The 144,179-nt window shown below is 39.1% G+C and overlaps 3 protein-coding genes across 8 annotated transcripts; all 3 read right to left on the bottom strand.

The window, feature by feature from the left end:
- Window positions 1-29,473: 29,473 nt before the first annotated feature.
- Window positions 29,474-55,260, bottom strand: wapla (WAPL cohesin release factor a). Its single transcript, XM_041789545.1, has 20 exons — window positions 54,973-55,260; window positions 53,914-54,322; window positions 53,014-53,713; window positions 49,671-49,978; window positions 49,457-49,587; window positions 45,773-45,868; window positions 45,008-45,169; window positions 42,671-42,807; window positions 41,495-41,606; window positions 40,585-40,815; window positions 39,541-39,652; window positions 39,267-39,364; window positions 38,915-38,991; window positions 38,290-38,465; window positions 36,399-36,514; window positions 36,066-36,290; window positions 35,162-35,378; window positions 33,577-33,665; window positions 33,385-33,480; window positions 29,474-31,258 (listed from the first exon to the last, which is right to left on the bottom strand). The coding sequence occupies exons 2-20, from the start codon at window positions 54,293-54,295 to the stop codon at window positions 31,193-31,195; spliced, it is 3,531 nt and encodes a 1,176-aa protein (XP_041645479.1). The 5' UTR covers window positions 54,296-54,322; window positions 54,973-55,260; the 3' UTR covers window positions 29,474-31,192.
- Window positions 55,261-60,944: 5,684 nt separating this feature from the next.
- Window positions 60,945-108,051, bottom strand: LOC121510726 (serine protease HTRA1A-like). The gene is made up of 9 exons (XM_041788913.1): window positions 107,504-108,051; window positions 93,519-93,618; window positions 92,807-93,011; window positions 72,200-72,394; window positions 69,933-69,965; window positions 69,725-69,839; window positions 69,146-69,203; window positions 66,842-66,937; window positions 60,945-64,307 (listed from the first exon to the last, which is right to left on the bottom strand). Exons 1-9 carry the CDS (start codon window positions 107,958-107,960, stop codon window positions 64,139-64,141), a joined length of 1,428 nt encoding a protein of 475 aa, XP_041644847.1. The 5' UTR covers window positions 107,961-108,051; the 3' UTR covers window positions 60,945-64,138.
- Window positions 108,052-111,316: 3,265 nt separating this feature from the next.
- LOC121511041 (pleckstrin homology domain-containing family A member 1-like) lies at window positions 111,317-140,525 on the bottom strand. Of its 6 annotated transcripts, XR_005992016.1 has the most exons (15): window positions 140,400-140,525; window positions 129,097-129,317; window positions 128,150-128,206; window positions 126,010-126,055; window positions 121,668-121,765; window positions 121,146-121,277; window positions 120,485-120,625; window positions 119,707-119,775; window positions 119,045-119,109; window positions 118,841-118,904; window positions 118,625-118,714; window positions 117,024-117,097; window positions 116,220-116,294; window positions 114,378-114,660; window positions 114,120-114,261 (listed from the first exon to the last, which is right to left on the bottom strand). XR_005992016.1 is itself a non-coding variant. In XM_041789533.1 (14 exons), exons 2-14 carry the CDS (start codon window positions 129,235-129,237, stop codon window positions 114,030-114,032), a joined length of 1,284 nt encoding a protein of 427 aa, XP_041645467.1. In that variant the 5' UTR covers window positions 129,238-129,317; window positions 140,400-140,525; the 3' UTR covers window positions 113,885-114,029. The 6 variants fall into 6 exon arrangements, 4 of the variants coding, with proteins under 4 accessions (XP_041645469.1, XP_041645467.1, XP_041645468.1 ...); XM_041789533.1 differs by lacking the exon at window positions 114,378-114,660 and having other exon boundaries at window positions 113,885-114,261; XM_041789534.1 differs by lacking the exon at window positions 114,378-114,660 and having other exon boundaries at window positions 113,885-114,261; window positions 120,485-120,622.
- Window positions 140,526-144,179: the final 3,654 nt, after the last annotated feature.

The following is a 144,179-nucleotide window of genomic DNA, read 5'->3' as shown; positions in this document are numbered from 1 at the left end:
CTGTAGAGAGAGGAATCTCCTTGTTAAGCATCATCAATGGCATGGATGTTGGAAATAGATGTGATTATTCAGGTCAGGTACGGGAGCATGTACGGTTCAGCACTCTTGATACTGTACTGCTCTGGCCTCCTGATGGCCATAAAAAGGCATCAGCTTGGCACAGGCCAGGTATCCTCCAAGATTGCCCCTCCAGTCCAACGTGTCCTAGGCACCATGTATGCAGTGAGCTGGATTAGGCCCAGGAAAGTGTGCCAGGTGCCTGTAAAAGCCCAGCTGCCACTCCCATATCAAGTAGCTGTTCCTTTCCACACCCACTCTTCTGAGCACATCAGCATTAGACACATGGTCTTGCAAATGATACCCAAATATGCGACATAGAGAAGAGGTCACAAAGGAGTCAAATTGGCACCTCTGGCCATCAGTCAATGTCCAGGCCTTGCAAGAGTACAGTCAGGGTGAATCCCATTTCCACCCCTCAGCCCTTATCTTAGCCCTACCCCTTGGTTTTGCGCGTTCACGTCAGTTGAAGTGGTGTCCCAATTCTTTTTTGAATCAAGGGGTAGGGCTAAGGGCCAGGGGCTACATAGCCCTTGAAACGAAGATGTTCCAGGACCACACTTGAAACCAAGGGGTATGATGAATTTCCCCTCCATGCACTGCGTTCAATTGCAAAATGACACAACAGACTACTAAGGAAGGGCTAAGGGGAAGGGTTAAGGGGTAGAAATGGGATTCACCCAAGACTGGGAGGACCAAGGACCGAAAGACTGACTTTCATCCACATGCTCAGATACCAGGAGTGCAACACTGTCTTGCTCAGTGAACCCATCTCCCCATTCACAAGTCCAAGTCTGCAGTTATTCCCAGCCTTGCAGTCAGCAGATTGGTGGATTACGCTGCCAAGGAAGGTGAACTGCTCGACAACTGCCATGGTCTCACCATTCACAGACACAAATTCAGTGGCAGCATTCAAGAATGAGAGCACACATAACACCGGTTTTAAGGTCTCTGCATTAGTTACCAGTCTGTTTTAGAATAGATTTTAAGATTATTTTACTGGTTTTTAAAGCTTTTTATGGTCTTGCCCCTTATTATTTGTCTGATTTGCTCTTACCTTATGAGCCCAGTAGAGCCCCTAGGTCTTCAGGAAGTTCTCTGTTAACAGTACCCAAAATCAGAACTAAAACTTAGGGTGAGGCATCTTTTTATTACTATTGCCCCCGTCTGTGGAACAGCTTACCTGAATACCTGAGGGCTGCGCCTCATTTTAATGTTTTTAAAAGTAAACTCAAGACCTACCTTTTTATCCTGGCTTTTCAGTAAAATTTAGTTTACCATCTTAATATTTTCTGTGTTTTAGGTTTTATCTCACTATATCTTAATTCTAGGATTGTCTTTTAGTAGTTTATCCACTTATCATAACTTTACCAAGCTCTCTGTTTTTTTTACCTATTTTATACAGTTTTATTGAGCTATATTTTGTTTTTATTCTTATTTTAGTATCCTCTTATTCTGTTTTTAATTCATTTGTCATCACTTTGTTTTAAGATTCTAGCCTAACCTCCAGTGTTTCTTCATTCTGAATTTTAAGATAGCGTTTCATCAGTACGCACGTTCCTGTTTGTAAGGAATTCATTATTTATGGCATAGTTGCCAATGTTGTATATGGACTACAGATTGGGGAAGAGGGTGGGATGGGGGGTGAACTCATGTATTTGTCTTTTAATTTTCTGTTGTGTGTAAAGCACTTTGTGCTACATTTCGATGTATGAAAAGTGCTATACAAATAAAGTTTGATTGATTGATTGATTGAAGGCATTCCCAAATGCCTGGAATTTTTATTTTGGCCCAGGAGACATGCATTCCCTACACTTCAGCCTCCTTACTCAGCAAGAGCCCCCACAAGGACATCTACGGTCTCCACAAGGATCACAGCATCATCAGCAAAGTCCAGATCAGTGATCAACAGTTTTCTGCCCCTGTTATCAGCCCCATTATCGAGTCCGTACTGGAGCAAAGGGGCTAAGACGCAACCCTGCCTCACCCCAGAATCCACTGAGAAGAAGTCAGGGTGCTTTAACACTAGGCCCAGTTGTTTCGAACCGCGCTGCGACGCATTTCCTCCCCCTTCCCCCTGCTGGCTTGCTTTCACACTAGCAACATCAATCCGTGCCCAGGCCCACTTGCGAATGTGCTAAGTCTGAAACAGTAGGTGGTGGTATGCAGATAGCTAGTTTACAAACTTGCTAAGAAGGAGACAAAGGAAAAAGGAGCTACCATGGCAACCTCTCAGGTCATAATAACCTGAGCGAAGATTGATTTTGTTTTAAACCGGCTTAAAAGTACATCCTGCTTCCGTGGATATTTTAAAATCACTTTTCAAGTGGCCAGCAGCGTCACCCTTCAGCACATCCATGTGCAGCTCAGAGGAATGTGTTCATCCATAAGGTGAGTCATAACAAACTATTTATTGACTGGATTCTGATGATTTCTGCCTTTTATTGAGGAAAAATCTAAACAAACTGCCTTGCCATGGTAAGAAGTTTCGTTTGCATTCACACTGCACAAAAGGAACTAGACTTTGGGCTCAAGTGCACTGGGAACCAGGACCGGGCCCCTGGCATGAAAGCCACCTGAGACAAGTGTAATACCCCCAAATGTTACACTTTTGCACATAGCCCTTTCCCTTCCAGTTTAGGACAACAAGGCCCCTTTTCCAGTCAGTAGGGGCGATGCCTGTTCTCCATATGGAGCCGATGAGAGCATGCAACCACAGATGGATTTCACCACCTATCTTTGGCATCTTAGCCTGGACCCCAAACCTGGTGCTTTCTCAGTGATTATAACCACACTTTATTCAAAATAAAAGCTGGAAAATGAAAAGATATTTACAAAATACCTGTTAAATTTTTAAAAGCTGCTTGGAAAATGCCCCTGTTAATATTTCAGGTGGGCTGAGATGGTATTAAAGCAGGGTTGGACCGGAACATGCTGCTGCTCATTTCATCTGAGACCTATCTTGTGGCAGTGTTTTAAGGCAGTATCAATAACAATAAATAACTGTCTTTTTGTTTGAAGCCTTGTTTGTTTCAGAAGGTCAGTTAGAGGCATCACTATTAATTTTAGTCTGTTTTATAAGCAGTAAACTACTCCTCACAGGGGCTTTAACATGTACACATCAGTCTCAAAATAAAGGACAGATTGTAAAAAAAAGCCTAGCAGTCAGTTGCTCCGTTCATCACTCTTTACTTTTAAACTGCGAAGCAGCAACTACAAACAAATGTGTTTGAGCCTGCAGCATTTGTCAGCTTTTCAAACACATTTGTTTCCTCACCTGCTACTGTGCATAAGAAAAACATTGTGATATGTATTGTGAGTGAGGACACTTCATTTGTCAAATGTTTTGGGTTGACCGGGACTTTTATGATCATTAATCGCCTCATGATGGCCTGAAAGCCAGCAGGAAGAAAGGTCACTTCAAAAGCATTAGTCTAGATCAGAATAAGCCGATTCTTTTAGCCACATTAGCTGCATGCCTTGAAGGACAGCAGTGTTGGTGGGTCGGTCAGTTCAACACTTTTGTCCACGTGACAAATTTTTTGATGGATTGCTGTGAAATTTGGTGGAACCATTCATCATGGGCAGAGTATCCTAATGACTCTGGATCCAGTGATTTTTTTTCTCAATATCTCCATAATGAGGTTCACATTTGTGGATTTGAGAGAGAGAACTATGGATGGATTGCCATAAAATTTATCCCCCTCAGGAGAGTTTGTAATAACTTTTCATCGAGCTCCTTCATCAAGTTATAATTTCAATTTGTCCAATGCTTTGATTTATGACCATATACCTCCCAATCTAATGACAGTGCCATTAGCTTCAGCAGTGCTTTGTATGTATTGCTAATAGTATACCGTTCATTCAGTTCTGCTATTCTAAACAAAAATAAAAGAAACGTCCCATAATTCACCTGCTAAACATCAGTATGTTTGTGTTTATGCTGTTAGCATGTTAGCACAGAGCTGCTGACTCTTGCTGCATATTTTCAGGGCCGAGTGTGACATTACAAGTTTTAATGAGTCTTGCAGGGTTGAAATCACAATCACTTTAGGGGTCCACAAATTTCTGATTGAGACTGTAAAGATACCCACAGAAAAGGATGTTCTTAGTCCTATTAAGATTATATGGTGTAAGTTTTAAAGAGCAGAAAAAGTAGCACATTTAGACGGCACCATTGATCACTTATATTGATTAATCACACCATAATGTACTTGCGAGTCAAAAGTCTTTTTTTAGAACAGACAGTGAACTGAGAATAAGTCTCACATCATGCCACTGAAAGTCATGTGTGCATCATCCCTACCTCTAACTCAGTAAACGAATAACTTGGACATTTTTGGAGAGAACTTTATCTCAAATATCTCCCAACACCTCAAAGGGCGATAGTGAGCTGTAGGTGATTTTAAAACCCTTTTAAGCACTGACAAACCTCAAAACTTCATCTCAGGCCCCTTGAAATAATAACTTTGTTTTATGTTTTTATTCACATTTTGCACATCTTAACTTTTTTTGGATTGGGGTTTGTACTTATGCTCATATATTTGGCTATCTAGAGTATTAACTGACCCACACACTGAGAGGTAAGCCAATCTAGTCCTTGTTCTTGGTCCACCTTTGCCTGAAAACATTCAATCTGATGGTTCAGAATACTTGTGATGTCATACTGTAGTCATTATAGTAGCACCTGCCTCTCACCTGTTATCTCCACCCACATTAATGGAAGCTGCTCTACTGCAGAGACAAGAGGAGCAGGGTGTGAAGGAGCTTTTTTTTTGCATTTATAGAGGCACACACCCAAAGTGAGTGGTCTGGGAAAGGCTGTTCAGAGCTGGTTCATACAGGATGAAAAACTTCTGGTGCTAGATCCATTTATATTTTGATCAAAGCATGACACAGACATTTAATTAAGACCACAGGGGACTGTGTTCAAAGGTGAAAAGGGGTATGATATGTCACCTTTAATTTAGCAATGAGTTACAACAGAGAAAGGTCTAGAGACACAGACATGCATAGCAAAAACATGATGACATTACTGGTCTAATCAAAAGGCAAGCCTCGTTTTACTCACACACTGTATGTCTTCTCGATTGCATCATGCTGTGTAACCTATTCTTCTGGCAGAGAAAATCCCATCTCTGCTTCTGTTATGATCTATTATGTACAGTCTACAACAGATTTCTCCCTGTGTGGTTGTTAACCGTCAGTGAAAACTTTTGAGTTAAAGAAGACTCTGTTTGGGGAGCCAGTAGCCTGGCGGTTATGTCTGCTGAATATACAAATATAGGCTGCTGTTATCAAAGCAGGCTGCTGTTACTCTCTCCTCAGTCTCCAACCCTGTCCACTCTCCCATCTCTACAATAAAAGCTAAAAAAATACATTTTAAAAACAAAGACGTTTAAAATATGCTTCATGATTACATTGTTTGTGACTTAAAATGCCTCTCCACAAAATGATTATCAAAAATCAAAATTGGTAAAAGTATTTATCTTAACATCAGGATAGAGAAATGTACACTCTTTCTGCATTTTTTTCTGTCAATTTTTGTTTGGATTTTATTTATTATGTTTTGTGCCAATGCATAAAAAATAAAAAGTTGCAGTTTTCTGAAGCAAATAGCTGAGCTTTAAGTTTATTACAATTTTTTTCAGTTAAATATGGAGAGGATTGTCTGTGAACAAGTTCAGTTTTATTTTTCCAGTAATAATTCATTTACTGATTATCAGCATTCATACAGAGAGAAATACTCCTCTTCCACAGCTCTGACACAGATGGTAGATGACTGGTATAAGGACATTGAACAGAGGAAAATTGTTGGAGCTATGCTTTTAGATATTTCAGCAGCTTTTGACATTTAAGATCATGACTTACTACTGGAAAAATTAAAGCACACAAGTTTTCTCTTTCTGTGCTATTATGGGTTGAAAGTTATCAAAATGATAGGAAGCAAATGGTGTACTTTAATGGAAGTGAGTCTGCTTTGAAAGAGGTGAAACATAGAGTGCCACAAGGAAGCGGCCTTAGCCCGCTTGTATATTCAATTTTTACTAATGATTTTCCTTTGGTATTAAAAATGCTCATATTGCATTGTATGCTGATGATTCTACTATTTTTTCTAACTGAATCAACAACTGAGAATTTAAATGCACACTTAGCTCAAGAAATGAGTTTATCAGTTGTTGCTTGGATCAACAGTAATAAACTTATTTTAAATGCATCAATAACTATAAGTTACATGTCATGTATGAAAAGCGCTTTATAAATAAAGTTTGATTGATTGATTGATTGAAGTATGGTAATTGGAACACGTTATTCAGTAAGATCATCCCAAACTTGATCTCAGTATTAGAAACACAACAATCAATCAAGTGGATGAAGTCAAATTACTAGGAGTTATAATAGATAAGCCATTATCATGGAATAAGCAAATACAGAGTGTGGTAACTAAAACTGGAAATACTTTTGCCATGGTCAAAAGATGTGCAAAATGGGGGCTCACTGATGTTTGAGTGGTTTAAGGCACACACCATGTATGGGGGCGGCCCAGATTCGAATTCGGCCTGTGGCTCTTTGCTGCATTTCTCACCTCCACTCTCATTCCTGTTTCCGAGTCTATCCAATAAAGCCACAAAAAGGCCCAAAAATAAATCTTAAAAAAAAAAAAAGATGTGCAAAATGTATGACAAAAAAAAAGAAAGTAATCCAAGCTTTGTTTCTTTCACATTTAGATTTTTGTTCATAGTTTGGTCCAATGCCTCACAAGGAAATATAAGAAAACTGCAACTGGTCCAGAACAAAGCAGCATGTGTGGCTCTTTCCTGTGGGTTGAGAACAAATGTCCTTAAAATGCATGAAAGCCTTTCATGGTTGTAAGTGAGGAACAGATGCATGTACCTCTGAATGGTTTTATGAGAAATGTGATCACAACAAAGAAACCTATAATCTGTTGTGAAAAATTGTTATTTAGTGCAGAGATGCATAATTCAGTGACACGCCATGCAGTTGGAGGTATTTTTCACCTCATCTAAATTTAAAACAGCTGGACAAAAACACTGTCGTACAGAGCAATGAAAGAGATGAACTTATTTTTTCTGTTTTTGTCCGAGTCCCCAAATCCAGACCTTTTAGACCTGTTGCTCTTACCTTGGTTTAAAGATTTTAGAGAAACTGGTCAGGTCTGAGATCCTGAGGACAACAGAAGTTGCACTGGATCCAATGCAGTTTGCTTACAGGCCTAATAGAGGATTAGATGATGCTACTGTAACACTGCTAAACATGCTTTAAAACATTCAGATAATAATGGGACTCATGCCAGGCTTTTATTTGTAGACTTTTCCTCTACTTTTAATACCACCCAGCCCCACATCTTGACTGAAAGGCTGTTAGAGCAATTTCATTCTGGAGGCCTGGATTCTTAACTTTTTAACTGGATACAAAGGGTCAGGGTAAACAACATTCTGTCTGATCAAAAACGTACATCCACAGGGTCATCACAAGGGGGGGTTCATGTCTTAGGAGGTTATAAATAACCTTTGTTCCTGTTTGTTTAATGTTGCTTCTGTCCTGTGACCTGTGTGTCACAATGGATGTTGTAATCTCACTGACTGCAAAACAAATCTACCTACAGGTACAAATAAAGCTGAACCTGAACTTCACTCTCAAACTATATAATGCAACTGAAATCCTCACAAGTTTTCAAAGGAAACATGCCAAATTCAGGAGATATATGTAGATTTAATAATGGAGCCATCTCTGTGTTGATCTGCTAGTATGTATTTTCACATTGGGATTTAGATCAGAACACTGCTGCTGTGCAAAAGTTATGGGGATCTAAATAAACTAAACTGAACTATGAGAAAATGATCTATAAGGCCAGAACTTGAGTGTAATGTTATGTAAGTATACCATGGAGTACACATGGTGCACATGCTGAACTGAGGGCCTGGAATGCCTCGAGGAGTTACAACAGTCCAGGTTGGTTCCATGCTGCAGAGGTGAGCTTGGGCGACTGAATTAGGAAGAGATGGTAGAGAATAATCGTGGTCCATCACAAGTAAGCAGAACAAAAAAATGAACATGATGCAGCAACAGAAAGACAGCTTGCAGCAGTTCCCACTGTTTTATGTAGCAGTCTTTTACATAACATCCAACATCTCAATAACACTAATAGTAGTTCACAATAGTTCTCAGCCTTTCAGCCCACAACCCCAAAAATAAGGTGCCAGAGATCAGGGACCCCCACTGTACCTGAGGGTGTTTGAACATCGCCATGCAAGAATAGTCGTGTTCAGACAAGGCTTCCCATAAGGAGGGATAAATGGGAGAGCTTTCTGGTGCACAGCCAAAATGGGGGCTAACAATATTATGGTCTATTGTAATTACTCAGTGGTATTCATATTTTATATTTAACCTGAATAATAACCACTCTTGTCAAAGAAACTAATATCTTTTTATCCATCTGAGTAGTATGGAGTCTTTTTAAAAATACAAATCCCTTTTCTTAAGAACAGAATTAAATGTGTTAACTAGAAAAGCACTCGGAGAGCACAGACCTCCGCCATTAGCCCTATCTCCCAATAGTACAGAATTCTTTAAAAAATTCCTGGATCCAGACAGTGATCCGGATCACTCCCAAAATCTAATCAGTACCTTCTTATGCCATTTCTGACATTTCCTGAAAATTTCAACAAAATCTCCATGACTTTTTGAGTTATATTGCTAATAAACAAACTAACTAACAAACTAACAAACCCTTCCCATCACATTGCCTCCTTGGCGGAGGTAATTATGGCAAGAAAGGTGGATAAGGTGGTGAAATTGGATTTTAAAAGTAGGAGAAGTGGGTTAGAAGTGTAAAAAAAATTTAAAAAGTGGCTAAAATCACCAAAAAAAATGGAAAAATGTGTTTAAGTGGCAAAAACATGCAAATAAAGCAGTAAAGGGGATGTGAAATGGCTGGGTGAAATGGCTTTGAAGTGGGAAAAAATAGGTGAAATAGAATGAAAAATTGATCAAAACTGGCAAAAAAAAGGTTAACTTAGGCAGAAGTTGGCTGAAATGGCAAAAATTGGCATAACAGAAAGGGAAATGTGGCTTAAATGGGCATAAAAATTGGTAAAGAGGGATTGATAGTGGCAGTAATAGGTCAAAAGAGCCAACAACAGGTAAACCCAAGATTCGGTTTAGTAGTGGCAAAAAACAGGCAGAAAAAAAGTGGTGGAAAAGGTTTAAAATAAGTTTTGGGTGGCAAATATGTGCTAAAATTGGTGGGAAAAAAGTGATGAAAATGGGTAAAAATTTGGCACAAGTGGTGTAAAGTGACAACAGTGTAATATGAAAGGTATTTTCAAGGCATCTGGAGACCCCCTCTCAGTGTTTGGTGACCTACCCCAACGTCAAGAACCACTGCGCTAAACAAGTTGTGTCAATCACGGTGGCTTCATCATGACAGCCATCTTAACAAGACATGTCCGGTAACAATTTAGGAAAAAAATAATCTCTTGTTTTGAACTGGAAATATTACTTAAACTTATATTACTTAAAGAAATCAAACATAGGAGTGGTCATTTTTAACTAAGGTAGACATTTTAGTACAAAAATTCTACGTATTGTAGCTTCAAGGATGTACTTTCCAAGCCTTTTTCTTTTAGATCCCTGAAAAGTGAAATATTTATTAATCATATCCCTGCCTTGGGCTTAAAGCATAAACAATGTATCTATATATAAGGTTTTTAAGTTAAATACACTTATGTAAACCCACTGCATTTTGCAAAATTGGTTAACAATTGCCTAAGAAAGCATGCAACAGTTTGTCCACCAAGCAGAGGCCGTGCATGGTTTCTGTTTTATGCTGAGAGTGATTACTATGGCCCAACAAGGAAATCAAAAAGATGATGATTACAGACCAGGAAATAAGATGACCAGAAAATTAAAACTCCTATACAATTATTATGTATTGCCATTGTTGCAGCTTAAAATATGTGCTGAATTACTTAGGTTTTCTTCTTTCAAACACAAATCTAATCAAAATCATGCTGTTAGACTGAATGAATAGACCAGATTCATGTTTTTTTTTTCTCCTGAGACCTTTGAATTGCATAAGCAATTAAAAAACAGAATCTTTTAGCTTTAGCCTTGAGGAAAGTAAGTCGTGTTTACAAATTTGAACTACAGCTGCTCAATTTAATAAGATAAACAATAAATATTCTTATTTAAAATGGATCTGTGCTTTAATTTTGATGGTAGAGGAGCTCTCTGCAGGAAATGCCGAATATCAAATTTCCCTGTGAAGGGCTCCTGGCTCCAGACTGGAGAATCAGGTAACAATGCCACACAGAGGAGCGTAATATGCCTTGAGGCTGTTTGATCTCCTCTTCAGTTCTTTCAGGCACCAGTGAGCACACCAATATTTTACTTTATGCTAGTCCCTAAGATTATTCTTAAAATAATTTAAAAATAAAGCAGCATGTCTCGCAGTCAATCTCCCCAGATTCTTTTTTATACACCTGAGAGGTGCTTGGATATTGATGGTAGATAAAAAACGCTCTTTGAAATGCAGTGTAAAGATGTTAGAAACACTTACATGCTGTAGAAATGCACAAGTTCATATGCTACCATGCAATTTTAAGTTGTATTGAGTGATGGAAAGAGCAAAACTACACTTGGGATATACCGGCCTCACATTTCTGCCTCGCTCCAAACTGTTAATACCCACACAGGGAAAAATCCCAAAATAGTCCAAAACTGTAAAAGAAAAAGGTTAGAGGGTTAGTTCAGTGTTAAGAAAAGCCTAAGCAGTGCAGCAATACATTCAGAGAAAATAAAATGCAAAACTTTTTCCACCTGGTGACAGAGGAGACAAAACACTCCCAGATCGATGCTTTCTTTTGTTATCAGCATATGCACAAACATTTCCTTACCCTTGGGAGCTTAGCTGTTTTTATTTTGCTCTGGAACAATGAAAAAGTTTGTGCCTGCTTCATTTCCAATTCTTTCTTGCACCTCAGGACTCCCACTGTCCTCTGCCAACAAGAAGTTTATCTGATTTCATAAATTTTCAGTTTGTTGCTGAAATTATTCAGTGTGATTCAACATTTACACTGAGACTAATAACCAGTAACCCATATAGTTAAATATGGAAGGATGATCCTCACACTCAAATGATAATCATAGGGCACAATGCATCAGCTTGCATTTTGAATTGACTCTATTTTACCCATGCATTTACTCCTTCACTGGATGAACTGACTAGACTTTCTACCAGGAGGTTTTGAGGTGTACCAAACATGGCCTTGATTGTCATTCACTCTGACACACTACACTGGATAAGACAATCAATTTTAAGTGCAGGTAGGTCATAAAGTCCTACAGCTGGTAGAAGAGGCTATAATCATGCTTTAAACTTGTCATCTAACCTCAGCTTAACAAATGGATCCAAAAGAAGGCTATTCTTAAATCAGATCTGTTTAACATGTAAAACGGCATCAGTAGGGGAGTCCAGTCTAGAGAGAGAGAGAGAAAGAGAGTGAGGTTTATCTTCAATGGTGTGCTGACGAGTTTCAACCTTCTCCTGCTGAGTGAGAACTCAACTTTTAAAAATGTATGAGTCCTATCTGTTGGTCTTTTTTAAATCAGATATTATGTTAAATATGGAGGTTAAATCACATAAACATAAATTAATACATACACTGTTATGTCCTGACATTCATTCTACTGCATGTCCACTGACATCCCTATATACGCCATGGTCTGGGCCACCAGTGTACCTAATCGCAGATGCCTTTTATTGCTGCTCCTCAACCAAACAAGCAGACCTCTCATGTCAAAGGGCAGCCCATGTCCAAATCAGGATCAGGCGTTCATTTTAAAAAGATATTTTTACTATGATGGGAGCAATTTACCATATGAAGAAAGCTGGAGGTAAATATTTCATGAATGATGTTGCATTCAAATGTAAACAATCAAGATCACGAAGTAACCTCTTGTTGACATAAAAATAAATCATATGTAAATAGATCAAGTTGATATTAGTTTGGTTAAGCAGTTTTATAAAATCAGGGGTTTAATCAGTGAAGTTTAACCCCGGCACACATCTGTGTATGTGGCAGACTTCCCATTGGGCAAGATGGTTGAGAGTTTTTGTTACCCAGACAGCAGTTCTTATCAGCCCATTCATGGGAAGAAGCTTCTTTTTACAAGACAACAACATTTCACACTCTTTAAGACCCAGCTTTGACAGGAACATGAACAGGACTGGACTCTATTAGAGGTGAGTGGTTCTTAAGCTCAGTAAAACACTGTCAATTTTGTTGTGTATTTTACTTTTGTATAGAGGTGTGACTTTACCAGAACAATCTAGTTGGAGATCTATTCTCTTGTTGTTCTTGCCAATAAGGAAATATTTTAGAGTTAGACAAACATAAATGCAACCAGAAAATGTATTCATATTGATGAAGAAAAATTATTTAAACAAGGCTGCTTAGAGAGTTTCCATTGCAGGGCTGGAAAGTAACTAATTAAATTTACTCAAGTTACTGAGAAGCTTTTGTGTGTATTTGTACTTTTTAAAGTACTTTTTAAAACCACTACATTTATTTTTACTGAAGTATATATTTGGAGGAAGTATTGTACTTAGTTACATTTTAAAAAGCATAAAGTACTTAGTAAAATTAAATATTAAAACCCAAAATGAGGAGGTTTAAGCTTTCTGCAAACAACAGGAAAAGAGTTACAAGTTTGACAAATTTGATTACAACACATGAGGGTCAGTGTCAAATAGTGAGAGAATAATGCCACATTTCATCCTATTGTACTTCACTGTGGGTTAAATAATACTTATTAATAAACAACCATGTTGGAGATTTATCTTCTCTTGTTTATCCTGCAAATTAAAGAAAGATTATATTTCACCAAAATATATTTCAAATACCCACAAGTAGCTCCTCAGTAATTTAAGTAAACTTTAAATTACTTGCTTTTTACTTTTACTTGAGTAGATCTTTAGAGCTTTACTTTTTCTTCTACTTAAGTACTTTTTAAGGAAAGTAACTTTACTTTTACTTGAGTACAATAGTCTAGTACTTTTCCCAATTCTGGTCCACTGTGGGACTTAAATGACACAGTGCAGCCAGTCAGAATAGTATACCAGTGCGTTATCACTTACATGACACCACACTAGTAGGATTTTTGTTTTATTATTATTATTATTATTATTATTATTTTTGCTTAAAAGATTACTAAGTATATATTTTAAAAAAAACGAAACCATCGGCAAGGATGTTAATCGACGCTTGAATCGGTCCTTGTGTCCTTTTGCATCTCAGCTGAGTTAAATAATAGAGTAGCGTTTGTGCACTGTTTTTGAGCTGTTTTATATCATGCTACCATGAAAGCATTATCATTTGATTTGAATTGAAATATGCATTTTTAAAGGGTAAATCTTTATTTTTTGAACCCGCAGGCTTGCCGTAGTCCCTCTCTGTTATTTCCTCAATAATTGGAAGATTCAGCAAATTGCCACAAGAAACGTTTACCCTCTGAGGACTTTAATGCAAAGTATTCTGGGTGTTGTTTAGATATTAATCTATATGTCCTATATTTCATGGGGCATGTATACAAGCTCTGCTGCACTGTGGTGACTTAAATATGCTGCTTCTGTTTTCTTGGCTGCTGTGAAAGAGTGTAATTTGTTATTTTAAGCAAACAGTGCCTTTAATTTGGAGGATGGTGTTAAACTCTACTTTATCACACCTCTCCCAAAATGTACTCAGGACCCTGAGGGCTCTTAAACCAAACTCTGCAAAGCACCATTTAGCTACCTTCCCTGTGATACTGAATATTTTAAGTGTCTTTGCATGTTTTCTCCGGTGTGTGTCTCTATGAGCTCCTGAAGGCACTGCAGACTTGCCACAGGAACGGATTAATATTAATTCCTTCCAAATTACTCAGAGATTCAATTATGCAAGATAATGCAAATACTGAGTCTTGCAGGTCAGATTAAGTGCCTACACACAAAGGATTTTTTAAAAATTAGGGAAACTTAAGCTTCATTGTCTGACACAGCTATTCTTCCTTATTTTCTTTCAGTTCCTATCTCTGTGGGTAAAAAATCCGGGTCCAAGGGTTAAGACATCTCAGAGTGGATTCTGTCAGTGCTAATGCAGACTATAACAGAACCAAACTTTGCCATAAAAGGCATCTTCACTGTCGAAAGCACTTTCATCTGTTCGTCTCTTAGTGTTGTGTTGGAAGTCTCGCAGAATGCCGGCCTTAGGGGAAGTATCACAGGGACCATTAGATAGGAAAAAGGGAGGTCTTCAAACTCCATTTAGAGGCCTGTGCAGCTGATGTTTTTCATTTGCTTTTCCAAAGCCACAGGGGTCTCTGCTAGTTGCGCCTGCATGCCCTCAAATGCTTCACACTGGCAGTTAATCACTAAGATCTCCAACAACAAAACCAAACAGGCCGAGTGAGGAAAAAATATATTTAAGATAGGGGAGAGAGCATGACAGAAAGAAGAAGAGCGATAGACAGTCAGAGCCCAGTACAGCAGAGAAATACTGCAGAAAAAAATGAAAATAATGAAGGAATGAGAAAAGTTTAATGTGTTTACTGCACAAATATTTCCTTCTCTAATTGAAAGTTTTATCAGTTTTAACATAAAATAAGTTTCATTGATGAGGAATGTGTCAGCATCTTAGCAATCCACGAGGTGTTACCCAATTTCACTGACAATTAACACCTCATTAGCAACACTACAGGCGCTAACGACACAAGAAAACTGTTTCAAATGCTGCTGGCAGTATATTAGCGCCTTGTTAATACACAGCACTTCCTCCAACAACAGCAATCTTCCAAAAAATTGTGTTACCTGAAACAAACGACAGGCTACAACTAGGCTTTTCAATTGGTGGCCCAGGTGCCAGGTCAGGTCCCTCAGGCCATTCTTAAAGGCCCTTTGTGTAGACTTCTAATACTTTTAAATAATACACAAGTTCTTTAAAAATAAAATAATGTTTGCCTATTACATCTGCAAAATTATCTGCCACATTCATTCCACGGTTTATTTGTCCCACCTCACGCTGCCACATCATTCACATGAATACCACCATTTCCGCCGCCACTTGCACTGCTCTTCACTCCAGTGTCTCAACACACATTTTGACGAAGACACATTGGCATGCAGCTGTGGTACCTGGGGAATGAACCCTTCTTACTGTGAGACAACCAAGTGAGCCAGAGTCTCCCAGCATTAACCACAGCAAAAATATTAAAAGTAGAATAAGAGCAATAAAGCAATTATGAATGAGGCAATAAATAGAAGAAATACAATCAACACAGTAAAAGACACCAAAATATTAAAAAGTCAATAAAATAGGTCACATTAAATTGATGAATGTCAGGTACCGTCCCCATTTTAAGAGACCTGCCCCTGGATTGTGTTGTCCCTGAAATGTCCTTACACAGTAAATTCACCTAAGTAAATATGACTCAAATTGAATACAATATTACTTTTAAAAATATAACATTTGGTCCCAGTTTATTCAAAGTAAAATTTACTCTGCTTGCAGAGTATTTCTAGTATTTCAGAGTGTTTTCATTTAACTCTAAATGATGATTATGCACACCATGATGAACGAAACATAAACAACTCTACAGCAATTGTAATCAACAAAGTAGTACAGAAGATAACTAACCTATTACAGAATGGTTAAAGGAGTTTAACAATAGTGCAAACAACAGTGAATGTACTGGCTGATGGTTGGCAGAAGTACAGTTAGCAAAGACTGAGACACTGCAAAAAAAAAAAAAAAAAAAGAGGACAAAATGGAGTTACACAAGGCAAAAAAACCTCACAGAAAAATCTCTAGAGTCAAAGGTTGAAGAGAAGCCAGGTTACCTGGCTAGAAGCTGGAGTATTATTACGGTGTCTGAAAGTTCATCACCAGGTGAGGAGATCTTGATTACCAAGAATTAGCTGCAGCTGGGAGCGTTTAGGAGCTGCGGCCGTGACTGCCCATGAGTGATGGCGGCTGAATTAAAACTTGAGTGGGTGTGGTTAAAGTTTTACTGCAGCAGAATTTCATCTGTTTTTTACGTCTGTAAAAGTAGGTCAGTGTTCTTTCTTTGAGGGAAGATAACACAAAACACCAATTCAAAGAACTATCCTGTTCACCAAGTTAGCTGTGAACTCATGTGTACTCTTAGTAACTTAGCTATTTAGCATTTAAGCTAAAGTTACCCAGCTTGTTAAGTGTGAACTGATGAACTCACTTTTACCCACTTTGGCTATTGAATTCCTTTTGCCCCACTCTAGCAAATTATGCTTACCTTAGCTTGTTAGCAACTATTTGCTATTACCTTTAACAACTACAAGCTAATGTGTTTGATATCTTTTCCAGAGCAGGTGAGATAACAGGCTAACAGAAAGTTAGTGGTCAGTAGCTCTTTCCACTCTTGAGTCTGAACAGAATTTAACCTGTCTTTACTTAAACTGGAACAAAAAAGAAGGCTCTTATGGGACACATTAGCATTAGCATATTTTGAACTAGCTAGATTTTTAGCTGCCTCTTGCAGTTATTATAGCCTTTTCAGTAAATATTTTACAAAGATAAATGTTACAAAGCTCCTAGTTTTTCAGTTTCCTATTTCACAAAGCAAAATAGCAAAAAAGTAAGGTAGGTTTAGAGGTATTTGGATATTGGTGCATAGTTAAAGGGTGTAATAGCTAAACCTTGGTGGCATACGCTGGTAAGCCTTTTAAATATAGACTGTCACTTTAAAGTAGATTACTAGTAGATGTCACATGTAAGCAACCATCTCAGTTCAAAACAAACCTCAGTGACCTCTCAGCCACTCCTCACTCAGTGTTTCTGTGCTTTTTGCAGATGATGTTGCTCTGTTGGTTTCTTCCTCCAGCAGTCCCTGGAGTGTTTTGTAGCTGAGCATATAGTAGCTGGGATGGGATTCATCACCTCCAAGTCAAAGACCACAAATCTCCTCTAGAAAACAGTGGGTTGATCCCTCCGGGTGGTGAAGTGAATCTTTGCCCCAAGTGAAGTGATGGAGTTCAAGTACCTTATGGCGTTGTTCCTGAGTGAGGAATGGATCATTTGCTTGACAAGCAGATGCGTGCAGAATGAGCAGTATTGTGGGCGTTGTACCACCGTCATGTTAAAGAAGGAGCTGAGCTGGAAGGCAATGCTTTCAATTTACCAGTCGATCTTTGTTCCAACCCGCACCTGTGGTCATGAGCATTGAGTTATGCCTGAAACAAAGAAATCTCAGATACAGCAGGCAGTCGAAATGAGATTTCTCCTTTGGATGGCTGAAGACTTAGGCCTTCTCTTTGCCACTCTCCAATGAAGCTTTGACTGGTGAAGAACCTGGGCAACAGTTTTTGTACACAGAGTCTCTCCCATCTCAGCTTCTGAAGCTTCTAACTCCTTCAGAGCAGTCATAAGTGTCTTAATGGCCACTCTAATAGTCTTCTTGCACGGTCACTCAATTTGTGAGGACAACCTGATCAAGGCAGATTTACACATGTGCCATATTGCTTCCATTTCTTGAAAATATATTTAACCGAGTTGCTTGGAGTGTTCTTTTGTCTAGAAGGTGTAATGGTAGCCAGGAATACTGATTAACCAGTGACTGGACCTTCCAGATACAGGTGTCTTTTTACTACAATCACTAGTGACTGCACCCAGGTGATCCCCATTTCACTCATTGTGAGACTACTAGCACTAATTGGCTGGGCCTCTGTTGAAATAGGTCCATCACTTCAAAGGGTGAGAATATTTCTATTTCTACTGTTTCTACTTTTTGTCACAAGCCAAATTATATTGACCATGATTGATTTATAAAATCAATAAATGGAGGATACTTTTAATAGGCACTGTATATCCCATCTGCCCTGGGAACCCTCCAGGAGGAGCTGCAAAGTGTCTGGGTTGACTTACCACCAGATAAGTGGAAGAAAAGATGGATGAATCTCCATTCAGATATGCAGCCAAAAGTTGATTTAGTCTTTGATATATTTTAGTTCAGATTGTTTTCTTCAGTTATGTGTCACATTATTCTCCATGTGCTTCCATGGTTTTGAGTGGGGCTGTCTCTCTTGCCTTGCATGCTGGTAGGGCTAATGGTAGGATAAGGAGAGGTTCCCTTGAAAGGAAAAACATTTACAAAGCATGTTTGGGTGAAAGATAAACAAGCTGAAGGAAAGGCCATCCTTTCAGTGTGAAAACAAAGCTGAGAACAACAAACCCAGAGGGAGTTTGACTTCACTCATTTTTAGAAAGTCCTTAGTCAAAGTATGTTTTGTTAGGATGTACTTTAAATCTGCAAAATCAATTTTAAACGTGCTCATACTATTATGCCTTTAAATTAGGGCTGTCAAAAGATTACAGTTTTTTAGGGATGTTCCAATACCACTTTTTCCTTCCCGATATGATTCTGGTACAAAGTGTTTGGTATCGGCCTATACCAAGCACTGATCTGAACTTTCTGAACTGACTGTTCAGACTAGCAAATTATTTTAGACCTATATTTGACTCAGAACGTGGCTCAACAAATAAAATTGTAAATGTACAGCTTCTCTGTGACCCTAAAGTTGTTTTCCTGCTGATTATTCAGTTTTGCTGCTAAATATTAAAATAAGAATAATACAGGGAGCTGCATCACAGGCTCTCTCTATCTCTCTTTTTTAATACAAACTTTATTACACTTTTCCAAATACAATATAAAACTTACAACTTGCATATTAACAATTGTATACAGATATGTATTTAGTCTATACAGTTGTAGAAATCATCAAGTGCATTGAATATCCCTCCTTTCTGCTATTTTGGGCAGCATCACTTGATTACGGAACAGCCGGCTATTGGCTGACAGACACAGAGGGTAACAATATGGCGGTTAGCATTTGAGCTAGCAGTAATCAAAGTCACATGCATTCCGGGCTTGTCGAAAATGCTGCCACACGGGATTCAAAGGCATCAATAGCATCAGTGGGAAAATACGACGGCTAGCATCAAGAGGAAAAACCAGTGAGGGGCAATGATTCAAAAGTTGTTTAACTTTTGATAAACTGTGTCACTTCTTGTTGTGTAAGACAGCGCCGGTCTGAAAGTTGTTTAACAATCACATTCAGAGAAAAACAGTCACGCAGACACCATCCTTTGCTGCAGCATTGGCATACAGTGGCAGGGAGGAAGAATTGGTTTCTGGTTTATAGCGCTAACATTTAGCATGGCTAAACAAAACAAAATATAAAGCTAAACCAATCGGATCGGTGCATAAACTGGTGTACTTGCCAATATCAATACCTGCATTTTAAACAGTATTGGACATATTTACAATACTGGTATCAAAATTGGAACAACACTACAATTTTTAATTGCAGTCAATCTCAGAATTTATGCAGTTAATTGTGATTAATTTCACCCTTTATATCATATTTTAAAATTCCACTGTTTTCATTTTAAACTGTTTTCATGCCGTTTTGGATTTTTCTACTGTCTTAAACCAAGGGTAACTGACTTCCTTGGGTACAGACCTATGATTTGAGATTGAAGATTTAAACATAGACTTCTGACATGTCTGCTGAGCAGTCAGCGTATTTTTTAAAGTGAAGCGAGAGGTGGACTCAATTTACATCACTGTGGCTGCAAAGAGATGCTGTTGTGGCCTTAACCCAAGTGTGTTGAAATGTAAAAATAAAGCATGGGATTGATCACAATTAAAAATATTAGTGCAGTAATTGCAGATCTTCATTAATTGCAATTAATTTGATTAATCTTGACAGCCCTATGTACAAAATTGTTTCCTATACCTCCTAAACCCTGTGTCTACTTTAAAGCAGCCACAGAAATAATCTCAACTAAAGAACACCTGGAACAGTGCTGCACCCTATTATCTATCATCTCCTGTGAAAATAAATGTGTTTCAGTGGTTAAACTTGTCAGGATAAATTAAAAAGGCTACAGACGGGCACCATGCAGGGTGCGGGATATCTCTAAGATAGTGATGGCTAAGGTAAAGATTACAGAAACCAGCTCATTTGTATTCAAGAAGCCAGGGAGCTTTTTCTGTGTGACTGCATCCAAATAAACGCTAAAAGAGGAGTGCATTAATAACAGAGGCTTAACTGTGTGCAACCATTCAACTGGAATGCTCAAACTTTGTAATGTAGGGTACACAGCAGAAGTTTTTTATTTCTACGTCTTTCAAATTGCTATTGTTATATTCCTTCTGTTGGAAACATTTCTCTATATCTTTCCCTTGATCTTATGATCTCAGAGCTAAAGCGCACGCATGCTCTGAATGAGAAAGTGTCCCTGAGCTCCTCTCAACATTCTTACAACCCCGACCCACACGCTTACTCTCTTTTCACACCCGCCTGCCTCAAAATCAGAAAGAAAAGGAAACAGGAAAACACTCCAGAAAAGCAGAGCAAGGATATATAATTAAGCTGCTGATTTGAGAATGTGTATTCTGAGAGCATTAAGGCTGTAAATATCCTTGTGAATGTACTCACTGTTGCAGATTAGGTGCATGGCAGTGCATTGTGCTGAGCATTTTCCACTATCTCCTTGTAGATGACCCAAGAGCATCCTCTTGGGAAGCACTAAAGAAAGCTTGTGATCTCAAATGAACTGTCCTCTGTTGCTACAGTACCCACACTCATTTACACACACACTGCTCCTGGCTCTAATGAATACACACAGATGGGCAGACATAAACACACACATGCAAACAGAAGCCCTGCCGACCCCAAACAACGCTAATCCACCTCCACCCTGATGCCACAGACAGAGAGGAGGCTGCCTGCGCCTGGAGGTGGAGTAGAGAGAAAGGCAATAAGCAGTGTGGAGTAGTAGTACTACCGCTCTGCTCTGCTCATCATCTGGCTCACCCATGGACAAAGCCTATCGGTTAGAGTGCAGGTCACGCACACCCAACACACAGATGGGCCGGTGAGTATTTCTGCCACGCCACTCAATGATTCAAGGGCTGAGATTAAATAAGAGGAGCTACATCCACATGCCCAAGCACAAAATGTGTGAAAAAATGTGTACATTTTAAGCAATCCCGTGTCCGTACTTCATCCACTGCTTAGAGAGTGTTTGCAGGCCTGTGTGTATTTTTCACACGCTTGGCCGCCTGTGTGCATACCTGCAAATGTGTGAAAGCAAACAAGACACAAGGGAGAGTCCATTTAGGCTGCAGAGCACAGTGTGCTGTGGCAGCAGGATGGGGTGACGCTAACAGTTTACAGTTCAAACTGTTTGAATAAATCCTTTTAGGGAGAAGCAAAATAATCTGAAACATGTACACAAATCAGACAGCCTCTTTCGAAGCTCTGCAGTGTGGTCAAGTGCAAAGTTCCTCTTTGGGCTGAAGGAGGGATGCTCTCTGCTGGTTCAAGGTTCTCCTGCAGCGCTCAAGATAATACGCTCAGTTCAGCTTCAGCGTTTGCTCTGACTTAATCTGTCCCGACGTACAAGTTTAGCAGCAGGAGTTAGAAGGAAAAAGAGTTTTTATTGGTTTCAACAGCAGTGGTTAGAAGTTCAGCTACTGAAGCAGGGTTGGTAAGTAGAGATCAGACTATTGTCAGACAATCTCTGTCTGAAACTTCCATCATAACATCAAACTTTTATGAACTGAAAAATAAAGAGGATCCATTTAAAAACACAATAAATCAGTGTGATACAACAATAAGAATAATTCATCCATTTTTACACCACTTATCTCATTTGTGGTCACGGGGGGGCTGGAGCCCGTCCTAGCTGTCATTGGGTGGGAGGTGGGGTACACCCTGGACTGGTCGACAGTCAGTCACGGGGCTGACATAGAGAGAACAAACAGGCGCTCTCACACTCTAAATTGTTACCTACGATATCATAAAGGTCATCTATTCACCTAAAACAATGTCTGGAAGAAGCGGGAGTACCCAGAGAGAACCCACACATGCATGGGAAGAGCTTTTTTACTGTGAGACAACAGTGCTAACCCCTTGTTAGCTTGTTAGCTAGCTTGTTACATTTTATAATCTCTGCTGTAGTGAAGTGTCATTTTGCAATGAGTTACTAATGAGTTACTTTTCTATAATAACTCACTGCAAAAAAACAACTAATTCACTGTTACGGCCGCCGCCGTCTGGGAATCTTTACCTCCCCATTTGAGTGTGTGTGTGTGAGTGTGTGTGAGTGTTCTTGTTTGCCTGGCACTCTGCAGCTCTCAGGTTGCCCCTGCTGCATGGGCTTATTGCAGTGATTCCATCCACCTGTGTAGAAGAAGCCTGATTGGCCTGGAGGTCCTGCAGCCTAATCCACCAACCAGAAGAGAGTGCAGAGGATAAAAGGAGCCAGCCACCAGAAGACAGCAGCAAGCTGTAACCAGCCATGCGCACGTGCCTCTTGCTAGTTGACATTATTGTTAAACTATTGTGTCTCTGTAACTTTGTTGAGGCACTAGTCTTTTGTGGTTTTTGTATAGCCTAATTAGTTACCTTATACACACACTCTGTTTATCTGTTAGTTTGTTTGCTGTTTTGTAATTCCTTTTGTTAATTAGGGTAGTTAGGTTTTTGGTTGCTTTTGTTTGCTAAAACTCAGTTAGTTGAATAACTCTAGGTTAGAGTCTCTTTTTGTTCTCGTTTTTCCATTTTGCACAGCACCTTTTTGTCCTTAGTTGCCTCACTTTGGTTATTATCAACCCAACTTTACTTTTGTTAATAAATAACTTTATTTAAACCTTGAACATCTAGGTTTTTTTATGTTACTTCCCTTTCACATTCACAAAAAAGGAAGAAATACTGTAGCTCTGCAAAGAAGTTAACCCCTCAAAAAAACATGTGGGCCCACCAGCTGGCAAGCAGATTTTTTAACTATTCATTTATTTACAGCATGGCGGAATGAGAGCATAGTGTTCACTAAAGGGCTGGGTCTTTATTTTTCTCTTGAAAGTGGGAAGGGACTGCAGATCAAATGAAGCAGGGTAATTCATTCAACCACTGAGGGACAACAGAGGAGAAAAGTGATGTAGGGCTGACATATAGAGACAGACAACCAGGCACGCTCACATTCAAACCTACGGCCAATTTTAGAGTCACCAATTAACCTAATGTGCATGTTTTTGGTGGTGGGAGGAAGCCGGAGTACCTGGAGAGAACCCATTTGTGCACGGGGAGAACATGCAAACTCCACACAGAAAGGCCCTGACCTGGAAGCAGTCAGTCACTTTCTTGCTGTGAGGCAGCAGCGCTAACCCCTGCACCGCCGTGCAGCCCAAGCACAGAACCATAAAACAGAAAAAGGTGATTTGCTTTACTATCATCTGCTGTGCGTGGGGAGAAATGGACAGATTTATAGTTAATGTAGAGACTAATATTATAGAGTTGACCCTTAAGTTTAGGATTTTCCTTGCATTGGTCCTGATGATGATCAGTGGTCACAGCATTTAATACACAAAGATATAGAAGCTAATGACAGCATAAAGCTGTGTAAAAACCTGGGGTCATATTGGGACAAAACATACATAAAGTCTAGGGCCCAAACCAGGAGAATTTTTTGACAAGAAGTAAAAAGAATTTCGGTCACTGAAGGTAACAGACATTTAGCAGCATAAACAGTCAGACAGCCTCTGCAAGAGCAGGATTTTGGCACCAATAATCATCAAAAGTGAGTACCAGGCAAGGCTGAAGGTGGAGGATGATCTGCAGTTATGTAATCCTGCAGCAACTGCATAGACTCTCATCTCATTTCCCACTTAATTAGAGCACTGAGCAGAATGATCAGGGAGTACTGGAAAGAATTTCATCACTGAAACAAAAAAACTGACTGCCTGGGTAAGATGGATGTTTAAAAACATACAGGCCAAAATATATATAAAAAAAAAAATTAAAATAAAAATGCCATAAGATGAGACAGAAATGTTTCAAAATATATTTGCTGAAATCATATTTTTATGAGGGTGAGGGCCCAGGGAGATAATAATTTTCTCTTTGGGGAGGCTCACTTCCCCACACTTTTAAAAGCACCCCTTTACTGCAGAGGGTAAATCAGCAAGACCAAGCGACAGAGGCCACATAAGCCTGGAAAGTTAGCTCGTCTTCAATTATGACACCCAGATTTCAGTCAGATTTGCCGTTGTTGTTCCACTGTATGTGCTGTAATATTGTTTCTTCCCCCAGGCTTTTATTAGACATGCTATAGAAAAATGTCTGCCAACCTCGAACCTTTTTGCAGTCTCGTTTAAAAACACCTGAACTTTTCCTCAAAACTGATGCAAAATCCACATTTTCTGTAACCTTGCAAAGCAGATGGATTCCCCAAGGTTTCCGTGTTTCTTACTGTCAAATTCATCTTACAAAGCTCCTGTCTGAACCGTTTGAACCCGGTTGGAAAGTGACAGGACCAATCAGCATTGAGGGGCAGTACTTTCAGGCGCAGCAGAGTTGTGACGTATGCAAGCAGCGGGAAGAGGCTGGTGCAATTATGGCAGAAGACAGCGTGGATGCTGCTAAAGCGTAAGTTTTCAGAACTTGACATTTCTTTGTTAAAAGAAGAACAAAGAACAGCACAGAGTTGTTTTCTTTTCAAAAACCACAAAAGTCGTGTACTGACATGTCTACAGTCGCCATGGTTTGCGTTATGCAGCAATCTATGGAGTTTACTCCTTGGTAGTGGCATACCTCGTGTTTTGTTACTCTGATTGACCCATAAAGATGTGACAGAACGTTCACCCAGTCACCCTCCGATTTTTTTTTCAAAGACTCTGCCCTTTCCCTAATGCAGTCTATTGGAGCTTTACCAGATGGATGTGTGAAACATTTTCTTTTATTAGCTTTGAATCTGAACTAGCTATGGCTTCATGCTTTGGTCCAGCTGAGTTTTCTTGCAAATATCACCCACCTGCAGTCAACTACAGGCCCTGTTTCACATTACAAATCAGATCAGGCGGCAACCTCCGGTCCCGAAAAATGAAGCCAATATAGAAGTGCAAAAAATGCGGTGCAGTGAGTGTCTACTTGAGGCTGGCTGCAGGAACACTGGAAGTCCTGTATGATCACCTATTAAAAAGCTGGTTTTTACACTAGAAATAAACTGGTTTACAGCCTGGGTCAAAAAACCAAAAGTAACTCATTAGTTAATGTCTTCATGTGCTCTCACTGTACGGGGGATGAATTTTTTTGTACAACAATGGTTTAGATTGTATTTAGGAAAAACTTCACTGTTGACTGATGTGCATCTTGTTTGATTGACAGATAGCTTGGCAGGCAGAAGCTAAGTTTCTGTCGACCAGAATGCTAGCTAGCTGACAGCAAGTCAAGCTTGGTGGGCGGGTTGTTAGGTTGATCCGAGGTTGGTTGAGACCGCGGTTTCAATATGGAAGCCCCTACGGATTGGCTTCCAAAGCAGTTTGAGTCAGCCTATTGTAAGCAGACGGCTAACATCACACAAGGTTTGTCCAATTCTTTCTACAGTCTATGGAGTCCAATCAATGTGATAAGATGGATGTGTTGGTTAAAGCTGCCCTGTCATATAATAAACACACACCAGTTTTGAGTTTGCTGTTCTCAAGAAGCATTGCCTGATGTGAACCATGCCTTGCAGAAAAAAGCTCTCAGAAGACCTACGATCAAGAATTGCTGACTTGAATGAAGCTGGAAAGGGTTACAAAAGTATCTAAAAGTCTTGATGTTCATGTGTCCACGGTAAGACAGACTGTCTACAAATGGAGAAAGTTCAGCACTGTTGCTACTCTCCCTAGGCGTGGTCGTCCTGTAAAGATGACTGCAAGAGCACGGCGCAGAATGCTCATTGAGGTGAAGAAGAATCCTAGAGTGTCAGCTAAAGACTTACAGAAATTTCTGGCCCATGCTAACACTTGTGTTGACAAATCTACAATAAGTAAAACATTAAACAAGAATGGAGTTCATGGGAGGACACCACGGAGGAAGCCACTGCTGCCCTAAAAAAACATGGCTGCACGTTTGAAGTTTGCAAAAGATGTTCCACAGCACTACTGGCAAAATATTCCGTCGACAGATGAAACCAAGGTTGAGTTGTTTGGAAGGAACACACAACACTATGTGTGGAGAAAAAAAGGAACAGCACACCAACATCAAAACCTCATCCCAACTGTGAAATATGGTGGAGGGGCCATCATGGTTTGGGGCTGCTTTGCTGCCTCAGGGCCTGGACAGATTGCTGTCATTGACAGAAAAATGAATTCCCAAGTTTATCAAGACATTTTGCAGGAAAACTTAAGACCATCTGTCCGCCAACTGAAGCTCAACAGAGGATGGGTGCTGCAACAGGACAACGACCCAAAGCATAGAAGTAAATCAACAACAGAATGGCTTCAACAGAAGAAAATATGCCTTCTGGAGTGGCCCAGTCAGAGTCCTTACCTCAGCCTGACTGAGATGCTGTGGCATGACCTCAAGAGTGCGATTCACACCAGACATCCCAAGAATATTGCTGAACTGAGACAGTTTTGTAAAGAGGAATGGTCCAAAATTCCTCCTGACCATTGTGCAGGTCTGAGCTGCAACTACAGGAAACGTTTGGTTGAGGTTATTGCTGCCAAAGGAGGGTCAATCAGTTATTAAATCCAAAGGTTCACATACTGCTTCCACCCTGCACTGTGAATGTTTACAAGTTTTGTTCAATAAGAACATGAAAATGCATCAATTTTTGTGCGTTATTATTTTAAATAGACTGTGTTTGTCTATTGTTGTGACTTAGATGAAGACCAGAACACATTTTATGACCAATTTATGCAGAAATCCAAGAAATCCCAAAGGGTTCACATGCTTTTTCTTGCAACTATATATATATATATATACATATATATATATGTGTGTGTGTGTGTGTTTTTGGCTTGTACTCCAAATGGTTTAAATACAGCTTTCAGTTTAATTTGGGTACTCCTGGATAGGTGTTTTTGACTAATTTTACTCAGAATTCAAAGGGTTTGAATCTCTGAGACCAGCGTTGTCATATATGACGAGAGACACTTGTTACTCAAAGCTAAATAACTTTTGACCATAAATCATAGCCACTTTGTTTCCTCTGAAATCCCTCTGTTCTAATCATGCTATACATGCCTTACGAATTCTTTATGGAAGCATTTAGAGCTGGAACTTGGATGACTTTCCAGGGTCCACATCAGAAACCTAGATGACTTTCAATTCATTTTTCGATTGTTTCTCCAGCTAGCAGCTAATACAAATTTTTTGCTGTTCAGACTTGTTAGATGAATTATATTGGTGTTTTTTTATGTAGAATAAACAGGTTGCTGATGATAAATTTGATGATATTCAAGCATGTCTACATATATGTTTTAATATCTACTTTTTGGTTTCATCATTTTTAGAAAGGATATCCAAACAAAATGAGAGCATTTCTGATTCTACTGGGTATGCATCAGTCAAAATGACCTCTCACTGTGTTTTTAGTAGGTACAGAATGATGTCTCTTCTATTGTAAATGGAAACCTTTCACATTGTCAGTTATATAGTTGATTTTGGTCATTTATACAATGTGTTGGGAGAAAATTTGCACACATTATCCACCACAATAAAGTCTGAATGTAGGACTTCACAGACTATTCTCCATTTAATATGCCTTCCAGTACTGTTCAGTCTGCTTTTCTCCATCTATATTCTTGACTGACCAAAAAGCAGCACATAGTTGATGTGAATCTTTGTAGTACATCTGTAAAGCACGAACACATTTAACATGCTGTGATATGAATCAAACTCCTTAGTCACATTTTTTTAAGTCTGTCATGAGAGCACTCAGATCTGAGCAGAACTAAAAGATAAATGTTTCCGCATATTCCCCTCTGTGTGTGATGTTGCTGTACACAGGGGGTAAAATGTTTCCTTCTCCTGACAGCTTGATTTAAATTTACTGAATAAGAACGCTGATGGTCAGCAAAGCAGCATCTGAGTCTCTTCATAAATGTTTCACTACTCCTAGGAGCTGTCAAAGCACGTGTGTGTGTGTGAGTGCATGAGTGAGACGAGGGCGTTCATCTCTCAAAAGACGGCAGAGTTCTTTGAGCTTGAGGGGAAATCAGTAGGTAACACCACTGATGAGAAGATACTTGTGTGTTTCTGTGCAAGTACACGAAAAGAAGTGTGGGTGTGTGCACCTTTCTGTAGCCGTTGAGGCTGAGCGGTCAGAGGCTGAGTACTCACACCACCTAGTGGCATCCAGACCTTGTAGAAGATGATAAATACCCTGAATTTCCACCTGTAGAGAAATCAGTGTTTTGCTTGAGTGATCCAGCTACAAACAATACCAAAGAAAAAAACAAGAGGTTATTACAAGTAAATGAACATATTCACAAGGACCACTGGGGGGAATACAAATAAGTAAAGGCAGGGAAAGAACAGGGAAGTGGGGGTTGTAAAATTCAGTCATGGTTCTGGCCCCCAGGCTGTGCTGCTTCACTGAAGGGCTGTTTGACTGACAGGTGAGGAAACGTTAATCCGCCGTGCTCTGCATCCTTCTTTTTTCCCCTCACTCACTCTTCCACGTTTCTTTCTCCCTCTAAGTGGACGTCATCCCATCAATCTTGTTAACAAACAGGAAACACTGTGACTCTTCCTCTACCTTGTTTACTCTTCCTCGCCACTGATCATCACAAGGGATTGTCTCTTGTCAACACCCTACTACTGAAGAACTGTCATGTATTATGCATAGATGAGCATGAAAGGCAGAGAGGTGGCTGTCAACTACATGCATGATTTCTTGTTTTTGGAATTTAATATCTGCACCACAGTCTAAATGCATTAAAACAAAATTGCATGTTATTTGTGGAACCTGTTATCCCGTCTTATGTCTGGCATTTCAGAATCCAAGCCCGCATTTGGCCCCTGCTTTTTCTATCTTGGTTGACACAGCTGTCACCTGCGTGGAATCAGCATTAGCAGATAGCATTTTCACTACGTTCCCTTGACTCCCAAGCTATTTGTAAGTTTGACTTCTTGCTTGCGAGTGCAGCCGGAATCTTTTGTTTCCATTATGCAGCAGTCAGTCAGGCTGAGGGGGCCATGTCCACGAGCTGTCACCGCTGAGTGCCGTTAAGTATACCGACCATGCTTTGGACTCCTAACTCCATCGCAGCCAGTTTGTCAGGTAAGAAAAGAGAAACACACACACAGCTTTCTCTACATACCCACTTCCACTTTGAGCCTTGTAGGGCTGTCTCTTGTGCGCACACAAGATAAGAATGCAAAGTTTAGCTTTCAGCAGCTGCAGGAGTACAAAAGAAAACTAAACAACTCTTCTGTATGGTAAAGTGTTCACCTCCCATAGCACCAAATGCATAGAAAATTCAACTTGCAAGAAATGAAAGAAGGCATTTCAAAAAAGAAACACACATAGGGAGTGTACTAAAAGTAGCAACTTTTTTTTTCTTTTTCAGATACAACTATTTACATGTAACCAAAGACAATGTCCTTGAAACGGGTACAAACATTTTTTTTTTCACTCTTCCTGCAATTTTTCATCAAATGACAACTCAGAAATATTGTATAAAATAAAAATATCAGCTTCAGGGAGAAAAGTAGTCTAAGCATTTGTCTTAAATGTCCATTAACTGCTATGTACAGGAGTATTTACATTCTAAAATACCATTCAGAGCAGAAATTTTGCAAAGTAATTAACAGTAAACACAGTTGCAGTCATGTTTCACTGCAGCCCTACAAAAACTAGATCAGACTAATCATCTGCTTATACAGGTATGGCTGTCGTTCAAATCAGTGATCGTGAGCAGTACAAGGCGGAGGCATCAGTACAGGTAAATTGACACAAAAAAAGAATAAATTAATGGGAGCTTAATGTACGATGTCCAATACAGACACATTATGAAACCACGGAGGAAAAATGTGACGCTACATGTGGCTGGAAAAACAGACACCAAAGGAAATCTCCAATATCACCACAGATTTTTGAGTTATGATCAAAATTAGCATGGGTTGAAGTCAAAATAATTCAGTCAAATACATGTTTTGTATCCAGCCACTGAGCTGCATCACATGGGGTACAGTTTGATAAAACATGACAAGAAACTGGCTACATACTTTTCATTAACAAAAGGAGAAGAAAGCATTAAATTAAATACATATTTAAAAAAAAAAAAAAACAATTCAAAAGGAAGCACAACTATTATTCTGAAGTAATTCATCACATCTCTTATACCTGTGAGATTTACTGGAATTTTATTCACAAATTTAAATAATTAAACTAAAGTATGACCAAATTCATTACAGATAAAAAGGAAATTCACAATTTATCCTAGCATCTTTAAAATGTCATTATCAGTCAGATAATAGACACCTAGTCAATTTTGCATGTCCCAATTCATTTACAAATAATTCATGATTGATTTAAAAGAAATTTAAAGGAAAAAAAAACACTAAAGACACAAGAAGCCGCCTATGCGACTTGCAAACTCTTAATCAATGGGCACAGTAAAAATATTACAACAAAAAGCTTAAAAAATACTCTCTTTCCCTTAACATTCAAGCTGACTGCTAACATATGTAAGCATTCAAAATCATTCCACACAACATAGAGATGTCATTCTATCATCCATGAAGATGATTGTTTTTATACTAATCGATGATTTCACCCTTGGTTTTAGTGTGGATGATCAGATATTAAAATGTAATGATCCGTAAAATCTGATTCAAGAGGTTCGCTCTCTTGCCAAGTGAGTGAGGCCGGACTCTGTCTCAGTTTCTTGTTAGCATCAAACCTTCAGGAAGACCTCGAATTCATCATCATATCTGGCATTCCGCAAATTATTTTAGTTTAGCTTGATTTCCCAGTTACCTGAGGATGAATCTTGATCTGACTCTGAATGTGGCGAGAGTTGATTGGAATCTGCATATCCGTGTGTGAGCAGGGCTTTGGTTCAGGCTGTGCTCCAGAGAGTGAAAGATGCCTCTATTGGTGAGAATCCAGAGTGATCACAGCGTTGGGTGATCTGGTGAAGCTATGGGAATGCTGCTCAGCCTCTGATGACCTCCTGTCAGTCAGGGGGCTCGGACTTCAGAGTAGCCTGGGATCCCTTTAATGTGCAGAGTGTGTGTCGGCTGTCTGGCTGCCTCTTAACAGTGCTCCAGGTAGTCGATGACCCGCGAGATAGACTTCTGTCCTGTGGTGCCCATGGCACACTGTGTGACGAGACAGAAAGAGAGAAACAAGAGTGTGAGAGTGCAAACATGGACTTCTATTGTGCAGCAGAAACAGTGTTGACTTTTTAAGCTTCTGTTCACGATATTTTTGAAACAGATGGTTCCAGTCTGCAGCTCTGACAGGATGAGTCACATTTAAAGTAGCAGCAAATTGCACATCTGTGTCTCTGCACTTCAATATTAATGCTTGAATTATTTCTAAACAATCATTTATATCAGTGCCTGAATTATGCTGATTGGATACAGCTGAGTCATACTTAATTGATAACAATTTATTGATCACTGTACAGTGGTTTGTTTAAGCTGAGTGCCGCTTAAGGCTGTGCGAGCGATTAGAAACTGGCTAATAAGCTGCTGAGAGGTATTTCAAATGAGTGACAATCTCCTAGCCTCTTTATATATTAGCATTCACAGACATTAGTATTCTACACTCTTTGTGTTAATGAAGTAAACAGAAATAAAAGCCTCCATTTCTCTGAGATTATAGTATTTACTCAGTAAGAAGCTGAATGACTGTGCAGAAAAGGATGCAAGCACTGCAACAAGATGCGGCCTGGTACAGAATCCCTGTCTGCAAATTGTGTATTTGATCCAGGACTCATCAGTGCATTAAATAACGTTAATGCTCAACAGATCCAATTAAAAGATCTTTGCGTTATTTGAACGCAGTTAGCCTGGAGCTGAAGTTTGCATCATCACTTTAGACCTTTAAAAAAATAACACTTCTGATGATTAAGTCTAAGTAAAACATGCTATCTGCACATTTTTTTTACAAATGATTCCACTTTATCCATAATCTTCTTGATGCGCGAAGTATAGGTCCATCTACGGCAGTATACGCACCAGACAAACTCTGTATATTGCAGTGTTTCCCCTACTATTCATTAGGGGGCCAAACTGCCTTCCCAAAGAGACTGCCACCACTCCAAATGAAAGGCACTGAACACACAATTTCCTGAATATATGTGATTTACTCATTTTGTTTCAACAGAGAATGAGCATAGTGCTCCCCAACGAAGAAGAGACTTTGAAGTAGAAACAATGGGTGTTTCCTCTTCTGGTGAACAAAACAATGCTTATTAAGGGGCAGCTAGTTAACGCCACTGACTGAGAACTTTGTCTCATCAGCTCTAGACGGATAGTTCAGTTGTCCCCTGCCATGCCGGTCAAACCAAGTAGAACCAAGCCGCTCAGTTTAATGGAAAAGCCCAATAGGATTAAGGGTGGTGGAGCAACCGTGGCTCAGTAGGTAGAGTCGTCGCAACTAGAAGGTTTTGGGTTCAATCCTCAGCTCCTGCAGGCAAGACACTTGACCCCAATTTGCTCCTACTGCTACAGACTACAAGCTTTAGTCCATTTACTATTTAAGGTAGCTCTTTAATCAGGGATCACAAATAAATTATGCCACACTACAAGACTGTAATTGGCATAATCTGGCTCAAAGTTTAGAAATCAGCTGCGATATTGCAGTCAGGCTAAATCTGGCTGAATTGGTGTAGTCTGAGCCATATTTCAGGTAGCTTTATTACCCAAAAAATGAAAATAAACCAAGTTTTTCTTGATATCAAATGAACTTTTGTGTTCTACAGGAGCTTAAACCATCATTAGCGCATTTTAAATTCTCTGTAGTAAAGAAAAATGGCTGTCAAATTCAGTACAAGAATCTACTGTTGTGGCTGATGTGGACAGAACGGAAGAGTGAACTGGTGCCTTATCCCTTCCCCCTCTCAGCACAGTCCATGATGTTCCAAAATCATTTTTTCCCCCATCTCCACGCTAGATGCACCTCAGCTGAAACTTTTGTGTTCAGTTACTCTTCAGAGGTTCTCTTGCACAGCACTTAAGCTTCTTTCTCCACCTCTGTACTCTTAGAAATCTTCTGTAGCATCAGTTCAACAGAAACAATACTTAGCATTACTGTGTACTTGTATATAGCAGATAAAAAAAAACAAACAAACTGAAAATTAACTTGAAAAGGATTATTCATTTCTGGCACTCATCAATACATTGTTACTCTGGATTTCAATTCACATGTCAAGATTTATCTTATCATAGTGACAGCAGCATGGTGAGAAATGCAAACCGCAAAAATGTCTCATACTCACAGTGAGGTTCATGAAACTCAAGAACTTCTTCAGCATTTCTGTCATGATGGAGAAATCCCCTTTAGGTAGATGCTCTCTCACAGTAGTCACATTTATCTGAGAAGGACAGAAAGGTGTATGAGCAACGATATGATACTTTTGAGTGGGAAAAATAATCTGCAGTCCTATCGTGTGTGAATCCGATATCCTCACCTGGCTGCCCTGGCAGAGGCAGCCCAGCAGCAGCGCAGTGTAGGAGGCAACAATACTGTCCTCCATATGCTTGCCTGCATGCTGCAGAGCTATAACAAACAGGGGAGAAGGAAGAAAAAAGAATTAAGATACAATCACACACACTGCCTCTTTTAGGAGGACAGGATTGCAGACTCTAAAACTGGGAATTGCTGAATAGAATCTGATTTAAAATCTCCTGAGAAAGATTTCTTCTGGAGCTGTGATTCAACGCTCAGTTACCCACAAAGCTGCACAGTGGCTAAAACATTCACTAATAGTGCCAATAAGTCCCAACTGTCTCCTTGTGCTTAGTGGAGGCCACACTTAGAGAAGCAATAAAGCAAAGAACTGATTTTTCCATTTCTGAACAAAATTAAGAAAGTTATGCCTGCACTGCTTTATTGTGAAATCAATACTTCAAGACTGATACAGTTGAGTACAAAAAAGCATAAACTCATCATTAAGACAGGGAAAACAAGCAAAGAGTTCGATTTTCAAGAACTTCTCACTTGCTTACTGTTCCTAGGTGATGCAATTTGTCTCATGGAACAACTGTTCCCCTTGGTAGCAACCTATCACTTTGTTTAAATTGCCCTGGTTTTTTTTAATATTTGCTTTTATTTTTAAGAAATTTCACAACAAAACATAAAAAACAAAGTAAACGAGTTGTGTCCTGGCTAAGGATGCAACAATTAGTCAGAGAAGAGAACAATTTCATGATTATCACAATTATTTAGCATTTCCAAAATGTTATGTATTAAATCACATGCAAAAAATAGTCCACAATCCAGTATAAAATAGCAAAAAGTCTCTGTCTCCTTTTGAATTGGAGCCATTCCTTGTACAAAAGCTAGTTGGCTTATTGCTTCCAGTATTTTTATTACCATATTTTCCGGACTATAAGTCACACTTTTTTCCATAGTTTGGCTGGTCCTGCGACTTTTAGCCAGGTTTGACTTATATATCAAAATATAAATAATTTAACATGTTTTTTAATGTTAATTCATACTGACAGCTGCTGCTCCTCGTTAAATGTGCAACATTGATCTTGCGAGACAGTTTTCATGTTGGCAAAAATTCTTGTTTCGATCTCCCGATCTTGTGCCCGATCTCAATGGCACAAGATCTGGTCACACCCCTAGTATTTTGTCTTGCTGCCTGAAAATGTCTCTGTAATAAAACGTGACTCCTTGCTGTGACAAAAGGCCACAGACCATGAACCAGGTACACTATCACCCAAATGCCCTCCATTCATGTTGTGCAGGACTTCAGAAAAATATCGTGCAGCTGCACTTTGGCAACCCCAGCTACTTAGAGGAGGTACTATCAAAGTATACTCTGCAATAGAAAATGAAGATCACTGGTACTAAACACCAGGCCAAGTTGAACCTTAATATACATCTCCTCTGTCTCTTAAAGCAAAAGTGTTTCTTTGCCCAATTGATGGGTTCCATCAAAACAGAACTGCAACTTTACCCACATTTATCCTCACTGTTTTTAACCAAAGCTAAAAACAGTTTCTTTTTAAACCCACACAAAAACAACTTCAAACACTCATGTCTACCTTTATTGAGGTCCAACTCTTCATCCTCCTCCTCTTTCTTCTCGCTCTCTTTATTCTCAGTTTGGCCGTCTTTAGTTTCGGCTGCCACCCACTGGATCTCTCCTGACGTCTCCTGCCACTCGCCACTTTGGTCCAACGCTGGCTTAGGCGCCTCGCTGATCAGGTCGTCAGTCTTCGCTTCAGCCAGGATAGCAGCACGTTCCCTCTCTAGGAAGAGCTAGAATTTAGAGAGAGAGAAAAAAACATTAGTAAGCTACCAACACAAGATGTTAATAATTCAAAGGGAATAAAGGAGTAACAGTTGTACAGCAAGGTCGTTGAAAGTGAAAGGTGATTTAAAAGTTAATCATCAATTTGCCCTCAGAGGTTCCTTAAGCTTTCACAAAACTTTGCGCTAATGAGTCAGGTGGGCAAGGATTTCATAAAGAGTAGTATTAATAATGAAGACCAACATCAATAATGACAGATTTAGCTTCAAACTCCAATCCACAAGTGACTGTGCATTGATTTAAACTTGCCTATTACTTAAATATGCATCCTCAGACCTGTGCGATTAGTTAAAATGCACCGCAGGTTACACCTCAGGGTTGTGTGATAGGGTATGTGGCACAGAGGGAGAATTCTAAATGATGATACAGCATAACAGCATCATCCATATTAATCAGTGTACCAGAGTGATGTTTCAACTATCACCCTGAGAAAACAGGTGAAACACTGCTTCACCTGTTCATAAAACACAAAGGGCTCTTTGAACGGAAAAAACCCACATTGATTTTTTTTTTCTTCACGACTGCTCACAAAGTTACTTCAAAAGAAATCAGAGTAAAATCCCACATGACTAAAAAAAAAGGATCCCAAAATAAAAGCTTAAGTATTTTAAAATGAGTCATGACACAGTGCCTACCTTCACCAGAGCAGCCAAAGCACCGGTGGATTTAGGCTCGTCAGTCACATCTCCCTGAGTCTCTGCTGTGCTTGGAGGTGCTGCTGCTGTGTCTGCTTGTGTCGAGTCAGCCGGCTGCATAAGGCTGTCTTCCAAGCAAGCGTCGTCAACGCTGAACTCCATGTCCACCAGACAGTGGCGGTTCCTGGAGCTGTATTCCACAAGGTTAATTAGCAGCCCGAGACCCTGGAATACACAGCAGAATACACAAATAAGACACAGGTAGTTAGGGTACCACATGCCCATGTTAAATTTGAACAATTTTAACAACTGATTTGTTCCAGAGCACCCTACCAGTACTCGGACATCGAAGCGCTGCTCCTGTGGGAGGTAACGTGGGACTCGAAGGACACAGTTCAAAGCTGTTACTATTAGCTGTTCCTGCTCGCCAGTTTTTGTGCTCCCCCACTCTGCAAACAAACATGACATCGTTATTCACCTTTTCTGAAACGTCAACATTTCCACCTAATTTCCTGCTAAGTAGGGGCGGGCCAAATATTAATATGGCAAAATATTATTAACCAAACTTGTCTTACAAATTATAAAATGTTGAATGTTCTGTCTGTTATTAGACATGGCTGTCATTGCTAATTACCCATGGATCTCTGATAATTTTATGAATTACCCCATGATGTCAATGTTTGGTGTGGTGCATTCAAACGGGATGTACTCGAATTTACCAGCACTGCGTGGCTGCAAGTTCATACAGAAAAAGCAATGTCATGCCCATCGCATTCTGCAGGTGACATTGTCTTCATGTGTCCTATACATGAGGTAAGCAGTTTTACAATAGACATCATGCACTGGAGTGTTTTTTCTATATAGTAGTTTTTGAAATGTTTTTAGATCAGTAGCAAGCTATTTATGACCAAAGAAGTAATGATAAATCTCCCCTAACTCCCAAACAGAGAAGAGGGAATAAAGTGACTGAGCATCCCTTCCATTAATGTTTCAGAGAAGCGAGACATTTCATGTTGAATATAGACCTCTCCTGCCACGTTTTAACAGTTTGTATGAAGTTTATGTTATTCAGTACTCTAATAATTTGAGAGTGTTACACATCCACCAAAGCTCTAAAGAGGTAGGATGAGGTGTAAGGAAGTGAAGTAGAAAAACTTTGTTTATTAAGAGAGCACTGGTGCATGCGCACTGCTTTGGTAACTAGTGTTCAAATACATAAGTAACGTATAGACATTTCTTAACATAAGCCTAAATCTACCAGAAAAGCACTATTAGTAACTTGTATGTGTTAAAACTTTTCCAATCCGCTATGCAGCCTCTTTTTTTCTGATCAAAAAATAATAAGGAGCAGCTAAAGCCACCAGAGCATAAAAAAACACAAATACTACCCTAAAATCGTAAGGACGCCACTGTGCAAGGGGTTACTCTGACCTGTGGACCTCTGTTTGTCCTGAGATATGCAATTTGTCTGTGAATTTTTACTCCACAAATTACATACATGGTCGATTCACAATGGCTTAAAAACAGACGTCCTGGGCGCTTATCACAAATTATCAGAGGTCCCTAGATAATACTAGTCCTGTGTGAATAGGGCTCTAATTATTGTTGTTGTTGTTGCCCTGTTGTTTGTCTCTGTCTTGCTTTCTGCATCTTCCTTCATCCCCTCACAGCCCCAACACAACTGTGGCAGATGGCTGCTCAACATGAGTGTGGCCCTGCTCAAGGTTTCCAGCTGGTAAAAGAAAGTTTTACAATGCTGCTGTACCTCTGCTAAAGGTTAGTTAGTGTTGTGCTTATAGTCCAACACTGGATCTTTATAAATATTACAACAAAGAGGGCAGTTTAGACCTGTCCTCTTTTTGTAAAGTGTCTTGAGATGACATTTGTAATGATTTAGTGCTTTGGTGACTGAATATGCAACATGTACAGTTAAAGCTCAATGTCCTGAACTTTTTCTACTTTCTGCTGTCCTGAACTTTTTCTTGTGAATTAATCTGGAAGAATAACTGATCATGTTTCATGTGTTGAATCCTGTTGCATTTTACCCTATCCTAACTTACCCTGCCATTTCCACAAAACTAATGTCTGTAAAGTCAAACTCATAAAATGTACTTGCATTTACTTTAAAATAACTGAAACAGTAAGCTATGATGCCAATTGTTGCTGGACAGATTAAAATAAAAAACACAGAACAAAGACAGCATAATGTTGTAAATAAGAATACCATTATCATGAGTGAGGTTTAGAAGCACGCCAATAACAGCCCTCATGCAGTCCTCTACTGCCTTGCCCACGTTGCTGAAGCTGCAGTGGGGTAATGCCGAACCCGACACTGACAGAGAGCTGTTGTTTAATGCCCTGCTGTACCGCTGGATCATATCCTCGCAGTACCGTAAAGCCCTGAAGAGAGAAACATAAACATGTGAGAAAACTTAAGCAAAATCAAACAGCAGTACAGAGGAGTGAGGCAAAGAGAGAGAAGGATTGATGTGAGCATTAGAATAAAGAGATTTTAAATAGCATTAACCATCAACACGTTCTGGACTGGTAACTCATGTTCAGCAAGCCAGACACATTAATCCATGCTTAATCCACAGTTTAGTAATCTGTACTGGCTCCAGTGCTGATTTTTATGCCTGTCAGGATGTTAATTGTGTTGTCTGTTATTCTAAGGTCAATGGTTTATTGATTATTCATCTGAGGTGTTGATACAAAATGTATTAATTAGGGGCCATGAAAATAAAGTAACTATGATATCCTTTTATTTATAGTACTGACGGTGCTGCAGTAAGTGTTGAAGTGTGTCTCTGTCTAGTCAATAATAGCTCCAAGCTGTATGTGTTGCTTACCTGGCAGAGGAGACGATGAGTTGTGAGTCCTTGTAGGCGATCAAGTAACCCTGGTTTTCTGGGTTCTGCACTGTCACCTGTTGGCAGAAAATGAAAGCGAAATAAAATCAATAGAGAGGAAAAGATTGTCGAGAAGATCAAGAAGTAGTAAAAAGAAGAGAAAATGAGGGCTTAGACCTAACACTTTTGATCACTGACATTTCAAATTTGATGGTTCATGAGTGGCATTCGGTGTTTTAAACAAAAGAAAAGTTTCATCAAATTCTCAGCTCTCTGAGGTGAACTACTTTTGTCCTTTAGTTTCACTATGTCATGACTTTGAAAGATCCTAACTCCACAGAGCAGTACTTACACTTTCAAGCACTCTCAGGCACCTCTCAGCCCCCCATAAAGCCGCCACTAGATTCTCCTTGTCGTCCTCTTGGCTCAGGTTCTGCACACACTCTTTAACTGTGGTAAAGGCATCAAAAACACACTATTGATTACTACACTTCCAAGATGGCTAAATGAAAGTAAACAACTGTGACACTTGAACTTGGCAAATAAGATCTTTGCAACTATACATAGAAATAGTCTTGCAAACCGCCTACTTATTACTACCTATTGACTGCATCCCACACACCTACCTTTGTCTACAATGTGGTCCAAACCTCCCAGCAACCTCAGTTCTTCTTTGAACCAATCCCCTGCTCTCTTAGAGGTTAAAGAAAGCAGTGTCTCCATGGCTAGGTGGCCAGTCTACAACAGAAAAAGACATGTATAATCTGCACATTTCTTATGTTATCATGGTGATTCATGGTTTTTTAAGAGCCATAAATGTACTATAATCTAGCTCTACGTATAAAAATGGACTAATGAGGAATTTAAGAATCTTAATGATTTTAACAATAAAGGGCCTGCGTAAAGGGGGATATATCATGAAAAGAAAACCCGTTTTAATACCTTTGCGAATATTTGGGCATATAAATTACAAACCAACCCACAAAATGTAAACTAACAAGCCAACCCTTCTTTTTGATCTTGCCCACCTGAAACTGAAAACAAAATCTGATTTTTTTTTTTTTTTTTTTTTGGGGGGGGGGGGCAGGATTTTGTGCATTTATTTGATAGATGAGGACAGTGGATAGAGTCAGAAACAGGGATGAGAGTGGGGGAGAGACATGCAGTAAAGGGCCTCAAGCCGGATACAAACCCAGGCCGTCCACGTACAAGGGGCATGCCTTAATCACTCAGCCACCTGCGCCCCACAAAATCTGATTCTCAGTTAAGGATCCGTGCACACAGTGACATCACAAAGTTGTACCTGCACCTTTTTACCCCATATAACATCCCAACGTTTTTGAAATAGGGATATGACAGCATATGTTTTTCAAGGATCACAATCAGTTGAATCTGTAATTCTGCATGTAATTATACTTTAAGAAAAGAAAAAGAAGGAAAAGATGTTTAGTTAAAGTTTGAAAGTTGAAACAGTAGAGAACAGAATAAAAGAGAGCATGGAACAATGTGTGCTCAATTTAACAAAGATTTACCAAAGTTTTCTACGTATAATGAATCTTATATTTTAAATGATTTTTTTTTCCAAAGAAGAAGAAAAAAAGGAAGAAAACCTCCCCAGAGAAAGTGTTTAGGTGCTTTATTCTGGGGTACAACATGTTTAGACTACCCACCGTGATGTTCTCCAGGTCGAGGTGTTTGTTGTGCACCGTCTCACACAGCTTCCTGATCTTCTCTTTGACCTTTTCCACCTCCTTCGCAGTGAGCTGATCCTGGTGGGCAGAGTAGTCCTGGTCTAGCTCTAGCAACTTGATCATGAGCTCCAAGCAGGCCCTATCCAAATCCATATTAAGACGGTCTCTGCTCAGAATGTACATCAGGGCTGCCGTGCAAAGCGCAAGGTTCTGATGGAACAAAAAAGATTAGGTTTTATGGTGAAGTGTGGGTGGTGTTGTGAATACAGAGGTAAAGCAATGTGGGAAACAGGTTGACCAGTTTGGACCAGTGGGAAAACTGACACCTATATACATTTTCTGCAGCATTCCTCAAGCTGATTCACATGGCTTGGAGGATAACCAAATGGCTTTAACGCCGCTGCACTAAATAGAAAGTTCTCACTGTAAATGCAGCATGACAGAAAAAGTAACTCTTCAAGGATGACTGAAACTTGACCAGTACCTCCAGGCTTTTGCTTGAATATGATTACTAATAGAAGACTTTACTTCAGTGGCCGCCGACATGAAGAGGTCAAACATTATCTTCATTTGTAAATATTACAGCAGTGTTGAGCAAGATGCAACAGGACTTCTCACCCAGTTCAAATCAAAATGAAACATTAGTGCTTTTACAGAGTTCTACAGCACACACAGAAAAATCACACTGCCTTTTCTTTCTGCCAAAGACTTCATAACACACAATTAAGCAAGAAAATGTAAGAATGTCAACTGATGTAATAAAGCTAATGGTCAACATTTCCATCTCCTTATCCAACAAACAACAGTGACTACTTACAGGTGGCAAACACAAAAGCATTTGCCAAAATTTGTCCCTGGAGTTTTAAAGGGATCAAAGAATCTAACTTACTGGGTGTTGTGGAGCATCACTGAGCATTTTGAAGACCTGCGCCACTTTCCCTCTTGCTCGCAGGTGCATCCTGAAACTGGGCATGGCACACCGTGTTGCCAGGCTGATTATACTGCAGAAGGTGAAGAGAGAGAGACGAAAAGAAAACATACGCTGGGTCAAACATTTCATATCAATAAAATCAGTTTTGTGCAAAAGGCTAAGATGAATGAGATAGAAAAGTGGTTCTGCCTTCTCCCATATCTGCATCAATATTTGTGATTTCTATCTCCAGCATGTTGTGCTTTGTATTTTTTTCTCTTTCATTTTAAAAACTCTGGTTTTTCAAGTGAAAACAAAAAGAATAACAAAAAAAAGAAGTCTAGACTCTAAAAAACTTTTCTGAAGTCAAGGTTGTCTCTCCTGAGTGGATTCAATTTTCACAACAGAATGACTTTATGCTCTGTCTGACTACAGAAAAACAGGCTTTATCTTGTGAATCACGCCAAGAAAATGGTAAAAATAGTGAGATGAATAAACAAAAACATAGTAGAGAAGAGAGGAAAGCGTGCTTAGTCTTTTTTTTCGTAATAAATGGAAAATAACCAGAGAAGGCACTGATTCTTCATCTCTAAGTTTCAGTCATCTTTGCTGTTAATAAGTTGAAAAAATCCTCCTTTAAATACATTCTGAATGAACAAAAAAATAAAATAAACACATAGAAAGAAGCAGGGCCAATTCATACAACCCAAGTACAGCGTCATTCTTAGGGAAATGTTGAATTTATGGGAGAGCAAACCTATTAAAGTGGTGCCACCAGCCTGATCTTTGTCATGTTGTATCCCAGCACCTTTTATGCATCAAAGCGGCCACTTGCAATACACAATAAATGGGAAAAAGGGGTATCAAAAGAGCAAATTATACACCAGATTTTATGGTAATTAAGGCTTGTTTCATAAATGTCAAAGCTTTGATAAACTCGAGCAGCTGTTCCTCATTCCACTTATTAACAGACTATTTCAGATGACTTTAACAAACTGAAGGTGACGGCTGCTTTTTTCATTCAATCAACTCAGGAAGGAACCTGGTCAAATCAACAATCAACACGCCACTAGACAGAAAATCTGTCAGGGCAGACTTAGTGCTCCCCTGCAAAATGTCATTAAACCACTGCACTAAGTCTGTCATTTCACTCACCTAAGGCATCTTGTGTTGAGTGGCTGACTGCTCTTCAGCCCCGTCTCCAAGTACTCAAAATCATCTGTGAACTCCTGATTTTCTCCGAACTCCACCACATCGTTGAAGTGCTTCACATGTTGCACCACTGTGTACAGCTGGCAGAAGGGGGGGGGGGGGGTAATTTCAGTTAATTGGGAAGCTGTGCATCTGTCCAGGGACACAATCAGGTCACACAAACACAGCCAGAGAGCTGCAGTCATTGTTCACATTTCCCCTATATTGGTTCCATTAGCAGCCATAGCTGACTGTGCTAATACCCTCCATCAATAAAAGCCCAGCATGGGGAGTTTGGGTCTGAGCAGCCGTTGACTCGGTGTGTTTACCAGTATCAAAAGTCGTGCTGTGTGCGCTCTCAGCATGCCACAAGAGGGTTAAAGATAACACCAGCATGTAGAAACAGCTTTGCAAGAGATGTTTTACCTCAAGAGCTCTGTGGCTTATAGGCTGATCAGGGCCAAAAGTCTCATTTGTAAAGGACAAAAGCTGTATGGGAGTTTAATTCAACAGCAACCGTACATTTTGCTCCTTCTAATTCACACTAGGATTCATGCGAACAGACTAACAAATGACACAAGCAGGCATTTAGTAGGGGTGGGCGATATGGGAATAAAATCATATCACTATTTTTTTTATGGCCAGATGACGATCGCGATTTTTTCATTAAATTTCTAAGACAAATTTGCAAATTTGTGACCAGAAAAAAACAACCTTTTCTCCGATTTTTCTGTATTTCTTCTGCACCATCCTGTTGGCCAATGCATTATATGTTTATGTGTGTATATATGTGTGTGTGTGTGTATATATATATATATATATATATATATATATATATATATATATATATATATATATATATATATATATATATATATATATATATATATTTATGTATTTATTTATTTTTTTATATATTTATTTTTTTATATATATATATTTATTTATATAAATATATATATATATATATGTATATATATATATATATATATGTGTGTATATATATATATATATATATTTATTTAGGTCTTATCCCACAATATATTAAAGTTCCAAACATTTATTTTCCTGCATTCTGATCTATTCTGTCTTCCGGAACCAATTTCTAAATTTTCGGCACCGCTTTAGAATTATAATGCATGTCTTTGTCTGTGTTTTAAAATCTACTTTACTGTTTATTTAGCACATTTTGACACTTTGATTTGCATTTTAAAGTATATGGTCTTTAAAAAGAATCCCTGCAGCTGAAGCTTCAAACAAGTAGCCTGTTCATACAGTATGCAATTTAACATCACATTTACTTCAGCCTTGTCTACAGACTGACAAATAAAGAAAATATAAATATGACACAAATTTGAAGAATTTTTGAGACATGTGGTCATGCAGTTAAGTAGTGACTGTATGTCATTTTAACGCAATTTTGATTTTTATCCAAAAAAGGTTGTGTATATGTTGATTTACTACTCTGAATAAGGCTGTGATGAGCAGTGACATAAACGTGTCACCCTGGCACCTGTCTGCTGCTTACAATGAAGGAGAGAAGAGTAGGAAATGCAGGATTACATGCTGCAGCAGTGTGAATGTAGGCCAAAGAAATGCATGTAACTCAAAGATTTTACTGTCTAAAACTTTTTAAAAAATGATCCATGTCTGGACCGCGTGGACATCACCGCCTCCCTCCATAAAAAGACGCTGATGTTATAACGTTTCACCCGTGACTGCGTTATCCTGACATTTACTTGCCAGGTGGAAAGGTTTGTCAGTAACTCAGAAAATAATAATTGAAAGCAAAACAATGTCGGCTGTAACAGTTACATAGGCTGCCTGCCTCAGACACACTTTACTCCGCTGACCGCGGTATGTTTCATCTCTCTTCCCTGAACCTCGGCAGACCGGAGGACGCTGTCTGTAGAGCTCATCAAAAAACGTTGATAAGCTTCGTGCAGATTATGAAAATAAGTATTTTTTTGCACACTAATGGTTCAGAAAACCAAGACGAAGCTTCGTATAAGAGTTAGAAATCGTCATGAGAACTAAATCTTAGGTTTCACTTCTACTTTTAGCATGAGGCTCCGCTGCATCAGGGAGCAGAAGGGGAGGGGGGAGGGAGCAAAGAGCGAGAAGTAGTAGAGCCGATCCAACGATAAAACAGATTAAGCAGATCGCCAGTACATTCTATTTCTTCACAATCTGAGATCATCTAATCACGCACCCCTAGCATTTAGCTGCAAAAGACAGAGCGTCCTCTCCCCTTCTAACATAGAAGGTGTCTAAAAACATCTCAGTTTGCTCCAGACTCACCTCTTTGTGCTCCTTTCTGCATTTGAGAGCCGTGACAATATCCTGGTTGGGTCGCGTGGGGATGGTCTCAGACTTTATGACTTTAGGCGGCGGTGGAGGGGCTTTGAACACGCCGTCATCTTTATGGGAGTTGCTGTCTTTGCTGCTGCTCGATAAAATGGCCTAGGGAAGACAAACGGCGGAGAAACACGGCTCATACCGGAGTTACAAAATCTGTCTAATGACATGTCTGTGAGAATTACCACAGTTGGATAGTCTGTTATGCACACAAGTTTTTAATAAGTGTTGTTAACAGATGTCAGGAGGCATTGCAAGGTTAAAAAACAACAACAAGGAAATCCCAGTTGTCAGACTCTGATTTGTTTGTCCGAACAAACATACATTTCCATGGGGGGGATTTAACACAGAATGTACAAGTAGACTCAGGTTCACTTGTCAGAGAAAATAACTCTGTTTATAGAGAGAGACTAATTAGAGCAATTCAACTAAACTGTTTACTACTTAGACACCAATAAACAAAATCCTGAAATGTGTACAGAAGAGAATGGGGTATTCTGTAAACAAATACGACAAGCTAACAGGACTGCCTTTAAAAAACCCTGTACGGTTATTTGTTTAGTATGTGAATGAAATGAATGCAATTAAGTCAAATGAGGACTTCCAACATTTATGTTTAGAGCACCCTTTTGTCATTTTTTGTGCCTTAAAATGATACTAATAATTTCTGACAAAATATTACAGACCAAAAAGAGAGCAATGTCTTACCGGAGCAGTTTGAGATCGAGAAAGTGGAGGTACAGGTACCTCTTCAGGCTCAGGTTGGTTCCAGTGGCGAGCGTTGTACACAGCTTTAGCAGGGGACTAAATGAAGAAGATGTGTTAGTAGGCTTTACGGAGACATAACTTCACATCTGATATGATGTTAACGCCCTATGTGCAGTCTTTGATTCATATATAAAGTCATCAATGCAAAAATCAACCAAAGCTCACACAACCAACAGCATCACAGCCTCTACATTAAACAACATCACAGAGAGCAAAATAATTTCCATTCCCTATTCAAGTTCACTGGGCAAGTTATTTTTGTGAATTAAAACAACTTGCCACATAAATACTGCAAACTGCAATCATGAAGATAGACTGAGACAACAGCAGCCTCTGTGGGAAGCAAAACAGACCCCAAGCAGCTCAAAACATTTCCTCAGAATGATACATCGCACATTTAAATTTTATATTACAAAGACAAACTGCAGTTTGCTGATGTTGTAAAAACAGTAAACACAAGATTATGAAGACAGAGCACAAATAACCCAAAGACACAGCAAAACATAAGCTAAAAAGTAGTGCAAAGAATACTACAGTAAAGCTTTTGTGATGAATATGAGAACGAGCACTTTAAAGCTGGATATATACAAAAGCAAAGGGTTCAAATGAGGACCACTAAAAAGTCAAAGGAGGCAACATAGTAGCTGAAATGAGCAGCTGATCCAGTCATAAAAGCATGGTTACTGACCTAGAGGATAATTATTTATGAACAAGGCATTAACTGTTCTAACAATATATACAGTTACTTCCCTCAGCAATTCTTCGGATACAAAATATATATCTAATATGTAATAAATGGTTCTTTTTAAAATCCTATTGGTGAAAGGTGTTCAATATAGTGAGTCCTCAGTATTGACTTGGAATTAATTTGGTACCCAATAAATTGTTGTTCCCTGCGAAATGAATAAGCTTGATTCATTTACACATGTTTAAATTTACATTCAGTACAATGTAAAAATTTATCTATTCACTCATACAGTTAAAAACAACATTCTTTAAAAATAGAAAGGTTTTTATGTGTGTGGATGTGTGTAGGGAGGGTGCCTTCCTCAGAGAGATTTTGAGCAATAAGACTTTATTTCTCACACTGAAGTATACATATTTTTATGCTCCAATTTGTCATGAAATTAAATAATAAATTTCCTGTACTTTGTGACTGGATGCAAAATTTCACATCTTAAGGTCTTTGCATACCAAATGTGATTTTTTTTTTTTTGGTGCAAATAATTCACACAAAATATTAATTTTTCAAACCTGTAGCAAGTCAATGCAAGCTTCCACACTAGCAACATAATTTCACAGGTTACCTGTAATCTTTGTGCTGTGGAGAGAATCAACTCCTCTCCCAGTGAATCTCAAATGTGCTTTTAATATTATTATTGATAATATTTAACAAAGAATGAATGGAAAGTCAGTCCCCCTCTGAGCAAACTTGGCTGGCATGGTTAACAAAACAGCGTAAATGTGCCTTTACACACGTTCAGGGAGAGAGAGCATATATGACAGTTCAATCAGAGGACAGGAAAAAATATAACAGACTTTTGTAATGCAAATGTTTTTTAGAATGTGCATAATTTATTTGCAAAATCAAATTGCTCCTCCAAAATACACCTCTGAACTATTCGCATTTTTATGCAGTTTATTCTAGTCACCCTTCATGTGTAAAGGCCTTTAGAAAAAAACAGAACTCTGTTATTAACATGGTGGTGTAATGATGCTTACGCCAGGTGTGCTTTTTCATTACAGAAATATGATTAATACTGTGAAAATGATTCCCTTTTTTTAATTCCTGCAAACAGTTTTTGTTTGTGACGTGGTCAAATACAAAGACAGGACTTCAACACAATCCCCTGACCTGTAGAACACATATTAGATGTAAACCATGTCCTGTTAAATCCTGACTGTATGATTATGAACTCTGACCTCTTTGTTTCTCTCTGCTTCAACAACTGTGACTTTAAAAGGTTTTATACTTTGCTTCTATTTATTTTCAATTTGTTTTAAGTGATAATGCTCTAGGATACCAAGGCCTTTTAAAAACACACTGTGGAAACACACGAGGGTATTTAATTTTCAACAGATAACAATTTGATGCATCATCTGACAATGCTCGCACCGCTGTCTCACATGAATGACTCCTGCCACCTACACACACACCAAGTTGTATCAGATTTGCATAGTAACAGCTCCTTCTTGCAGTCTCTTTACTCTCTGTGAAAAACTTTTTAAAACTTTTGTTTACAGCATTGCTCTGCTACCCTTTCGGTATAACGACACATTCCCCAAATGCTGTCCACAGAAAACGTGTTCTTCACGAAAAAAAACTGCAAGACGTTGACGAGAGGTTGTACAAAATCTAACCGCTTTAACCCAAGACTGTTGTTCAAATTGCACCGCTCCGTGTGCAAAAACAATCTTCAAGGCACATGCTCTTCTTGCAGACACATGCATATCCCTGTATAGGAGAGATGAGGTGCATCTCTGGGATCTATAGACAGAGGGTTTACAGCTTTAAGATCTTAATGCAAAAAAGATGCATGGCGGGTACCTTTCAGTATCACTGCACACATTCACTAATGCAACTTAACACAAATAAAAGGTAAAAATTTCTGAGTCGTACTACCTATTCTGAATTAAATCTTGTACTTTGATGTCAATATTACTCTTTATTATTCTTAACTTTTGCAGTGGTTCTATTTCCTTTCTGTTTCTTTCAACCTATGCACTTGTCCATTGGAGAAATTAGGATAGTCTCTCAATTTCTCATTGGGCTCAGTAACATTTAAAAAAAATGTTAATACTAAATATTAATGCATTTATCAATCTGATTTACATATCTTTTCCTCAGACATTATCCCAAAGAGTTTAAAACCATGGCTTAGGAATTCTTAATCATTAAATTCAGAATTTTATCAAATAATTTATTCAGGAGACGTTGATTAAAGTGAGTTATAAATGACACATCCTGCTTATCCTCTTCTCTGTTTAGAGCTGCACATGCTCAGTAATTATCAGGAACAATGCATGCTACAGCTCACTGAGCAGCAAGCTACTACCCCTCAGTCCTCTTGTATTAAGACTCAAAAGCTGATGTCTAGGCCAGCCAGTAGTTGGTCGTGGGGTTGGCCAGAGGGTTTCTAAGCTTCACTTAAGTTACTCCTTTTTTCAAATGAATAATCAGCCTCTCAGTTTTGAGCGCCAGCAGATAAATAGTTAGATCAGCACACTAGTAGATTGGTTCTGCATGGATTTAGCCTCTACAGACTTCTCAGCAGTCTTAATTTTGACCTTGACCCTGTAGCAGAGAAGAAAAAATAGGGTGCATGATACTGAGTGCATGCCTCAAGTCTGCATCTGTACTTCTGACTAGCAACAAAGGATAAGATTACAACCACATGAATTAAGGTTTCACTCCATCTGCCTCCTTGTTCTCATTCTCTCTTTTATCTTTGCCTATTTTTAGATAGACTGGGTACATTGTTATGTAAGCTTTAATAGAGATGGACAAATAGTAAAGGGTTTTGAACAAAAGGGTTTGTAATGAAGGCATATTAGTTGGTACAGCAACCTTTGAGTGAAAGCAGGTTTACAAACACGCAGACACATTTCAGTATGGTGTATTACCTTTTTGGGTCCACTGAAGATCTTTTTGAGACCACTGCCACTGTCCTTGGATTTGTCTCCTGGTTTCCCTGAGCGTCCTTTTTGTCCATCAGTGCCACCAGGACTGGAGTCATCAGAGAAATCGAAGGCATCTAGAGAAGAAAATTGTAGCTGGTTATTTTAAGTACTTTAAAAAGATGGTTTAATCTCTCAAGTTTAAGGAAAAGCTTCCTACCTGTGTTGCTGCTGGCCTGGCTATCCTGAGAGTCGCTGGTATGAGGGCTGTCCACACCAGAGCTCAGCATTGCTAAGGCAGCAGCAGCTTTCTTTGCCTTCTTCTCTTTGGCCTGAGAGCTCTCGTCATCGCTGTCACTCTCACTCAGATCGTCAAAGCCGAAGTACTTGATCTTGTAACTGCTCTTGCCTGCCATGCCTCCATCAGCACCCTCCTCAGTTGACTGGTCCTCTTTGTCCTCAAAACCAAAAAACTCTAGCTTGGTCTCAGTCTTGGTCTTCTTAGTCTTTGTCTGGGTGGGTCTGAACCTGAAAAAAACAGAGGTTTTTTTTTGTTTTGTTTGCATCACTGATTTTCTTTCTTTTTAGTAGAGGATGTTAGAATAATGATGAAATTTGAGCAAGAGAAGGCAAACAAAAGAAACTCAGTGGAGCTTAATGAATCAAGATCTGGGATTTGTAAAACTTAAAATAGTACTCTCTTTTCTAAATGCAAAGTCTACATTGAGATGATCAAGACTCATTTTATAAAAATAACGTATCTTGGACTGTTTTCCTTTCACTTGTTATTGTTTGCAATGATACTGGTGTACCCAACATACATTTACTTTAAGCCTCTGTTATATCCTTTCCAATCCTGCTGTTTACTTTTGACTTATGTCTCTGCTATAGGATTTTGTCACAAATCAGCTTTAAAATTATGTGTTAGACTCCTCTAAAGTATGAACTTAAAGCAACTGTAAATCAGTCAACAAATGTCCTTTATTATCAGCAAATACATACTGATCTCCAGAACACATTCAATTCAAACTGTTATCATGCAAAAATGTAGACTGAGTGGCAATGCAAAAGAGAGAAAACATAGTTTTAGCAACCTGGTGTGATGCACACTTGAATACTACTTTCACTCGAGATTGCATGCTGATGCAATATCTCATATATTAACTTCAATGAAAGACTTTAAGACATAATAAAGTTACAAAGCCCTTTACCTCTTTCACACTGTCTATTTTGCTCTTTAGCATCTTAAAGAAACATGTCCTTTTATCTAGTCATCATAGTAATATCAATGAAGAAGACTCAAAGCACTGCTCTAATTAAGAGTCCAGATAAGCATACAAATTAGTATGACACAAAAGTGAAAACTGTTATTTGTAATTGGTCCTTCTATTATGTATCAAGTTTGTCAAATTTTCATACCTTCCAATACCATGCAATATGAAATGATACAATTCCTATTTTACCCGTCTGGTATATCTTGTGTCATATCTTTAATTAAAGGGCACACTATCCAAGGCCTCATTTATGCTCTATGTCTGACAAATTTATCTTCATTACACCCAGACTTGAACATTGCAATACCATCCTTTATTTTATATCTTCTAAGGTCCTCTATAACCTCAAATACATTCAGAGCTCTGCAGCTCTGCTCCTCACTCTTTAAGCCCTTAACCAACACCCCCCACTCTCCTCTCACCTCACTGACCTACTACACCATCACACTCCTACCCGTAACCTCTGTTCTTTTAACACCAATTTCCTTTCTCTGCACATAAGGACCAACCATTGAACCTGGGGGGACAGAGCCCTCTCTATAGCTGCCCCCTTCTCACTAGAACTACAAACACAAGGGCAAGACTGCACCAATTAATCCAGATTCAAATCCCTGCTCAAGACTAGGAGTTACAAAATCTCCCATCTAACCACAAATTAGATTAAATCGCAACATAGCCCGCTGCAATTTTCAAATCACAGACAATACAATATTTTTTTTAACCTAAAATTTGTCAAAATACCAGTTTGATATGTTTTTTTGAAGCAGAGATTTTATGCTCAACACAATTTGCAGTTGCAAGTTTCTCTATATTTATTTATATATTTTTTACAAAAGTCCTGCTTTTCTTTTTTATGTCCATGTTTTTAATTCTTGTTTTGAATAAGAAAAAGAAATGATCATCCCCTTCAAAATAGCAATTAATATTAAATTTGATATACAAGTCAAAATTGCATTTAGATTTCTTAAAAAATGTTTAATTTTAAGTTTAATCTATCTAATACTGTGCTAGCAAAAATAAAGAATAATTTATAGCTTGTTTTTGTTGAACGGCACATAAGATAAGGAACCTAGAAATAATCACATAAAAAAATTGCAATTAGATTATTTCTGCAAATTAATTAATATTTTTGAGTAACAGCAAACATTGTTGTTACCTTGTTAGGACACTTGCTAACTACAACAGCCAGTCAGAGATCAGACAGGAACTGACAGTTGGTTGGACAACAATGAGGGAGAAGTGGTGGATTGTGTGAGAAATGGCCCTCTAATGGATACATTTTAAGTCCATTCCAACATAAAAGACGCAAAAATGTGAGTGGTGAAGATTATTTTGATAAAAACACTATTATCTTTTTTTATACAAGGAAAGGAAGCATAAATGAGCACTGAAAGCAAAAACTTATTCACAATCTAGGCAGTGTGTTTGCATTTTTTTTTTGGTAGTTAGAAACAAAAATTACCCAATGTTGGAGGTCTAGGACTTAAATTGCCAAGGTACCATGACAGATGTCAATTAGGGCCGTCAAATGATAAACATTTTCAATCACAATTACTCTTCGAATTTCTGTAGTTAATTTTGATTAGCTGTATTCTTTTATCATATTTTAAAATTCCACTATTTTTCATGTAAAACATCTTGAGCCATTTTAATTTTTTTCTTTCATCTTCAACTAAGGATAATTAACTTCCTGTTTGGATACAGTCCCACTCAAATAGGTAGAGCAAAGATTATTACTTAGCCACAGAAAAAGAAACTTGTTATTGATTGAAAAGGAAACACAGGAACATTCAAAAGGTAAATGTTTGAGAACATAACAAGTGCTGATGAATTTTGACTTGTCTATTGACCTCTGTGACTACTTTTTAAGTGAAATAAGACCTAAGGGAGTAAAGGTGGACTTATTTGAAATCACTGCATGAGGACATTGCAGTGGCTTAAACTTAGGCATCCAATTAATTGTGATTAAAAACTTTTAATGCACTAATTGAAAATTATGACTAATGTAATTGATCTCGACAGTCCTAATTTTGTTTGACATTTGCTGGAATAACTTCAAAGTGTAAAATTCTGGTATCATGAGAACGTCAGTATGTTTAGCGCTATGACATGCCACATAACTCATCAAAGTTGGAAATACACCCAATATATTTCTTCTCAAAGCCACAGTAAATGTTACACTAACATTTTCCACTTAACTTATTCCAAAAAAATTTAATCCCAAAGAGATGGCAATTGAATGAAGTAAGAGAAAACGTTTTAGTACTATGCACCACACCGAAGGCTTACCTGGTAGGTTTTGGTGGTGGCACGTCTGTCTTCTTCTTCATCTGGCCTGCTTCTCCAAGGTCAGCAGGGACAGCCGGAGCAACCAGTTCATCAATACTCCTCTCTATTGAATCCTGGATGGTGACATTGCACACAGAGAGACAGGAAGGATGCAGTACCGTGTAGTCCCGTACTCTCCCACCACCCCTGCCTGCAGGCTTGGCTGCTGGTTTAGCATTGGCAGCAGTACAACTTGCACCACCAGAAAGGACACTGTTTGGTTTCTCCTGGGCACTCGTCATTCCTGCAAGCTCATTGCTGTTGCTTTCAGCCGATCCAGAAGATTTGTTCAACCTGTCGGGCCGCTGGTACTTTTTGCAGTTTGAGGCCCTTAGAGTAAACGGGGAGGGGGGAATGTTGTCCACTGGTTCTGGTGGAGGCTCTTGCTCAGCACTTTTTGTTTCCTCTGATGGCAGTCCGTCATATGAGGAAGACATTTGGCAGTCTCTGCTACCACCTGGTGCATCAGTGGCCAGTTTTAGGGTAGTGTCTATATTAGGATAGGAGGAAATGGGCTGCTGTGATGCTGAGAAGTTGTGATCATTGGAAGGGACTGTATTTGACAAAGAAGCCATGCATGCAGGTTTTTGGTTGCTATCTGATGTACTTTTGTACCAGGGCTGGTTATTTTTAACAACCGTCACATCAGCTGTGTGCTTGCCTGAGAATGAAATAGAAAATTACAGATTGTCAAATGGAACATCCTTAACAACATGGCTCACAGACAATATGAATTACATGTATGGATAAATAAATAATGAAATGCAAAGTTAGCCATTGGCGCTAATTCAAATTGTGATTTTAGACAAACAAATGGGTAAAATAAATGAATTACACATTAAATACATATTGATAACTCACTTGTTAACATGGCTGCTGAGCTTGCAGATCCCTGTGAAGAAGTAACAACTGTTACACCAGCCTGGACAGCTGCCTTCTTTGCCACAGCCCCTGCAGTGACTTCAGGCTGCTGCACACAGGGAGAGGTCTCAGTCTTGGCCTCTTCATCACTATCAAATCCAAAAGGATCATCTTCACTGTCACTGTCCTCAAGCCTTGGCCTCTTGGGAAGCTCAGACACATCAGGCTTTAACAGGGGCCTTTTGGCCCCCAACTGGGCCTTGTAGGTGGTCTCTCCCCACTTGGTGGTCAGCGTGGGCTTTTTATTGGAGAAGACCTCTTCAAACTTCGAGTTGGCCTCCCCTCCCTTGCGATTGTATGTTTTACCGAATCTGGATGTCATGATGGATTCTCTTCTGTTACATATTCCCTGTGAAAAGAAGCAGATAGTTCTCAACATACCACACACGTATAAAATAAAGCAGAACATATGTCATGCAGATAGTTTAGCTGTAGTGTGAACGACGAGGAACGGTTAGGTTACATATGACGCAGCAAAAACGATGACCCGATTCCTCTAAAAGCTGCTGGAAATTAACTTGGGTTAATTAACTTGGTGTTTGCTCTAAAGGCACATCTCCAATAGTAGTTCAAAGCTAAAGATAACAGCACGGTTAGCTTGCTTGCTCATGGTACTAAAATTCTGAATAACATTGTCGGTCAAACGCAATCAATATAATAGGAATAGAATCTGAACTGTATGACTTTCAGTATAATTTAGGATGAATTGCACAACCTGAAATATGCTGGCATGAAAGTTCACTAAACTACGTCGGTTTAGCCCAGATAGGCCTGCTCCTGCTTGCAAAGTTAGTGTAAAGTTAGCAAGTAGCCGTTAGCTGAAACACTGCTAAAGTAAGCTAATGTTAGTCCCATGTTTACATTTCATACCAGGCTGCATTAATTATTGGACTTTTAACATTTAAATCTCATACAGTAATTCAACGACTAGTGTTGACTATGAAGAGGGTGGATTAACAATCATACTGAGCGCCAAAGACCAGAAGAACAAACTGTTACCTTTCAACTCTGGCGACTAGCTAAACGTCCGCTTGTTTGTTAGCCAGCCGGCTAGGCCTGATCTCCCAGTCGCGCACAAATCAAGCGGGTAAAGTCCTTTAAGCGCGACAGAATCGGCTCCAGAAACACATCTTCAACCCGAATACACATCCAGAATAATTCTCACTTCAAAGAAAACGCGACTGAAAGGCTCTCGTTACTACTGCAGTGTAAATACAGCGTATAATCCGGACTTTTTGCATTCTGTAGTGCTACTGGCGGCCATTAAAATATCCCCTCCCTCCTCGTTCTTTGCCAAGACCCCTATGTAGTCTGCTGCGAGAGTGGAAACAGCCAATCAATCGCGAGAAGGTTTTCTCGTGCCTTCAGCTCATGTCAGCAAGCGGGGCGCTGATTGGTTTAAAACTTACACATAATAAATGCCAGGGGGCGCTGGAGGACTGCGTTAGTGCATTTGATTTGACGACAGTTCACTTTGTGTTTAGATTACATTAAACAGCAGATTACCTACACTAAATGTATGGATAACACCACAAACGTGAAAAATATTGTAATAGGACTGAGCAAGCGTAACATACTTACAATTTCTGATTAAATGTAACATTTTAATCTTACTAAATGTAAAACATTCTCGAATAATTTGACATTCACACTATGACACGACCGTTTTGAGGGAACATTTTCTCAAATCTATTTGTAGTTCAAAACAGTTTCTAACAAAGCTCAGCTCAAATTGAAAAAAGTAACAGGCAGGCCTAACCAAAGGTGGCTTCTTTTAATACAGAAATGCCATTTTTTATATTTGATTATGCACTTTTTGTGGAATATAGTAGCCTACATTTACTTATGCTTATGCTTATGCTTATGCCTATGCTGTTTTGTGAAATGGTTAATCCTAATTAAATGATTAGTTCAAAACCACACTCTAAAAATTGTATTTCATTGTTTGTTGAGATAATGTAAAATTGAATCTAATCGAGCTTTGTGCTTTAGTGGCAGAAGTGTACTTTTGCGTGCTATTTCAACTTGAAATTGCAGATTGTTCCTTCGTAGTAGAACTATGAGCTCAGGTGAAGTACACCAGGGTTACCTGGGTGTTTGCTCAATCTGCAGGGTTTTCCCAGAATGCCTTTTGGCATTAGACAGTTGCATAATGAGTGAAGTTTCTGACTCAGAGAAGTCTCACCTGTAGGGACCAACTTAACCACTGTATGGTTGTTGTAGCCTACTTAACACAGGAGGTACATATTTTTGATCAAATGCACCCTGCTGTCCTTCCCTGTAAGACTGAACAGTTGAAGGTTGTTAACTGGAGGTTGATATTGATGTTTGTATTAAGAAGAGAGTTGTGTTGACATCTGAGTTAATAGAACACCTTTTAGAGTTAAGTGAGCAGTGTTCAATCACTTTGAGTATTTTATTGTCACTGTACTCAAATTATTTGACAGTCATCCCTTAATCTGCAGAGCTTCAGACATTATTTTGCACCATGACAGAAGTTCCTGACCCAGTTAGAGAAGTCTAGCAATAACAATATATAATGGATTGTGTACTGAACATGATGGAAGAAGATTCCTGGTTCAATGTGCACCTATTAGTTATTTTTACCTGTAGTCACTTAAGAGTGTCTAACTCTTAAGTGTTCAAGATTAAAGTGTCAGTAGAAGAAAGGGGAAATTGCAGTGCATGAAGATCATGTGGCTTTATGAAAATGGACTTAAACATGTTTTAAGTAGTATTTAAACAGAATTTTAAAGCATAAGAGAGTTTCCACAGTGAAGATTAACATAAAATTTGAAGTTAACCCAACATAAATGTATACATGAAATTGAGTTGATATAACTGAGAAGTACTTTCATTTGACTCAAAAGAACTCTGTTGATACAACTTGTTAATCTGAAGCAGGAAAACTTGATGCAATTGTGTGTTACTGCTTGAAGTGATATTTTCAAGTTTATCCAACTATTCTCTTTTTTGTGGAAACAAACATGGCTTGAAAAAAATGTCTGTAGATGTAAGCAAAATAGCTTTTGAATGGGTCTGCCAAGGGACAGAAATGTTTTTTATTGGGTTAAATTACTTAAACTATTTCATGCTTAAGTCACTTTTATAGTTTCATCAAAGTTCTGTGTTTTTTAGTACTATCTTGATTGCCCTATCAAGCACATAAACATTTGGAAGAAGAATAGGCTCTAATCTCATCATGCAGTCTCAGTAAAACCTAATGAAGTATGCTATATAATCAACAAACATGTGATTTTATATAGTCAAGTTTTACTGTTCAGTGCATACTGGACAGAATACCCATGCACCTGCAGCATGCTGGAAACAGAAACCAGATAGCTCACCAACATAGGCTCTGGTCTGGAGCACAGGTGGTGTGAAATAAATTAATAGAGTGTTATAAACCGCCTAAGGTCTGCACGGCAAAGTGGTCGAAATTGTATCAACACTGACATGAACATACTCATGCATTATAACATCTTCAACGCACGAATTAATCTTTAAAGATGGAGTATGGGCCACATTTTTGGAAGTGGTTAGTCCTAAAGCAGAGACATGGAGAATATGAGAATTTGTTTGTATTGTGTTTCAGCTTTTGCAATCCCATTCAAAGAAAATAAAAGAACTCATAGCTAAATGCTTTTTTATTATGTCATGGGGTGGAAACAACATGAGCATTAGCTCCACAATGCTGTAATGCAAATACAATCAACTTTCTTTTCTTTTTCTTCCAGACCCTAAAACAAATGTCCTGCCCTCAGTTTGATCAATGAAAGGACCGACAGTGCTTTGATCATAAAAGTACTTCTTATTATTATTCTGCAGCAATTGGATGGAGATAAAACTAAGAAGAACTCACAGCATATTCATTTGAAGTTATAGATGCTTGTATTAAGGCTGACAGAGTGTGTGTCACTCCACATCCAGGCTCAGAGATGATGAGGTAATATGGCCAGGCCCTGGATGACTGATAGTTTGGAGCTCAGCTTTTGGCAGTCTTGCATTTATTTCATCATTAACAGGCAAACTGTACAGCTGGGTCCAATACTATGCGTACTGTAATCTCTCAGTGTTGTGGAATAAATGAGTCAGACCTTTGTGTGTCTGCCAAGTGAAATATAAACATCATAGTCTCTGTGTGACATCTGTGCGAAACACTGCAACACTAAGGACAAATTAAGATGGACTGCAGCACTGACGCAAAGCCATGAGATGGCAGCAACACTTGCTGTCACGTTTTTGTTTCAGTGCTTTCCTGCTAAAAAAAAAACTATTACACCTTTAGCCATTCATCACAAAGTTACTATGTAAATGAGACAGTTTTGTATCAAAAGAGGTCAAAATATCTTATTATGTCTAGATAATCTATAAGATAATGTAGAATAAAGAGGATGCCTGTGGGCTTCAGGGGAAAGCATCCGTCTGTTGTATCCATCCATCTTCTTCTGCTTATCTGATGTTATAGATGTGGTTTATAAGAATTGAAGAACTGAAACTTCACCGCTTATTGAAGTGGGCTCTGACACTGAAATTATGAAAACTTAGAACAAAGACAAATATGAAAGCAGAGTGTCTTTTCCTTAAAGAAATCACACAACACAAACCAATCAGATTCAAGCACCCATAATGAGCAAGAAGTAGAAAAAAAAGTGGCTGTTGACAATAGGTAACCTAGCTTCTCTTTGACATTGTAATTTAGGAAGAAATGTAAAGATGATTATTGCAAAGGACTGTTTACAGTAGAAGAAAGTGATATTGAATGGATTAGTAAAAAATAAAAGAAAAAACCTCAATGAAAAAACGTATCCCCCTTAACCCAAGCCCCCATAACTCTTAGTGACAATTCTTGTTGTAACTTACCATGCATTGTAGTCATGCTTACGATATGCCATTCCTGATTATCTGAGTGATTCAAATATGACCATGTTTTAATGCCATCATTACACCTTAAATTGCCCTTTACTATCGCGGAATGAGAGGAAAATATGAAGAAATTGCCTCTGACAATGCACACAAGTACATTAAGCTACCTTTATGAGCTCCATATCAGTATTTGCATAGTTAAAAGGAGATTTGTCAAAGGAGGATGGACACAACTTTATACACTTTATAGCAGTGGTTCTCAACTGGTGGGTCAGGAGCCAAAAGTGGGCCCTTCATAGGAAATGTAGAAACACTAAAATATTGCAATATTGCAGCACAATACTGTATCGATACTTTAATTAATTCAACAATTAATCAGTTTCCATTTTCTTTTATTACTGCAAGCATTTTTATTCATCACAGCAATGAGGAAAATCCTCATCTTTAGATTGCACAAAGATAGTTAAAATGCTAGATGATACAGGACTATATATTTTTAATAGTGTTTAAAGCTTATATTACTATATCTTAAGAAAAGCTTGATTCTGTTGTGTTTCATTCAATATTTATCAATTTAATATTACATACCAGTAACATCTAGTAATTTATCGCCTTGCTCATAGTATTGCAGTATATCACAATATATCGCAAGATATGGTGTTGGCACCCCTATATCGCGATACATGCCTTATTGTCAGATTCTTGCCAGTGCAGCCTAAGTTGCGAATGTGTTCCAGGAATCAAAACTGCACTAAAAAGTCCATAAAAACTCTTTAAACAAATCTGTTTTTTGTCCTGTCTCCACGATCTGTCATTTTTTTCTACTGCATGAGGTCAGGGATGTAGCCAGGGATTTTGGGCCCCCAGAAAGAATATTGCACAGGGCCCCCCTTAACCGGCTAGCCAAGCAACAAATATTGCATCATTTTTACAAATATCCATACATTTAAATGTATTTCTGAACCATAATTTCTGGATTTATGAGCAATATTTTTACAATGGCTAAATTAAATTTACTTGCATTATTTCCCAGCACTGGACTATACCATTTGGACATTTTTGAGGGAGAGGCAAGGATAGTATATTATTTCACTATATTTGATACAAATTTCAGTCTGTTGGCCAATTAATTTAGTTGCTTTTGATTCAATAATGACACACTCTTTATTGCAGGCTTCCAAAAAACCCGAATGTGGGCCCGGGTTATTAGTATCTTCAGTGTAGCACCCTGTGCTACACCCATGCATGAGGTACAAACTGTTGCCAATTTTCAGTTAATACATTTAAATGTAATATAATGTACAAGGAATTTAAGAAATTTTCAGATGCTAATGCCACATGAAAGTCCTTAGCATGGGAAGGTTTTGGACCGCTTTGATAAAGGTTGTTTCTCTGTCTTTTAAACAACTGTGCAAAGCTTTCAAAAGTTTTTCTAATGTTGCCGGATTGGGTAAAGAATAACAAATCTTTCATTGCTGATATTGTGGTTTATGGGGGAGAACTTAGAGCTTCTGTCTTGTTATATCTTTTTTATATTCAGGAAAAGGGTTTTCAGACCAAGACCTTCCTGTAAATCCTGAGGCCCATGGCAGTTTCTGGTGGTTTGTGCTGTTCTCATGGGATCTATTTCATCATCTCCATCCAAAATGTATGTGGTACACAAAAATCTCTCCCAAAATATTGACTGTATTCATACAAGGCCATCATCTGTGACCAATGCATGGTGGGTCAGGTCTCTGTTTGGCTCACATTCCCGTCTCTGAGGTCAGCCTCTGGAGCCCCTGGCCCAACAATCACTGCAGACCACTATCAAACCCATATGAAGGCAATAAAATCCAATCTAAACCAGATATCCATTTATTTTATGACCTTTTTTTGTGTGCGGCTGAGGATGAGCAATGGTTAAGCAAACTCTTGACTTACTAAGAAAATATTGACATGTCAGCCTCTGTGCTGTTGTGTTTTTCTTTGTGTCTTTGGGAAAAAGAAACAAAGAAAAGGGGAAAGTTTGTAAGGTGAGTGTAAAAACAAAAGAACATAAACTTTATTTTCTTATATCACATAACAGACATAAACATTCTACAGTATTTTTAAAAAGGAGTTTATAAAACAACAATCATACGAATCAGAAGTTTACTTAGCATGTCTGGAAATTGTTCAGAGTATGCAATTGAAATCCTGACTGAGCAATAGTCCATAAAAAAAGGCCAAAAGGAGAAAAAGAGTAAGAAATGATCTTGAAAAGCATCTGATCAAAGTTTAAAGACTTGAAAGACTTGAAAGTGAAAACACACAAGTAACAGAGTACAACACTGCCTACAGAGTATCTGCAGGTGTTTCTACGCGAGCCAAGAAAGGCCAACTGGCAATGATTCTTTTTTTAAATACAGTTAAATAAAATCACAAGTGATTTATTTATTTGTTGTAGAAAACACAATATTTAACACGTTCTTGAAAGTCAAAGATGTGGAAACCCTTGGTGAAAATGCATATGTACTCACATTTTCCAGGGAACTTCTGGTTGTTTTCTTGAGATATAGACTTATACTCCCCTCCTAAATTATTGGAACAGTGAGGCCGACTCTTTTATTCTGCTGTCGACTAAAAACATTTGGGTTTTGGATCCAAAGATGAATATGAGACAAGAGATCAACATTTCAGATTTTATTTCCAGGTGTTTACATCTGGAGCTGATACATGACTTAGATGATAGCATCTTTTGTTTGAACCCACCCATTTTTCATGTGACCAAATTATTGTAACATGTGACTGACCGGTGTGTTTTGTTGCCCAGGTGTGTCCAATGACTTTGATTTTTCAAACAATAAATAGCACTGAACGTCTACGCTCTGGTTTTCTAGGTGTAACCAACATGAAAACCAGAGAGCTGTCTATGGGTGAAAAACAAGTGATTGTGAAGCTGAGAGAAGATGTAAAATCAATCAGAGCCACTGCACAAACATTGAACATAGCCAGTACAACCATTCTGAATGCCCTGAAGAAGAAAGAAACCTCTGGTGTACTCGGTAACAGATGTCGAACAGGTAGTCCAAGGAAAACAGCAGCAGTTGACGACAGAAACGTTGTAAGAGCTTAAAAGAAAGACCCTAAGGCAACTGTTAGTGACATCAGCAACAACCTCCAGAGGGCAGGAGTGACGGTATCACCATCTATTGTTCTCAGAAGACTTTAGGAACAAAAGTACAGAGGCTACACCAGAAGATGCTAACCACTCATTAGCAAGAAGAACAGGCTGGAATTTGCCAAAAAGTACAAAGACAAGCCTTAGAATTTGGGACAAAGATTTATGGACTCATGAGTCAAAGATGAACCTTTACCAAAGTGATGGTAAGGCTAAAGTCTGGAGAAAGAAAGGATCTGCTCATGATCCCAAACACACAAGCTCATCTGTGAAATGCAGTGGAGGTAATATCATGGCTTGGGCTTGCATGGCTTCTTCTAGGATGGGCTTATTCATCTTCTCTGATGATGTAACACATGAGGGTAGCAGAAATGAACTCAGAAGTCTACATTTTGTCTGCATATTTAAAGAAAGATTCAACCAAACTCATAAAGAAATCTTTCATCATTTAGCAAGATAATGACCCAAACAGCAAAGGAGTTCATCTGGGGCAAGAAGTGGAAGAGTTTAGCCTGGCCAGGTCAATTTCCAGACTTAAACTCACATTTTACCTGCTGAAGAGGAGACTGAAGGGAGTAACCCCCCAAAACACACTAAAAGAGGCTGTGATGAAAGCCTGGAAAGCATCACAAAAGAGGAACATAAAAGTTTGGTGATGTCAGTGGGTCACAGGCTTGATGCAGTTATTGCAATATTAAGTCTTATTCACTTTAATCTATTCTAAGTCGCTACATTCAAATAGCTTTGCTCACCTACTAATTTGGTGTTCAGTTACAAACAATGCTTTCTTCTAAGTTAAGCATCAGATTCAGCTGAAAATACCTGGAAATAAAAGATGACATGTTGATCTCTTGTCTCATATTCATCTTTTGATGTTTTCAGTCTACAGCAAAAATAAAGGAAATGAGCTCACTGTACCAATACTTTTAGGAGGGTTGTATGCATCTATCATGAGATAGACTGAATCACAACGTAATTCCAAGGCGTGATATTTGCTCTCCTGTATGACATTAGCCTTTACTTCACATTCCATGGAGGTGTAATGGGGACCTTGGAGATGGTAACAAGGGTGCATCAGGGGCAAGAATGGGATCAGTAGCAGAGCCAATAGTGGAAAACAGCTCTGCATGTGTATTTGGATTAATAGGCAGATCGGACATCAATTGTTACGCTGTTCTGCAATTTGAAAGTCTTAGTGTGTAAGTAAGGTGGAGCTTCTTTCCAGCACTGCATGTAACACATATAGCTGTTTTCTGTTAAAACAAGTTTTCTAAAGTTTTTTTCTTGAAACCTTACACACTTTTTTCTCTTTTTGACATGTGCAAAAAGCACCATAAGATGATCACTGTGTTAGATCAGACCACAACATTTCATATTACCATTGCCCCCACTGATGACCTCACTTAAACTTGTTTCTCTCTGTTTTGTGCTTTTGCGGTCCTGATGATACAAGACAAACAAGATGAGATCTATATAAAAAAAACAACTGTTTGTTACTTGTTGCAGAAAAAATGAGTAAGTGTATTGTAAGGATATGTGTTAACTTAAGATTTCCATAGAATTCAAAGCTGATTATTAATGTTTATCAGGGATCAGGAGAGTTGTGCATTAATGCAAATGTAAATTTCTTATTAAGGAACACTGATTGTTACTTTAAAAGTATCAGACAGTACTTCACTCTGAGCTGAACATGCAGAAAATGTATTTTGTCCTCTGTTAGAGATGATATATTGAATAAGGATAAGACTGTGCATTTAAGTACTCCACCCAACAGTCATCATAGTGACTTTGAAGTTTAAATCGGGGGGGATCAGATGATTGGAAATTACTTTATCTTGAAAAATATTCAGTTTCTGTATTTAATGAAAATGAGAAAAAAACATTTTCTTGTCCTGATAACATGAAACAACAAGATTATTTCCAGGTAATTACCTCATGATTTTCTAAATAACAGATAAAAAAAAAAATCATTGCCATGCTGGCCATTTTGACCTTCTGTACATTCCTTTTTAAGACAAAGCCAGACTTGTCCTGTTTGTGTGGCATCACTGGCCTTGGCCACAGGGGAGAGAGGGTGTCAGTAGAAGTCCCCTCCCCAGTGTAAGGTCCACTGGTAATGAGTTAAAACTAGCTCCAGCTCCTGTGACTTGTGCAGGGTCAAGGGTCAATCTCCATGGGAACAACCGTTAGGATGGCGTCCTCATTTCCACGGCGCACAACTACTCTCAAGGTGTCAATGGTCTTGATGGCGGCGCTGACATCAGCGGCTGTCGAGATCCTCTGGCCATTTATTGAGATTATGACATCATGCTCTTTGAGTCCAGCCCTGGAGGAGAGGAGGAGAGAGGACTGATTATAATGCAGAACAAATGGATGGAAGAAAATGTTTACTTGGTCTAAAATACATGAAAGAAATAAAAACTGAATCAGGTTTGAGAAGGCTGCTCTCAGTTGGAATATACTGAATGAGGGTTGGGTAAGGAGGGGAAAGCAGTGACGTTTGTCCTGAGAGACTGGTGCTTAGTGAAATGTCAAGACACCACCTGTCAAAGTTAGGAGCCCTAAAATGGTCCCCAACACAGGTACAAGACAGTTTGGCCGTTCATCTGAGATGGAAAAACAAGCTAAAACATTCTAAATAAAACTGGATTTGACTTCCATTTAGGGTTAGGGTAAGGGTTAAAGTAAGATGTTTATGTGAATGTGAGTTTACATGTTTGAATAAAGCCAAGTTAACAGTCTGCTTAAAGGAAAAAACTTGTCCTCCATTAAAACATTATAACATCAGTTATGTAGCTCTGTTATCTGCTATGTAGATAATGGAGCCAAGTAGCTAACATAGCTAAAAATAAGTTCACAGAGCAGCTACATAAGCTATGAATTTATGTTATCTGCATAGCTAAGTTAGCTTTAGCTACATTTGCTTAAGCTAACTAACTTAGCTAACTTAGCTATAGATAATGAAGCTACATAGCTATGTAGCTAAAGCTATGCTCACAAAGCAGCTATGTGAGCTACGTAGGCACATTATTTAGATTGTTACATTTGCTACACTGGCCTTCATAGTAACATTAATCATGTAGCTAGTGTAGCTATGGTAGTTTTAGCTAAAGCTAACAAAGCTAAAGCGAGCAAATATTCATGTAACTACTTCTAAAACGGGTCCATATATAATTCAATCTTGGATTAAACCCCCGGCCCTTTTCTCTGTTTTATTTCTGAAATGATGATTGGTCTGTAATGTTTACAGTGTGGTTATTTTATGAACACAACTGCCGCACTTTGTCTGTGAATGCAGCTGAATTGAAAAAGAAAAGAAGAAAAAAAAAACGCTTCACTTTGCTTCCTCTCTGATTTATGCTGCCAAAAGGAACACTCATTGACAGTGGCCATCAGAAATTTACAGTTGTAGGCAGACCCCTCTCCAAAGGCAGAACTTCCTCTCTGCTTAAATTTACTGTTTCCAGCTGTTTCAACAAAATATTTTACTTCTTTTCTTTAAATCAACACGTGGATTAATGATCCTTCGGTCAAGATTTACATTCAAGGAAGGACTCCAACCAAGCCTTCATCTGGGTAGGGGAGTCAAAAACACACAACAACACATTTATTTGAAGAATTTTTACAGGATTTTCTTTCAATTTAAAAAGTGCATTGCCTGCTTTTCTTAACATAAGGTGTTACTTTAATTTCTCCTTCAGACTTCAGGATAAATAAATAAAACAGCAGGTATATACATTGGCCGACAGATGAAACACATCACTCGCATAGTAAAATAACTCAAATCAAGTCATGTGCCTCAAGTGCTTAATACAAATCTAACACATCCAGCAATGCCTGGGTTTGCTCACGCATCTTGGCGAAAATTTCAACATCTGTTGTAGGAGACTTAATGATGGAACGATCATGAGAGAACTGCAATATGGAGCGCTAAGCTAATAAAAACCTATTAGCCAAATGCAGGAGTAGTAAACCTGAAATCACACACAGACTGAGGCATTGATATCAAACACTAACTCTTAACACAGCTGCTTAATCACAACCACATGTGAACACAGACCACCACACCTTCACTTGCACCCATTAACACAGCTTCAGCTAAGTGTAATCTCTTCATTACACTTTAGCTGCTCCAACAGGGTGAATGGAAGATTCTCTACAGCAGGGTCGAAACCTCCAAAAAAAGTTAATTACCAACACAATGAAGGAGTTCAAACACATGGAAAAAAACAAAAGAACTAAAAACCCCCACAGAAATGTTATTATGCAAAAAAGCGGAGAGATTAAGCAGTGAGTAAACTCTGACGAGGCCTCACAGAGGCCGTCGCTCTGGAGTGGGCAGGGTGAGCAGGCAGAGGAAAACCACAGTGCAGCTAGTAACCTACCAGCATGAGGTTTAAAGGAAATAGCTGACCTCAGCGTCTCCCGAGCCCCCACTCTGCTAGAGCTGTGGTGTGGGATGATTGGGGAGGGTTGGATTGTGGGAGGAGGGGGGTATTTTAGCAGGCCAGGCACTCCAGGCACGCTGAACTGAGCCATGAATTAACTTTCTGCCTAAAGACAGTTGTGTATGAGGCTTTTGTGTGCATTTGAACTGGTGTCTACGCTCACACTTGACAGTTAGAGGAGGGAAATAAAACAAAGAAAGGAAATGAAATACGCTGTCTATTTGCATTACGAGAGCAGGGCAGGAGTTGCATGGAGAGTGATGAGAGTCGAGAGAGAATAAAGCACACGTGTGAGCTGTGAAAGTGCCAAAGAAAATATCCCAGAGCTGAGGAGTAGTCTGAAGTTACAACCGGTTTTAACAGTTTAAGCTGAACCTATGTAGAGCCATATGTGCAGAAATGTTTTCCTTACGTTGCAGCTGGTGTCTTTGCAATGACCTCCATAACGTAAGCTCCAGAGGTGATGTCAGGAAAGTCATGGTGGCGAGTCTTCAGCTCTTTGGCAAGCCTAAAAACACAGAAAAAAAATGTAATTTAGCATTTCAGCAGCTGCTTAAACTATGATATCTGGACTTTCACCTAAAAATCACCAGTTAACAGGGTCATTTGTTAGACTGAAAGACCAGGATTATCATATCCACGAAGAAGTGATGGTGTGATCTGAAGCTATTATTGATTATTGGTGGTAAAATTGTGTGATATTATAGTGAAAAAACATATTTGGTAGCCTGATCACTGTACCACCATGGATGCATTGACAATGTATTTAAATACATGTTCTTTAGGATTGCCCTCCATTGGAGACAAGGGACCAAACCCAAACCCCGAATAAAGCCCCATACCATTATCTCCCCTCCACCAAACTTCACATTTGACACAGTGCAGTTAGCCAAGTAATTTTGCCCCACCTGGGGTTGCCCATCTGACTGCCAAACAGAGAAGCGTTATTTATCACTCCACAGAACACGTTTCCAGTGCTCCAGAGTCGGTGGGCCTTACACCACTCCATCTGACCCTTGGCATTGGACTTGATGATGCAGCTGCTCAGGCATGGAAACCCACTCCTATGCTTCATTGCTGAGTTGCTGCTGTTCCTAAACGCTTCCACTTTCTAATAATATCACTTATAGTTGACTGTGGAATATCATGCCGGGATGAAATTTGACCAACCATCCTACTGTGATGGCATCTATCACAGCACCACAACTGAAGTCACTGGGATCTTCAGAATGACCCATTTTGTATCATAAATGTTTGCAAATAGGGTCTGCATGGCTAGATGTTTAATTTTATACACCTGTGGCAATGGGTCTGATTAAAACATATCAATTCAGTACTTAACAGGTGTGCCCAAATACTTTTATCCATGTAGTGTAGTTCTTATAAAGCCTGGGCAGCATCTCCCTGAAGCCACAGTGATGTGGACTGATTACACAACTGCTCCTTTAGGCCTGACTTGAAAAAATCACAGACAGCTTAGTGAACAACTCAAAACTCATCTGAACCTTGTATAATCAAATATTTATCTTAGACCGCTACTTATTTCCTTTTCAATCCATACCAGGTTCTTTATTTATGTGGTGAAGTTAATGGTACAGTCTTCCATCTAACTGAGGTTTTTTTTTTTTTTTTCAAAATAAAAGCATGTCTATATTTAAACAGAAAATGATTTACCCTTCATATGAGATAGGACAAAAATCCAAAATGAAAGAAAAAATGCAAACTTGAGGAATTTCCTTATAGTATTCTGAAATAAATCATGATTAAAAATGTAATCAATGGACAGTCATGATATACAGTAGTATATCTATAAAGCCATATTAATAGAATTATAACTGCTTCAAGTTATGCCATGTCAGTTTGCATCCTCCACATGGGATATTTGGGTACAGCCTTAGCGTTTCTTTACTTCTAGAGGTCTACTTCAGTAACAATGTGTTCTAACAGCATGTGAACATGTGAACATTGACAACAAAATCATCTTAATTCAACGGTTTTACTCATCAACATGTCATAACAGCATGCAAGCAAAACAGCACAATTTTGCCCCATCGCCATGTTTCTGTTTTCTTCTGTGTCACTTGCTTTGGCATGGAACATGAAAAAGGGAGATGAGAAGGTGCTAGGAGTCTTTCCTTTTTCTTGCTTGCTAAGTTTGTTGGTTTGTTTTTTAAAGATGAGACAGTAGTGCATGATGTTGTCCATATCCATGATTCACATGCATGACTTGTGTTAACATGGAGGCAAGACTATTCAGCTCATAGATGGCAAAAACTAGTTAATACAAAACGCCACACTTTTGTTTTTCCTAGGTGAAAAAAAACAGAATGATGTCATATTTAATCCAGGAAAAAACAAAAATTTAAAGGGATGAAGTGTGGAAAGCTATATCATGCTGTTAGGATACGATACGATACGATACAATATGATACAATACAATATGATACGATACGATACGATACCAGACTATACCCTACCATACCGTGTAATGCATATCATGCATAGTCAAGTACATACAACTACATTCACACTGGGGTTAGGTGTGTACATTAACTCCAGGTTAAACAGCAAGTATATATCTGGTTTTAAGTCAGTGCAATATGTCAGCACCTAACAAGGTGCTATTTCAGCTTCCCTTTTGTACATCCGAATCAGAGACATGCTGTTCATGTTAATATACAGGCGATGACATTACTACTCCAAGTGTGTTACTTACGTCGGAGTAAGAGTCATCATCCTCACACCGATATACTTCTTTTTTGAAGCTCCTCTTCCTAGAGACAGACAAAAACAAATAAAATCAGTTTTGCACAGTTACCCACTCTATCTTCCATTTTCCTAAACATACATTTGGAAAGGCTTTTTTTTGCTATTTCATCATGTATACAAATCAAATCCAGCAGGCACATACGTATGTGGTGAGCACATAAAATACACATGGGTTTGATGTTCCAAAACACTTCCCAAGGCAAAGGGTAAAGGAATATTAAACATATAAAACCTGCCATATTCTGGCATTTTTTTCTTTGTAGTTTATGTGCAGTGTCATGTTCCTGTTGGGTAATGCTGGGCAAGGATTCAGAGGTCCAGTCATGTTGTCAGCATCTCTCATAGGAGCACAGAGAGATGAAAAATGACCACCGCAGAAATGGTGAGCTTAATTATATGGTTGTTTTTGTATGAGCAAAAGGTTTCTTGGTCCAGCTCTTGTATTCAGTTTTCAAAATGTGCTCCACACGTCTTGTCTTGGTGATTGAGGAAAAGAAACTAAAGGGCTGTCAGTGAGAACTTGTACCTCTGGACTGCCTGTCATAGGACTCTGCCAGGAACTCTCGGATTTTGTCTGATGGTATGGCAAAGGATATGCCAGCTGTCACTTTCAGCGTGTTGATTCCAATCACCTCACCGTCCTAAAACAGCAAACCCAAACTTAGTGTCTTATAACAAACAACAGTGTTCTATAACACAGATTTCACCATAAATAAAATATAAAGAAGGCTTACCAGGTTTACCAAAGGGCCTCCAGAGTTGCCATACTAAAAACAAAAAAGGCACATCAAATAAATGTGAGACAATAAAGTGCATGTACAAAGGGACTGCATCCTCATTGGCTCTGTTAACATTTGGCATTACTGATGTGTTTTGGGGTTTGTGTTCATACTATGCATTAAAAATACACCTTCAGTGATGACCTGATATACCATTCATCTCATATTTCATTTCTGTGGCCTGTGGAGCCACTGGCCATAAGATAGATTGAGTCAAATTAGCCATGCTCTTGGAGACTAGCAATACATCTTTCACAGCTTTTGTCCCTCATGTTGTCATCAACATGCTTCTAAAGAAAACTGTGATAATCTATGTAGAAAATAAACTATGTGGGCAACTGGTTCTAAGATAGCTCCTTTCCTCCTTTTTGTCATTTTTGTTGTTGTTTTAAAGACATAAAAAGGCAACATGGTACCAAATTAAGATCCATTTGGGAACTTAAATAAAAAAGTTGCAAATCCCATCATCCTGAGTGAGGCTGCACAGAAATATATAAAGCCGTGCTTTTTGTTGAATAGCAGAATACCACAGATCACATCTGCTAATGGGGCAACTTCTCAGTGTAACAATGCAAAGTTGGTTTACTACAGTGGTGTGAAAAAGTATTTGCCTCCTTCCCTTCTTCTTATTTTTTGGCACAGGTCACACTTACATGTTTCAGATCACCAAATAAATTTTAAAATTAGAAAAAAATAATATGTGTAAATAAAAATTGTCGTTTTAAAATGATGATTTCATATATTAAGCACAAAAAGCAAAACTACATGGAGCTATGTGAAAAAGTTGTGCAATAACTAGCAATGAGTCTTTCACATCACTGTGGAAGAATTTTGGTCCGCTCTTCTTGCAGAATTGTTTTAATTCAGTCACACTGGAGGGTTTTCAAGCATGAGCTGAAGGTCATGCCACAGCATCTGAATCAGATTTAAGTCTGGATTTTGAGTGGGCCACTCTTAAACTTTCATTTTGTTATTTTAAAGCCAGTCAGAGGTGGACTTGCTGGTGCCTCGTGCTTAAGCTTGAGGTCAGAAACTGAGGGCTGGACATTTTCCTTCATGGTTTTTTGGTAGAGAGCAGAATTCATGTTTCCATCAGTTAAGGCAAATCATCCAGGTCCTGCAACAGCAAAGCCACACCACTATGTTTGACTGTTGGTATGATGTTTTTTTATGACATGCTGCGTTAGTTTTACTCCAGATGTTTGAGTTTGAATTTTGTCTCATCAGTTCACATAATATTTTCCCCAAAGTCTTTGGAGTCATCAAGATGTTTGTTGTTGTTTTTTTTTTTTTCTTTTTTTTTTTGTATCAAATATAAGATCAGCTTTTGTGTTCTTTTTGGTCAGCAGTGGTTTTGGCCTTGTAACTCTCTCATGAATGCCATTTTTGCCCAGTGTCTTTCTTTCTGTTAAATCATGAACACTGACCTTAACTGAGTCAAGAGAGACCTTCAGGTCTTCAGATGTTGTTCTGGGTTCTTTTGTGACCTTCTGGATAGGTCATCACTGTGCTCATGGAATAGTTTTGGTTGACCTGCCACTTCTGGGAAGGTTTTCTCCATTTGTGGATAATGGTTCTCACTGTGGTTCACCGGAGTTCCAACGCCTTTGAAATGTCTTTGTAACCCTCACCAGACTGATAGATGTCAATGATTTTGTTTCTCACCTGTTGTTAAATTTCTTTAGCTCACAACATGATGTTTCACTTTGTTAGACAGGTTCTATTTAAGTGATTTATTGTTTCAGCAGGTCCGGCAGTAATCAGGCCTGGGTGTGGCTGGAGAAATTGAATTGAAGTTTATCCATGATTTAACAAGGGGGTGCAATTATTTTTTCACACAGGGTCAGGAAGGTTTGGATGGCTTTTTCCCTCAATAAATGAAAACATAAGACTGCATTTTGCATTTAATTTGGTTATCTCTCACAGTTTAGATGGAGCATTTAACCTGGACTGTGGACATTAAATGATAAAAAAAATCTTATCAAATAATTCAACTGAGTTGTACTTTTGCAAACTACAAAGGGATCTGACTTTAACTGTTAAGCTTTAATCACACATCCCTGTCACAGACCGCATCTGTTTGCGGTCTGAGATATCAAACTCTTCTTAATACTCATTAAAGAGCATCCACACAAATCCATGAAGATTACCACTTGGTATCAACACCCAAATTAGATATAAATCCCTGTTATTGTGTTGTTTAAATGTGGTGACTGTCTTACATTGATGATGGCATCAGTCTGGATATAGTCCATGTCAGAGTTACGAAGGCCCAGCTCTCTTCCCCCTCGCTGAGTGGTGCTGACGATTCCTGTGGTTACAGTATTCTGGAGGGAAAACGGGCTCCCGATGGCAACAACAAACTCCCCTGGCCTTAAGTCTGAAGATCGACCCAGCAACAGGACTGGAAGCTTGGTCTAAAAGTGAGAAACGCAGAGGCATACAGTGTATTTACACAACTGGCAGCCTAATGTAAAGAGTTTGTTGGTCTCTGCAGGATAAAACCAATAATCAGGTCAACAATTATTGAGGAACTCGGTCATAAGGGGAACGATTTGGGAATGAAAATTGCACAAATAAAAGAAAAATTGGACAGAGTGTGTTAGAGAGAAGAGGTGGTCTGTGTTGGAAGGTGCTTTTTTCTGAGAAAGGAATCCTGTAATAACTGAGAGATGTGAATTTATAATGCTGACCTTTAAGGTGAACACATTCTACATCTAGCAAGTATAATTTCCTAGCCTTGTTAGTGAATAAAAACTCACACAAGGATCAGCTGCAAAATGATTGTGCTTTTTTTTTGGGATATTTTCTGACTTTTTAAATGATTTTTGTGACACATTACTCCATTTCTCCCAAAATTCCTTAAATACCTGTTTGATAAAGTGGATGATATACCATTGCCATACGTATGAGAAAATCACAAAGTGCGTTTTCCTTAGGCTGCTACTACTCTGAGATTTTAGTTCTTGTCGTGATCATGTGTTTCATGAGTGGACAGTGAGAAAATAATTACAGCAAAGCCACAAGTCCTCTAAACATATATCTCACTCAATGCTGGATGGCAAAGCTCTCAAACAAAAACAATTACCTCTTTTCCACTGCATGTAGAGGCTGCATTCATGCCAAACAACTTAAAGTGCAAAATATGAGGATCAAAAGCTTATTTCTTGGACTGAAAGTGAAGCCCAGCTGACAAATCATTCCTAAAGAAGAGTGTGCGCCATCAGACCACAGATGCTGGAAAATGGACTGATATGTGGTAAATAATGACTACCTCGAGCTCTGGTTTGCTGTTACACTGGGCAATGGAAACCAGGCTACTGAGAGCTCGTCTAAGCAGACAGACACAGAGAGGATATATTTATCCATCCACAGTGACAGTTTTCTTCTCTGAATGAAATCATCTCTGTCGCACAGCCCATAGTTTAAGCCCACGCACCGCCACATCACACTCAGTCTGTGTGGAGACTGGACCCGACGTCCTGACGGCAGACGAGAGCTAAAAAAAAAAAGGAACCTTCCAGGATGGACCTCCTACAGTATGTTTCCATTTGTTTACTCAGAGTTATAAATAGGAGAATGAGGAAGCTACATGTTCACTGAGACAGCCATACAAGTTGGCACATGCAGATCTATTTGAGACATGCCACCTCATCAAAAACATTTCACACACATTGTTATCCATCATTTAATATGATGTTTACACCGATGGCTACAAATAGGAGAGTGTTTGCTCCTTATCTTTGGATCCTTTACCAGAGCCTTCTTTTTCTCCCTCCAGGAAACTGTGTGATTGTTTTTACATTTTAAAAGTAGTGTACGTAACCACATACATACCTTAAGTTAAATCTGAAGGATAGCAGTCCATAGGGACCTCCTCTTTATATTTTGTTATCCACAATCCCTCATACAATCTATAATTCTTCCTTTTTCGTTTTTTTCTTTTCAGAGCAAAAGACCGTTACCATCATGTGGAACACTTCTGTTGTAGAGTGACTTACACTTATTGACTCGTTCCCCCAACCACCTGTGAGCTCACACACAGATGCAAAGAAAGCAGTGACGTCAGCCTATGATGAGCGGTTGGGATCACATTTGTAGTATGGCCAGTCTGACGGCCAAGAAAGGTCAAGATTTTAGTGGCACAGTCCGACATGGTAACCTTGCAAAGTAGATGGATACGCCTGTTTCCATGTTTCTGTCTGGCGAATGGGTGGATGCTGCTAAAGCGCCAGTTTTATCAGAACTTGACGATATTTCTTCGTTAAAAGAAGAACAAAGAACAGCAGTGAGTTGTTTTCTTTTAAAAAACGACAAAAGTCATGTACTAACATGTCTACAGTCGCCATGGTTCGTGTTATGCAGCTCTAGGAGTTTACTTCTTCAGCAGGGGCACAGCTCGCTGGCGGCTATGTCATGTGTTTTGTTGCTCTGATTGGCCCGTAAAGATTTGACAGAACGTTCATCCAATCACCCTTCAAGTTATTTTTTCAAAGGCTCTGCCCTTTCCCAAACGTTGTGTATGAGTGGTTTTCCAGATTGATGTGTGAAACACATCCATCTGACGTGCCAGGTTACTGCCATGGTGCCACCATGAACGCCCAAAAAAACCGAGGGAGAGATTTAGAGAGTAAAAGAGAGGGAAAATTCACCATTGCACACAGAGGAAGAGGAAAAAGAGGCAAAACTTCACTGATTTGTGAACTATAACAGCCACTGACCCTGTAATAAATCTTTAGGGTACTAATGGAATTTTCAGAGCTGGTAAAAGATGCTTTTTCTCAAATAATTGAGTAACTCTTGTGTGGAGGGCTGCGTTTTACTTACAAGGAGTGTGCTGTGCATGTTGGCAAATGTTTGGCCTGTATGATATGATTTGCAATTACATGACAGCAATACCATACTGAAGGTACATTTCAGGAAGGTTCAACCCTCTGAGCCCTAAGCTATTTTTAACCATTTTGTTTTGCCTGGACTTACTATCTTAAAAAGCTTATAAAATCAACCTTTTGGTGCACAGTCAAGCTCTAAACATCCTTTTTTTCAGGACAACCTAGGCTTATTCCTTTTTTTGTGGGACTAATAAAGGAATATCTTATCTTATCTTATCTTAAGAATATGTATGCTGCAGTAATGTCACTTAAATTATTAAAAAAAAAAGTTATGGTCACTCACATTCCAGGCTCACTAGAAAAGCCTTGGTAAGGACTACGAAGGTATGGATAGATGGATAGTGTAATTAGAACAGCAAAATGGAGGGCTTCCAGAGGGAAAAAGCAAGTAGCTATGATTTATGGTTCAAAAGTTGTTGTCAGTCTCAGAGAGTTGACATATCAAAGACTGGACACTGCACAATCCTAATTGGTACCATACTTGGTACTGGTCTTAGTATTGACCTTATTTTGTGACTAAATACAAGAGTTTGATATGAATGATTACACTTGTCAACAAGTATGCTTTTAAGAGACCAAGCAGTAAGGTATGACACAAAAGAATACTTTAAAGAAAATATGGGTTGTCATTTTACCAAAACAAAGGAAACCAAATTTAAAAGCCAACTTACAAGAATGAGGCCTATGAAAGAGGTCCGCTTAGTTAAACTCTGGTAAACAGGACAGAAAATAAGGTGACAGACTGAACACAACAGCTACATTTACATGAATCCAAATAAATGTTTGAGCTGGATAAAAATGCTTTATATAAACAATTAATTCCAAATAAAATTCTACAATCTGGCTCATTATCTTACATTGTATAAACTGTGGGCAGTAAATTTAAACAGTGTAAGATGAAATGCAAAAATAAATGAATACCAAATCAAACCGTAATGTTTTTGTTGTTAATTGCAAAATAACTAATATTGTTAGATTGTAGGTTTGAGTGGCTTTACCCTTGTGGGACTGTGGCCATCACAATGCTGGTCAAAGAACAGCAGAATTTTTCTTAATGAAGAAAATCTCTCAAAGCATTTTCATGATATCATGTGAATTCACTAGGAAAACAAGGGATGAACAGAAGGCCCAGTGACCTTGACCTTTGACCTACAACATTTATTCAGCTCATTTCTGAGTCTTACTGTAGATTTGTGCAACGCTTGGAAAAAAAAATCCTTCAAAGCATTCATGAGATATCATCTTCACAAGCAACGGATCAAAATGAGGGTGAAAATGATTGATGAGTGGATGAAAAGATGGACGGGTGCACAACCAGAAAACTAACACCTCCAGCCTTGGCTATTGCCAGTGTGGAGGGGTTAAAAAACAGGGAATCTGTACTTTTTCCTGTATCTTTCTCCTATACTTTGATTTAGTTTTTTTAGGTTTTCATTAACACAATTTTCAATCTCTGAGGTCAAGTTATTATTAGAAGATGACAAAGATAAGATGAGCCTGTAACTGAGGAAGGGGAAGCTTAAACGATAGTTACCAGCTTACCTCATCTGCACACACACACACACATACATAAATAAATACTCATGAACAACACCGCGCTCCTGATGGCTTGTTCAAACATGTTGTAGAAGTCAAACATGACACACACAGGCTGCAGAGACTTAAACTAGGAAACACACAAACAAACACCTGACACAGGAGTAGCTGCATGGGTAATCATCCCCCACTGCTCTCTACTGCCTCAGCTCCCCTTCTCCTGTCACACTCCATGTAAGATAAGAGTATAACCAGATGGAGAGAGGAAGCAGCAGAGACACTGTAAAGAGAGAGAGAGAGAGAGAGAGAGAGAGAGAGAGAGAGAGAGTGGACGTCAGGTAAGTCACAGCCAGCACATTCAGGACTCAACCGGACATTGCTAACAGTCAATTATAGGCCTACTAGTGCTGCAAACGACACTGTTGCTATCAGGTGGAGAATGGGTGTCTCCAAAATGTAAACTCAGTTTTTGCTGTTTTTATGATATTCCACACCCACACAAAATCACAATACATGCAGAAAAACCATATACAAAAGGTGAGGAATGCATCAGTGTGCTGACAACATCACAACACCAAGGCGAGAAAGCAGAACAAACAGTAAACATGCACACTTGAAATCTTACATATCACTTACTAATCGTGCCTACTCAGCAATCTGGAACAACTTGTGGAAACTTCTCCCGCCATGTGAGTCTGACTCTCCTGATCCTGACCACCCAAGTGACTCACCCTGCTATTTCAGAGGAAGGCTACTCTGCTCTGGCACTTGACCACAAAGACGCTACGGCCACGCTTTGAGGAAGAAGGAAAGGTGAACGGGGGAACGACAAACACCACAAACCACAGGAAGGGAGTCTGAGAATGTGAGACAAATGAGTCAAGCACCGTTTTGTTTGGTGTTACAAGGATGCATGAAACCGTGGCTGGAGGAGCTGATGACCAAAAAAGAGTATGTTAGGTCTGAGACCAAAGTAGACATTAGTTTGAGAGCGTCTTGCAAATAAAGAAGAAAAGTAAATTTTAAAATTCATGGATAACAATAATAATTATATTTTAGCATTAAAAATATCATTTCGGTTCTACATATTGGTGTATTAACTATTGCAAAAACATAAAAAATGGTTTTGGTAATTACCAATGCTGTTGATTTAGGGCAGCTGTGGCATACACCTTACTTTGGGTGGTGGTCTAATAAATTTGTTAAGCACTGTATGTCTCATGGTTATTGGGACCATCCCCAAAAATGTACAGAAAATGCATTCAGTCAAGTAAAGGTCAAATTTTTGCATTTTTGCCAATGGAAGTGTTGTGCAATTTAACAAACTAGTCCATCGAATTTTATCTGATTGACTCCGGATGTTTTTTACTCGTACTAGAAAAGCTGGAGAGCTAAAGTTGTGCAAAGTTTAAGTTTTCACCACAGGGCCAGGCTGTAATAGGGGCCCAGACTTACACTACTATTTGTATGTTTTTAGCATTGAAAATGCACAAATAATGCCGTATAACTTTTTAGTGCCATGCCAATCATCACTAAACGCCACAGACATGATCACACATGTATCCCCAATGTCCATGCACATATACTGTATCATTACTTTGTCACAGTGCCCCCTTCTACCAGTTTAATATTTAATTATCTTTTTTATTTTTGCCCAAAAACATTCAGCCCCTGCACACCTTTCAAACTAGACTTATGATTTTTGGTCTGCATATGGGTAATCATCAGATCTCGGAACAAGCCTCTTGGACTCATACCCAAATCCCAATAGGAAGTCCACTAGCTTTATCTCCATTTCAAAATAAGGCATTTTTGATGCTGCCAAATTACTTCAACCTGTTTTTTCATTTATATACATTACTCTATGTTCTTCACCATTTTCTGGCAACACAACAGTAACACACTGAGGAGCCTGCATACAAAGATTTCATTATAATGCCCCTAACTGGCAGAAAGTGATACAATTCGGGCCATTTCTTCAATCCTACCGAGTTGGACCTATCAAGCTCAGACTTTGATAGAAAGGCAGCAACATTAGTCCACAACACTGATGTGTCGTATTAAAGAGCACCTCACTGTTACTGGCCAGAATTATGATATCTCACCAGTTTCACAGGAAGTTGCTCTAATTCTAATAAGAATCTGATTTGCTTCAGATTTTACATGTATGATCAAGGTCTTCCCCTCTGCACATTTAAATGTAAATGCATGGTTTTGTTGTGCTACTACTTACTGTAAGATAAAACTAGCACCTCTTTAAGCATCTTCCATTGTACTGCCACCTACTGTTTGCATACAAAGTGCGCTACGCTCATTATTTTCAATTTAATGACAGCCCTGGGAGGATCTACATCGTCCCCATATCATGCAGCAGCACACTGCAGGTGTTTGCTAACACCAAATATTCCCACATACTCGCTGTTGTGACACACAACTGGTCAGGCTCCTGGTTGCAAGGGCCCTTCAGTGCTGCTTGTAGCCCTAGTTTTGCCTTTAAACTTCCATTTGATGTGGCAGATTTTGTCACATATTTCTTCTCCAAAGCCACAAAGAAATTCATGTTTTCTCAAGTTCTTTAGTCATCAGATAAGAAGAAGAAGTGAGGCATCAGATAAAAAAACAGGGGGAGACAGCTTTGTTTACCTTGACCAAAGAAGTAGCTGAGACACGTGCAGAGTAAAATTCCTCACTTTTTTCCTTCGCTGCTTATCTGAGTCTCTTTTCTCCCTGTGCACTCAGACAGATTTTGTCATGGTAAGGTCATTCGGAACACCGCAGTGAGAGAACAAAAGGGCACATTAGACTTAAAAATGGCTGCTGAGTTACTATAGAGATCTGTCATTGTTAAGACTTGGTCATTTGGCGGCTCATTTTAAAGCCGTTGCACTAAAGACCGTTTTATGACTGGAGGACCAGGTGCAAACTTTAACTCCACTCAAGCTGAGGTAGTTTCTGGGGCACAATTGTACCTAAGCATGGATATGAAACCTAAGTCTGTAAATTGAAACCCACACCTGGCACTGCTTAAATATACAGCCACACCACTTCAAAATACACATTCACACACAGAAGCTGCTCTAATTAGGTCAGTGCATGACCTCAACTGTATGAAAGCTCAACTGCAGTCACTCTTGACAGATGTTAAAAAAAGAAGACCTCACACATGTCCACAAATTATGATAGATTTATCAGATTTTTATGTAGAGAGCAGGGATATGGCCAAAACTGCAGGCCACACACCAACAGATTTAACTCACAAACAACCAGAGTCCTGACTCTTAAAAGTGGGAATCTTTGGAGTAAACAACATGGCAGATGTCAGCAGGAGGAACTGGAAATAGTTTTCTGACTATCTTTACTGAAAATTCCCGAAGTGACTGGATAAAAATATGTAGGTGGAGTTAGGGAGACCCGTACTGCATTGTGAATACATTTTATAACCAGTGTGATATTTTTTATGAAAACAAAACTGTGAAAATCATGTATTTGATTCTTTTTCCTTTAAATTTCTTTTCTGTTCTTGAGTTGATTCCTTTGGCTGTGTCCACTAACCAATGTCATGAGATAACAGGGTTATATAACAAAACATTTCTGGTGCCAAACTGATAAAGATATGTTCAGCTAAAGCAACCTGTGAGTAAGTGCCATTAGCATTAGCATTAAGGAAGCGTAACATTTTTTATAATGTTTGGATAGACAAATACAGGAAAGTACAGTAGCTAAATAAAGCATGCTTGTTTATAGTCTTCTTTCCAGGTGTAATCCAGCCCATGCTCCTTCCCTGTCCGCATCAACAGTTTCAGTGACTAATTATTTACCTCCATGTCTGACATGTCTGTTGTTCAAGTCATGGCACAAATCTATGGCTCTGTGATTGCCTTATCTGACTGCAACCGTCTGACAGACAAAAATATTGTGGAGGGGTGCTTGCAAGTAGCCAGCTAAATGGTCAAATTTGCATATCAAATTAGCTGGCACAAGATTTACTTGTCAGCTAAACTAATTACCTATCATCTTTAATAAACAGGGGTCTGACAGGGGTTATACTCACGTGTTCAACCAAAGTAAATACATTAAACACCATTTTAATCCACAAAGAGGAACGAAGGCTGGAGGAGGTGACTGCTAAATTTAGCCACACTCTATACAGCATAGACCCACTGACACAATGACCCTGTGATGAATTTGACTGTTTTCTAAGCTGTTCTCCACTTCAGACTAGTCGGTTAAACACAATATAAACATTCGGCTAAATAGGGAAATAGACGTCTGAGAACATCTTAAGGTCTGACCTTGGCTTCAGTGCAAATATAAAGTGTGTCCCAGGAAAAACAAGGAACCAGGTCTATAGAAATCAAGACGGAAAGCAACTTGGCTTTTCAAATGAATCAAAAAACAAAAAGGTAACATTACCCATTAGAATGTGTAAGAGAGATGCCACTTGATCAGTTTATTTTTATTTTGCTTTGCATAAGCAACCATCAGCATTGTAACTTGTAATTTTTCCAACTTCTCAAAGCAAAAAAGCCAAGATGCTGCAAGTTTTAGGATATTTAATACGCCGAAAATATCACCTCGGATCATCTACACTTAACAGTCTTCTGATTTAGATAATATTTTACTGTAACCATTTCCATTTCTGAAAAACTGTGCTGTGTACATTGTGCTGGTCAAGTAGGGAGATTACACATCACAATCAATGCAAACTGCAGCAAAAAGAATGCCCAAAGTCCCCAAAAGATGTCAGAAATGTCTTCTCCTGTATTATTCCCATTCGGCCCAGTTGACTAAGTGAGCATTCGGTAAAAACAGTCCAGAAATCTCGCCATTTTGTTGTCAATCACTGTCTGTTGCCTGTGTGCTTTTGTGGTTGGAGGCTTTCAGGGGGCAGGGGAAAACTGGGGAGCAAGGTTGTGGATAATTCCTCCAACTGGACAAACTGTCCACAAACTGTTCCACTTAACTGGAGAGAACTGGGAGAGTTCATACAGGAAATAAGCAACTACACTTTACAAACAAGCTTCAAAAAAGCAACAAAGGAGTGATCATATTTGTAAGTGACCCAAAGTCACAGATAATAAGCAGACCTGGCAACACTGGAGACTTGATTTGCTGCAGTTGCTGTGCATTCTTCTTCAGTCAGCTTGTTCCCCAGTTACCGATTGTTTCCTTCACAGTTCATAGAGTATGTGCTCGGCTGTCCTTACGGTGCCCTCCACACAACATGACACGGAGTCATAAACATTGGGATCACTCTTGATATGCTTTACACCACTGAAATCTGGTTGTAGAAACACCAAAAACATGACTTTGCCTGTCAGGAAAGGAGACTAAGGTCCAAGATTGGCCTAATTATCTTGTAGTGTGCACCTCATTTAAGCTACCCTGCTTTTTCCACAAGGGACAGAGAAAACCACAAAGCAAAAATCCTCAATGCACTAATGTACAGGATATTTACTGCTGATGTCTGAACTTGTGCCTTCAAGGCTTGTGCCGATGCAGATAAAAAAGGGGGCAGGATCTAGCATGCACCACATAACATCAAGTTAAAGATCAGAGAGGGGGCATCAAGTGTGTCTGTGAGTCTGGGTGCTTGTTTGTTGTGTAGACGACTCACTTAAGAGTGTGTCAATGCTTCCATGTTTGGAGTATGTAGGTGAATGTTTTCCACTCTGGAAATATGACAGAGAACATGTTAATCAAAACCATGAGGTGGGTCTCGAGGAATTCCATAATTAACATGTTTAAATCAAACTGGCTAAAACACATCCTTGCTGACACCAGTACGGAAACCACTATGGTTTCCATATGCTGTTGGTGAGGCTTTCAGTCTTTAGCGTAAGACCAAACATGTGCATTTGAGTTCTCTGTGTATACTCCTCTCTGTGTAATTTGCACGAGACATGAGGTCCTAGTCTAACTTTGAACACAAATCACAAAGATGAGAGGAGACGAGGTCTTATGTCTTCATTTACTTCGGGAAGATGATCTAAACCCTGCTTTTTACCTGAAGATTTAGCTCTTTCTTTAATTTACAGCTCTGAAATATTCACTGTGCTTTGTGAGGCCTTTAAAGGAACAGCTTTACTGGTTTGTACCTGGAAATACACTCCAGACCTGACTTTGAATGGAGTATAAGGTCAGAAAATGCCTGAATGTTAAACACTGACGATGTGTATGTGAAGAATACAGTAGCAAGAAGGAAACCCATTAGTTTTATACTGATCCCTATAGGTTTTATATGTCTACAGCTGTTTACTGTAGTCTAGACCACTCTTTATATGGCTGGGGGAGCACACTGAAACCTTCTAAAGTCCTTGAACAACCAAATGGTTGCAGACTTTGTAGTTGTAGTTGTACAGCATAGACTTTTCTACAAATTACACCCATTTTAGACTAACACTTGTTGCACATGTGTTAGTCTAAGAGTATGATTACTTGCTCATACTAAAATCAAAGGGGTTAAGGAAACTCAGTAAGAGTTATACCCAATCCACATCTACTTTTGAAGATCTACTTGAAAGGTCTCAAAGATCTACCAGTAGATCCGGATCTACAGGTTGGTGACCCCTGGTCTTATACCTGGGACAAGATGGGGTGTCCCATAGCAAGGATGACCCAGAGAGACAAACTAAAGTCAGGAAATGCCCCCTGTTGAGGAACCATCTTTACTTGCGGCCCATCCATTGTCATAGATAAGAGAGCGCTAACTCAGTGGATAACTTCGCTCAAGGTGCAAACATGTCTCACATCAAAAACAACAATCCACCAGAAAAATAAGAAAATAAGCGATCAGGCAACATCTGACACGTCTAAACAACATGCCCAAGGGCATGATAGGAAAACTCGGCCCAGATTTGAGCCAAGATTGGGGAAACAAAAGAGAATAGTTGCACACCAACACAGACTTCTTGGCATGGCATTAATGCCTGGTTATGGAGTAAAACCCACACTGGAGTTGAGTGGAGAATCTGACTTCCAGCTCCTGGATTAGCACTATTTTTTGAAGAATAACTCTCTTGGTGTTGAATTAAACTTCACAGCTGTTAAAATGACTCAATATTCTGTCAACTCTTACATTGCAAATCTAATACTTTAGCTATGTGAATATCTAATAGCTCACCTATAATGACTTTATTTCTCCATAGAGGTGATCACAAATTTGTAAATTGGGAGCATATACTGACTTAAATGCATCGTGTGCCAGGAGCTGCCTCTACTCCATGTCTTTGCCTCTTACCACACTGATTTATTGTATAATATGGTATTGCATTTCCAATATGACAACCACCATTGTTGGCCTCCCTTACCACTGAGACTTCAGTACATCCATGCTTTATTCAGTCAGTGTTTAGTAGATTACAGTATATAGTAAAAGCCACAACTGCCCCATGCTGCTTCTACAAGAAAATATAGTTATTTTCCTGTGTTGTATCAAATCATGAAATTGCAGAGGGTTTTCAGTTTATGAATGTGTTTTTGTTCATGGTGTCCACAGTTTTCAAGACAAACATCACTGCATTGAAAGAAATGACCACTTCTACAAACAACTCCTTCAAGAGGGCACGGTTTTCATTGGGACAATTTCTACACATGACAGCAGATCCATGGAAAACTATACTCAGCGGGATTTTAAAATAAACTTCTGTCAAAGAAAAACATGCCTGCTGATTTATTTTTAAAATGTCAATGAGAACCACAAAAAAAATAACCTTAACCTTTTGGATCTAAGGGACTTGAAAAGAGGATATTAAAACCTGGCCACTAAAAACAAAGACTAAGTATTACTGTGCAATTTTAAACAAATATGAAAATATGTTTGGACCAGAAATTGTAAAAACAAAAAAAACATGGACACAGTCTCAGTGTGTCCCCGATTGGTATGGAAAACAGTTACGGCATGCCTACCTGTCTATCAACTCAACCACATCCTTAATTATGTATGTATTTGAAAAAAAAACTTTCAGATGTAATAAATGACTAAGAAATGATTTTTGATAAACCACAAAATGAGCCTTTCAGTCCAAAACCAGATTTCAAACCAGGCTGTAAACATGTTCATTGCTGCTGTACAAATAGATCTTTTAATATGGACCCGCAGTTCCTATAAAAAAGTATTCACCCCCTTGGATGATTTACCTTTTTATTGATTTTAGAAATCAAAAATGGGCGATATAATTCTGCTATTTTGGCAAAAAAAAAAAAAAAAAAAAAAAGCCCAGCTGAGACCTCTCCACACAGATTCAGTGCTGTGATTGCAGCCAAAGATGCATCTACTAAAAACTGATTTGAAGGGGGTTGAGTATTTATGCAGCCCCTTTTATGAATCACATATTTTTTATTTAATTGAAATTACTTTTTAGAAATCTGTTTACACTGCAGCCAGCCTTAACTGGACACTCAATAAATTGCAGCATGTTCGTACCCCAGCTGCTTTGGCTTTATTATTTCATGCTGAAAGTTCATGCTTGATTTTGACCTAATTTGGGGAAACTTTCCGCATAAATGCAGGTAAAGATTATGGGTGTGGGTAAAGATGCACCATGGTTTTTCTTTCTTTTTGTGATTTGATGACAAAAAATGAATGTAACAGAAGATCTGGGACTATCATGCTTCTTAGAAACCCAAGATGACGTCAGTAACTAGAAAGTCGAAACCATTTTGGGCATCGCTGCTGCCTGTCCAGTGGGCTTGGAAAACAGTCCCACAGCCAAAAAGTAGGCCAAGACGAAGTGCATCAAGACCCGAGAGAAAGGCAAAAAAAGGGACCATGTGTGTATTTTTCTTGGCCCTTTTCCCAGCTGACTGTACCCTTAAGCATGGGAACCATTTTGGTTGCCATGCACAAGACATGAAGAAGAGAGGTGGGGTCAGGAGGAGAAAGGGATGTGATTCATTTCCCCTTCAGCTGTCTCTGAAGGACGACACGCAGTGTCTCTCTGAAGGCATCCTTGTGCTGAGCTTTCTACCACCCGACTATTTACACACTTACATGCACAGACTCATTTGTGTAATTGGTTTAAGATTGTGTTTGCCTGTCTGTACTTTTCATCTAAGGAAATGCAGACATTTCTAACTCCCTCAGGAAACATTTACCCAGCGATAAAGTGATAAATACAGGAACACGTGGCTATATGGAGGCACATTCCTTCTTTTCCTTTCCACACATAGACAGACATAGCCTACATGTGCCAGTAATAGCCCGTGCCGTCCAAACCAGCAGCAGGCAAATTTCCCAGAGTGGTGATGGGTAATGCAGAGACAGAAAGTGTTATTGTTCAGGGGACCTTATGGGAAACATGAGACCACTTTGCTCTGACACACTGCTAGACTTGTAAAGCTGACTTTAGTGCAGGGGTTAAGTTAATAGCTTATTTGTTGGTGTAACTTCAAACCATTTGAAGGAACTTGATCTGAAAGAATAAAATGCCCCAATCCATTCATTAGTTAGCTTCAATACAAAACACAACCAAGTATTTAATGTCTCAAGGTGTTTAAAAGGTAGTAACACTCTAGCATGACAATATTTAGGTAGCTAACTGGTTCTCCACTGAACTTTCACAGTCTTTTAAAGCAATAACTCCTTGATCTTAGACAGCAGCAGACCCAAGTAGCGTAACTTTTTACAATGATTGATATTGCTAGCTGAGATGCCAGGATATTAGAGGAGGGAATGTTGCTGAAAATTTCCTGCTGCATCTTAAACTTTAGCACAAAATTTGCTAAGAGGTCATCAGGGGGCTGTGGTAAAGAGTTAGCTGAGCTGGAAGGCAAAGAACCTCCCAACCTTCACTGATGGTCATGAGTTTTGGGTAATGACTGAAGGAATGAGATCACGGATACAAGCTGAAATGAGTTTCCTCTGGAGGGTGGCTGAGCTCGACGTATGACGAGGAGTACAGACATCCAGAGAGAACTCTGCTGCTCCTTCTTATTGAAAGGATCCAGTTGAGGTGATCAGGATGCCTCCTGGGTGCCTCCCTTTGGAGGTCTTCCAATCATGTCCAACTGGGAGGCGACCTCAGGGAAGACCCTGATCTGGGAATGCCTCGGAATGCTCTGGAAGGAATGCAAATGTCACTAGGGAAGGGAGTTTGTGGTTGACTTGTTTAGCCTGCTGCTGCATGATCCAGCCCTGGATAGGTGATCGCCAGACACCATAGACTGTTGCACAAATTTATTGCATGAGATATTTCTCACATCCATGTTTTAATGAAGCTTTATCATAAAGCTTTAAAAAATACTCTTTGGTAAATTCCCCAAAATGTCAAGCAAAGTTCCCCTCAAATTCAAAAATTCTGTAAAATTTTGCACCCTCAGTGGCACTTCACTATGTTTTCCCCATTTAAAGGGAAAGGAAGGGTCCCTCATTGTATTTCGTCTACCTTAATTGATCCCCTTAATGCCATGCATCACACTGTCTCCACTGGAAGGGCACCTAGGAGGATTTTGGGACTTTTTGAAGCCTACAGAGAAATGGATCTTAAGTTCTCAGATAAGCACCCTCTTTGGCTCTTTATCAAGTATGACCAACACAGTATTATGTTCAATGTATTCAGCTGCACTTGCAGTAAAAATAACCCAAGGTTAATGGCTGCACTGGCCATGCCATAAGAAGGTCTGGAGTGATAAAGTAAATTCCCAGAACATTGTGTTTAAACGCTTTAAAGGCATTCCAAGACAGAATGTTTCTTTCCAAGTCTACGGAGTCAGAATGAGTCATTATGATAAAATAAATCACACTGATTTATCATATCTGTAAGCCAATAGCCATCTGTGTATGCACTGTATGCATTTCAAAAATACGGTTGCGTATCCAAGTTCTGAGTATGAGAGAGAGGTTAATGATGGGTCTTTTAAAACCTACAGCACAATGACTTCTATCTTTATTGTTGCCACATCACACAGTGCACTCATTAGCTTATGAACTCTGTACTCCAGACATATGGATACATTTTCCAGGCCTTGACCACATCGCCCTCCCTGCTGTCCCCCCCATCCCCACCCCCCAAAAATCTCTGTACAGGAACAAGTGAGTGCAGCACTTTTCTCCATTTCCCTTCTGAAGTTCCAGCTGCTGTAGATGGACTAATGTATTCCCCAGAGCTGTGGGCTAGACCAAAGCCCCAGAAACAGACTGGGCCTTGCTACCAATAAAACCCCAATTTCTCATACAAACTGCTGAAAGAAAAGAGAATCTCAAGGAAAAAGTTAAACTTTCTCACTCGTAAACTGGTTAAATTGTTAAGTGATTATCTGCGGGTTCTTCTGGAGTGCTGACGTTGACTGCAATCATCTTTAATTTGACAGAGAAAAAGCTGTGAGAATAAATAAAGCACAGAGAGCAAAGGCAGGCAGAAATGACGGTAAGAAGCGTGAAAGATTATAGGCACCCAGTGCCAGTCAGGATATGAATTTATAACTCACATAATTTTGCAACACATTAGCCCAATTGTTGCTTTGGGACCCAGTGTTTTCTTTATGACAAATGCCTCTCGTCTGAGCAGAGGATGAAAAGAAGACATTTGAGGACCCACCTTTAGACATGCTTTGCACTTTCTTCATACATATGAGCATCCTTTAGTAGCAGCCCCAAACACTGACTGGCTACTATTCTTATTTGTCCTTCAGGATCCCCTATGAAAAAAAGCATTTGGGGCATTTTTCTCATTATTACATTTTATCAAGATGTTTTCTCATGGCTTGACATTTTGACTTAAGTCAACTGAAGCCACAAAAATGAAGGGTAAAGACTTTATTAAAGATTTGGCCTGGCTCTCAAAAGTAGACTAGAGACTTGGGTCCTGCCCTTGAAAATTCAAGGCAAGAATAAGGCAGATATAAGCTGACCTCTCACCCTTCTGAAACAGCCAATGCACATTACTTATGCCTGCCAATTAAATGTGGTTATTCATGACTACAAATCCCTCTAGGGTTAGGGACAATAAACTACAGAGATCTTTTTAACTTATAATTCAAATAAATGTCATCATATGTTGTGTTTGTCCGACCAGACATCTATAATCAATTTAAGTCTATCATCGAAAAGTCCTCGCACATCGCGACACTGCAGCTTTACTCCATTCTTCTTTGCAAAACTGCTCAAGCTCTGTCAGATTTTAAATCCAGCCACAAATTCTTTATTGGATTGAGGTTTGGGGTTTTGACTCAGCCACTGCTTCAGGTCGCTGTCTTACTGGAAAATAAATATTTTCCCAAGCTGTATGTCTTTTGCAGACTGAATGAGTTTGTCCCCCAGGATTTTCCTAAATTTAGCCAATTCATTCTACCTTCTCTATCTTTACAAGCCTTCCAGAGCTGGCTACAGAGAAACATCCATCCAACTCCAGGAGATGGCCAGTGTCTTGGATATTTTTTGTATTCATCCCCCGACTTATACTTTTCAATAACCTGTTCTCTGAGTTGCTCGAAGTGTTCTTTTGTCTTCACAATGTAATGGTAGTCAGGACAACTGGTTAACCAGTGAATGGACCTTCCAGACACAGGTGTCTTTATACTATAATCACTTAAGACACATTCACTGCACTCAGGTGATCTCATTACACTAACTGTGAGATTACTAGCACCAACTGGCTGGACCTCTGTTGAATTAGGTGAGTCACTTTAAAATGGGTGAATATTTATGCAATCACTTATTTTACCTACACATTTTCATTTCATTGATATTACTTTGTAGAAATCTGTCATGACATTTAAGAGGATTTTTTTGTCCAAAAAGCCAAATTGTATTGACCATGATTGATTTATAACATCAATAAAATGGTAAAACATCCAACATGTTTTTTATGGGTACTGTATTTGTGTCGATATTTTGTCTCAACCCTGGTTAAAGGCAAAGGCACAACAAACACAAATGCACAGAGAATCGAGACTTATTTGCAGATGACTCATTACTGGGTTAAGAATTGTTAAGTGAAACTATCATCCCTACAAATAATTTTAATGACTTTGAGACAAACCCCCTGGACAAAGCTTATGGGGAATCTCAATTTCATTCAGACCCCAGTTAAAATGCTTTGAGATCCCTTCTTAAACTATCATTTAAGTGAAGTGTCTTAAAATAAGGATGGATATTTTATTGCTGGACTTCAGAGTTATCGCTGAAATTACAAACTAACCCCAGGTTTGTTCGACTATATTTTCACTTTCAAATGTCATCCAAAATGACAACTCTGCTCACCCTCCTGCCCTCTCATTAAACTCACTCATCCTCTAATTTCCACCCATATCAGCTCTCACAACACGCAAACACTCCCACAATGCACTCAAACTGACTTTCCTTCATGAGCACAAATGCTATATCTTTAAACCATGCTTCCCAAAAGTTTCCTCAGGTCGTCTCGGGCTTCATCTGTGACATGAACTGCTTTGACTTCACTGATGGAGCGTGTTTACATCAGGCAATGTTAATAATCTGATAGGTACATTGTTTTATCTCTTAGCTTTGTTGTAAGCTAGTCTACATGACTTCAAATTTATCTAGGCTTCCTGTCAGCCCCATTCTGGCTGTTTCTATTCACTTTTAAGTATTTCTGGATGTCTTCCCATCTTGGAGATGAAGAAAATTCTAATCATTTCATTGAGCATAAAATTAATTCCAGCCTCACTCCAGAAAGGCTGCTTTCTAATACTCTTCCTGCTGCCATGACTTACACTCTTTATCAAAACAAGTCATTGTGTTGGAGGTGTTTCCTATCAGGATGACACCCTAGGTACGTCTGGCTGTCATTTGATAACAATTACCCTCCTTTATTACAACCACCTGTTGTTTACCAGCCAGTAAAGCCGTGGTGTCAGGCAGAGGAATGCTACAAATACATTTTAGGGGAAAGGGGAGTGAAAACATGTCTGCGTGCACTACAAACAAAGACTTCTGCCATAATGAACCCTATTTCTAAAGAGTATGAGGATTCAAGTCTCTGTGCATGAAGCATAAGACATTTATGACTGATTTGACACTATAAAAGGCTTTACACGCCAAGAATACCATGCAACAATTATGGCATCCTTCCAATTATACATCAGGCTGTCATCTGCATACAGAGCAGCTTTTATCGTTGGATGAATAATAACAAAGCAAATGTCTAGTTTTTTCTGCACTCTTGGCTGTCATTGTCAGCCAAACAAAATCTGAATCTTCCAACCTCTTTTCAGGAATGAATGTCTTTGTAATACACCTTGTGTTGCTGCCACGGGCATCTATTCAGCTATGTCACCCAACCATGAGAGTGCGCCCCATAATGCACTCTGCCCTGCTATGACTCCCAGTCAAAAGGGCCTGGATCTCTGCCACACGTTCCTCCACATGACTGCAGGGAGTGATTATGATGGAATGTCCAGCAGAAAGACAAATAAACGCAGACAGGGATGAGCAGCAGACAGGAGAGTGAATATTGCAAGCAAATGACATGTGATGTTAAGGTTAGGAAGATTTTTATCTCTTTGTTTCAAATGTCAACACAGGCTTTAAACCAGCCTACAGGTAAGTGTGCTTGTGAGAAGACTTGTGTAGTGCCTGTCAGTTGTTGTTGCAGCCTGATGTGGCTGAACACCAACAGGCTCATGACACACTGCCAGCCAGCTGTCTCTTTAAAGACCCATTTGGCTGCACCTGCATTCACAATTCACTTTAAACGCACTTGGAATAATATCCCAGATTCCAAAACATTTCTGGAGAACTACAAAACAGCAGGTCAATGTTATGATCCTGTTGTGCTAGCTTAGAGAGCCAAACGCTAAGTCATGAGTAAAATTGGAAACTCATCAACTTGTAAAATCTTATTTATGGAACCAGTGTCTTTATATCCTGAAGGCTTTGTGAGTCACTGCTCAGTTAAGCTAATCTGAAGGGTTATTAGTCTGAAGCACCCATCAATCTGGAAGTTGCATTTTCAGCACTACTATAAGCCAGAAGTTATTGCCTCCTGTCCCAGCTGTGTTAAAAGACAACAGCTGTTCCGTCAAGAATTACAAAACAAAACAGGAAGCAGAGGGATGAAACTAAAATAAAGTTTAGTGAGAAAGTGGCATAAATTTATCCTCCAATTACCTTTCTGTTTTTAGATTTTATCAAAACATTGTGTGTCTAGTCAATACAGAACTGCCCTACACTTTGTGAATGGTACAGTGTCAAGCCCATACTACCTAAATCACATCATTAATCCAGTCATTGTGCCCCTGCATGAATTACACAGGCCTAATTTCATCATCATGGATGACAATGCTCCAGCTCATCGAGGTCGCATCATTAGGGAATGGCTGCTGGAGACTGGGGTACCTCAAATGGAGTGGCCTGCACTTTCTCCAGACCTGAATCCCATAGAAAACCTATGGGATCAGCTGAATCGTCATGTAGAGGCTCATAACTCTGTACCCCAGAACCTCAATGACCTGAGGGCCGCCCTTCAAGAAGAGTGGGATGCCATGCCTCAGCAGACAATAAGTCAACTTGTGAACAGCATGAGGCGTCATTGCCAAACTGTAATTGATGCTCAAGAGCACATGACAAGTTATTGAGACATTAACATTTGTTGTTGTGGTATACCCACCACTGTTGTTGGCTTTTGTTTCAATAAATTGTTTGAGATGAGGAAATCACCATTGGATGCTTCTACTTAAATGCCCTATTTTCATGATACAATATCACCTTAGTGTGAACTTTTTACATTTTCCATAAATTTCACCCGAAAGCCAAATATCCCTAACTTTTTGTGAGTAGTGTGTGTTAGTCTGACTGACACTGTAGGCTAGTTGAATTTTTCACTGTCAGACATTATGAGGTTGTGATTCAATATACTCTTTCATTTGCTCTAAGAGGCAAAGTAATGGCTTTAGGTAATCTGTGCACGCTCCACATTCTCTATGCCAGGCTTTAACTCCTTAAGTTAAACAAAATAAATGAGTAAAAGAAATCCGGGAAGAAAACAAGCAAAGGGAACAACAGGGCGAGTACTCAACACAAGAACCAGGTATAGGGTATGTACAAAATATACAGATCTGACATACAATATAGTGCAGAACTTTTAGGCTTGTTTGGGCCAAAAATAAAGGCTGAAGGATTGACACAACCCAGGTCCTGCTCTGGATGTCCTTGCATATTACCGGGGGCATGGGGAAATAATCAGTTGAAAATAGAAAAGTCAATAAGTCAGAGTAAGGGTGGATGTGGCAAGTAAGCAATGCTGAATCCTTAATCCTTTGTTTAGGATGGTGATTAATAGATGGTGGTATGCCCCATATTACTTCAACCCTCCCATCCTCTGATTGTATACAGGAACAAGGACAGCTGTCCAGTTCAATGACCTTATTGAGCTATAGCCCTAATCTAAGCTGGACTTAACAGTGCATGTAAATGTACAATTGTGAGGCACTCTGACTTACCGGTGCATCAATTTTAATGAGTGCAATGTCTGATTTCTCATCCACATCTTTGATTTTGGCATCATAGGAGCCTCCACTCTTCAGTTCCACTTTCACTCTGTGTTTGTTAGCTACCACGTGGGCATTGGTCACAATCTGACCGTCTTCTGACACAACAAAACCAGAACCACTGGCCACCGCCACCTCCCGCTTGGAATAGGTCATCCTGTGGAGGGAAAGAGAGAATAGAGGATGCTATTTATGTGGAAAAACTATTTATATAAAGACACAAAGAATATACCAAAAACTGACGCATGATGTAAGAGCAGTGTAAGACATGGAAAAGAGCAAACAAAGGCTGAAGTGTGTGAGTTAACAGCGGGTAAATACATAAACAGAGGGTTCAAAAGTATCACAATGGTTAGTCAGGGAGATTAAGAATACTGAAGAGCAGTGAGAGGGGAAAAACAACAACTACAGCATGAAAATGGAAGATGAGAGAGAATTCAAAGAGCAGCAGACATCGACAGAATGGAGGCGACTGAGGTGACAATGGATAAGAAGCACAGAAAAAAGGGCTTAAAAGCAGTAGAGACAATAAAGAGAAAGGACGTTGAAAGACTCATTTGTAGAGTAAGGCACTCTGCCAACCAGTGTGGTCTGGTTAAGCACACAGGTGGGCTGTAAATTTTAGACACACACGCACACAAACACGCAGGTGCACGAGCCTTACTTGCGGTAAAGTTCAATGTGAACCACAGAAGGTGCGATTCTCTCCACCACGTCAGCGATGAAGTTGTATTTGTGTCTTGGGCTGTCTGGGTTTTCCTGAGCTGTAAAGTCAACACAAACACATGTCAGATGAATAAAAAGTAACCCAGAATGCCCTGAAATATGGCATTATGTAAGAGCAGTGCAAGAATAGAAAACACCAGAGAGGAAAAGAAAGGATGATGGTTCATGAGGTTAAGACTGTCTTAAACTTACACAAACACACACACACATTCATCCAGCGACACTTAACCCTGCCTATAAACTGTTCAAATAAATACTTAACCTTTACCCTCATCTCACCTCATGGTTGATTGTGTTCACAGGCTACCATAGAGAGGGCTATTGTCAAGACTAAATCCATCCTCACAATGTAATAACACTTTCTAACTGTCTAACATTAAGTGTGAGGACTGCCAGGTTTCCCTGAATCACCCATCCCACCATCCGTCTAGTGCCGGGCAAGTCAGGAAACGTTGACTGATTTACCTGGTAATTAAGTCCTGCTCAAGAAACAGTTTAACCAAAGCCAGACCTTTTCTCTCTGAGCTTTTCATGCTTCTATTCATAGCCAGTTATTATGCCACGTACCACGACTGCTTGTCTCACAGGGATTCATAACACTCTCCTGTAAAGAGTATTTTGTATAAGTCTAAGACACAGTAAAGCCCTGGGATATCATTAATGGCAGTGGAGGGTAAAGGAAAGAGAAAGAGACTTTCTCTTCGCTTAAGGTGCAGTTAAGCTAACACAAGCATGGAACGAGCAGTGTCTTGATGTTCCAAATGGCTCTAAATTATATAGTATGAAATATTTTTCAGCCTGCGGGGGTAAATTTCCCTACTGCTATATGATCTCAGTATTGCTCAACTCAGCCTAAATGTCAGATACATCAATAAACACCATCCATAATTCCAGCTTCTTCGCAAAATTTTCTTCTAGAATTTTGAAGGGGGGCTTTTTGTCCAACCAAACGCCTAAATACTTATATGACAAAAAAGTGGAGTCCCCATCAGACTGTAAAGATTTGTGTTGTCTGGACAGTTGGAACAAGGCCTTGAAAAAGTGAGAAATTCAGTCTTCTTGGCTTGTTAATGCAGAGAAAAGCAATAAAGTATGTTTTCTGAGAAAAAAGGTTAGATATCTTGTGAACTTTTGTCTTCTACAGGTGCATATACCATGGTTTTACAAGCAGGTAGCCAGTAGGGGTGGGAGAAAAATATCAATACAGCATAGTACTGCAATATTTTGTCTGGTGATATATCTTATCGTCTCGTCCACCAAGTATTGATTTTTTTCAAATTAATTGCTAATATGAACTGAAGTCTATGATAATGAAAAAATAAAATAAATTGTTTGGACCATTGTTTGTCTAGTGAGGTCAGCAGAGGTGACGCTCATAGAGCAGGAGAACATCCGTATAACAAACATGGCAGCACCAGGGGAAGGACATTAGGAATGCAAGCAGGGCATGAAATAGATGGACATGATACATGAGGTTTGCAAGAAGTGCTACATGAAAATAAAATACTGCATAAATACAACAAACGTGATGGCAAGACTAATACTAAATCAGCTAAACAGTTGAAAAAATGGTATGGATCGCAATTTATTGCAAAATATGGTATCACAATAATCACTGTATTGCAAAAATGTTTAAAATCACAATAATATCGAATCGTGACCCAGGAATCGTGATATTGTTGTATTGTGGGGCCACTAGTGATTTCCACCTCTAGTAGCCAGTGGTAAGACTAACTTGGATATTTCTGACTTCATCAAAATGGCTAATTATAAAATGTGCTGCAGAGAAAATTGATAGCAATTTCACCACACTCTTGAGCTCTACTGGGGCTTTATTGGTGTTTAAGAAGCAGCCGCTGCATCAAACTTTGAAATACTTGCTGGATTACCAAAAGAAGAAGAACAAACTTTGAAGTAGAAACCAAACAGTGCCTCTTCTTCTTCTTCTGGCAGAACAAAACAATTATTTACTAAAGTGCAACTATCTAGCATCATCGACTCAGAATGCTGCACCATCAGCTATAGACGCCCTAAAACAGGTAGTTCGATTGCATCATTAAATTGTTGTCTAGAAATTTTACTTTCTTAGTCTTGGCTGGAAAAGCAGCTAACTGATTAGCATTGCTATCTCTAGAGTGGTGCAAGTCATAAACAGGTGGAACCACTTTTTTCTAAACCTACATGTATTTCTTTTTGTTGACTTTAAAATAAAAATCTAATATTATTTCTGGCAAACTTACAAATGTCCCACTTACACAGGGAAATATATGGAATGGAAAAGTTGGAGTGATTTTACCAATGCTAGCTTCACGCTCTGGGGGTTCGTGGTCAGCTCTGATAGGATTACAGTTTAAGAGAGCTGGACAAGTGTCTGTAAGATGTGTTGTTTCTAGTCTCAAACTGAGTCTCATCCACTATTGCACGCTGGAATAGGACTGCCCTTTCTCACACACAAGCGCTCTGAGATAGTGTTACACGAGTGATGATAGCGGACTGAAACGCTCAGTGGTGACTATGGATTTGAGATGCTGAATCATAAACCAAATGGCTGAGCTGCATTAAAGAGGCTTGGCAAGCCATTGTTGCCTGATTTACAGTATTGACTATTTCACTGTTGAACTGGGCTTGAAACAGCTTTACTGTTGTGTAAGTAGACACATGAGAGAGATTGTAAAACAGCTCACAAAAATCAACAGTGAAAGTGCAAACGTTGCTGATTAGAAAAGACCATGTTGGATCATAGAGCTTAATAAGTAACAGCTTGCTAAATTATCCAATTTTTGCTGCTTTTACACTGTATGCGTAAAAACTGCTCCTAAACTGTAGCCAACACTGTGCTATATTTTAAACTGTTATGTGTAAGTTAGCATTACATGCAGCTCAAGTTGCTAGCTACCTGGTTAATCCAGTGTTATTGTAGGCCACAGGGTACTTTGTTAGCTGTATAATTCATGTTTTATGATAACTTTGAGCTGTAATCATAACCTTAAGCAGCTTAAATGTTATGATGCTAAAATAGCTCACCCACCTTGTTCTTGGTTATATAGCTAAATTAGTTTTTTATATTTTCTTAAATCAAGCCAACAATTTATACATCTCAAAGTAGGCTGAAGTTTTTGAACCAGTTTTTATAGAATAGTTTTAAAGTAGATCTACAGACTTACCAAGCTGTATTGGTAAGAGCTGGAGCCAATTTGTACCCACAGTGTGGTCTACTGTAGAGAAGATAGTCATTGCTGTTCAGCCTCTCTTAAATAGATAGACAACTAGATAACGACTAGTCTAAAGAGGAGAAACACTTTAAAAACAGTCACATTCATCACTGGGTCGTTGTGTCAGCAGGTATGATGTGAGCCTGATATGCTGTGTAGAGCGTGGCTAACATTAGCAGCTAGCTCCGCCAGCCTTCATTTCTCTTGCTCGCTAATAAAGTGCCTGGATATGTGGCCTCTTTTCACTGTGGTTGAGTAGTTACACATGAGTATAACCCTCAACAGCATCCGTCCACTTTATTTCCATTTTCTACTTCAAAAAACAGTCATACCGCTCTGTTTCCATGCTAACCACTAAGCGGCTCATGTTTATGTCCACTTAAGTTCTGTGGAGAAAGCTCTGATAGGAGGGTAGCAGACATTAACTGAAGCTACAGCAGCCACTAGTGGTGGTAGGCTTCATTACAGTTTTTAAGAGAGCGTTTTACCAGGAATTCAGGATCATGTTTATAAAAAAATAGGTATTAGTTAAAATGACTCCTAAATCTTAAACTAGCTAATTAGCTATATAGATTTAACTGTTTAACTATGTGCATCCCTAGTCTTACTCTTGCAGGGATTAACTGTAACCCCTTTATGCTAAAAATATAACTTAATAATATGAAAAGTTAGCATCTATAATGAGGGTTTCCATTTAGTACTAATCTAATTGAGTAAAGTTATTTATCTGTGTAATCTTCCAACAGTAATAAATGCATGCAGTAGGTATAGTATGTACTACTGGCCTGTAGTTTAATTTTCTTACGAAATCATAGCATGGTTAGGGAATTTTAAGGTCATCCTCTAACATGGGATATAATTTCCCTACCCTTCAGGAACTCCTAGGTTGTAACCGTAGATTGTATACAACATGGACTTAATTTCAGGGACATCATGATCAGTTTCTGAAGTTTTGAGGCCAGTGATAGCTGTCCCCATATTGGAAAATCTATCACAAGCTAACTTTTTAGCCAAGCTAATAACAGGCAGAGGTGGAAAAAACAGCTACAACACCTTAATAAGCTCTGATATGATCAAAAAAGATTGGCTGTATACAAATACACCCCCAACTAACCCCCAAAAAGTGTTTTTGTACCATGCTGTAAAAATGCAACCTTCCAAAGCAGATGGATACGCCCGTTTCCATGTTTCTCACTGGCAAATCCATCTCACAAAGCTCCCGTCTGAACCGTTTGGGCCCGGTTAGAGAAGTGACAGGACCAATCAGCGACGATGGACAGTACTTTCAGGCGCGGCAGAGTTGCGACGTAAGCAAGCAGCAACAAGAGGCTGGTGCAATTATGGCGGAAGAGCTTAGCGTGGATGCTGCCGAAGCGCCAGTTTTATCGGAGCTTGATGACATTTCTTCGTTAAAAGAAGAACAAAGAACAGCAGTGAGTTGTTTTCTTTTCAAAAATGACAAAAGTCGTGTACTGACATGTCTACAGTCGCCTTGGTTCATGTTATTCCTCGGTAGCTGCGCGCACGCACCTCAGTAGTGGCTACGTTACGTGTTTTGTTGCTCTGATTGGCCCGTAAAGATGTGACAGACAGAACGCTCATCCAATCACACTCCAAGTTTTTTTCAAAGCCTCTGCCCTTTCCTAAATGCTTGGTATTGAAGGTTTTCCAGATGGATGTGTGAAACAAATCCATCTGGCATGTCAGGTAAGTAAAAATGTGTATTTTTTTCATTTAAACAGACATTTTAACATGGGTGTTAATGGCACTTCTGAGCCTTTGGCAGCCTGCCTCAAGTGGACACAGAAGGAACTGTGTTTTTTTGCACTTCATCGGCTTTATTTTTTTAACTGCTTGGTTCTTTCTTTTTGAGCTCTACAGCTTGACAAGCATACTGATAAAGAGTATGAGTACCAATTAAGCACGCCTTTGCCTGTTGAGCAACTCATACATATTCTAATAAAGTCAAGTATAAGCTAATAAAATGCAGATGTCTTAAGAGCATTCCTTAAGCCAAATCAAGCATTCAAACAACAATTTTACAAGGGAGGTTTCAAATATAGGCCTTATATTTCTGTCAATCACCTTCTCTCTTTCATACACAGTCAGTTGTCTGCTATCTTCTTTGGTGTGTTTACCCATCACCCCCTCCCTCCACTGCACATTGACCTTCACCACAAGAGTTCCCGCTCAAGATCTCAGCCTCTTTTCTATTTCTCTTTTCCCATACATAGTACCCGCTGTTTTATTGGCAGCAGCAAACGGAAGCTGTTTTTCTTTTCCCCTAGACTGGAAAAACTAAATGTGAATACAGTAAGTTCAGCTTTTCCTCTGCATGCACTGACACTCACATTAACACAGTTTTTCTTCTGCTAAACAGGATTATGCTTTGAGAACAGGAACAGCCACTTTGCAATGATTATAAAACAAACCAGTAAATCACTGATTTTGGCTAATGCACGTTTTTAATGATGTCAATGTTAGGACACTAAAGTTAAAGAGCATGATTTATGCAGATTTAATGAGGCTCTGCTCTCTGCAGTCAAGAAGATTGATTGTTAGAGCTTTGATGATGTTTGTATTGTTATTAAGACACACTGGCAGCACTCAGAGATGGCCCACTGTGCAGCTCTGTGACTCCAACTAACCAATTTTTCCATTTCAAAATCTGTCCTATTTTAGTTAAAGTTCAATGCAATAAAAGCTTTCTTTCCATCAGGAACTTAATTTAAGGGTGGAAACATTGAACAAAGCCACACAAACATATCGGAGAGAGGACAGTTTCCACATCACAGAAACCATTTCCTTCTTCTTTTTGTTGTCAGAAAACCAGAAACCAAATACAACCCCAATTCCAAAAAAGTTGGGACACTTTGTAAAATGTGAATAAAAACAGAACGCAATGGTTTGCAGATCTCATGAACCCATATTCTATTAACAATAGAAAAACAAATCAGATGTTGAAACTGAACCATTTTACCATTTCATCAAAAATACAAGCTCACTTTCAATTTGATAGCAACACACCTCAAAAAGTAGGAACAGGGCCATGTTCGCCATTGTGTAGCATCTCCTCTTCTCTTAACAAAAGGAGGATGAGGAGACCTGTTTCTGAAGTTTTGAGAGAGGAATGTTGTCCCATTCTTGTCTGAGCTGCTCAACAGTCCTGGGTCCTCTTTGCCACATTTTTTCCTTTTGTGATGCGCCAAATGTTTTCTATTGGTGAAAGTTCTGGACTTCTGGCAGGCCACTTCAGCAGCTGGCCTCTTCCACTGTGAAGTCATGCTGTTGTGATGGATGCAGTTCGTGGTTTAGGATTGTCTTGTTGAAATATGCAAGGCCCTCCTTGAAAGAGATGTCTGGATTGTAGCATATGCTGCTCTAAAACCTCTATATACTTTTCAGCATTGATAGTGCCTTTACATGTGTGTAAGCTGCCCATGCCATAGGCACTGATGTAACCTCCTACCATCAGAGATGCAGGCTTTTGAACTGTGTGCTGATGACAAGCTGGATGGTCCCTCTCCTCTTTAGTACTTGGGACACAGCGTCTGTGATTTCCAGAAACAATTTCAAAGTATGATTTAATCGGACCACAGAGCAGTTTTCCATTTTGCCTATGAGCTTTGGCCCAGGGAAGACGGCGGCATTTTTTGGGCTTCTTCTTTGCATTATAAAGCTTTAACTTGGATTTGTGGATGGTACATTGTCACAGCGATTTTTGGAAGTGTCCCTGAGTCCATGCAGTGATTTCTAGTACACAATCATGCCAGTTTTTAATGCAGTACCACCCAAAGGCCTTAAGATCACAAGCATCCAGTACTGGCCTTCAGTCTTGTCCCTTGCACACAGAGATTCCTGCAGATTCTCTGAATCTTTTGATGATATTCTGCACTGTAGATGGTGGAATATTCAAAGTCTTCACAGTTTTACACTGAGGAACATTTTTCTGAAATTGTTCCACAATTTTTGGACACAGTTTTTCACAGAGTGGTGAACCTTTTCCCATCTTTACTTCTGAGAGACTCTGCGTTTCCTTAATGCTGCTTTTATACCCAGCCATGGTACTGACCTTCTAACAATTCACTTAATTAGAAAATGCTCCTCCAGCTGTTTTGCATCAATACCACCTGCTTTTCCAGTCTTTTCCAGGGTTTACTAGTTTTGCAAAACATTTCAATCTGTTTCTGTTTACATTTTACATGGTGTCCCAACTTTTTTGAAATTAGGGTTATTAGGTTTGGTTGCCTCATTATGTGATTTGGTGGCAGAAGATATATAGTACATGTTTTTGCTAATGCAGGATTATATGTGATTTATGGAAAGGTATTTAAAGCGCTGCAGCAAAATGGAAAGAGAAGGAATAATAGGAATGTGTGGGAAAGAAAAATGATGAGGGAAACAGACAGACAAACATGCAGACAAACAAGCAGATATAGGAGAGAAGACAGACAGATAGAAAAGAAAAGAATAAAAATGAAAGGCACATGGAAGAAGATGGCAGTGTAATATTATGAGTGGCTCAGACAAGTCAGAGAAAAATGTGCACATTCAGCACATGTCGGTAGCTGGAGTCACAGAGTGCATTCTGTTACATCAGCCAGCAGAGCCAGAGAGAGCAGTGCAGTGACTCAGCAGCTACACATTATAATTGGTTTCAACTTGATTAAACTGATTTATTTGGAAGAAATGATCCAAAAAACAGCATCCAGGAATAAAGAAGTGCCAAAACTGAAGTTCTTAAACAGGTCACTATAGGCTGGCTCCAGAAACGGGTATAACCCTAATAGCACCCATGTAAAAAAAAAAAAAAAAAGAAAAAAAAAAAGACCATTACAGCAAAATGAAAACAGTTTTAGCATCTGCTGCTTAATTCTTTTAGATGTTTTAACAGCTCATGCTTTTAATTCATCTATCTAACCATTCATTAACCACAGGGTGGGTTACACTCTAGCATGGTTGCTAGTCAATCACAGGGCTCACATTCACACCTGCAGGTCACCAATTAGCCAAGCAAGCGAATTTCTAAACGATGGGAGGAAGCACAAGTATCCACAGAGAATGCACATGCATGGGGAAAACATGCTATCTTAAGGTAGAAAAGCCCTGTCCGATGTGGATTTAAACCAGCAACCCTCATGCTGTGAGGCAACAGGTCTACCCTGCACCACCCTCCAGCCCAGCGTATTGATATCTAAGTTGTACATCGCCACTTTGAGGTTTATCCAGTTGTCTGCTCTGTGTCACGTCAGTCAACTTAAATCACTGATTATGGCATGATGTCCATCGTTGTGCTATAGTTGCCCTTTAAATGAATTGGCTATGAGCATTTCTAAGTTTATTTTCATGACTTTGTGTTAGCATACCAACCACTACTCTCCTTCTTTCATCCAGACAAGGACAATTACCATCATGATGACAGTCATAACTACTGACTTGAGGCTTTTAAACAGCAATTAAATAAAAGATGGGTCATGTTCTGTAATGGGCTAAATCAAATTGTTCTACCTATTAAAAATGTAGCAATTTTTTTCAAGTGTCAAATAGGTGGAATTAAAAACATCCAGGTCAAGATGCAATTTACTGTGCATTCAGACAGTATTCAGACCCCTTCCCCTTTTCAATTTTGTTGCAGCCTGATGCTTCAATTATTGAAATTCAAACAGCTCTTCTTGCAGATTTTTTTTAAAAAGAAAACACTGAAATATCAAATCGACAAAAGTGTTCAGGCCCTTTACTCAAGACTTGGTTGAATCCTCATTGGCAGCTACTGCAGACTCAAGTCTTTTTGAATATGATGCAACAAGCTTTGCGCAACCTAACCTTGCAAAGCAGATAGATTCGCCTGTTTCCGTGTTTCTCACTGGCAAATTCATCTTGCAAAGCTCCCATCTGAACCGTTTGAGCCCGGTTAGGGGCAGTACTTTCGGGCGTGGTGGAGTCATGACATAAGCAAGCAGCAACAAGCCAGTGCAATTGTGGTGGAAGACATTAGCGTGGATGCAGCTAAAGTGCCAGTTTCCTCAGAACTTGATGATATTTCTTCGTGTAAAAAAGAACAAAGAAAAGCAGTGAGTTGTTTTCTTTTCAAAAAATGACAAAAGTCGTGTACTGACATGTCTACAGTCGCCATGATTTGCGTTATTCACCTCTCTATGAAGTTTACTCCTTCCGCGGGGCAGCCTCGGTAGTGGCTACGTCTTGTTTTGTTGCTCTGATTGGTCCGTAAAGATGTGACAGACAGAACGTTCATCCAATCACCGTCTGAGTTTTTTTCAAAGGTTCTGCCCTTTCCCAAACTCTGTCTATAGAAGGTTGACCAGATGGATGTGTGAAACACATCCATCTGGCGTGGCAGGTTATTGCACACCTAGATTGGGGAAATTTTGCCATTCTTCCTGGCAGATTCTCTCAAGCTCAGTCGGGTTAGATGGGGACTGTTGGTGGACAACCATTTCAGGTCTCTCCAGAGATATTAGATCGGGTTCACATCAAGACTCTTACTGGGCTACTCTACGACATTCACAGAATTGTCCTTAAGCCACTCCTGGGTTGTACTGGCTGTGTGCTTAGGGTCATTGTCATATTAGAAGGTGAACCCTCGGCCCAGTCTGAGGTCCTGAGCACTGTGAAACAGGTTTTCATTGATGATATCTATGTACTTTGCTCAATTCAGCATTCCATCAATCCTGACCAGTCTCCCAGCCCCTGCTGCTGAAAAACAACCCCACAACATGATGCTGCCACCACCATGCCTCACTGTTGGGATGGTATTGGGCAATGTGCAGTGTTTGGTTTCTTCAACACATAATGTTTAGAATTGAGGACAAACAGTTCAATCTCAGTTTCATCGGACCAAAGAATCTCATTTCTCACAGTCTGAGAGTCCTTCAGGTGCTTCTTTTGCAAACTTTTAGTTGGCTTTCATGTGTTTTGCACTGAGGAGAGGCTTCCATCCAGCCACTCGGCCATAAAGCCCACCTCAGTGAAGGGCTGCAGTGATGTTTGTCCTTTTGGAACTTTGTTCCATCTCCACACAGGATCTGGAGCTCAGTCAGGTTGACCATCAGGTTCTTGGTTGCCTCTCTTACTAAGACCCTTCTCCCTAGATAGTTCTGTTTCACTTTGTCATTATGGGGCACTGTGAGTAGATTGATGACATTCCTATCTTTCACTTTACATTTTCTTGTGAGTTGTTCCATTATCACAACCATAAAGGCTTGAAATTGCCAAAAACATACCATAAAAACTGGGTCGTTTTAAACAAATATGACCCCCAGGTCACAGAAATATTTGACCTAATTTTCCCTGCCAAGATGAACAGCTTGCATAATCAAAATCTTTACAGTCCAGACACAAAATGACATCATGCAAAGTGTACTTGCATATGTTTTCTTAACATGGGGCCAAAAGGAAGGGTAGTTAAAGACACTCAGAGGGGGAGGTGTGTTTTTTTGCAGTGCTGGCTGCAGTTCTCAGTCTGCAGCATTGATCACATCTAATGCCAGTGTTGATTTAGAGATGCTGATACTGACATTATTATTTACCAACAGCTTGGACAGAGGCTTATCCAATACACCAAATGAAATGTGACTTGTTTTATTGCAGCTTTGAAACTTTTCCTGGAAAATCAATAGCACTCACCACAGCCTCGCTCTCTTTCAGTCACGGTTAGCTGTCTGTGAATGACTTCTTGACCATTTAAGTTGCTTACACGACTTACAAACAAATGTGGTGATACTGTCTGCACTACCGACGTGCCCACACGGTTTTTGATCTCTGTATAAACCTTTCCCCAAAAAATACCGGTTACTAATTTAGTGTTTTCCTCGTGTGTCTCCTGCCTGCCTTCAACAGACAAGGAATTATGGCTTTGAATCTGTGCCAGGCATTCCTTCATGTGACTAGTGAGCGTGATTTATGAGCGACAACAGAATCACAGAGACAGAGAGGAAAAGAAGAGAGAGGAAGGGGATGGGGGGTTGTGGGATGTAAGTTTCCAAGCTTTGAGGGGTTATTGGTCTTTGAGGCAGCAGGTGTTGAAGCTCTTCATTCAGGAGTTTTGAAAAAGCACACGTGGTGCATGCTTTAGATGGACATATGTAAAATGCATACACCACAAAGTGGAGAATGATACAATGTCTTTACCACATGCGGTCTCACGTGTGCAATGTCAGTTCCACAGTCACACAAAACTCCAGAAAATTTCCTGAAATTTTCAAAGTGAATTCATTTTTTACCACAGATGTACCAGATTTTTTCCAGCTGCCTTTCGGTAAAATTTAATGTGAAGTCAAGCTGAGACAATCTGTGACCATAGCAGGAAAAGGGGGTAGGACAGGGCCATAATGTCTAACTCCTCAGACCAGAACGCAACCCTAAACTGAGCCTGACTTAAACCTCATTTTGTAAAAGCTGGCTTTTATAATTAAAGTTTTTAACTACAATTCTGAGTTGTTTTCATGACAGAAATTTCTTCAAATTGGCTCCTGGTGAGCACAACATGGAAGCATGTGTGGCCTATTTAGTGTTATGAGAAACTGAGCAGTGAGGATGAGGAGCAGACGCACAGATATCACTGTGCACTCAATATGCAGCTTATTTGGAGCACATCAGTCTGTTAACAGACTACAGTCTGCAATGTTGTTCGCACACTTTGTTAACTTTGCATTACAACTGATAAACACCTTTTAATATTTGCTGCTTTTCCTGACACCTGCTGCAGTATTTCACTGTGTGCTTGCAGTGCCGCTTTTTAACAGCTTTTCTCCCTCATTATGTCAGAACCACACGTTTGAAGAAAACAGTGATATAATGAGGCTGGACGTAAGACAACAGCTGATAGTCGAAGCTCGGATACAGGAGGAACAATGAAGATTCCGTCCTGGCCATGGGACTGTAGACCAGCTCTTTACCCTTGCCTGACTTTTTGAGGGAGCGTGGGGGTTTGCTCATCCAGTTTACATGTGTTTTGTGGACTTTGAGAAAGCTTGTCCCACGGGGGTTCATGTGGGGAGTACTGAGTACAGCATGGGGTCCCAGGGCTGCTAGCCATCACGTTCCTTTATGACCAAAGTGAGAATTGTGTTTGGATCCTGAGCACGAAGTCAGACACATTCCCAGTGGGTGTTGGCCTCCGCCAGGGCCACCTCTTGTCTTCGATGCTGTTTGTGTTTTTCAAGAACAGGATCTCAAGGCGCAGTTGTGAGAAGGTTTTTGTTCCAGGGACCTCAGAATTTCATCTTTGCTTTTTGCAGATGATGAGGTGGAGCAGCTCACGATGAGCACCCCCAAGTCAAGGGCTATGGTTCTCTGGCAGAAAACAGCAGGGGAACCTGGTGGGGAGCGAGTCCTTGCCTCAAGTGAAGGAGTTCAAGTATCCGGAAGACAAAGCTCTCAATTAACCAGTTAATCTTTGTTCCAACCCTCGCCCATCATCATGGGCCACGTAGAGCCGCTGCTCCTTTGCGACAGAAGAAGCCAGTTGAAGTGGTTTGGACGTTTGCTTTGGATGCCTCCTGGGCGCCTCCCTGTGGAGGTCTACTAGGTGTGTCCTACTAGGTGGAGACCCTGGGGTAGACTCAGGACTCGCTGGAGGGATTTTATATCTCATCTGGCCTAGGAACACCTCAGAATCCCCCAGAGAGGGCTGGAAAATGCCACTGGGGAGAGAGATGTCTGGGTTGACTTGATTAGCCTGCTGCCATGGCAACCCAGCCTCAGAGCTTTTTAAAAAAAACTTCTTAATTCAGGAAGCATAATCGGCATAAAATTAATGTAATTTATTTTTTTTCATATATGCAGGTCACCCTGTGAATTCCAGTAAATTTCAGGTTGTTTCTGTAAGTGTGTAACTGATTATGGAGCACAAGTGTGTGTATTTGAGTCTGAGCTGTCATGTTAAGATATATTTCACATATGTAGCATTAATGATGATAAATGGCTCACTGATTAAAGTGTACAGCAGTGAAAAATGATGTCTGTATATTATGTCCCTCTACTGATTAGGCTGAAATACTTTTTCCGGTGAGACTCTGCTCCATTCTGATACACTCACATAAACCAATTACTGCAAATACATCACCTCTGTGCTGTTCAATATCAGCTTCTATCTAACTTATCAGGCTTTAAAAATAGCTTTCTGCAGACAGCATGAACTGGCCTGAACTGGCTGTGTAAAAACAATCAAGCGGATTTGGGCCATGTGACTTGCAGGTTATGCATGCCAGAGAAAATCCTTCCATCAAGCTTTTACATCAGAGCTGCATGACTTCATTGAACAAGGCAGAAGTCAGAAATACTTCTCTGATCCAGTCTAATTGTAATGCAGGGAACAGGAGGAGAGACAATTGTGAATGGTGGCTCTTTGTTTGTCTGGGCATGTGTGCCACTGAATGCAGCTGTAAACTAAAACATGTGTGAGGAAATCAACCCTCTGACATGGAGAGGAGCTGGTGGAAAAGTGAAGGAGAAGCACACAGGCATGCAAAAAAGCAGATTTAGTGTAGCCAATCAGAGCATGCAGTGACTAAATTGAAGATTTCTGATCTAAAATGATAAGATGTTGGTGTTAAAAGAAGAGTTTAACTCGTGTGAAAGCACTCCAAATACAGTATAATTATGGTTTAAGTCACAAGATTATTATCACACCCAACTTGGTTTTGGCTTCTTTTTGACCCTTCAAAGTCTGGTTTAGGACTTTAAGTCTTACCTTTCCCACAGGCTCCCCTCTGAATGAAGAGCACAGGTGGCTGTTGCAGCTTCTGCGCACGCCGGCTCACCCTCTTCAGCTCGCAGATATTCCGGTACGACACCCCATCGCTCCCACAAACCGGGTCAGTGTCTTTACAAACGCAAGTCCCGCTCTTACTTCTCCTCCTTACCGTCACGGAGTACGACACCCCGCCGGACACCAAGCATTCCAGCCCCTCTCCGCACACCGGGTCCCCGAGCTTCCCGCTGCCGCCGCACGCTTCGCCCTCTCCGAGCGCACACACCGGGCAGCAGTTGCAGGCGTCGAGAGCTTGTCCCGCCGGGCAGTCCGCTGGTACCCGGGGACACATCGACTTGTCGCACCGAGCTGGACATCCGATAACATACCGGCTGTTGATTTGCGCGTGTGTTGGCACGGACGCAAAGGCAGCGATTACGCACAGAAACCAAATCATATTGTTCGAACTAAAGACAGAAAAAAAAAGTTAAAAAGAAAGTTTAAGAGTTCCAACAGTGCGCTCTCTGCAGTGTTATGGGATGAGAGAGCTCAGTAGTGCAGACAGAGGGGGGAGTCACTTCAGCTGGAGAGGCATTTAACAGAGACTCCACTGCGTAACCAATTACGCGCCTTCACGTTTTTTTCTGGCACTTCATCACAGGAACAGCTCGCTTTCTAGATAATCACAACAAGGCTGCTGATTGGTGCGTTTTCGTGACTGAAAAGCTGCTTAAAAATCCTGTGGGCGCTATATTTGATTAAGAGCTGTGTCATAAAAAAAGAGAAGTTGTGCGTAAATTCTTCCTTCTTCTGCCTCCCTCTGAGTGAGGTTGAGAAGTTCACGTGCACTCAATCCTGCCAGTGTTTTGCTGACATTGGCGGTGACCCTGATTATATGCAAACAAATGAAACAGAATTAAAACCCCCGTAGAGCAGCCCAGATGTTTTATATGCTGCACAGCCCTGCTACACATCCTGCAGGGCCTTTTAAACCAGGCTCCTCTTTATGAATTAGTCACGCCTGGCATTCAAACAACCCCTTTTGGCTGTTTAGGAAAATCAGTGGTGCAAAATAAAGAAAAGAAGCAGAGTAGATTGTGGGATTTGTGGACTTAATAAAGTGTTTTCATTTAGCCAAATATGCTCTAATTGGACAATTGTGGGATAACTAGATTTATCCATTTGTTATGATCTTCTGCAGCTCTGTGGGTTATAAGCATCCATCTGGCAGGGACATAACTATAATCGAATTGGGGCATCTAAATACCAAATCCAAATAAAGTGTAAATTATCAAACAATGACCAAAACACGTTTTTCATTTTCAACATTTTGTACCACGTGATTTAGGGAAACAATGTTTTAAAGATCCAAACTAAAGTGATCTCTTATTAGCTAGGGATGGCACAGTACCTCTCAATATAAGTAAAAATCACGACAAATGAGTACAGTTAACAAATATGAGACAAATCAAAATAAGTCAACATGCTATTTTTAGCCATTCTCAAACTTCAGTATGCTGTGGCCCAGTTTGAAAATGTTCTAGGGCCCACCAAAACCAGTCTCTAAAGACACTGTTAGAATTGAGAAGCAAGTGGCATTGTACAATAATAACACTGTTTAAGAGTCACCAGTTAATCCAACACTAGTTAAACCATGACACCGGATGTATACTTTAGGCAACAAAGAAATAACAAGAAGGTGACAAGTTAAAACTTCTGACTGTGTTTGGTTACTTCAGAGACTTAAGTAATAACATATCATCAAGTATTTTATCATAATACAAAACACATTCTTCATTACTTTAATTTCTATCATTTTTAGTTGCTGTGAATGACTAGATGGGCCCCAGTTCTCACTTTGGGAAGCACTGCTCCATTTCATCACTTTTTAAACTCTATTTAGTAGATTAAAACCAGGTCTATCAGCATTGATGCATTGATCATGATTAATTTAGGTCCACTGTAAGTTCATTCATATTTTTATTGCATCTTTATTGTCCTCTGCATTGTCTCTCTGCAGCCACAGTGATATAAAATAAGCACACCACTGCTCCTTAATGCCTCATTTCACTTCAGTGTGAGTGTATAATATTTAGCCTTGAAGCATTTGCATAAATGGAACCTAATATTTATAAGTAGGCCTATCTGAAATAGTGTTTAATCACCTATTTATTTTTATGACCTTGGGATGAGTCTTTTATTCATACATAGGGAGGGTCTGGCCCAGGGGTGCTGCCATCTTTGATTTTTGCATTTTACATGTTTCTATGGTAACACAGAAGGGACCAAATAAAAGCTACACATCTTTTTGTTTTTAATTTCACCATTTGCCATAGTTTCCATAACAGAAATGAGAAGCCTAACCCAGAATTGACTGTTAGATGTTGCTGTTATTCCAGATATTACACACTGCATCTTGGGAAAAAAGGGGGGTCAGCAAGGTTAAATAACATTAAAGCACTGTTTGCACTGCTTGAATTTTTTTATATATATACCAGCAATGTGCCTGTGATATCGTGCATCCCAAATGTAATGCATTAGTGTTAGGTCTAGACTGCAGTCCAGATCTTTATTATAAACTATGAATTGGCTGAATGCATGTAAAGATTGGCTGAATGTAAAGTACAACTTGACTTGAATCAGGATGACAAAACTCCTCTCAACAATGGGATTGATTAAGGGTGGAACAGTGTTCAAGTAACTGGTCTTGGTTTAAGTGGTGAAGCTGGATGCTTGGGGATGTAGACGAGGCCTCCTGTGGTGTGCTGGAGCTCGGGTAACATCAGCCTCTGTATCCAAAATGGCAGTTAAAGAGAGTACAGAAGGGTGAAGAGCGGCTTTTTCCTGTCAAGGCACAGACGGCAGGAAACAGAGAGCCTTGTAACCCTGGAATTCAAGGTAGACTATTTGTCTTTCGTTAAATGAGAGGGTGCATTTCTCTCTGAACCGAGAAATGTAAGCACCATATCATTTTGCAGTGAGAGCACACGGCCTCCTCAGATCCATTATGTGGAAACTTGAGGGGATCACACGGACGTAGGCGAGAAACGGTGGGAAAATCCACAGATGAAAACAACCTCATCTGTGAGGAACCAAAGATGGACGCCGTTGAGGTCTGTGTGATCTCCATGCTGCAGTCTGCAATGATGTCTTGGCTGTGACTGAAAGCCCTCCACGGTCCAAATATGGTTCCCATGAAGCCACACCAAAGCTTGGTGCCGTCCAATGAGGAGCTGAGATGTAAAGATGGTATAAAGGGAACAGAAACTACCCACTTCTGATTTACACAGAGAGGCCACGGGAGACTGTACATGTGAAGACTGAAGCCGTGAATCTCAGCCCCTTCTCTGACTGATTTAAGAGGATTTAAAAATCACTTTGTAAACTGAATCACACGTCATAAATCTAGAGGCATAAATAACAAGCAGTTAGAAGTTCATGTACTTAAGGGCTATACTTAACCATAATTTTGAAGATCATGTACTTTGCATCCATTTCTAGTCCTTTAGAGTTCAGAACAGATTGAGATTTTAAGAAAACATAACTGTAACAAATTAAACTCACCATCAGTTAAACATGTATTGTTTTCATAATATAAATTCATTTTATGCTTTAGAAGGCAAAATTCTGCCAATGCATACTTCCATACACATGGAACCAAATCAGAATGTAGTTTATTCTTTGACCACAAGAGGGCAGAAGTAGACTTAGTGAGTTGAAATGCTCACAATCAGAATTTGTCCCTCTCTTTTTCCCCGATACAACTTCCTCCCAAATTAATTAACAAAAATCAAAGATACCAAAAGCCTGAGCACATTTTCAGTGTTTAATTCTTTCAAGTCAACCACATAATAAATAAAGACCACTCAAACTGATAACACCAGACTAAAAATTGGGTGAAATCGCTTGAAGTTTGTTGTACTGAAATAAAACAGGCACAAAAGATTAGTGTATTATTTAGCAGTGAGACAGTTTTAAATAAAAACATGAGGCAGCTATCTCCTGCTGGGCTGGCAACATGGGAACAAGAAATATGATCATGAAACATCTAAAAAGCATATAAAAAATAAATCAGTTCTATTCTGCTCACACATGACACACAGAGCGACTGTGGAGAAGAAAATCTACAAATACAGACAATCTGAGGAGCCATAGCAAGGTTAATGAAAGTGTGTGAGCTGAATTCCTTTGAGTCAAACCATGATCCAAACGGTCTGAATGGTGGTCACACAGTATAATGGTGTAAAAGCAGGTTAAGTCAGATCATGTGAATCTGTTATTACAGTCTGTTGAGCTTATTTGTAACTTGAAGTTTTTATCACTATAGATACAAAATGTACACAAGTGAGTGAACCCTTCTTGATTACTGATGACACTGGGTTCATGTCTGGTTTGTTGAAATGTAGCTGTAAAGACTCAGTTGTGCAGTGATTAATGTTCTGTTATGGCTTTAAATGTTTTCTTTTTGAATTTCTGCACAGTACTCTGACATAACTAGATGCCAATTGACTATAAATATTCCCTTAAGTTTTACATGAAAGCTACTTTAGCTTGTGTAAGAAATCTGTTTCATAATAGAACCACTAACCCTCTGAAAATAAAACACACTAATCAGGAAGTGTGGCCACATGAGCAATCTATAGCAATCCAATACAACGGATCTAACATTTTACTTCTTCACGTTAGTTTTTAGTTGACATGGTCAGAAAGGTGATAATTCTACTTTACATTTGAAGACGTAGTGACTCAAAAGGCTGTACTGGAATGGCTTCTATTGAAAAGTGTTACTAATATTAGGCTTCAATGTCCTACATGTTGATTCAATATACCAGCAAAGAACACTGCGAGTGCAGGCACCACCATCACCTGCTGAACAAGACCTTAAAATATTATTCTCAGCAGATACCATACTAACAAGACTGATCTAGCAAACATTTTAGAGTTTATATGTGCTGTGAAATGTCACTACCACTCTGTCATGGGAAAGACAAAGGAATCAGTGATGAGCAGGACTCATACATGCTCTTGTTATTCAGTACATCAAGATTATAAAGCTACAGGGAAAAAAAAACAGTAAAAGTGCAGTACATTTATTATGCCGTAACCTTAAAAATAAATAACATGAAATTGAGGGGCTGTAGATTTCATTGGTAGATTGCAGGATGAGACATAATATTGATGTGGTCCTTTACGATCAGGACTCTGTGCACTGTGTTATATTTTGAAGTTGACCGGATTCTTAGCATATCTTTCCAGCTATGGCAGCAGCCAGCGTTGAAAGAAACCTGCAGAGCCAAACAGGTGTGCACACCATGAACTTGCTCTGATTGAGTAGAGAGGGCGCAAACTGCTCTGCAGTTACAGACTTTCAGAATGTTGCAGAGTCGTCTGTCAGAAGCAGCTGCTATTTCAACTTGTCTTGTCACTTAAGTTTGGTTAGTAGACGTGAAACTTGTTTTCCGGATTTTCATGTGTATACTGACAACTATTAGATACACCCTTCTCTATAATCCTCTAGTACACTGCTCACTATGAATGATAATAAAGCTAGAACCGTCACCTTTGTGACCATGTCAGCAAAAACTGAAAGCATGGATGCTTCATAAAGGTAACACTGATGGTACAGCTGAGGAACAGAACTACTTGAGATTGCATTAAGTGGTCATAATGTTACAGCTGATGTGTGTATAAAGATGTTTGACTCAGAACTTCTCCAGCTGTTGGTTGCAATACATCTGGTCTGACATACAACACAATACACATCAGGTTGTACACAAACAGTTTTAACATTTGCATCTAGTCTTAAACTATAAATCAGAATTAGATCAATTTCAGTGATGATTTGGTCTCAGACTAAGTTTGACCCCATATCCCAATCACTGACTGACAAATTTAGGGCTATGTTAGTGAATGCATAAATGAATCACAAGTTTTAAACTGGTAGATTAGAGAGGTTATATAAATACATTCCTCTGTTTGAGCAGTCTTCTCAGTCATCCCTTATTTTCTTGGCACAAAGCATTCACAAACATCCTCTTCCAACGAATATCACTCAAGTCATTGTTTGTGCCTGTGTCTAATTAAAGCTCCATCATTAGTGAAGGAAAATGGTTTTAAATTTGTAGTTTTGCTGGACAACTCTTTGAAAATAAATAGATGATTGTAAATGTTGCAGCAGGCAGGCAGGGGTGTGTGGGTGAAGACCAGGATGTCTTTGGCACACGAGTGCAGATCAGTGGTTTCTGCGGCACACTGACGGAGGAGCTCAACTGAAGTTTGTGGTGTTGCACACCATCGTCCGACAACAGCTTTGGTTTGAAACACACCTGTCACACCGTTTCCTCATTCTCAATAAACTTTAACGTCCCAGTAATCAAGTCTTAGTGTCCAGTTCAGACCTCGCTCACAGGCAGGTCAGCATCGTCCAGGTCCAGTGGAGGTTCAGGCATGAGGGGCTCAAAGCTGCTCCGCCGTCGCCATGGTGACTCCTCAGGGCTACTGACAGTGGTCGCAGGTAGTTTGCACGTCACTTTGACAGGCGAGTCTCCTGCAGGGACAGGCGTGCCGGCGTGTGGCTGTGACTGGGCCGGGGCAGCAGGCTCATGAAGTGCTCGCTGTCCCACGCCAGGCTGCGGGCGTGTGCCGCACGTGACAGCAGCGCCCCACTCTGGGTAGCATGGTGGCATGGCAGATATGGGCGAGCGAGGGACGGGGGGACCCGTGGGGCTGCGGTAGAAAGTGGAACGGCTGCTGTGTTCCTGCAGCAGAGACAGAAAGATGACACAGAGAAAGAAAATAAAAAAGAGGAAGTTTGTAAGAAAAGTGAAGTCTGGATATTTGTAGTTTATTTGAAAGCGCAAAGAGAGTTACAGACTTAGAATTAGCACCAGCATGTTGAGCCTGATGCAGCTTTAGCAGAGTTGGTGCTGAAGGTTGAGGGTGCTGAAGATATAGCATTGCAACAGAGTGGAGATGGTGGTGGTAGTAGCAGTAGTGGTAGTAGTAGTAGTAGAAAAAGTAGCAAAAGGAGTGGTAGTGTCATCAGGTTTTAGTTTTGGTAGTCTTGACAGGTTGTGGTGGAGAAGCAGAATTGTTTAGGAAGCAATGGCTGGTTGTGGCTCGTTATTTCACATCTTTTCATTGTCAGATTTCAATCTCTGAAAAAAAGAAACCATAAGACGAAGCCAATGAGCAGTTAGTGGAGTTCTGGTTAGAACATAAAAGCATCAAAAGACAGATATCTTTATCAACCTTGTTAACCCACAAGATAGTAAAGCAGCCCTTTTCAGGCTTTACAAACATCTGAGCAGTAAATTCCTAAGAATAACATGAACTAACAATAACTTTTCTCAGAGAAAATGTGTCTAAAAATCCAAGGGAGAGCCAAGCATGTTCAAAACTGCTTCATCCAAAATCAGGCTCTAATGGATCTGACAAAGATCACCAGATTATATTCTACACTGAAGACTTAAGTTACCCACACTTTTTTTATTATTATGCAACTGATGCATGTAGATGGCTCTTCCATACTTCAATAATCTTAAACCTTAGAAGTCCACGATCAAGCTGGCGTGACATCATCATGCACTATTTTTGTCACATGATAGTATGAAATCAAAGCCACATCTTTCAGTTTTTTATGTCATTAGGTTAATTAGAAGAGGAAATATGATCATTTCAATTTGATACAAAAATTAATTTTACACATTGTGTACAGTGTTCCAAAATGAACTGGGCAGGCTAGTATTTTTTTCAAAACGGCTTTTATGGAAAAAAAAAAATCAAAGTATTTTCACTATGTTTTAATCATTTATTATTTAAAAACGCAGTCGATGTAATGTAATTGTCCTTGTAATTGTGTTCATTAAATATTGTACAGTGGGACAGCTAAAAATGGAAAAAAAGCATATGTATATAATCAGACTTTTCTGCATTTTGCCAGATTTTTGCTCACTTATAGATCTTTGCATGTTAAATTTGCACTTCTTGGGAATTCCTAACAGTGCTAAAATGCAAAGAATACCAAATTCTTCTCTGCATACTTTACTAATAATTTCAAACCTATTTATACAAAAAGCGTCTCTAGATATAAACGTATTCTGTATAGAAATATTCCTTTTTAGCTTAATATATATAATTTTACTACTTTTATGTGTAAGTTTACATTTTCTAAATGTATAGCTTGAAATAACAACTTGAGGTTGTGCTGAAAAAAATGATGCCGAGCATGAGCCCGTTCAACATTTTCTGAGTGGTTTATACTGCAGAAAAAAATGTGTGTTAACAAAACAGAAAAAATAGCTTATGGACTTCTGAGGGTTAAAGCTCCTGTGAGAATTTATGTCTGATTATGAAGCAGACTGAAATAATACTGATGCCTTTACATGACTCAGAAGCTTGTTGCTGCCAAGTTGTAGGTGTCAACCCCTGTTGCCTGTTTACACAACAAAGATTCATACTGTGTGAAACTTTATACAGTTTAAAAAGCAAGGACGGCATTACTGAAGAGATCAGAAGTATGGGTACCCACAGGGGGCACAAGAATCTCCCTTGGGAGCTTTAAAGCAACACAAACTCATAAAACCAGAAGTGTGTGACTCTGGATTTTGGTTTCAGAATTAAGTCCCACATTTTAGCACACAAATATGTAACAGGTCAAAATGGAAACAAGTTATCTTTACATATTATGTTTATGAGGAAGAGAACAAAAACATACAGGCAGCGAACAGGAGGGAAGAGGAGAGACAAGCAGGATGTCACACATCTAAGACAGGTACACAGCTGCAGCAGACTGCAGAGATAACAGAGCATGAGGGGGAGAAAAACACAGGGTGTGAAAGGCACATGTACCCAGTAATACAGACAGAGATAGAAACAAGCTAAAGGTATTCATAGCTACACTGGTCAGGAAATACATGCAGTGAGTCTGAGACTGTGTGGCTTGTGCATGAAAACATATTTATCACATTTATGCATTGTCAATAATGGTGAGGACAGTTAAAAGCTCTGCGGGTGGAGTTACAGGGGAGTGAAGGAGGCAGTAACTACAGATTTTCCCAGCTGTTTGGAATCATTCTGTACCTGAAAATAGCACTTCTGGCATATAGACGACTTTAGGTCTGCTTGATTTCAGTTGCCATGCTCATGGCACATGCGACAGAAGCTAAATCAAGCACACCACAAGCCAAAGTCTTAGATAAAGCACGTTGTACCTAATTGCTGATAGTACTGAAAGGAATAGGCTCAAACCTTGCGTTGAGCTTAGAGAAAAAGAAAAGCAAAGGAGGAGGAGAAGTGGATGACAGAAGCAGCGCGGACAAAGGTGTGAAGGGTGGAGCGCTTTTTGAGTTATCACAGCCATATTTAGGATGTGGTTGGTTCTTGGAAGATAAAAAAAGGAGCATCAGGTCTGATCCTCTCTATTAACATCGACAACCACAAAGGGTCAGCCAGTGATAGGAAAAGTATTAAAAAAGGTGAACTTATAGTTTAAAGGGGGGATTTAGACGAGCTGACATACGTGCTGCTGCACTCCCCGATTCGGGACGTATACCTCTGTATACAGGGGTTCGACAGCCGTCTGGCCTGCCGCATCTGCAACAACACAGTGCACAGCAGTATTAGAGCAGATGGGCCGTCAGCCCACAGGGAAAGGAGAACGTGGACAGAATGTGATAAAGAAAGAAAGACAGAATGGGAGAAGGACACAGAGAGAGGAGGGACAGGAGAGGAACAATAAGCCAGAGAGAAACACACTGAGAGAAACAGACAATGCAGATGTGTTGAGAATGATTCCAGAGTAACCAGAAAGGGCAAACTCTGACAGAGGACACTGTGTCCTCTGCTGTCAGGACTATGAAACTGGTTTGTTTCTCTGATCTCACCTGTTTAGGTCCACAGTTTTTGAACTCAGATACTGTACTCACAGGGGTTTGAAGGTACCCCAGTTGTCACACAGTGGATGATGAAAGTTGTGTTTAAAATCAGAATGTATGATGGATCTGAACAGCAGTTTCCCTACTTCATTTCCAGGTAGGGAGCTTAGGCTGTCCTTATTACTTCAATATGGTCAAGCCAAGCACAAAGGATGGCATGTGGTCTCTGCAACAGATATGCTCATATCTTTTCTTTTTAATTGTACTTTTCCCTCTTTATATTATACATCCATGTGTTAAATCACTATGCTGGTGTTGGTTTTGTTATTTCTGGTATTGAAGAGTAACATGTATTTCATGCAACTCTGTTTAGCAAATATCACAAAACTATAGGATTTTTTTCCATTTAACAAAATATGTCAAGTCTCCACTGAATGAAATTGTGCAAGAAAGGACAAAGTGAAACTGGAAAATACATCAAATTCAAGGGCCCAATACACTACTTTTTATCCAGCTGTAGAACAACATCTGCATCCTCCAGCACCATGTCACAAAGCTTCCTCAACAGCGAATTCAAAGGACAATGCCAGCAGGCATGAAGGAGGAACTGAAGCTATCCCATATGGTTGCAAAGGTAACAGGAATAAATGCCTTGGGTGCTGTTACCACATATTGCATACTTGTGACTTCCTTCTTCACAGAAGAGTTCTTTTACAATAACAGCCTTACGGGCAGCCTTGCTAGATGCATTTTAAACCTCCTTCTCCCAATCCCCTTATCAGTAAACAGCTGGATGTCTATTGAAGGCATTTCACAGCCAAAAAAACATCTTTTAAAAAGGCTACTGTTCAGATTATGGCAAGAAAGTGTTGAACACTGGAGAAGTGACACAACAGTGGAGACTAAAAGAAGCAGATTACTCAGAATATTTCTTGGTATTTGACTGCATGACCAAACCCCGGCTGAACTTCCTGAGATGACATCTCTTTAAACTGTCAAATGTGTGAGGTCTTGCGTGACTAACAAACTGTTTACAATAATAATTTTTAAAAAACCCGTGTAACAACACTAGTCAGTCCTGTGAATAGTCTTGACTTCACTCCTGCAAGATGATGTCCCTCATGTAATGACACTACAACTCTGGTCAAGTCTTAAGTCATTTCTATGGTGCACAGGGACATATAAGGTCTTGCTGGTCATTAGGTCAGCTATGGTGCCATGCTATGGTGTCGTGCAAGATACATACTGTGGCTGCAGACCTCCCAGGCCCCCGCTGGGCCACGATGGCCCCTGAGACAGCCTTGATCCAGCTGTGCATCTCCTCCGGACTGTCAGCCTGATTGAGACATCACAGAAAGAGACACAGTGAGTAACAGAGAAGAGTGAGAGACTAAAATGACTGACTGATGTGAGAAAAACAGACTGATGCAGTATAGGAAGCTTAGAATGTGTTACATCCTACCTGTATGTAAAATGTCCTGGATGTGGTGACGACTTCAAACAGATTATCCCTCATCATTATGTCACTGCAACAAAAAAGTGGAAAACAAATCATATCATATCTATCTTATTCACCTCTCGAGTTTAATCGGAAAAGGTAAACACCATCTCCCACACTGGAGACTTTGCTTGGTACAACGAAAAAAAACTGGGACATGTGACATACCTCTGTTTGCACTCCTGGACTTTGTGAACTTCTTTGAGTGGGATCATTCTTAGAGGCTCCTTTTCCTAAAAGCAACAACAGAACTGTTCAGAATAGATTAAGAAAAAAAGCCAAATACATGAAATACTAAGAATAATGTAGCAATTCACAAGCACATTACTTCCTCTAATATGTTCATCGCAACGAGATTGCATGGGTTTTCCTTTTTCATTGGAACAGAAGATTGTGAACTTTCCTCGAAGTAACAGACTGCAAACTTAATCTTTGAGTGTTGTTACTTTCTTGATCTGACTATTACTCTATTGACCTGACTATCTGATACAGGAGACACCAGGAGACAGTCTGTGTTCTTGGGGCCCGTTGATAGGCAAATAGATAGATAAAGCTGTCAAATAAGGGCAGAACTGGAAAAGGACAGGATATGAGACGTGCAGTATTAACCAGAGGACAGTCTGTAGGTTTGTAAAATAGATCAAGGGGGAACCAGGCATGACAGGACATGTGGACTGAAGGCACTGAATTCCACAGACAGTGGATAAAACATGTTAGGACTGGAGGCTGCATGTCTGCTATTACACTGCCATGCTGTGGATCTAAACCACTCATATCATCAATACAAACATTCCTCAGAGGCTTCACATAACTTCATCAAAGATTATTACCAAATCTGACTTGAAGTAACTCATGGAGTTTTCTTCTAGCAGGAAATATCGCCGTTTCCAGTTCCTCATCTAGGAAGAAGGGTAAAAGATGTTCAGACCTTATGAAAATCAAGGCACACAGGTAATCTAGTTTCTACACATTTTACAATGTTTACATAAAGATGAAGTACTCCTTTATTCTTCTGCAATGTGCACAGTGGAAAAACTCAAGTTTCTTAGGCAAATATATTCTACAAACTCTTATCAAACAGACTTTTTTAAAGGCTTCCTTTTGGTCACAACCCATTAAAAAAAACTAAGGATGCACAATATTGCCAGTATCTAAAAAGCAGATATTTCCAAACTCATTTTAGCTAATACTGGCAGTCATATACATAATGCTCACATTTTTTATTGTAAAAAAAAGGCAACTGTCTCAAGTGCAAAAAGAAGCAGAGACAAGCAGAGCTAAGAAAGGAGCCAGTAAACTTGTATATTTACTAATATTTAAGGCTGATATGTGATTTATACATCCAATAAATCAGCCAAAATTTTCACTTCTGCCAAAACCAACATTTACCCTTTTAAGCTAATACCTGCCAATACTAATATCATGCAGGCAATTGTGCATCTCCAAATAAAAACTCAAGGTTAAAAACAGCTCATTCCTATTGCAGCTGAATTTTCTGCCTCATCTGAACACTGACTTCAGTTAAAAATGTATTGAACCAAAGACGAGTAAAGCCATAATGAATCATAAGTCAACAAAACCAGAGGTTAAGACAGGTCAAGGACTCACAACAGCCCCCTGCTTGACACAGTAGCCTGACTTGATGACTGTGTGCTCCTGAGTTGGCCTGCCCAGGAAGTATGGCAGCTGGCTGTGGGAACGCTGCATGGCCTCACGCTCAGCTCTGTCTGCAGCATCAACACCTTCCTGCTGGAGGGTGACAGTACAAAAGTTATGCAATTATGTCATAAATAATTGCTCCATAAACATTAAAGCAAACAAGTGCACAAGCAAATTCATGGATTTTAACACTAAAAAGTACACAAGACTGGATTTTTGGCATTCTAGAAGATTACAGCATAATTAGAATATCCATATCTTCACTACTTAGAATAAAAAATAGAACCACAGACCTAACAAACTACACATTGCTTAATAAGACTATTTAACAGAAAAGAAAAGATATTCAGTTAAAAATAACAAATGACACAAAACAACTGAAAGTTCTCATATTGGAGACAGTGGAAAAAGGACAGTTTTGGTTAGGTTTCTTTTTTTTTTCTTTTTTTGCTAATCAGTGATGTGTTTCTGGCTGGGGCACTTACACCTACACCAGCCTTGCATTTATTGTCATTGCAATTTGACAATTGAAGTCTTTCATGCAGGTGTCAAGCTACATGCAGTAACAGCACGCATGATGTGGTTCAGAACATGTTTGGGTCTGGTTTACCTGTGTCTGGGTGACAATAGGGACTCCACCAATGATCTCCGTCTTATAGGAGACTTGTTTCTTTTGCCCAATTACATCCGGCAAAGTCTTCAGGTTCTCTGCATTCTGCTGCCCATCAGATAACTTTGGCACCTTATGAAAGAAAAAAGATTGAGGATCGTTTCTAGTTAACACAAAACAATCTAAGTTTCTTCAATAAAGTTCCCTTCTATGTATGGGGGAGTTACAATGCCTTTAAGATTCATAGAATTCATTTCCTGGCTGAGTAGTACCATGGGAAACAACGGAAACTGTCCATTATCCCAGCTTTTATTGTAACATTAATACAGCATCCTGTTAGTCACCCTCTGACTCACTCCTGTCTGCTTATCATCAGTCACTCATTTATTTCTTTTGAAAAGGAAGACTCAAAAAGTTTCTCCATGTGATAAAAAAGTGAGCCAAAAAGAACAGCTGAATCAGAGTGGACTGTACACATTATTATCTGTGCCAGCTGTGTGTGTAAGCATGCGATTGTCTTACAGTGATCTTTGTGGCCTTATTGAGGGCGTCTACCCAGTCCACGAGGTCCTGCTGGTCATTTGCCTGCAGGAAGAACTTCCTCATCCCAGCATTGATGACTAATGGGTCATAAGAACAAACAGTGGGAATGATTAAAAAGAAAAGAAAGTGAAAGTATAGCCAGACTACTTCAAGCATAATCTGAATCATTTTCTTTGTTTGTATGAATCACAGACAATTAGGCAGCACAAGAACAAAGCAGTAGCTGGTGTTGAAGCTTGGCCTTTCTTGTGGAGGAACTATGATGGAGTGTCATGAGAGCACATTCAATGCCACACATTTCTCTGGAAGGGAAAAAAACTGAGCCTTGGGACTCTCCCACACACTACCGGCAACGCATCCCTTCCTCATGAAGACGTTGATGACCCAGCTGGATTCATCCACCCACTTCCAACCATGACGGAGGCAGAAAAAAAAAAAAAAACAGAGCCTACGGCTAACAACCATCAAATGTTCCTCGCACATTTCCACACTCATCTGAAGGAACATGAGCAAAAACCCCGTTTTCAATCACAAAAGAAAATTTTTGGGTCAAATGCTGATTAGCTATGGATCAGGATTTAGAAGCTGAGAGAACCAAAGACTCTCTTTCTCTCTCCGCCATAAATCTTTCAATACTGCAGCGCAAACCGTCCTTGTGTTTCCTCTATTTTCTTTTGACACCCTGTGAATAAATTACACTAAAGACGGACTGGTAAATCTGTTTGGGGTGGGCTGTAAAAGGCTCCAAGAGCTCAAACTTTTTGGCATAATGAGGATCATTCTTTCTTGTTCTGCATGTCTGTTCAAATTCTGAGGCACATGCACTCTTTTTTACTTCTTTTTCCATACATCGGTCTCTATGGTCTGGTTCAAATAACTAGCATCAAGTTAATCAACTTTAAAATGTGTGTTCAGTAGGTGACACAAAGTTAAACATTAGATTTGTTTTTTGTTTTTTTTTTTAGTCAAAATGTAATCCACAATTGGTCAATGGGAGGAACAAAATCAGAGAGGAGGATTATGAGCTCTGACTCATATTTACACATCATAAAACAGCCGAGAAATGTAGCCAAGAAGCAAAGTTCACATGGATTTTTTAATTCCCTCACTTCTAAACTCATATGACATGGACACATAGCCCTCATCATAAACAGACTGCAGTCAAGTCGGTGCTATAAGCAGACTTTTACATGTGACTGCTTACTTCTCTTCATACCAAAACTAAATCCCATGTTTATTCTTAAGTTGGTAAAAGCCAAAAATCAAGAATCTGCAGAATGATTCACAGATATCTGTAAAACATGTGGCACTCACAGCTGTTTAAAAATAACCTCGAACATCTTTCAATCAGGTTCAGATTAGGATCACGGCATCCTGTCCAAACCCCAACAAGGCAAATGTTGTGCACATGCAGCCAAGACTCACACACACACAATCACTGTCATCAACACAGTGGTGTTTCCTGCTATTGAAGCAGATGGAGGAGCAGGAGAAGGGCTAAAACATAGCGGGTGATGGAGGGTTTACTGCAAAAAAAAACCTGATGATATATTAATACAACAAATGTGATTCTTGTTTTGACCACAACGGAGTAAAAGAGAAGAACACTGGCACCTTACAAAACCAACATTTTAAAACTTCAACAACTAATCAGAGGCAGGGAGGCATGCTATTATTGGCACGATATATGTAGACAAATGTTAGTTTAGAAAGTTAATTATCAGTATAAGCAATCTAACTATAATTATAGCCAACATATCGCCTGTATAAATCATACATCAGCCTTAAATACTGGCAAAATGTACAACTGTACCAACAGGTATAGGTCGTTGCCTAGTAGGGGAGAAAATCACCTGTTTGAAGTAATCATACAATGTCAATATTCTGGACGATCCAATATTTTCCGATATCACAAAATCTGCCATGATACTATTTCTATATGCTTCAATACTAGAGCCTACGAATGATTTAATGCACAAATTTCAGAAACCACTCCATTGGGAGAGTGGTTTTCATCCAGAAACACTCCCATAAGGCGGTTGTATACCGATAAAAAAATGCAGAGACAGTCAGTAAAAATAAGGCAAGAGTAGTCTCTGTCTGAAATATGACCACAAAGCGGAGAGAGGAGTGGATATCATTTTTATCTCGGCTGCTGCTACAGCTAGCTTGCTGAGGAGTGCAGATGAGCAGAAACCGTCAACAGGTATGCAGGAGGAATTTCAAAACAAAAATGGAGTTTAAAAGGTGACAGCGTAGATCAGTGTTTTGACCTTCTATCAATCTGATTGGATAGTTGATCAACCAATTGATTAAGAATATTAACATATAAAATATCAGCAATAATCCAATATCATGCATCCCTAGTCAGAGGGCTTTGTGGGTGTAAGAGGATCTGGAGTTTTGCCATTTACAATAACACAACTATCTCTGGATTATTTGCAGTGTAACACCAAAAAAGACCATCTGACTATTGCCATTAACCCCATATTTAAAGGTTTTCTTATCTCTCATTACGACACCTGGCTTTTTACTTCACCTTTGAGTGTGGCAGTTTGATTTTGAACATATTTTAAAAATAAGTGAAAAACGAGCACTACCCAGCTCTGAGAATCAGATTTTAAAGTTCTATGAAAGACTGAAACAAAAGCATTTCAGCTGTGATACTTTGTTGAAAAAGTACACATTTGATTGTTGTTTTTTCTCCCTTTAGATAAATTCATCATTGGCTATTTGTACATTTTGTTAGTCTTATCATCAACAAACTCGGTATTCCTGTATCTCTTTAGAAGTGTATTAAAATTTATGACTCAACTCCACAAGGTGCCCTTAACATGATGATTAATAGAAGGACAAAAAGAACAACACAGTTTCTCTGCAGTATAATATGGAAAGAAATCACAAAGGATATGACTGCTTGGTGAAACTGTTGAAAATAAAAATTAAAGATATGCCCCAGAATCCATGTCTTGCGCCCATACAATCATTTAATCTATAAGTCAAGAAAAAAACACACCTAAAACAGTTGAACTTGATCGACAAAAACTCCTGCATGCAGCCTCCTGCATCTTGGTGTGTTGGCTAAACAGACTTTGTTGAACGGGACTGCCTGGGTAATTGTGGAGAGGGCAGAGAAGGACAACAAACATTCCTCTCTTAGGGTACGTTAAGTGTACTTAGCTCAGTCAACAGGTAATGCTATGCTATGTAGACAGTCCCGCATATAGTTGCTGTTGAGCAATGACTTCTTATCTCCAAAATTACAACCTTACAGGATATCAAAAAAGCTGTTACACTGCATTGTCATAGTCATCATTATGCTTGTCCGTATTGGCAGTTACCAGTATGTGTAATTCAACTTTTTATACTTTGCTGAATCAAGCTAAAATGGAGTTACAAGGTTTTAGACCAGCAAAATTGGACATAGGAGCTTTTTTGTGTCAATTATAATGGCTGAATCCAGTGAGTACATCCATTATATTACATTTTCCTCGGCTTACAAGGGACACAGTTTATTGTAGCCGCATGTGTTTTAATTATTTCTGGTTATTTACTGCAATTGTCCAAAATTTTTGTTAGAAAATATTTATCTCTATGATCAAAACATATAACACAGCATAGTTTGTACCTAGATGACTTAAAAAGTACTCAATCTACCGTGATTTCCATGCACTTTAATCCACTCCTGACAATGATTCAGAAAGCTGCTACCTTTACAGTCTAAGTGTTTCAAGTATTCTATGAAGTAAGGACTGATCAAGCCAGCAAAAAAACTGCTATGAATTTACTAATTATTTTTGACACAAGCTAACTTGTTCTACTCTCTTGTCAGCAAAGACTTCCATCTAAAATCAAAACAGAAAAATCAGATTAAAAAAATAAGTAAAACGGTACTCTTCTTTACTCTGCATTAACCGAGTCTGCAAACCAATCAAAGCTAATTTATCGTAATCTGAAAGAGTTCTGTGCCTTAGGTGAAGTCAAACAGCATCTACTCGTTTTGTTTATTTTCCATTTTAAAGTTCACAGCTTTAGAGCTCAATGGATTTACAGGGTTCAGAAAACAAGCTTTTCAAGATCTCAAGATTTCAAGATTGGTTCAAAATTAGTAACCCCCCAACAGACGTAAAGGGTGAATCCTAAAAGATTGAGATAAGAGGTTATGGCCTGATAGCATCGAAATGACTCCTATAAGCTACACCATGCAATCGAGCAAAGAAATACAGTAAAAGATGCAAAATAGATAAATATTAAAACACTTTTACAACTATTGGTAGCAAAACCAAGATTTTGGGGACATTTTTGGGAAAAGTTTACTTACCAAAGCAGAATTCTGCCTTTGGCCTCAGCTTGGTGGCATCGCTAACCTGAAAGAGAACATCGGTTACTTTTCGAATTCAACCAAGTACTCTAAAGGAATGCTTTTTATACATGTTGTTATACTACTGGTTACAGATAAGTTCCAGCTGTTACACACAGGTGGATAAAATCGCTGGTACCCTTCCATTAAAGAAAGAAAACCCACAATGGTCACTGAAATAACTTGAAACTAACAAAAGTAAAAATGAGAAAAAAATATTTCCTAATGAATAATGAACTTGAAAAGCATTTAGAGAGCGCAGACCTCTGCCATCAGCCCTATCTCCCAATAGTGAAGAATCCTTTAAAAACATTCCTGGATTCAAACGGTGATCCGGATGACTCCCAAAATCTAATTTGCCGATTACTCCCTCCCCGGTGGGGTGGAGACATGGTGAGGCAAAGCATTGGCTTCACTACGTGTGGATTGTCATGGCAGAAGCACCCATGGTCTCACTGGATGACTGAAAGTCATGGCAGAGGGTGAATATTCCTCTATTCCTCCCAGCATTGTGAGTATTCTCGCTACAATTAGCCCTATCTTTCAATAGTAAAGAATCCTTTAAAACATTTTTGGATCCAGACAGTGATCCCGATCAGTCCCAAAATCTCATCAGTTCTTCCTTTATGCCATTTCTGACATTTCCTGAAAATTTTATGAAAATCCGTCCATGACTTTTTGAGTTATGTTGCTAACAAACTAATGAACAACCAACCAAACAAACAAAAAAACAAACAAACAAACCCATCTGATCACATAACCTCCTTGGCGGAGGTTGATTAACTAATAAAAATCAGATGCTGATTTTAAATCGTGGTTCAACAGAATAATTTTTATAAACAAACTAATGAAACTGGACTGGAAAAATCAATGGAACCCCCTAGCAAAGATGGAAAATGCTCTTCAAACTTGTAATCAGCCAGTCTGCCTATTTAACGGGTGAAAGAAGTTACTGAGTTGTTTGGTACCATGGTGTGTACCACACTGAACATGGACCAAGGAAAGCTAAGGAGAGAGTTGTCCCAGGAGATTATAATGAAAATTGTAGACACACATGTAAAAGGTAAAGGCTATGAGACCATCTCCAAGCAGCTTGATGTTCCTGTGACTACAGGTGCACACATAATTCAAAAGTTTAAGGTCTATGGGACTGTAGCCAACCTCCCTGGAAGTGGCCGCAAGAGGAAAACTGTTGACAAACTGAAGACAGGGATAATACAAATGTTAACCGAAGAGCCCAAAACAACTTCCAAAGAGATAAGAAGTGAACTCCAAGGTCAAGGTACATCATTGTCAGAACGCACTATCTAGAATTTGCCAAACTGCATATTGAGAAGCCACAAAGCTTCTGGGAGAAAATCCTTTGGACAGATGAGACAAAACTGGAGCTTTTAGACAAGTCACAACAGTTCTGTATTCACAGATGCAAAAATGAAGCATACAAAGAAAAGTACAGTGTACCTATAGTGAAATATGGAGGAGGCTCGTTTAAGTTTTGGGGCTGCTTTGCTGCATCTGGCACAGGGTGTCTTGAATCTGTGCAGGGTAAATAAAATCTCAAGACTATCAAGGCATTCTGGAGCAAAATGTGCTGCCCAGTGTCAGAAAGCTTGGTCTCAGTCACAGGTCATGGATCCTTCAATAGAAAAATGGCCCAAAATGCACAGCTAAAACCCCCAAGACTGGCTAAGAACAAACACTGGACTGTTCTGTGGACGCAACTGAAACATGCAGTGTGGAGGAGGCACCCTTCAAACCTGAGACAGCTGAAGCAGTTTGCTCATGAGGAGTGTGCCAAAATACCTGTTAACGGGTGAAGCAGTTTCATTGAGTTGGAGAAATCACTTGATTGCAGTGATTGCCTCAAAATGATGTTCAACAAAATATTAAGTTAAGGGCACCATCATTTTTGTCCAGGCCAGTTTATTATGTTTATTTTGTAATGATTCTGTTGAACCACAATTCAAAAGCAGTTTCTTATTTTCACAAGTACATTTCAGTACATTTTGGTTTATTATAACTTTTGTCAGTTTCAATTTATTTTAACAACTATTGTGGGTTTCTCTTTCTGTCTTTTCTCATGTGTGTTAATTCCTTTTACCTTAGAGATGTAGGTGAGCTTGAGAGAGCCGACACAGTCTGCACCAGGAGGCAAATTCTACAGGAAAAAGGTAAAAAGATCAATATATGCATGAAGAAGAAAACTCTAATTTACAACAAGCCTTAATGTGTTGCACGTTGGGGTCAAATTCTTCACATGAAGTCAATATTACAGAGTTAATGCAGTACATTTTGTACTCCATATCAGTTTATTTCAGAGCCTTGTTGTGCCTCTGAGACAAGGGGATCCAGATTTAACATCATTAAAATTTCAGCTTTCTAAACCTATAAAAAGAAAAAGACTTGCTGAATTATTCAAAGTTTCTCCTGTGCTACATCATCTATGAATACTTCATGTAACAGTGCACTTACAAATACAGCATCTCCAAAGCAGCGCGATATACAAACCAAGAGGAGACACACACTGTATTATCTGTGACACTGAGGGCTGTAGGGCAGAAAATAACCACTGGGGTCAGCCCAAATATCAGTGATTGCTTGTCTATCATCAACATCACCACATTAGAACATTTATGTTAAGAAACTATCAGATCAATCAAATGAAGTAAGATTTTATTCTATCCTTTAAAGGGACATACTCCAATGTCTACTGTGAGAAAAAACAAAAATACACAACAAGCCCTGGCCTTTAACCACACCTTTAAAATGTGTTTCTTAATTGCTGTCAACTAGAATTACATCATACTTATTCCCCAACCCTTGCTTGGCATGTCTTGCAGTGACACATTTAGCTTAAACTTAGCTTTGTGTTTATTATGAATGAAGACAGCTTAGCGTCTTGTTAGCATCCAGTTGCACAGCAGCTGATCCTCCACACTCATAACCAAGTTGCTACATTTTTAAGCAGCATTAAAGCCATTGCCTTCACAGTTAACTAAATGCTTCTTACTCGACAAATTAAGCTATAAGCTAAGATATTGTTGTTACCTGTGGGTTGTCCATGAACCACACCAGGCTCCCTTGCTGTGTGTCCAGTATGAAGTACCGACGCAGGAACTTGCCGCTGCTCTCATTCTCCTCTATGTCCAGGAAGCCACAGATTCGGTTCTGTCGGTCCACATAAGGCATTTCGCCACCGGGACATTCCCTGGCCTGCTGGGGCCGGGAGCAGAGAGAAGCAAGAGGGCAACTGGGACCAGGACGAATTCCTAAAGGACAGAGAGAAAAGAAGTAGAGATGTGGAGAGGAAGCAAATGAGCTGTTTCAGTTGTCTTTGTTGTCAGTCCTTGCTAGCATGTCTTCTTCCCTGTTTTTTCCTTCTACTGTATCTCTGCTCCTTCTGCCACCTGGAGCTCACTAGTGCTACAGCCTGTCAAAGGATCATGTGACACAAACCACAACCCCGCCTTTATCCTTTTATATCAGCCTCACCCACTCTCTCTCTTCCTCTTTTGCTCCCTCTGAGTCCTTTTTTTTTTCTTGTCACACACAGTCACTCTCTCTTCAACCTCCTCCACCCACCCTCGCTTGCTCTCAGTCTCTCCTTTTCCCTCTTTGCTTGCACACAGCCCCTCTCACACATTGGTGTTATCTCCTCCCCAACCCGTTCTCTCATCCGATTTGGCAAGCCTCTGGCCAGCCCCCTCTATCCCCTCCCTCCACAGCTGAGCACCAACTTCAGCATGGTGAAAAAGAAAGGGGAAAAAAAAGACAGCAAAAAAAAAAAAAAAAAAAAAAAAAGACAAAATCACTGAGCTCAGCCATGTCAGACACAAAGAAACAGCACAAACACCCCCAGGAGCTGCATGGGGCAGAACGTGCAATATTTTAACCCGCTGAGGTCTGATACTTTACCGGGACCTACAGCTCATCAGAAAATAAACAAGGAGTAAATGGTTACAGAACTGCACATGTCTGTGCAACCCTATGTCAATGTCAGTTCCTTTGTTTAGGTGTTCATATGCGTGGTTATAGTTGTACTAGCTTGCTGAGACTGCCATCTTTTTAGGCCGAATCTAAAGTATGCAACCAGGATGAGCCGTTAGAAAGTGCAAATAAAGACGCTCTTTCTCCACGACATTATGAGGACTGCGTGGGTGGATGGGGGCACAGAAGGGACAAAAGGCCTAGTTGTTGAGCATGGATTCTGTGCTGAGAGCATCACAGTTAGCGCCTGCATCTACACGAGTCATTTGATTTAACACACAGGCCCCAGAAAGGAGCAGCACTGTCTGAGGCGACTGCCTCCATTCACACAACAGAGATTGTCATGTTGAGAGAAAGAGATGTCCCCTTTTGAGTTTAGAAGGCCCATGAATGTGGTACTGTGCATGCTGGTGTATTTCAGTTATGCAGATTAGATGTAAATGATGATGCAAAACAGAATCATGACATGGCTGAGCCAGCAACCATGTACACTATGTGGTTAGGAAATTTGATGGCAATGTATGGCTGAATGTTTTTTAAATGTAAGCTTGAACAACCACATTTTGTGTGATCAAGGATAAGAAGGTCCAATTGTCAAACCACCAAAAATACCAATTTGTATGGTATGGGAATACCATAAAGTCTCTAATTCTCTCTATATGTCCTTGCTAGTAGAGTGACTGCTGGTGGATAACCACCCAAAACTCTACAGGAAGAGCAAGTAAGGATACTACAAGTATTACTGATGGTATCACTCCCTTGGATGGATGAACTAATAGAAATAGAATGAACCAAATATATAAATATTTCCCCCAGGGTTTAGAAAATTTAAGTCAGACAACCAGAAATGATCACTGTTCTGGTATTTTCAATAAGGACCACATCAGTAATTTTCATTAAAGAGGCAGTTAAGGTTGCTATTATGTCAGTTTCATATTTGTACCAAATCAGAATGTACAAAAATATACATGGCAATGTTTGCTCATTGTGGTGAATCCCCAAAGAATAATCTAGTGTCTCTGCAGCTCACTGAAAAGTTTAACTCATTTCATAGCTGTTAAACCAATGGAAAAAAAGGAAACAAAAAAAAAAAAACCTGCACTAGGAATGGACAATATCCTATCGTTTGCAATATACAACAAAAAAAAACTTTCCACAGTGAGAAAAGGCATTCGACGGTAATAACAATAAACTATGGTTGATGGCATATGTGTCTGCGATCGTTGTGCACACATACATCATCAACTATAAGGTTAGCATAATGTAACATTTAAAACAACATAGAATGTACATAATATGATAGATAACATGATGCATGTTTACTTCTATCAGCGCTGCGGGTTCTGTCTGTTAGGTGCATACATGTGTGTCTATTGTAGACACCTCACAGACAGCAGACAGAAGTGTATGATGGAGGGACAGATAAACATAAAAGCACCACATTGTATGTACAATTTCTGAAAATGCGACTATCACTACTACCATATTATAAGCTCCAGCGTTTTATACATCATGGACTTATTTAAACTTAGTTAAAAATAATTAAGCAAATTAACTTATTTTTATTCTTATTAATTAAACAACAAGAGTTTCATCTTGGACTTGCAGTAAGTGACTTATCTCTGTAAAAACAAACATGGTGGAGCCTGGCAGCTCTGCTCCACCGAAGAAACCTCTAGACTTAAAAGAGGATATCAGACTGCATTTTAGAATTAAACACTAGAGATAGAGGCAAACTGGACAAAAAAAAACCATACCCAGGATGGGCCATATGGAGTATGGATGCACGGAAAATGCGGCCACCGAAAATTTTCGTCCGAAAATGGCCCAAAAGTGCATTTTCGGTTTTCGGCCGAAAGACTTTTATCACCGAAACAACAAGGCCGAAACACGACGTTGTGATGACGCAAGCAAAAACCGCGGCCAGCACGCGCTTGGATCAGTGGTTCTCAAATAGGGGTACAGGTACGTGAAGGCACTCCAGGGGGTACGCAAGATTTTAAAATACATGCCGGCTACTTAAGAAAAATAGCACCTTTCTTTGCACATCAGGAGCGACACAATTTTGCAAGTGTATTACGTACATTCTAAAATTACATTCGTGCTGCGAATGTCTGCGGTGTGTTTTCTCTGCCCTCTGATAAACAGTGATATTTATTGGAGCGGAAGATAAAAGGAGGTTTGTCCCTCTCTGTCCCTCACTCCGTGCGTAACGCGGCACTTTTACGCACAGCCAGGCTGTCAGTGCCATTTTTTTTTTTCACGGTTTCATTCATTGTGCCAGCCAAGTTTGTAAGAGGAGGGAGTGACTTTTCATTCATTCTATGTCAAATATGATCAATAAGAGTTATAATTTTGCACAGCTGAGGCTCGCGGTGAGAGGAGTTAACTCTCTCCACAGCGCACAGACTGGCTCACCTGTTTGTGTTCCAGACTGGTCAGAGGAGTCATTTAGCTGGTTTATCCGCAGCATTTAGAAGTCGTTTGTCTGAGGTCAGAGGAGACTGTGTTGGTAAATATTTCACTAAAGTACCGTTAGTTTAGAAACAGCTCCAGCTGTGTGAGTTTCGCTCCAACGAGCGCACATAGTGGTGGTGCCGATTTTTTAAGGCAGACAGAGGAACAAAAATGTCCTCCTCTCCAACACCACCTGATGTTTGATCTCTCTTCATATCTGTCTGTATCAGTGCTTGTATTTTTGCCTCTTTTTTTTCAGCCTGGTAGAGAGGGAGACAGGCAACAGGCAGCCCGACATGTCCATATGAGCACAAATGTGCTAATTAAACATCCACAGCAATGTCACGCTGCGAAATGATGTTGCAGGTGAGGAAGCTTGCTTCGACTCGCTACAGGTTCTAAATGTAAATATTTTGTGTAATTTGCATGAAAAAATTGCGTATAGAGTGTAAGGACCTTAAGTTTATAAACTGGAGTTAATATTTTGTATGCTCTTAAATTTAATCACCCTAAACCTCCCTGAGTCTCCCCCATGGCAGAATGGTTTGACCCACACTGGCACATGCCTGTCAATCACTGTATTCACAACCTCTCCATTCATAAAAAGGTTTATGATTTATTTTTTGTGAAGAAATGCTGATCTATAACTAAGTTCATGATTTCAGTTTGAGAAAAGAGAAGTCTTTTTTATAACTTGTTTATTATTTACAGGTTTTAAGTTTTTTATAGCTCTATGTTTTTATTTCCAAATTGTTCCAGAGAGACCACTGCAGCCGAGCAGAGTTTTGCACACTTCTGGGTTTAAAGCCTTTCCAGTCACTGTTTTCAATAGCTACATTAATTTGAATTCCCACATTTAGAGATGAGAAGATGTACCATGACTTTAGTTATGCATTTTTAATATTTTAAATGTTTGAAAAAAAATCTAATACTTGTAATTTGAAAGTGTTTATCAGTTACAAAGTTTGTTAAATCAGATGGCTGTCACAGCACTCTTTAATGTGTTTCTTTTTGTCCAAAAAGCTTTGCACTGTTTAGGGGGTACTTGGCTGAAAAAATACTTCACAGGGGGTTCATGACTGAAAAAAGGTTGAGAACCACTGATTTAATGTATACATGAGTGGGGTCAAGTTAAACATTTTATTTTGTATTTTATTTTATATTGTGCATTGTTGGAATGAAGTGCCTAATAAATATTTACATAATTTTGTAATTGATTTATTTTTTGAAGCATTAATATTAATTTTTGCAATTGCAATTGATTTTAGTGAGGTTAGTACACAGTCATAGCCATAAATGCAATGGTACCAATAACTGGCATAATAATTTCTTTTAGTGTTTTGGTTTTCGGCCTTGGTTTCCTCATTTTCAATGCTAACACTGAAACTTTGAAAGCTGGAACATTCTTTGTACTATTTCCAACTAAATTTCTCTATGAATCTCTTAAATGTAGAAGCAACATAGGTTTTATTTCCTAAAATATGACAAGATATCTACTTATATAAATATAGATATATTTTATATCTATATTTATATGTAGCTGGGGTAGTTAAGCAGCTAATTTGATACATTTTGCCTAGCCAAAAAGGTTGTGTTGAATGGTGCTATTTTTTATCGTGATATATCGTTATCGCAATAAATACAGAAAAACACCAGGATAAATTTTTTAGTCCATATCGCCCATCCTTACCCTGCACTCTCTGATGTTCATCAAAGAGCAGACAGACACAATGAGCTGGTGAGTAAAATGGCTTTTGAGCCCTCTGTGTGTAAATGTTGTCTGGCTGAGATATCTAAAATCAAACAAAAACAAACTATGTAGATATGTAACACTTTACAGATTCAGTGAAAAGTCAAGAATAACATCGTAAGAGTTATATTTCCCTCTGATCTGTGCCTGGTATGATTGTAGCTGCTCCAATTAGAAAACATGGGGTGGTTTGGATGAACAAAGGTGATGGATGCCACAAGGAATGGAACAACAGTAAATCAGGAAGCAAGCTAAGAAGAGGAGGAGGCACAACAAACACCACCATGGCAACAATTGGTAATGTGTAGCATTAAGTTAGATGGATGTCAGAATAGAGGGCCAACTTAGTGATCTGTAGCAAGAACATGAGTCTTTACACAACATTTTCCTGTAAAAAAACAAAACAAAACAAAACACCACAATCCAACTGACAAGGAGAGGATTTGAAGTGCAATTGTTACTGCAACTGATGTAGCAGGTAGCTAGCAGCTAACCATATTTAGCTTGTGGCTACTCTTCTACTCTAAAGTTTTGAGCAGCCTACAGCTGCAGAGATGCACAGAGAAAGCAAGGATGTCTCGATAACGTAGTTCAGAAAGTGCGTTAAGAGAGGGCAGAGATGTTGAGTTTTTGAATAAGAAAAGAAGACAACAAAAATGACTTTTTAATCAAGTTAAATGTTCATTCTTCCCACAGGTGGAATTAAACCAACATTCGTCATTTACACCAATACACTTGCTATCACTGAATGCTGTCAAGTATTACTATGAGTCAAAGCACACATTTTTGAACAACCACAGTGGCATCTGATCTGAGGAAGCCAAAAATAAACAACCATATATCCAAGTATGATCAATCATTTCCTGACCAACAATGGTCTCTTAAAGTTTGTTTTGGCTTTAGGTTGACGTATAAATCCCTTGATGACTCCAGGACCGTCTGATATAGGCCTGATTTCAGCTCAGAAGGGGAAAGACAGAGAAAAGCACAGATTAAAGCTGTTTTAATGTTTGGAGATGTTTTATTTAGAAATTGACTTGGAAAATTAATATCTAGAAAATAAGAGAGCAGTAAACCAACAATTCATCTTTTATTTTTCTAAATCAAGCTTTTTTATGTGAACTAAGCCCTTTCCAGGGCTGTCTATAGGGTGCTGATTTTGTATTCAGAGAGCCTACAAAGCTTCTTTTTTTCTAGCAACAGAAAACAACTTATTTGGATATTATAATGGTATTGTTACATTATTAAAATTTACATTACCCCCAGTTCGTTCAATATTGTTGTTTTCAATTTCTTTAATGAACTAAACTGAAGTACATTACATGTTAGTTGAAATTATGCTCTGGACATTAGTTTAAGGAAATGTTGTTGTTCTGGACCTTCCTTTAATTGATGACAACTGCTCTTAGTTAACAAAATTGATCAGTGTGTGCTATGCTATGTTGGTCATCTTGATGTACACCACACAATAAAAGAACAAAAGGGTTAATTCTGTCATGATGTGACATCATATTTGGGGTCTCTCTGATTTTGAAAATCAGTTTCGATTTCAAAAATCTTTTAGTGTTTGTCAGACAGTCTAACTCCCCCAACATCAACACAATCTCCGTCATGCCACAGAAGTTTGAGGATCCTTCGTAAATGTTTCAATGTGAATTCTCTATCTTATTACCACTAAACACTAGGGACGCACAATAAGCCGATATAAATATTCATATTACCCGTATAAATATTGATACTGATATATGTATGTCATTCAGACCTTAAGTTTCAGTCATTAAAACACTTCAAAGTTTACCCCCTTAAACAAAGAAACAGACTAAGTCATTAGAACACACTTTAAAGGTTAAGAAATGAGGATAAACAAAGAAAAAGAGTTCAGTTTGATGTAGGTCTGTTGGTCCTGCCTAAAACTCCAGAAACCTATTCATACATATGGTCAACATCAACAACCCATACAGGCTGACATTAAAAGCCGATATATCAGATGTACATGTCAGCAGAAATTTTCCAGTCTACCAATACAATAACTGACTTTTTAAGCTAATCTATTCAGATAACAATATCAAGCCAATAATATTTGTGCAGCCCTACTAAATACAGAACACATTTATAATGCAATTTCTTCTCTGAAAATAGTACTTAACCATATCAAAATATCAAACCTTATCTTCATTTTTCAACCTACATACATATGTAATTTGTCCACTTCAAATCATGACAAACACTCGCACTTTCAAACGGTTTTTAAAGCATCACTGGAAACACGATTAGTTTCTTAAGTAAGGGTCTAATGCTTAAAGCTGAAACACACAAGAGGACAGATTAAAAAATGTATCACTGCTGAAGTACATCTTAAAATGTGTTCATTCTATTTAGACTCATATTTAAAAAGTAAAGTAGTATAGAACTACTAAAGTCTCTTATGAGGCTCGCATGAAATTAGAACTAAAAAGCTAAAAAGAATACACTGAGATCAGAAGAGGAATGTGCAAAGAAGGAACCAGTTAGTAGATGGCCATAATGAGCAACTTAAAGTCAAAATTTTCAGAAGGTTAAACTAAGTGGTGCAGTTGTCAAACATTCCCAGGGTTAACTCACACTTGCTGTTTGTTGCTAAGCTTTGTCCACTTCACATGGCAGCCAACTGGCCGCAAACACAGGAGAGGTCATAAAACAAAAGGAGGGGCAAATTGGACAGCCCTGCAGAGGGTCAATATTTTTCTTTCGTGCTCCAAGACCACTCGAATCATCAGAAGTCACGCAACAGCTTGAAATAGATAACTGATGGGCAGAGAGCTTACATATTACTGTGCAGTTTTGATGGTTTTTTTTGTTGATTCTTTTGTTTAGTATCAGATTAATTTCACCATCAGTTGATGTTCTACTACTCCCCTTTATTTCGAATGTGACAGCCTGAACAGCACAACTTTAGTTTGATTTCAGTAGTAATTACGGGCAGTGTCACTGGATTTAAAAATTCCACTACACTGAAATATGAAACGATAACTTTTGTATTTGGCCAAACAGAAGTCTAGTTTACTGATCTGATTTAATGAATAATAAACACCTGTGGACTAAATCCTTCCTATGTGTCACTGTAAAACCGGCCGTGTTAATCAGACTTTGCAGGATTTTATGTATAAATATAAGAATGTATATAATAAACAAGAAGAGGAAGAATGGAGATTCAAACTATTCATTACTAAATGAATAAATATTTAGTGAAATTAAACTACCAAATCTTGTGTGATGTTTAAGCTACAGTGACTGCACAGCTTTGCCCTGTCTCCATTCTGTTACAGTTATGTATTAACCTGTGATACTCAACTGGTGGCTCCTGAGTCGCCTGTGGCTCTTCTGTGAGCGTTTTTGAACCCTACTAGTACAAAAAAATCCCACCAAATTATTTTCTAGGGAAAAAAAAATAACTATTTCTGTACTTACCTATCAATCTCAATTTATCACTGTTTGTTAATCAGCATTTTTCAAAACCCAACATATTTGATGCACAAACACATATCACTTCTTGCAACAAGTTTGACACTTTTAATACAGGAAAATCCGGCAATCCCCCGTATATTACGCTGCAAACTGACAAACTGGAGGGAAACGTGGTTAAAATCAGTGACAGTGGGCTCAAGTCCGCACCGGCTCCCTCTTGATCTTCTCACCACAGCAGGCAGAAATATGCACAGTCCCTTACAGGTGTGTGGGGGCAGGTGAGCTGAATATCGGAGGGAATCAGTTCCTATACAGACTATGAGCAGCCCATCGGGTCACCTGGCGATTATTTTATCATTTTAAAACTCATTCATCTAGGATCAATAAATTGGAGGACGATCCCTTTTGTCTTTTAATTCCTTTCGTGCATGTTTCTCATAGCACCTGACGCTATTGGCGATATTGATGATTGTTATTTATGCTCATAAATAAACCTCGTCCACATGCAGATTACGACAGAAATTCTCCAACCTTTATTAACAAAGGAGTATTGACAAAAAAAACCACACAGGCATAGAGACAAGAGGAGGAAACAGAGACATGCAATGTGTGTGGATAATAATAGTGAAGAGAGAGAAAATGAGTAGATTAAGTCAGTGGAGGACAATCAATCATCATAAAGAACATTTACCAAAATACATAATCTCACCTATTATAAATATGTTATATGTTACAATAAACAGTTTCCTCACAAATTTTTGGGTTATTTATTAGTTAAATCTTTCAGATGTCAGACTCATTTGCATGTGGGAAGGCTTTTTGACAGCATAGGTAAACTTTACACTTAATATTAGTCTGATACAGTCCTAACGTTACTCCTGATGTGGCAGGAAGGCAAAAAAGTTCATTTCCAACCCTGTCATACATACATTCATAAATAATGATAGATAGATAGATAGATAGATAGATAAAATGTTATATTGACCGCTGGGATTTAAAGAATCCCATGAAACCATGATTCCTTTAAGTCCCAGTGTCCTGCTGCTGAACCTCCCCTCACAAAAAGGGGAAACACTGTGCAAGTTCTTTTTCAATGGCATTATGACCAATAAATAACTGAAAAGTATTTACAACGGTATAGAAAAGGACACAGACTGTTAGGGAGGATTTTAAGAGTATCAAAATCAGTAAAAACAACTAATCCCATCCCTACACTACAACATGCCTTTCATTGTTTAACAAACTATAATGTATTACACATACTTTAATGCAAAGTGATTTTTTTTATAAAACAAAAAAGATGATTCTGGATTGTGGCGTCTCTGCTAAAAAAATATTTTTGGGCAATGGCTCCTGAGAAAGGCAAGGTTAAGTGCCACTGATATAAACATATTTTATCTGCTGAGGAACTACACTGCCTGTTTAGAAAACTGTCAGGAATAAATTACTGAAAAGATGCAACAATTCACCTAAGTTGGAGGTGTATACAGCTTACTTCCTGCTGATTCCTGTAACCAGGTGTCACATGCATAACCTCAATACAAAAGATACTGGGCTTAAGGAAATTTAAGGTGAAGTGCGGTGACTCCTGAAAGTCAAAGATGGGACAAGTAATTCCAGTTAGGCTGAAAAGAGTTATTTCTGCGTATAGTTTGGAGCTGAAAGCAGCACAAATGACATGCCAGCTGGTTTGACAGGCTTTGGTTTTCAAAGTAACTTAGCAGACAGGGTTATGTGTACTACAGTTTAATGCAAGTGGTTTTTTTTTGTTTTTTTTAAAGCTTTTTGTTTTGTGTCTACTGTTGATTATAGAGTAGGACCAAGTAAAGCTGCTACTTAGAAAAGAAAGTGGCACCTACATCAAAGTTGATATCAAAAATCCGATGAGATGAAACAATAAGTTGAAAAATGGATCAGTGTGGAAAATTTAAAAGGAATAAATACCTATCAAGAAGAAAGTATTACCCAAAAGAGAAAAATATGTTCAGTTCTGTTCTGTGTTAAAAAAAAAAAGAAAAACTATATCTATTAATTTATTAACTTATATTTATTCATATCATTAAAAAATGATCTTCGACTGTCTTTGTTAATTCTGTATCCTGATTAATATCGTATCTTAAATTATCTTAAATATCATGAATTAATTGAATAATTTAAGTATGTTACAGCCCTACTATTTTTAGATATTAAGATATTCAACCGAGTTTATGCCAAAGGAACCTACATATTATACACGGATTAACGCAAAAATCACAGCTAAGTGACACCTACAAACTAGCTAACAGCTGCTAACGTCAAACACGTCAAATAACCACAACAACCGTCGAGTTAGCAGCATCAGTAACTCTGGCTCTCTGGCCTGAAGTTAACTGGAGACATGGCTCAGGTTAGCCTGCTATTAGCAGCTACTTCAAACCGCAAACTCAGGAACATGTTCACACAAATAGGTAACATTCCCATATGTAACCACCTAAACTACTGGTACCCGAACTCTGTCGTGTCTACCATAAGCAGGAGTGTTTTATGAGCTAATTTTGACAGACTGGTTAAAAGTTTTAAAATGCACATTAACCGTTCACCGTTACACCTAGCTTAAATTGGCTACACGTCTTAGCATGCCTCCTAAATTTTAACCGCCAGTGTAACCTATGCGAAGCTTAAGTTCTGTTCACCACAGTTAACTAGTTTTGGTAAACATCCAGGGTCAACTTACCCGAATACTCCCTTCTGTAACTGCTGCAGTCGGCCGCTGATGGTCTCGATGTCGTTGGGTTGCTCCTTCGCCTCAGCCCATCTCCACTGATCAGGACGGAGGGGCTCCAATGCTGCTTGTGGTGAGTGGGGCCATAGATCGTGTATTAAGCAGATGATCACTCCATGAGTAGATAAAAGTTGGACGATAGTGCTGAAAGCTCATGATCATAGGTTATGGTACTGAGATATTTCACACCATGTCACATTAAATGACCACAGTACTCTGCTTCAACACCAACAACCAGTAAAAAAAAGCACAGCAAAATAATGCCAAGCAGAAATTGTCCTTCTGACTTCAATTAGAGTTAAGGAATTGTGAGGTCTTTTTGCGTCAACGCCGCTACAGTTTACAGGAAGATATCGTACTTTGCCTTAAAATACTTTATATAATCACAATAATTCAATTAGAGAATTAAGATTACGAATTCCAAAATATCCAACCAGTAAAAAATAGGTATTTTATCATTATCATTATCATTAATGTTGTTGCTGTCGACGCTGTTGTTGTTGTTCTCCATTTTTCTATTTTATTTTGGGCTGGACTTTTTACCAATATATTTTAACATTAGAACTCTTGTGCATTTACTGACATTCACTTATGCCTGATACAATTCTGGTTGCAGAACTTTTGTACGTAACCTGGTATTTTAGTTCAAAAAGTCAGATTAGCCTAAATGTAATCGTTGCAAAATATTTCAAAAACTGGTTGTACACTAAAATCAGTGTGAGAACTCGTTCTTACTCCACATCTCTGATTTCAGGCTGATACATTTTGTGTCAACACATGGAAAGAGGAGTCGGTCTGCTAGAGTGGTGATTTAGCGACATCTAAAGTTTAAAACCCGCATTGGTCTACTATATATTCTTGTGGAAAAGTTTTTAAATTTCTTTGCTGATCTTGTAATATTCATTTGGTCGTGTTTTCTGAAAGTAAATCTCCTTACCTTTTAAAATGGCATGTAACATGGAAAAAACAGCTGTTCTGGCAGCATGCTGTTAATCACCTCACCTGGCACATACCCCACTGCAGGGTGACAAGAAGTGAAAATAACTTGATGTAATATGTTTATAATGACGAAATGTTAACCAAAGGGAAAGTGACCTCCATTTTGGATACAGACCTGCTCTTATTTTACCTGTTTTTATTTCGAAAGAAATAAGGAACTTTGGGTTGATCAAAGATTACAACATGAGCTTAACCCCTTTAAGGTCACTCCTTAAAGTAATTGAAAATTCAAAATTTAAGCCCTAAGATATTATTGGTGGACATTCTAATACTTTTTCCACATACAGTGCTTAACAAATTTATTAGACCACCACCCAAAGTAAGGGTTATGCCATAGCTGCACTAAATTAACAGCATTGGTAAAAATTGGTCAAACCAAAACCATTTTTATGGTACATATACATACATATACACCATATACATATACATATACACCAATATGTAGAAGCTCTTTAACCAAAATGATATTTTAATGCTAAAATATAATTATTATTGTTATTCATGAATTTTCAAATTTAATGATTTACAAAAAACTGAAAAAATAGTAAAGCACATTATTATTTCTTGATTAATATGTCACATGATAGTTATATACTTGCATTCCTGAACAGAAAAATGAGTTTTAGTGGTTGAATGTTATGCTAGATTCATTTCTGACTTCTCAGAGAAGTCCAGTGAGCCGGCTCAAATTTGGGTATAAAAAGGTGAATTCAGTTTGAAATTCCTCATTCCTGTTCAAAATGGTAAAACATGGAGAGCTCACTGAAAATGAAAGAGTCCGCATTAAAGCACTTCATGATGCTGGATGGTCTCTGAGACAGGTGGTCTAATAAATTTGTTAAGCAGTATATATATATATATATATATATGTATATATAATTTATATGTATATGTATAATTTTTATGATGATGATGATGATGATGAAAATCAAGGTCAAAAAGTAACCATATACGGTTCCTTGCCATTTTTGGTGTCCATAAAGTCAAGTCTATGCAATAGTGGAAATGGAATGAGTATTTACTTGCAACACTGAAATGTTATTCAAATCAAAATATCCATTTTACAAGACATCATGAGGCTCCCTTTAGATTCTGACCTTTCTTAGAGCCAAGACATGACTGGCTTCAGAATACTGTATAAGTAGTGGTGGTACCACCAGTTTCATCTTATAATTCCAACAGAACACCTTTATCAAAACTATTGAATAACTAAGTGAATTTTAGCAGTGATGAACATCATATTGAAAATAAAAAAGATATATGCCTATAGGTTTAAACTGTTTTGCTGTTATAAAGCAGCCTTTATTACTTATATTTCACTATTTATACTACTTATTTTTTAATGAGCCCATCAGAAAATGTGAAAACACATCCTAAATATTAAGCAGAAATAAGGCTCACAGTAAAAACAGAACTGATATAAACTACATGAATATAATAAAACTGTTATAAGCATATAACTGATCCAAAATCACACCGATTATACTGTTTATACCTTGAAAATTTCTTTAAATTGGTCAAATTTACCTCTAGATCACTCTTTTTGTATCTACAAACCTTTGGTTGTCAGGGGGGAGGGGCAGTGGGACACAAATGCAGACCGTAGGTTTCAAAAAGTTATCCTAGAAGGATAACCACTAAATCGCAAGCGATAAAAGGGAAAGGGGAGAATACCAAAGCAAAATGATAAGCCCAACTAATAACTCCCGCTCTAATTAATAGTAGAAAAGAGAAACTGAACCACTGCCGCCGTGCAGCTGAAAAGAAACTTAGACTTGTAGGGAGAGTGAGACAACTGTCTTCAGAAGAAACTCAAAGATGCCCAGACTGGGGTTCAAGAGAGAAACAAAGAAAAGCTGGTTATACCTCCAGCATCAACCACTACCTCTGGGGTAACTAGTAATTTAAATGAAAAAAGCTCTGAGGAAAGAGTCGACAGTGCTTGAGAGACTTCACATAGAAAGACACAGGAAAAATCCCAAGGAGATGCTCTCAGTACCTCTGAAGGTGAGATAATGAGTCTGCACTGAGAGCTGCAACCCAAGAGCATATATAAGCTCTCCACACCTGGTCTCACTCAGTGCTGATCAGCCACACACACCTGGCCCAGCCCTGATTGACTCAGCCACATACACCTGGCACAGCACTGATTGATTCAGCCACAGTGAATGCCCTGTGTAATCCCCCTCACATTGGTAACACTAAAAAGTACTGTTATCCTGCAATATAACAAGTTCTTTTTTTCGTCAAGAAAAAAAAAAGAAAAGAAAATTGCTTTATAGTTGAACTGGCCGTATGACGTAATATAGACAATATTTAACTCCACTAAACAGGCGTATGTCCAAATATGTTTCCTCCATTTTTCACTCTAATATTTCAGTAATTGCTGGAAATACTATGCAAAGAAAAGAAATTCAGCACTACTATTCACCTTTATGATGTCTGTGTTTCATGAGCTTATCATGGTTATTTGTGATTTTAGGGACATTTGTTTGAAACCAAATGGAACCAAATGGGACATAACAACTGCATTTTTTAAGTTCTGGGGGAAACAGGAAGTTTTAGACACTCTGGGCCACTGCTTACAGGTCGTATGGTGTGATGTCACTTTCTGTGACATTGACTGATCTCCACTGATTGGCTGAGAAAAATCATTCTGGTTTTACTGAATCACAGAAAGTTGGTGGGAGGCCACAAAGGAAGCTGACTGAAATGACCATATATGGTTCCTTG

Source organism: Cheilinus undulatus, linkage group 6 (genome assembly GCF_018320785.1).
Source record: "Cheilinus undulatus linkage group 6, ASM1832078v1, whole genome shotgun sequence".
Taxonomy (NCBI): domain Eukaryota; kingdom Metazoa; phylum Chordata; class Actinopteri; order Labriformes; family Labridae; genus Cheilinus; species Cheilinus undulatus.
This window is presented reverse-complemented; position numbering and strand designations above follow the sequence as displayed.

Coding starts and splice junctions, on each gene's coding strand:
- LOC121510726 (XM_041788913.1), bottom strand. CDS start 107,960: ATGATTTGGTTTCTGTGCGTAATCGCTGCCTTTGCGTCCGTGCCAACA. Junction 69,840..69,932: donor GAGGCCCTTTGGTAAACCTG/GTAAGCCTTCTT, acceptor TTGCTGTTTTAG/GACGGTGAGGTGATTGGAAT. Junction 64,308..66,841: donor GCAAAGACACCAGCTGCAAC/GTAAGGAAAACA, acceptor CCTCTCCTCCAG/GGCTGGACTCAAAGAGCATG.
- wapla (XM_041789545.1), bottom strand. CDS start 54,295: ATGACATCCAGATTCGGTAAAACATACAATCGCAAGGGAGGGGAGGCC. Junction 45,170..45,772: donor CTCGATCTCAAACTGCTCCG/GTAAGACATTGC, acceptor TGTCTTCCCTAG/GCCATTTTATCGAGCAGCAG. Junction 35,379..36,065: donor CTTTGGCTGCTCTGGTGAAG/GTAGGCACTGTG, acceptor TCTAAATTCTAG/CTCTTCCTAGAGAGGGAACG.
- LOC121511041 (XM_041789533.1), bottom strand. CDS start 129,237: ATGCCTTATGTGGACCGACAGAACCGAATCTGTGGCTTCCTGGACATA. Junction 128,207..129,096: donor GGTTCATGGACAACCCACAG/GTAACAACAATA, acceptor TTTTTCCTGTAG/AATTTGCCTCCTGGTGCAGA. Junction 119,110..119,706: donor GTTACTTCAAGTCAGATTTG/GTAATAATCTTT, acceptor TGTTGCTTTTAG/GAAAAGGAGCCTCTAAGAAT.